A 121896-nucleotide genomic window follows, 5' to 3' on the forward strand; every position below is an offset into this window, starting at 1 on the left:
CTGCCCGAGGTGTACCTGAACAGTCTGTGTGCCGAAGGTCTTAATATCAGTGTTGTTTGCTGCCCACAGAGTCAGGTCTCAGGTTCTCATGCGGGTCTCAATGGCGGTTGGGGGCAGCACATTCAACTCTGCTCTAGTGTCCACCAGGAAACGTCGACCATTGGTTTTGTCCACCACGTGGAGGAGGCTGTTTGTGTAGCCAGCTGTCCCTGGTACAAGCAGGGTTGGCAGCATTTTCAGGTTTATTCACCGCAGCGCCTGTAATAGAAACATCAGGTTGTCTGGTGCTCCTCAATCTTATATCTGGAGGCAGGTTGCGGTCAGCTGGGTGCAGGGTGGGAGAACTGGTTCATAGTGGCCTTGATCTCTCTCTTTGTTCGCCACAGCACATCGGAGGGGGGTGAGGCATTCCTGGGGTCTGAGAAATCCTCGTCCACTAGCAGGAGCTGGATGTCCTCCGGCAGTTGTTCGAGGAAGGCTTGCTCAAACATCAGGCAGGCCTTGTGACCTGCTGCCAGTGTGAGCATCTCATCCATCAATGCGGACGGGGATCTGTCCCCCAGGCCATCGAGGTGTATCAGCCTGGCCTCGCGTTGCCAACTGGAGAGTCCAAAGATGCTGAGAAGGAGGGTTTTGAGGGTGATGTACTTGCCCTACTCGGGATGATTGTGGATAAGGTCATCTACTCTGGCTGCCGTTTCTTCATCGAGGACACTCACCACGTGGTAGAACGTGGTATGTTCGAGGTGATCTGCTAAAGTCGAAACTGAGCCTCTGCCTGCCCGAATCACATGCAGGGCCAGTGGGTCCAGAAGGGAGGGAGCTTAACTGAGATGGTGCTGATTACTGAAGAGTCCATGTTGGGAGACCAGATATCGTCTGGGCTCATCGGGGTTACCAATGAAGCAGCTGCTACATAAAGGAACACCACTAGACTTGGTGGGGTTTCCTATAGAATTGTTTATTTGAATTTTGCGGATGCCTCTTTAAGGCCAACGGAAGTTCCGTCCTGCACAACGGTGACATCACCATGTGGCCTGAGGAGGGAGCAGTGGCCTAAGCCACAAGTCAGTAAGTAACCCCTGACGGCGCCATCTTCTGCAGCTGCCCCGCCAGTGCAGCAGTACAAATGAGACCGGTTCACTTACAGAGATGTGCACCGCTACAGTTCCTTCAAAATCAGAGGAGTGGAATCCCTGAGGGTTGTCTCTGTTTTTCAGTCATGTAACTCCCAGTGTCCAGGAATTGTAGCCACAACCATTGAGGCAAATTTATCCTTAGGCTGCCCCAGAAATTGCAATCAGAGGCCAGGTTGCCCTGTTAGCTTCATAATATTTATGCTGTCAGAAAGCCTTTTCTACTGTTTTAAATGTTTCCGGTGATCTGAGAAATTATAGTAGAAATCAGAAACAAGGCTCTTCCACTCAATGAATCTGCAACAACCATCAACCATCCATTCAAATTTATCCTTCAATAATCCTTTTTAATTCCTCCCATATTCTCATCAATTCTCCCCAGATTATACCACTCAGCAAAGTATGAGGGACAATTTTCACGGGTTTATTAACCAACCATCACATCTTTAGGATGTGGGAGGGAAGTAGGAGTACCCTAGGAAACGTGCAGTCAATTGGAGAACATGTAATATCCACAGACACACCTGAGGTCAGAATTTATCCAAGGGCTCAGGCACTGTGAGGCACAACATTTTTAACCACACCATTGTGGAGCACGTAGAATTGATGACTCAGAGTGCCAGTATGATAAAAATATATTCAACATACAAATACTTCAGCTTGGCTTGGGTTTGGACGGGCTCTGGTTAGGTTGAGTTTTCATTGAATGAAATTAAAACTCAACTTGGCCAAGGCTTTTACATCAGGATGTTACAATGCTGTAACACTGCTGAATTCAACTCTTGATTTAGATAAATGGAACAGAAATTAGCTCCCTGGATTTTATTCTTACAAACATGCCAAAATCAGACTCACCGGTAATTTTTCGCTCCAACACAATTGTTCAGCCATTTGCAATGGTGATCGAAGTCTCCCACACATTTGTTGCACCTTCTGCAGTGCTTAGACTTCAATCCCCTGTGAATCAGATAATAATAATGAATGTATCATCATTATGATCCAAAATTATATATATATATATAAAAATAAGTTCATCTGTACTTTTCCAAAAGAGAAATATTTGCCAATGTATACATCTCATTTTGTGAAATTGCAAACAAACAAATTGCACCTGTCAATGAAAGCATCTTGTAACAAAATGTAGAACATATTCAAACCAAACAACACAGGAGAGAAGAACAAATGAAGAGAAATAGCCAATGTTTTAAGAGATCCTTTAAAAGACTATATTTAAAGTTATTTATGTTGAAATAAACAAACAGAAGAAAAGGCAATGGAGTAATAATAAATCATCTGCACCTTCTTCCCTGTTTCCTTCCAGCCCCCTATTTGTTTCATCCACATAGGTGCGAGCGCCAGCGCACAAACAAATACACACACCGACACAAATGGGGAACACAATCTTCAATACTAATTATGTCATGAATTATAAATAACGGCAACTTATAAGAGCAAGAGGATGGAAAAGGACAAACGAAGTCAAAGAATGAATAACTACAACCAGGCAGTCAGAGATCTTCAGCAAATATCCCCAATATGTGATTTGAAAAGTTATAAGATATATTAATACTAATATATTTGAGTTAATTTAACCCTTTGCATCCTTAAATGGCTCAACTAAAAAAGACACCCCCCTCAACAACAAAAGCCATAAGAACCAAAGTCATAGGACTGTGAGCAGCCCATAAAGTCCCACAATCCTGGTCCAACTTTTGTATTCAGCCTGCAATATTCTACCTAACAGATGTGTTGAAACAAAAAAAAAATCTATTCTGGAAAATGAATCATACCTAGACGAATGAAAAGAAAAGTCTTTCTCTGTAGGGTTTACTCTCCTCCAAACATCAGCCAAATTCAAATCTTTCATCAAAGCTCCTATTTGGGTTACCACCTTTGATTTCCTTATACCTTTTGGAGATCCAATAAAGGATCCAAAACACAATTAAAATCTCCCCCAACCAAAATATTATTATTGGCCTGATTTAACAACAGAAAAGCCTCTGATATAAACTGTTAGGTGTATAAATATTTAACAAAGTCCATGATTCAGCAAAAATTTTACAATTAACCATCAAAACCCTGCCAGCATTTCCTTCAAACGATTCCAATTCAAACGGTAATTTCTTATGAATTAAAATTGATATTCCCTCGCCTTAGAGTTAAAAGAAGAAAACACATGACCAACCCACTCTCTCTTCAATTTCAAAATTCTTTTTCAGTCAAGTTTGTTTCTTGGAAAATAGCAACATTAACTTTCATACAAGCCAAAACTCGTTTACGCTTAATTGGGTTATTCAAACCCTGGACATTAAAAGTTGCAAAATTCAAATTAGACATTTCTTAATCTAATAATATCTTCTCTTTCTCTTTGGCTTGGTTTTGCGGACGAAGATTTATGGAGGGGTAATGTCCATGTCAGCTGCAGGCTCGTTTGTGGCTGACAAGTCCAATGCGGGACAGGCAGACACGGTTGCAGCGGTTGCAAGGGAAAATTGGTTGGTTGGGGTTGGGTGTTGGGTTTTTCCTCCTTTGTCTTTTGACAGTGAGGTGGGCTCTGCGGTCTTCTTCAAAGGAAGTTGCTGCCCGCCGAACTGTGAGGAGCCAAGATGCACGTTTTGAGGCGATATCAGCCCACTGGCGGTGGTCAATGTAGCAGGCACCAAGAGCTTTCTTTAGGCAGTCCTTGTACCTCTTCTTTGGTGCACCTCTGTCTCAGTGGCCAGTGGAGAGCTCGCCATATAACACGACCTTGGGAAGGCGATGGTCCTCCATTCTGGAGACATGACCTACCCAGCACAGTTTGATCTTCAGCAGCGTGGATTCGATGCTGTTGGCCTCTGCATCTCGAGTACTTTGATGTTGGAGATGAAGTCGCTCCAATGAATGTTGAGGATGGAGCGGAGACAACGCTGGAGGAAGCGTTCGAATAATATATTCCACTACTATAAGATAATGCTCCCCTTCTAAGTCCCTTAATATTCTAATCCCTCCCTATATACAAATTCCAAAACAAAACAATCCCTAATCAAACTACTAAAAGGTAGTAGCCCCTTAAAAATCTGGGTTTGGTAAAACCCACTAGTGGCAGGTGACTAAAGGTCTCAGTGCCATCCACCATCCCCCCCCCCCAGTCAGACTTTCTCAAAGTACTTAAACAAAGACAATCAACCCAACGATTCCAGTCCCAATGGTTGTTCCGAATCCTCAATATCGAGAAGAATTTGCGCCAATTCAACTTTTTTCTCATTCTTTCCGCATTTTCCATTCTTCTTATTTCCATTACCATTTACCCTCCTCTTAGGTGACAATGGTGATGATCATCCATTTCCACGTAAATCTGGCAATGAAATTAGCAAAGATTAATGCATCATGATCATTTTCAAAGAATTTAGATTGAAAGTTCTCATTAAAAACTTTCAATACTGCTGGGTAACGAAAGGCAAATTTATATCCCTTTCGCCACAATACTTCTTTAGCTGAATTAAATTCTTGGCACCTTCTAATAATTTCTTGACTCAAATCTGCATAAAAAACCACCCAATTACTCTGAACCATCATTGGAGCCTGATTTTGCCGTGCCTTCTGCACCGCCATTCACAATATCATTTCTCTATCCTGATATTTCAAACAGCGAATCAAAACTGCTCATGGTGGTTGGCCTGGAAATGGTTTCTTCCTTAATGTTCTGTGTGCCCGATCAAGCTCCAGACTATCCGGAAAGAATTCCTTGCCCAACACCTCTGGGATCCATTTCTTAAAAACTTTACTGGATCCAAACCTTCATATCTTCCAGAATACCTACTATTTTTACATTATTTCTTTGACTTTGATTTTCTAATGAATCAATCTTCTTCAATAATTCCTTCTTCTGAATCCCCCAATCAACAAAAGAATCCTCCACTTTTTCCATTTTTTCTCTATTATGTTCCACTTGATTCTTACATTCAAAAAAAGCTTCTTCAATCTTTTTAAAATGATCTTCTACAGTGTCCACTGATCTTATCACTTTTAACTACAGTAATATCTTGCTTCATAAAAGTTATTTCTTCACTCATTGTGTTCATTTTGGTTCTCATTTCCATAAATCCTTGGTTTATCTGAGTAGACATCTTCATTGACATATTCTCCATTTGCTGAGCAATCCCTTCCAAGATTTTAAACACAGAATCCGGTCCAGGTTCCATCACCACCCTTTGAGGCCTACCTTCTTTAGTCTTAGTCCCCATTTCTTCCTGTGTAAATTCCAATAAGGTTGAGTTCTCTTCCTTCTCAAAAGCAATAGGTCCTCTTCCGGTGCAACTGCTGGTCTGGACATCCGACAACAGTATGCCGACCTCATCAATCCACCATCGCTTGGGCTCCCCCACAGCCCACACCTTGTCCAGTAATTCACGGACCTGCGATGCACCACGCATACCCGCAAGGTCACCGACTGCGCAGGTGTGTCATTCGACGCTACACTGCGCATCCCTGGACCACCAGGCAATGTTGCAGGCTCGCAGGTCTGTCCTCGCTCGGCCGATATCCCCTCATGCTCAGATGCACAGCTCTGAGGCTTGGGGGCTCCAGTTGATGACTCCGTGGCTTCAACTTGGTAGATAGGCCTCAATTCCAATACTTTTGTAAGGTAATTTCTTTTGCAACTGAACTTTTGATTTTTTTCACATTTGCAGCCATTTCAATCCTCCGCTATTCCAAAATATGTAAATATTATTTTTAACCACTTTTACAAATTTTAAAATCAGGTATTTATAAGTCTAACTGGGGGAAGATGGAACCACACATCTTCCCTCTACGCCATCTTGCCACACTGGGTTATATCGGATCACTCTATGTTATTTTTCTCTTGTGTAAGTTTAGAGGTCAGCCTGAAGAAAACTGAGGTCCTCCATCAGCCAGCTCCCCACCATGACTACCAGCCCCCCCACATCTCCATCGGGCACACAAAACTCAAAACGGTCAACCAGTTTACCTATCTCGGCTGCACCATTTCATCAGATGCAAGGATCGACAATGAGATAGACAACAGACTCGACAAGGCAAATAGCGCCTTTGGAAGACTACACAAAAGAGTCTGGAAAAACAACCAACTGAAAAACCTCACAAAGATAAGCGTATACAGAGCCGTTGTCATACCCACACTCCTGTTCGGCTCCGAATCATGGGTCCTCTACCGGCACAACGCTTCCACCAGTGTTGTCTCTGCTCCATCCTCAACATCCATTGGAGCGCTTTCATCCCTAACGTCGAAGTACTCGAGATGGCAGAGGTCGACAGCATCGAGTCCACGCTGCTGAAGATCCAGCTGCGCTGGATGGGTCACGTCTCCAGAATGGAGGACCATCGCCTTCCCAAGATCGTGTTATATGGCGAGCTCTCCACTGGCCACCGTGACAGAGGTGCACCAAAGAAAAGGTACAAGGACTGCCTAAAGAAATCTCTTGGTGCCTGCCACATTGACCACCGCCAGTGGGCTGATATCGCCTCAAACCGTGCATCTTGGCGCCTCACAGTTTGGCGAGCAGCAACCTCCTTTGAAGAAGACCGCAGAGCCCACCTCACTGACAAAAGGCAAAGGAGGAAAAACCCAACACCCAACCCCAACCAACCAATTTTCCCCTGCAACCGCTGCAACCGTGTCTGCCTGTCCCGCATCGGACTTGTCAGCCACAAACGAGCCTGCAGCTGACGTGGACTTTTTTACCCCCTCCATAAATCTTCGTCCGCGAAGCCAAGCCAAAGAAGAAGTTTAGAGGTAGTACATCGTCTTATAGATGAAGGTTTAATACAATGCTATTGAAGAAACCAGAGTTTATTACTTTTGTTAAGGAGGAGATTGGTTTGTCTCTGGCTGAGAATGTTAATTCAGTGTGTAGTAATTTTGTACTGTGGGATGATGCTTTGAAAGCATATTTACGAGAGCAAATTATTAGTTATACCACGAAAGTTAAAAAGCAATATGTGGCGGAAAGTTTAACATTAGAGAAACAAATTGTTGAGTTGGAAAAGGAATTTCAGAAAGATGTTACAGAAGATAAAAAAGCTGCTTTAATGAAGTTGAAATTACATTATAATACTTTACAAACTTATCAGTATGAGCGTTTACTTTATCGATCTAAGCAACATTATGAATTAGGAGAGAGAGCTCATAAGGTCCTAGCATGGCAATTAAAAACAGAACTGACTTCACAAACTATTAATGCTGTGAAAAAGAATTCAACAGTTACCTGTAAACCTCAGGAAATTAATGACCAGTTTTATTCATTTTACCAAAAATTATATACTTCTGCGGGAAAGCAGGACGCTGGTTCTATTGAATCTTACTTATCTAAATTAAATTTACCCGTTTTAGGGAAGGAAGAGGTTAAAGAATTGGAAGTTCCATTCATGGATTTTGAGATTAAAGAGGCTATAATGGAGATGCCAAATGGAAAGTCGCCAGGAGATGATGGTCCTTCAGTTGAATTTTATGAAGATTTATCCTCTGTATTTGGAGAAGTATTGCAGCAAGTAACTGAGGAGCAGTTGTTACCAGAATCTTGCTTGAGTGCTATAATTACTGTGATTCCCAAGAAAGATAGGGATCCATTGAAAGTATCTTCAAAGGCCTATTTATTTATTAAATGTCGATTATAAAATTATACCGAAAGTGTTAGCGAATAGACTTGCCAAATATTTACCTCAGTTGAATATAAATCAAGCAGGTTTTATTAAAAATAGAAATGTGTCTGACAATATTCTTAGATTGATAATCTTAGTCAATGCATTTAGACAGCAAACCGACCACCATGCTGGTTGCACTGGATGCGGAAGAAGCCTTTGATAGGGTTGTGTCCAATTTTCTATTTAAGGTGTTAGAGGTTTAATTTCTGACCTTATTTTATTGGCTGGGTTAAGGGTCTATATACAAATCCAATTGCTATGGTGGTGACAAATGGCCAAATTTCTTTACCATTTAAATTAATCTGATCGACTTGACAAGGTTGTCCATTGTCACCAGCCTTATTTGTATTGGCTATCAAACCTTAGTTCAGACAATATGACAGAATGATGAGATTAAAGGAATGAAAATTGCGGAGGATGAATATGATTAATCTATTTGCAGACGATGTGTTGGTATATTTGACAGAACTGGAACAGTCTTTGAAATATTTACAAGACTGTTTGTTAAAGTTTGGGGAGTTGTCTGGATATAAAGTAAACTGGGATAAGAGTGAAATATTGCCAGTTGGGGATGGAGATTATTCAGAATATAAAAGCATTATATAAGTAAAGTGGTCAGATAGAATTAAATATTTAGGAGTGGTAGTAAGTGCAGATTGTCAGTCTTTTTTTATATTTTTTTATTTTTCACACTGTGAACCATATCAACCAAAATATATATACAAACGTTTCTCATTAAATATACACAGTGGCATTTTCTCCCTTCCCTCCGAAACCAATTAATAATCAACATATACAATACAATAAAGCCATTAAACAATGTCATCACACAATGAAAAATAAATAAGAAAAATGTGTCATCTACTTTTACACACTGGATCAAGTCATTTTGTCTTCTTATCATTTTAGGGGGTGGAGGTCCGAGGCAAGCCCTCTCTGTTATGTTCCATGTATGGTTCCTAAATTTGTTCAAATAATGTGACTTTATTTTTTAAATTATGTTATTTTTTCCAATGGAATACATTTATTCATTTCCATGTACCATTGCTGTATTCTCAGACTCTCTTCCATTTTCCAAGTTGATATTATATATATTTTTTACTACTGCTAAGGCTATCATAAGAAATCTTTTTTGCACTTTATCCAATTTGAGGCCTAATTCCTTACTTCTTATATTACTTAGAAGAAAGATCTCTGGATTTTTTGTGATGTTATTTAATATCTGATTTAGATCTTCCCAAAACATTTTCACTTTCTCACATGCCCAAATTGCATGTACTGTTGTTCCCATTTCCTTCTTACAGCAAAAACATCTTTACCATTTCTTTACCATTTAAATTAATCTGGATCCCATTTTTTTTTTTTTTTTTTTTAAAAACTTTTCGGGCATGGAGTATAGCCTGTGTAACCAATTATATTGTATCATGTGTAACCTTGTGTTTATATTCTTCATAGTTCCAGAACATAACTTTTCCCATGTTTCATTTTTTAATCTTTGTTTAAATCCTTTTCCCACTTTTGTTTGGGTTTATAGCTTATTTCATCATTTTCCTTACCTTGCAGCTTAATGTACATGTTTGTTATAAATCTTTTCATTACCATTGTGTCTTTAATCACATATTCAAAGCTGCTTCCTTCTGGTAATCTCAGTCTGTCTCCCAATTTATCTGTTTAATAAGCTTTCAATTGATGATATGCAAACATTGCAGCATGAGTTATTCCATATTTGTACTTCAATTGTTCAAATGTTAATAAATTATTTTCCAAAAAAAAATTTTCTATTATTTTGATTCTTTCTCTTTCCCATTCTCTAAAGGAAACGTCATCTATTGTAAAAGGGATTAGCGGATTTTGCATCAATAGCAATTTTGGTATTTGGTAATTCATTTTTTTTCCTTTCTAAGTGGATCTTCTTCCATATTGAGTAAATGATGCAGTACTGGTGAGCTTTTATATTGTACCAGCTAATCCCATTTATAAAGTATATGTTCTGGTACCTTCTCCCCTATTTTATCTAGTTCTATCTTAGTTCAGTCTGGTTTTCCCCTTGTCTGGTAAAAACCTGATAAATACCTTACTTGTGCTGCTCTATGATAATTTTTAAAGTTTGGTAACTGCAAACCACCTTGGTTGTACCTCTCTGTTAATTTATCTAATGCCATCCTCGGTTTCCTCCCTTTCAACAAGAATTTCCTTCATTAAAGAATTTCTCTGTTAAGGGAATTGGTAACGATTGAAATAAGTATTGTATCCTTGGGAAAACATTCATTTTAATGCAATTTACCCTCCCTATCAATGTTAGCAGTAATTCTTTCCAATGTTCTAAGTCTTCCTGCAATTTCTTTATTAGTGGCTGATAATTTAATTTGTACAGGTGGCTTAAGCTATTATCTAACCTAATACCTAGGTATTGGATTGCTTGTGTTTGACATTTAAATGGTGATTCTTTTTTAAATTCTGTATAATCCGCATTACTCATTGGGATCACCACTTATTTGAATTGATCTTGTACCCCGATATTTCTCCATACTCATTCAATTTCTTATGTTGTTGATATTTCTGGTTCTGTTAAGTATACTATGATGTCATCTGCAAATAAACTGATTTTATACTCATTCTCCTTTATTTTTAATCCCTTTCATTTTATTTTCTGTCTTTATCAGTTCTGCCAATGATTCTATTGCTAAAGCGAACAGTGAGGGGAATAATGGGCATCCCTGTCCAGTTGACCTACTTAATTTAAATCGATTCAATACAATTTTGCCAATGGTTCATTATATAATGCTTTAATCCAATTAATATATTTTTCTAGTAAATGGATCCTCTGTAATACTTTGAATAAATAATTCCATTCTACTCTGTCAAAGGCTTTTTCTGCATCTAAAACAACAGCCACTGTTGGCTTCTGGTTTCCTTGAACTGTATGAATTAAATTAATAAGTTTACAGACATTATCCGGCTGTTTGTCTTTTCTTAATAAATCCAGTTTGATCTTGCTTTACTATTTTTGGTACACAATCAGCCAATCTGTTTGCTTATAATTTTGCTTTTATCTTATAATCTGAATTAAGTAGAGATATTGGTCTATATGATGCTGGTGTTAGTGGATCCTTCCCCATCTTTGGTATTACTGTAATTATTGCTGTCTTACATGAATCTGGCAATTTTTGTGTTTCTTCTATCAAGTTCATTACTTCCAGGAGAGGAGGAATTAATGACTCTTTAAATGTTTTACAGAATTCTATAGGGAATCCATCCTCTCCAGGTGTTTTATTGTTTGGCAGCTGTACTTCATTTTCAAATGGTTTTATCAGTTTGTTTTGTTCCTCTTCTTGCAATTTCAGCAAAAAAACTCTTCTACTTTATCATCTTTCCCCTCGTTCTCAGTTCAGTATAATTGTTCATAAAATTCCTTAAAGTTCTCATTAATCTCCATTGGATTATATGTAATTTGTTTGTCCTTTTTCCTTGATGCCCATACAGTTCTTTTAGCTTGTTCTGTTTTAAGTTGACAGGCTAATATTTTATGTGTTTTTTCTCCTTGTTCGTAATACATTTGCTTTATTTTCATTAAAAACATATTTTGAAATATATGCGGAATCAGTAAACGACAAATTTATATTATGGGACGCAATGAAAGCCTTCATTAAAGGACAGATAATAAGTTATGTAACTAAGATGAAAAAAGGTCTACAATTAGGAAATAGAACAGTTGGAAAGGATGATAATAAGTACAGAAAAGGAACTAGTAAAAAGGGATGATATAATGAAAGGGAGAGAATTGGCAGAGGAAAAAAAAACAAAACATTACAAATGTATAAAGTGGAGAAGATTTGTTGTCGGCCCATATTCAGGGGAGAATTAGGAAAACTGAATATAAAGCTCGATTACTATCTGATCATTCACCCCTGTTATTAGCAATACAACTGGAGGACATCCCACCAAGAACATATAGATGGAGGTTAAACTCCATGCTACTTAAAAGGCAGGAATTTAGAGTTTATTGAACACCAAATTAAATGGGATCTATCCCTATGACCACAGGAGATGCATCACTTGTGCCCACACCTCCTCCCTCACCACTATTTGGGGCCAAGTGAAGCAACAATCCTCTTGAGAATCTTTGGGGTCAGTTACTGCATATGGTGCTCCTGCTGTGGTCTCCTCGACATTGGAGAGACTGGACACAGACTGGGAGATATCTCTGTTGAGCACCTAGGCTCTGTCTGCTGCTATAGTGTTGATCTCTCACTGACAACCCATTCCCCCCCCGTTCGCGCGCCCCCCCCCTCCCGGTCGCACGCTTATCTGCACGAAGGAACAGAGAGCCATAGTGGCAAAGAGTGTCCGATCTCTGAGGTTGGTGCTGGTCCACGAAGTTGCGACCCCCCCCTGACCGATGGACTGCAAAAAAATGGCTCTCTGAACCAAACAAAAGTACACGATTAAAGGTAAAAGAAATCACCGACGGGAGGGGGGGCTTAGCCAAGGAGTGGGCGGGGATGATTGGTGGGGAGGAAGGAGTGGATGAATCACAGAGAGAGCAGTCCCTGTGGAAGGCAGAAAGGGGAGGAGAAGGGAATATGTGTTGTGGTGGGATCACATAGTAGGAAGCAGAAATGGCAGAGAAGGATGTGTTGGACATGGTAGTAGGTGAGGATGAGGAATCCTGTCCTTCTTGTATGTGGTGATGGAGGGGGCCAGGGCAGATGTGCAGGTATTGGAGGATATGCGGGCTGAGTTAATGGTGGCAGCGGGACAGAATATTGATATGTTTTTGGGAGATAAATTGGGGCAGGTTTTTTAGTGAGGTCACATACAAACACTTTAAAACAGATCTTATTTAAAATACTGGAACTCTACTCATGCTAGATATGTCAGAGCCAGACTGGAAGAGGACAAGCTGGCAAGTTTAAGGAAAACCCCATTTGGAAGACAGGTTGTGAGTGCTTAGTTCAGCCTGGTCAAAACCCTTGTGGTTCATGCAAGAGGAGAGGACTGGCTGTCTAATGTTTCACTTGGAATAAGAGAAACAAAAAGACACTCTGTGGTGACCTGAAAGAAAGAGGTTATCATCTGGAGAACCCTGAGGGGGCAAGTTTCATCAGCAAGAAACTGAAGTGGCTGATTAAAAAGTAATCAGTTGTGGGTGTCCTGGAACAACATGCAAACTGACAAGAAACTTCCTGAGTGGTAACCATTTACCTTTCAAGCACCAAAGCCTGGCGAACTTTATAAATGTTAAATTCTGTGCACAGTATAAGAATTGCCTGCAACCAGTGAACTTGGAGGAATGAGAAGTGAGATTGGACAGTGAACAAAAGAACTTTTCTGAACTTACACACACGTGTGCTTAGAATTAGAAGGGGGTTAAGTAAGTTAATAGATAAGTTAAAGTTTGTTTCTATTTTCATGTTTAAAGATAATTAAAAACAACTTTTGTTTAAGTAACCATTTGTCTTGGTGAATATCTATTGCTGCTGGGTTTTGGAGTCCTTTGGGCTCATAACAAAAGCAAAATATTTGAGGACTTTGGAAGTGTAAATGACAATCTGCATCCATTCCTCGGTAACTTCTTCGGAGTGGGCTCAGCATGCTCGAACTAAATTGCGTTTTTGTTGCAAAATGTTGCTTGTTAAAGGCAGGACTGAAATCAAAATTGAAAATAGCTTTATATCGTCTCTTTTGGAAAACTAGACAGACAGAAAATTTTTACTATTTATAACACAAGTCTTGAAATGAGGTTCTTAATTTTCACTCTCTTATACAAATGCAGTCACTGTTAAACAAGGGGGGAATTTTAACTCTAGGAAATTTTATTTTGCCTTTTTATTTTAAACAGGGGTGCTCCAGTGAGCACCAGCAGTGCTGCACCGACACACCATTTGACACCACACAGCCATACTTGATTGAGAAAGACAGCAGTTCATCAAATTAGCATTGAATCTCTGGCACTGTACTTAATGTGCAAGCAATTGGTTTCAGACTCTCAGACGTGAAACATTCGCTGCCATCTGCATTGCTGAATTCCCTGAGAATTTTGCCTGTGGTAAGTCAACACCAAGCCTTGGGTAGTTTACCTTTGATGTATCACCAACTAAAAGTGGGGCAAATTTTTTTTTGGTGGATTGATGGACCTCCAACTTCAAGGACAGTTTCTGTCTTGCTGCATTCAGACTATTGGATGGGTATCCACTTTGTAGAAAATTGTGCCCTTGGACTGTTTTAACTGTTGCTGTCCCAGTAAAAATAAACACTGCACGGTATGATCATTTGTCACATTGTATACCCAGTTCTTTCTATTGCAATACTTACTTGTGCATAACCTTGCTTGGACATCATGAAAATAAAAATGTTCAGTGCATCTTCGTGGCGTGACGAGAGCAACTGCAATTTCATTTATTTCAACCTCATTCGTTTCAAATCAGTCGACATAAATTCTAGGGAGCCTGCTTGTATGTTGGAGTCAACAAGGGAAAGGAGTACATGGGCCGGGGAGTAGGGGGCAAGGAAACATCCTCATGAGGATGGGCACTAAATCGCTGGGATACACAAGGTAATGATAGACCTTGTACTATTCCACAACCACAGAAGGGAGCGTGGTTTTTAACCAAACCTTTGACCATTTCTAAACCACGAGGAACCAGTGGTACTTGGAGTAGCCTGAGAACTGGGCATTGAAACTGATGGAAATCAAGCACCAGAACTCCACAAGAAAGTTGGTAAAAGACGAAAGGTGAAGAGCGGAAATCATACTATAAGGGATACTGGATAAGGGATACTGGAATGTGAGGAGTCAAGCAAGTGCTAATTAAGGATGAAGTATTATGGGTTAAATCACGGTGAAGGGATACTGGAATGTGAGGAGTCAAGCAAGTGCTCATTAGAAATGAAGTATTATGGTTAAATCAGGGTGAAAGGATGCTGGAATGGGAGGAAGGGTTATAAAAGTATAATAAGGATCTTCAAAACAGGATAGCAAGTAAATAGCTTTAGCAAGTCTTGGGGATTGATTAATGAGTAAAGTACAAAGACATGATAGTTCCTGGCTAACAAGTTTGCAGGAAGGCACATAAACTGATAAGAAGTTAGAATCCACATGGGTGGAATTACCTAATGCTAAACCAATCCAGGAGGCAGAAGAATGTTAGGGGGAAGGTATCTCTGTACTAAAATGAAATGTGTAAAAGTTGGGTCTGCCTCAGTATCTGAGTGTATTCCCAGGGTAACTTTGCATTGTTGTAATAGTATAAAGTTCTTTGTTCTCAATTTTTGTCTCGAGCAAATTCTGTGAAGATACTTCTGCTTCTCACAAATGTAGGCTCGTCCGGGATCGCACTCCCTCCACTGACAGAGCACCTGGCTACGGGGGTAGGTGCACTCCGGCTGATTCAGCTGGACTCCCGGAAGACGGGTAGCTGGTCAGTGGACGAAGCGAGTGATATCCGAGAAGAAGCATTGAAAACAAACGATGGGAGGACATTGAGGAAGCGCGCTGGGAATAGCTACTGGACTCTGGTAAGAGGAATTTTATTTTCCTGCCAATATGGGAGGAGGAAGTAGCAAGGGAAAAAGTCCTGAAGTAAGAAAGGGGGATAAGATACCGAAACATAGTCCGTTAGGATTAATGTTGTCCAATTGGGGTGCGGGGAAAACCCGTGAGAAGGATAAGCAGACCATGGTCAGGTATTGCTCTCAGGAATGGGTTAAGAATCCGATAAAGGGGAGTTCGGTATATTGGCCAAAGTTTGGATCCGACGAGGACTGGATGTGTCAGGCATTGAACATCTGGCTCTACCAAAATCAAGGGGATAATACCGAGAGTAGAGAATATGCCGCCTGTTGGCTTAGTGAATCGTCTGATCAGATGATTTTGAAAGAGAAGGAATTTAAAAATAAGAAGGATGAGGAGCCTTCTGCTCCCGAAATAAAAGGATGGGATGTGTTACATTCCCTTCCTCCACCTAATGTTTCCCCTGTGCCGGCTCCCATTCCTTCCCCATCCCCTACACTTTACCCTTCTTTACCTTCACCTTCTCCTCCCCAGTTAAAGAAAGAAGGAGAAAGCAGGAGTGGTATGATGACTCGCTCACAGAGTGCAAGATTACCGCCTCAACTGACACGAGAGGGAGGAGACTTTGATTGTGAGGGTCATTCAGAAGAACAGTGTGAGGCCCTTCGGGAGGAAGGGACAGGATTCTTTGATTTGTCTCCCAGAGAGCAGGAACTTAAACATCAGAGGAGATAAGACAGAAACTAATTGGATGAGACCCCCCTCAAGAGGTTCCCTTGGGAGAGGATGCAGGGGGTCTAGGATTTGTGAATGTGCCTTTGACTAATACTGAGGTGCGCAATTTTAAGAAGGAAATGATCTCTCTGTTAGAAGATCCTCAGGGATGTGCAGAACAATTAGATCAATTTCTGGGGCCTAATATATATACCTGGGATGAATTAATGTCGATCTTTAAGACCCTATTTACTTTGGATGAGCGTGGAATGATCCGCCGGGCAGGGATCAAAGTCTGGGATAGGGAACACCAAGGGGGGCCAGGGGCGATACCTGGAGAAACTAAATTTCCCCTAGTAAACCCAAATTGGGATAAAACTACTAATGATGGTCACACGCGAATGGATGAGTTCAGGGTTAATCTAATAAGAGGAATAAAGGAGTCTGTTCCAAAAGGGCAGAACTTTAAGAAGGCATTTGAGGTTCCCCAAGGTCCCGAGGAGACCCCCCACCCCCCTCCCTCGGCATTTCTGACTAGATTATGTGCGGCCATAGAGAAATATGCGGGGCTGGATATAGAATCCCCAGCAGGTGAATAGTTGGTATTGACAGGTTTTATTACCAATTCAGCCCCAGATATCAGGAAGAAATTACAAAAGATAGAGGATTGGCATGAACAGGGAATATCACAGCTTTTGCAAATTGCAAAAAAGGCATACGTCCAGAGGTCTGAGGAAAAGCAGAACGGAAAGGCTAAGATTTTGATGTAGGCAGTAAAGGAAGTTGTGGATGGAAAGCAAGGAAATGTTAGGAGCCGTGTGTCAGCTCCTGGATGTTGGGAGGAGTGACGGGAGTGGGGAAGTAGAGACCAGGGCAGAGGTAGAGGAGAATTCCAGGGATGGCGACCGTTCCCGGGAGCCCATGGACACCCTGGCAGGAATTGGGAGACAGGAGCATTAGTTTGCTACTATTGTAAAAAGGAGGGACACTTTAAGAGGGAATGCCCGATGCAGGCTAGGGAAACGCGATCTTATGTATTGATGGAGGCAGATCATGAATATGGAGGTCACGGTTCTCAGTCAATACACACTGTGGGGCTGCACGTAGAACCATTGGTAAATTTAAGCGTAGGACGCCACGGTGACAATATGACTTTCCTAGTAGACACCAGGGCAGCCCGGTCTAGCATTGTATGATGGCCAGAGGGTGTTACTACAGAAGGGATGGTGATGATTTCAGGGGTGGGGGGTGGTGAGATTTTGCAGTCCCTAAATTAAAAAATGTAAAGATACAAATGGGAGGAAAAATTGTAACCGAGGATATTTTATTAATTCCCCAAGATGGGGTTTGCTTGATGGGACGGGATTTACAGGACCAATTGGCTATCGGTACCAGACCACAGGGATCAGGTATCGGGGTTCAATTTTATGTGCTGACAGAGGAGGATCGGAAAATAATAAATCCTAGAGTATGGGCGAAAAAAGGAAATAGAAGAGGGTTAGATGTTCCTCCCCTGCAAGTTACTCTAAAGGACCCTGACCAGGTAGTTCGACAAAAACAGTATCCAATTCCAATGGCTGGCTGAAAGGGGCTGTAGCCAGTAATTGACCAACTAGTGAAAGAAGGTATACTCGAACCCTGTATGTCACCTTTTAATACTCCAATTTTGCCTGTCCAAAAACCAGACGGCACATACCGATTAGTACAAGATTTGAGAGAGTTAAACAAAATTATTCTTACCCGTTACCCGGTTGTACCTAACCCTTATACGTTGATGGGCAAGATTGATCCCCATAGTAAGTGGTTCAGTGTAATTGATCTCAAAGATGCCTTCTGGACCTGCCCTTTGGCAATTGACAGTAGGGACATGTTTGCATTTGAGTGGGAAAATCCTTTTACAGGACGAAAAAAATCAATACCGGTGGACGGTTCTTCCCCAGGGTTTTACTGAATCACCAAATTTGTTTGGCCAAGTTTTGGAACAAGTATTAGATGAGGCCCCTCTGAGAGAAGGTTGTCAATTACTACAATATGTTGATGATTTATTAATCATGGGGGAAATGTATGATTCAGTTAAACAATACACGGTTGATTTGTTGAATTTTCTAGGGAAGAAAGGTCTTAGAGTGAGTGAATCGAAGTTGCAATTTGTTCAATCTGAGGTTAAATATTTAGGTCATTTGGTTAGTCAAGGAATTAGGAAGATAAGTCCAGAGAGAATACGTGGTATTTTGCAGGTCCCGCTTCCAAAGAATGCCCAAGAACTTAGGAAATTCCTTGGTCTAGTGGGATACTGCAGAATTTGGATTGAGAAATATTCTAGCCTAGTAAAATTTCTTTATGATAAACTTGCGACTCTAGGGGGCGAAGCTGTTGTCTGGACAGAGGAGGAGATTAAAGATTTTACCTTAGTGAAACAGCACCTTGTTAGTGCCCCGGTTTTGGCCTTACCTGACTTACCATTTGACCTATATACCAATGTGAAAGACGGTGTGGCCATGGGAGTATTAACACAAGAGCGGGCAGGCTTTAGACAACCAGTTGCCTTTCTATCAAAGGTTTTAGATCCTGTTTGTCGTGGTTGGCCAGAATGCGTGCAAGCAATTGCAGCCACTGCTATTCTAGTAGAGGAAGGATGAAAAATTACGATTGGGGCCCCGATGGTAGTTCACACCACTCACACAGTCCGCACCATTCTCTTACAACGTGCCAGAAGGTGGCTTACTGATTCCAGGATTTTGAAGTATGAAGCAATCCTAATGGATAGGGATGATTTGACATTGGTTACAAATAAGGATCAGAATCCAGCCGCCTTCTTGGTTTCTCCAGATTCTGATACTGTCCCTGATGATTTAGAGCATGTATGTTTAGAAGTGATAGATTTACAGACTAAAACTAGAGACGATTTAAGTGATGAACCTTTACAAGATGGTTTATTAATGGATCTTCCCACTGCCTTGACGGCATTAGTTATAGTGGGTATAGTATAGTGGACGGGAATGAAGGAGTTGTGATTGAGGCCGGTCGTCTTCCCGGTACTTGGTCAGCCCAATCCTGTGAATTGTATGCTCTCTGTAGAGCTCTTCAGGGTCTAGAGGGAAAGGTGGGCACAATCTATACTGACTCCAAGTATGCTTTTGGTGTAGTACACACCTTCGGAAAGATTTGGAAAGAGCGGGGAATGATAACTGGGAAAGGACAAAAATTGAACCATGAGAACTTAATTGTTCAATCCTTAGATGCTCTTATGTTACCTGAGGAGATAGCTGTAGTTCATGTATGGGGCCATCAAATTATTGACAGTCCTGAAGCACAGGGGAACAGATGGGCAGATGAAGTTGCTAAACAGGCTACACTCGCAGAAATAATAAACATGAACTGTTACTCCCTACCCCACATGAGATTCAAAAGACTCTCATCTTTTCACAGGAGGTTTATATGAAAGAACAGGGAATGCATCCAACTGCAGATGGGTTATGGTGGACGGCAGAGGGACGCCAAGTCCTGAATAAGGCCTTGGCTTGTCAAATTATTGATCAGCTCCACCAGCAGACACACTGGGGAACGCAGGCACTGGTTGATGCCTTTGTACGGTCCTTTAATTGTTCTGGGATATACACCATAGCCAAACAAAGTACTCGGGGATGTCCAATTTGTCAGCGAGTAAATAAGAAAGTAATGCGCCAGGCAATGCCTGGGGATCGCGATATAGCCGTACGCCCATTTCAACGAATACAGATAGACTTCACGGAATTACCTAAGATAGGGGTTTATAAATATCTCCTGGTGATGGTGGATCATTTTACTCGATGGGTTGAGGCTTTCCCGACCCCTAATGATCGTGCTAGCACTGTTATTCGGATATTACTAGAGGTTATTATTCCACGTTACGGCATTGTTCAAACCATTGACTCAGATCGAGGTACACATTTTACCTCTCAGGTACTCCAGGGGGTGTGTAAAATCTTGGGAATTGATTGGCAGTTACAGACCCCATGGCACCCCCAGAGTTCAGGCCGTGTCGAGCGAATGAATCAGACTCTGAAAAACCAACTCACTCGACTTTATGAGGAAACTGGCCTCTCCTGGATTAAATGCTTACCTTTAGCTTTAATCAGGATTCGCACAGCTCCTCGTAAGGACCTTGCTGTCTCACCAGATGAGATGATGTTCGGTCTTCCCTACATGGGCTTCCACACCGATTCCCCTACCCCTGAGGCTAACGACCAATATATATCTAAATATTTACAGGGGCTTTCCACTTCTTTGAATGACTTAAAACAGAAGGGATTATTAGCTCAAACCCCACCCTTGGACTATCCCATTCATTCCATTAAAGCTGGTGATAGGGTATATGTACAAGCGTGGCAAGACCATAAACTGGAACCTATATGGAACGGCCCTTATTGTGTACTTTTGATCACAGACACTGCAGTACGAACAAAAGAAAAGGGATGGACTCACGTGCAACGTGTTAAGCGTGCTAATCCACAGATTAACAATATCCCCTCTACCTGGCATGCAGTCTCGCATCCTTCTGGTCTGAAAGTCACACTCCGCCGAAAAAAATTGTTATAATGTTATTTTTACTATTTGCGGAATTGTTTTCCTGCTGGTCCCCAATTTTTGGGAAACTACGTAACTGTACACTATGTATTAAGCCCTCCTGGAATAGGGGCAGCAGAGGCGATAGTTACTTTGAAGAATGGACAAGTTTACCTTTAGAATACAGACAGGGCATAGGTAGGAAGTGCATTCACAGTGGGGTACCTTATTTAGTATGGTTTAATCTAGGATCCCAACATGGACCAGGGAAGCAAAACTGTCCTAGGGGAGTGGCTTGGGTCTGTATCCCGGCCTCTACAGGTATTAGAAAGACAAGTGCTAAAAATATGGTACAGAGAAGATGGTGGGAGAATTACAAGCAAGACATTAGTCAGGGCTATAAATGGAGTAGGAATAAAGGGGATATATATGCTAATGCTCGCAGACAGGCTGCTACTTACCGGTTAGGTGACAATAAGTGGGTAGATTTGAGTCAACAAACTGACTTGCTGGAGTTGAAGAATTGTTGGATTTGTGGAGGCCCAACTAGAGATGGTACCTGGCCCTGGCAAGGTGAGCCTTTGGATATATGGCAACTTCTATGCTTTAATGGTACAACAAATAAAATTGAACGCCCCTCCCAAGCTTGGCATCTTGCAAATCACCCATTGGGTGACAAATGTATCCGGAAGGATGAAGGCCGTCACTATAAGGGGGATTCAAGTTGTAAACGACTTAAGCTGCTCAAGAATACTACAGCTGTTTGGCATCCCGCAACCCCTACCTGGTATTTCTCTATGAAAAGAGATTCGAATTGTGTGCTTTGAGAGTATTAATGACAAAGTTCCTCAACATGATTATCCAACTGCACGAAAACCAACAAGGTCGGGTCAGATACAGCAATGAGCTCTCTGAACCCTTCTCCATTAACAATGGCGTGAAGCAAGGCTGTGTTCTCGCACCAACCCTCTTTTCAATCTTCTTCAGCATGATGCTGAACCAAGCCATGAAAGACCCCAACAATGAAGACGCTGTTTACATCCGGTACCGCACGGATGGCAGTCTCTTCAATCTGAGGCGCCTGCAAGCTCACACCAAGACACAAGAGAAACTTGTCCGTGAACTACTCTTTGCAGATGATGCCGCTTTAGTTGCCCATTCAGAGCCAGCTCTTCAGCGCTTGACGTCCTGCTTTGCGGAAACTGCCAAAATGTTTGGCCTGGAAGTCAGCCTGAAGAAAACTGAGGTCCTCCATCAGCCAGCTCCCCACCATGACTACCAGCCCCCCCACATCTCCATCGGGCACACAAAACTCAAAACGGTCAACCAGTTTACCTATCTCAGCTGCACCATTTCATCAGATGCAAGGATCGACAATGAGATAGACAACAGACTCGCCAAGGCAAATAGCGCCTTTGGAAGACTACACAAAAGAGTCTGGAAAAACAACCAACTGAAAAACCTCACAAAGATAAGCGTATACAGAGCCGTTGTCATACCCACACTCCTGTTCGGCTCCGAATCATGGGTCCTCTACCGGCACCACCTACGGCTCCTAGAACGCTTCCACCAGCGTTGTCTCCGCTCCATCCTCAACATCCATTGGAGCGCTCACACCCCTAACGTCGAGGTACTCGAGATGGCAGAGGTCGACAGCATCGAGTCCACGCTGCTGAAGATCCAGCTGCGCTGGATGGGTCACGTCTCCAGAATGGAGGACCATCGCCTTCCCAAGATCGTATTATATGGCGAGCTCTCCACTGGCCACCGTGACAGAGGTGCACCAAAGAAAAGGTACAAGGACTGCCTAAAGAAATCTCTTGGTGCCTGCCACATTGACCACCGCCAGTGGGCTGATAACGCCTCAAACCGTGCATCTTGGCGCCTCACAGTTTGGCGGGCAGCAGCCTCCTTTGAAGAAGACCGCAGAGCCCACCTCACTGACAAAAGGCAAAGGATGAAAAACCCAACACCCAACCCCAACCAACCAATTTTCCCTTGCAACCGCTGCAATCGTGTCTGCCTGTCCCGCATCGGACTGGTCAGCCACAAACGAGCCTGCAGCTGACGTGGACTTTTTACCCCCTCCATAAATCTTCGTCCGCGAAGCCAAGCCAAAGAATGACACCACTGACATATGGAACTGTTCAGGTAACAATCCTTGCCGGGGCATACCCTCACTTCGGCAGATTTGGAACCAGACTATCGCACATGGATATGCACCAGAGGGTTTATATTGGATTTGTGGGAATATGGCTTATATACTTTTTTTAAGAACCTGATTGGAGCGGCACTTGTGGTATTGGAATCATTCAACCTCAATTTGTCTTTCTGCCTTTGCAGGCTGACCATCACCTTTCCACCAAAGTATACATGCGCCTGATTCCACAATCTCCTCAGGATACTCGCACAAGGAGAGAGCTCAAAATTGGAGATTGGGGTGATGATTGGCCCCCTGAATGTATTATTTCATATTATGGCCCTGCTACTTGGGCTCAGGATGGATCATGGGGATATCGAACCCCCATTTATATGTTAAATCGTTTGATCAGACTCCAGGCAGTTTTGGAGATTATTACTAATCAGACAGCGACAGCCTTAGATTTATTGGCTGATGAGCAGCTACAGTTTATCAAAATCAACTGACCCTCGATTATTTGTTGGCTGCTGAAGGCGGTGTCTGTGGAAAATTGAACCTTACCAATTGTTGTTTGAAAATTGATGACAATGGCCAGGCAGTAAAAAATATTTCGACAGGAATTCGAAAACTTTCCCATGTTCCGGTCCAGACTTGGCATCCTTGGTCTGGTATGTGGTGGACTAAACTTTTTACTGGCGACTGGAGTTGGATACACACAGCCCTTATAGCAGCTGGGTTTTTTTGTTTTAGCCCTCATAATAATTCCCTGCCTAATGCCTTGTGTGCAGTGTTTAATTCAACGGGCCCTTGGGCAGGTCACTGCAACTCAAATGATGTATACTTCCCAAACTCCGTCTGATGATGCTTAGGCTGCAGTTTGTTTACTCACTCGCTGGGAAAAGGATCTCTTTGGCTTGGCTTCGCGGACGAAGATTTATGGAGGGGGTAAAAAGTCCACGTCAGCTGCAGGCTCGTTTGTGGCTGACCAGTCCGATGCGGGACAGGCAGACACGATTGCAGCGGTTGCAAGGGAAAATTGGTTGGTTGGGGTTGGGTGTTGGGTTTTTCCTCCTTTGCCTTTTGTCAGTGAGGTGGGCTCTGCGGTCTTCTTCAAAGGAGGCTGCTGCCCGCCAAACTGTGAGGCGCCAAGATGCACGGTTTGAGGCGTTATCAGCCCACTGGCGGTGGTCAATGTGGCAGGCACCAAGAGATTTCTTTAGGCAGTCCTTGTACCTTTTCTTTGGTGCACCTCTGTCACGGTGGCCAGTGGAGAGCTCGCCATATAATACGATCTTGGGAAGGCGATGGTCCTCCATTCTGGAGACGTGACCCATCCAGCGCAGCTGGATCTTCAGCAGCGTGGACTCGATGCTGTCGACCTCTGCCATCTCGAGTACCTCGACGTTAGGGGTGTGAGCGCTCCAATGGATGTTGAGGATGGAGCGGAGACAACGCTGGTGGAAGCGTTCTAGGAGCCGTAGGTGGTGCCGGTAGAGGACCCATGATTCGGAGCCGAACAGGAGTGTGGGTATGACAACGGCTCTGTATACGCTTATCTTTGTGAGGTTTTTCAGTTGGTTGTTTTTCCAGACTCTTTTGTGTAGTCTTCCAAAGGCGCTATTTGCCTTGGCGAGTCTGTTGTCTATCTCATTGTCGATCCTTGCATCTGATGAAATGGTGCAGCCGAGATAGGTAAACTGGTTGACCGTTTTGAGTTTTGTGTGCCCGATGGAGATGTGGGGGGGCTGGTAGTCATGGTGGGGAGCTGGCTGATGGAGGACCTCAGTTTTCTTCAGGCTGACTTCCAGGCCAAACATTTTGGCAGTTTCCGCAAAGCAGGACGTCAAGCGCTGAAGAGCTGGCTCTGAATGGGCAACTAAAGCGGCATCATCTGCAAAGAGTAGTTCACAGACAAGTTTCTCTTGTGTCTTGGTGTGAGCTTGCAGGCGCAGAACACTACCGAATGGGGATTTACTAAGCGTAGCTAAAGAAAAAGGGTGGATTGTAAGGGATACTGGATAAGGGATACTGGAATGTGAGGAGTCAAGCAAGTGCTAATTAAGGATGAAGTATTATGGGTTAACTTAAGGTGAAGGGATACTGGAATGTGAGGAGTCAAGCAAGTGCTCATTAGAAATGAAGTATTATGGGTTAAATCAAGGTGAAGGGATGCTGGAATGGGAGGAAGGGTTATAAAAGTATAATAAGGATCTTCAAAACAGGATAGCAAGTAAATAGCTTTATCAAGTCTTGGGGATTGATTAATGAGTAAAGAACAAAGACATGAAATTTCCTGGCTAACAAGTTTGCAGGAAGGCACATAAACTGATAAGAAGTTAGAATCCACGTGGGTGGAATTACCCAATGCTAAACCAATCCAGGAGGCAGAAGAATGTTAGGGGGAAGGTATCTCTGTACTGAAATGTATAAAAGTTGGGTCAGCCTCAGTATCTGTGTGTATTCCCCCTACGGGAAGCACCCAACTTTGCATTGTTGTAATAGTATAATAAAGTTCTTTGTTCAATTTTTGTCTCGAGCAAATTCTGTGAAGATACTTCTGCATCTCACAATACGAAGGAATATGAATGGAAGGGCAAGCCGACACAGCTAGTTTGCAGAAGCAGGTGGAAGTTGTTGGCAATTGAACCCATGAGTTCTGTAATCTTCAACTATATGGCCGTAATCCCATTGCAGGCACAACAGATGGAGGACGATACCTCATGTATTTCAGCCCGTGGCACAATGAAGAGACATTTTCCTGCCGAAGAACTCCCATTTCCCATGTAATCTCCCAATATACTGAAGGACCCACCCCACCCCAGTCCCGAACCATGCGCCATTATTTTTCTCCCAGCAGGGCTTCTGCACGCTTTTCTCCATCCTTCCACTGGACAGAATATCCAACTGTGACCCCATTCCGCGCTTGCTACGCCCTTACCCTGCGACGTTGTCCGGATTTTGAAGCCTTACGACTTGCTTCACGACTCGCGTTGCACGAGGTTATAATTAACCATAAACTTGAGCAAGATCTAAAACTATACCGAGGGTCTTTTATTGAAAATTCGAATAATCGCTGCGATTGGATATTTGATCGCGCTTACAATTTCACCTCTGAATTTTGCCTGGGTCACGCCATAAATAAACGTGTTCGTACACAAACTGAGATTTTGTAGCATGTATCCAACATGTCCCAAGACAAACTCAGCTTCGTTATAATCACCGGGATTTGTTCCTGCAAAGTTATAATACAAGTAATCGACGACAGAGGTCAGCCACAGGAGGGTGAAGCTGCCGGATATGGCGAAGAGCAGAATCACAGATTTTCTTCTGCTCTCCATCTCCGCGTCTCTCTGGTTTCCTCCCTTTCTCGGATTCCGCAGCGCCTTCCGCACACGGCTGACTCGTAAAATGTGCCTGACCGTCAAAATGTTGAACAACAGGATTAAGGCGAATGGAAGCAGCGGGGTAATAACTTTATCCATCATCCTGAAGCCCACCCACCATGGATCCGTGTAATAGGACGATTTTCGAGAACAAAACCACGCTACATTGTTAATGATCACCCCAGGTTTACAACTAAAATAGAAAGGAACATTTTTTAAACACACCAGCAGCCCAGTCGTTGCCAAAACGGCGTCCGCATTTTTCCCGGTCCAATATTTTGTTTTCAGCTTCTGGAAACAGATGGCAACAAAGCGATCAAAGGTGAAGGCCACCGTGAACCAGACGGAGCAGTCTCTCGACGCGCACATGGCGGTGAAGATGACCCGCGAGAACTCGAAGAGATCCAGAAAAGTTCCTGAGAAGTAAAAGCTGATCCGCCTCAGTATCACCGCGGTGACAACAGCCAGCAGATCCGCCGCCGCCATTACTATGAGGTAGCGAGTGGTGCATTTGGAGAGGCCGCAGGTTCCGCGGGAAAATATAACAATCGATACAAAGTTCACTGTCGAGGTAGCAGGTGGGAAGTAAATTCATTATTTCCGCTTGAATAAATAAAGACAATTGTCAGCTCCAAAAGCTGGCGAGGAACCTGTGCGCCTTCCAAGCTATGAAAAATACACGAGAGCTGGGGTTGTTCCAAATCCGTTTCAATGCATGTTGGAGAAGCGCCGGTTTTCAAATTGATATTTTAGAACCTGCTCGAGGACAAACCTTCTGTGAAGGAAAATCGCAACCAACACCAGATTGGGGTCAGAAAGGAGACGGGCGTCGGAAGCGCACGTTCGATGATCAACGAAAGTTGCCTGGACTGTGGGATGCGGGGGAAATAATTGGGGCGCTCGGTCAGGAGTCCCTGAACAGAGGCGCGAACCCGTCGGATTATTCTTCAGGTCAATCTACCGGCGAACGTTGCAAACTCAGAAAGAGCGTTAATGATCAGGAATGCGGATGATATTTGGACTGGTTTTCTCAATCCATGCACATGCTAAGGCACAAATAGACCACATGATAATAAAATCGCGAGGAGTGTACTCATAATTTTAACAGGCTGAATTGACCTTACCAGGAACACCAATAAAGGCGATGATTATGTACCATATCCTCTCGAACCTGTCGAATCTTTCTAACATTCTTACGCGCTTTATTGTCGCTCGACGCGCTGAAAAGCTAAATTCAGTAGCGTCGGAGGATCCGAACATCGTTCCATGCTACCTGGACCATTTAATAGATGAGCGCAGGTGACGTCTCAGTCCCCGTGACGCTCTCACATCATTGTTTTGAAATGTTAATTGGACGAGATCATTTCTTCCCCTCCTGCAGTTGAATTAGCACTTGGCTCCAGAGACCACTCGCAACCGGACAAAAAGTCTTTTCAGCTGTTCCTTGTTAGGAAAATTTTTCGAAAAATAAAAGAAAACATTTGTTTAGATCAGTGGTTCTCAACCTTTTTCTACCTACTCACATACCACTTTAAGTAATCCCTATGCCCGAGGTGCTTTGTGATTAGTAAGGGATTGCTTAAAGTGGGATGGGGAAACCGTTTGAAATCCAGTCTTAATCGTACCTCATTGACTCGTTATGTGCACGGTTTCATAAATGGACCAATGACAGTTTTTCTCAACCAAAATATTTCAGTAACAATTGGGTCAAGAGCGGTGATTCTTAACCTTCCTACTCACAGGCAGGTGTAATTCTATTGGGGATATTGATTGCAAATTTATCAGATGGTTAAGAAGGCACATGGCACATTGGTCTTCGTTCGTCGCGGGATTGGGATCAAGAGGCCTTGGTAATGTTGCAGTTCTGTAAAAGTCTGGTTTGACTACACTTGCAGTATTGTTCATTCCACCTCATGACAGGAAGAATATCAATGCTTTCGAGGGAGCACAGCAGGGATTTACCAGGATGTTTCTGTATTGGAAAAGTTGGAAAAGGAGCAAGGTTGACAGAATTATGATATTCCCTTTGGGGCATGAATGATGGGATCTGATTCGATGAGCTAAAAAGATGATGGGACACATGGATGGGGGGAAGGGACCACCAGTGGCCTTTCCCCGAGGAGGAAGAGCAAATACCAGGGCACATCTGCTCGAGATTAATGGAAAAATATTTCAGGGAGATGCCAGCAGATAGTGGCGTGCACATAGTATGCATTGTCATGAACTGTAGAGGAGGCCGGTGAGATGGTGACATTTGAAGGAATCTCAGATAGTCACATATCTGTAAGACAAATAGAAGGGATTGAGTGTGAAGTAACAATTGATTATTTTGTTGTGGAATAGATTTACATCGGTCGACGCAATATCGTAGACTGCAGGACTTGTGCTGTGTTGTTATGTGTTCTATGTCCACGAATGTATACTTAAGGTGACAAAGAAGAAACTGAAACTCTTATCTCAAGTAATAGTGATGTAAATTACTATTAATGGGAAGGTGATTGGAATATGTAGGTTAAGCCTGGAACAGTCACTGGAGAAAAGAAAGCTTTTGTATTGAAAGCTTTGGTCTCCTTAGAATGGAGATCGATGACAGGGTAGCTGATGAGATAAATAGTCAATACCATTGATTGGTTCAATTATGAAAAATGATTGCATCTCGCAGATATAACCAAAAGGCATGGTTTTAAGATAAGGTGTTCGTGATTTTGTAAGGGTGAGGAAAGTTGTAATTGGAGACAAACTATTTTGAAATATTTACATGGAATATAAATGGATATTTGAAATTCAAACATACGAAAGTCGGAAGAAGGGTTGTTAGATTTACTGTCACAAGCTCCAATGTATATGTTTAGTGCAATCCAACAATGCAACAATAAAATACAGAGTAGTGGGGGTGTCGAATGAGCTGGCAGCTGAAGTGGTGAATGCGGGCTCAGTTTTAACATTTAAGAAGAATTTGGACAGGTCCGTGGATGGGAGAGATATGGAAAGCTATGGATTGGGTGCAGGATAGTGGGACTAGGCAGAAAAAATGGTTCAGCACAGACTAGAAGGGCTGAAGGGGCCTTCTATGGTTCTATGTTCCTTTAAATAGTGGGAATAGACATTCAGTCAGGAGTATGATAATAGTGGAACATGTCCATGAATCTCTTGCTCGTTAATGTTTTTTTTACCATGGGAGAAGGGTGAAATGAGTGTCCAATGAGCATTTTAATAGGTTGACCACTTTTCAGAGAGAACAGGAAACGTAAGGGTGGTTGATGGAAGGAACGTATGTGATGGTCATGGCTGCATTCACAGCTCTCGGCACGTGGTCTTGGACAGAGAAGTTCCACTTTCCACACACTGATATTTCCTGACAGATGTAGTCTCTGACAACTGACATGGACTTGAGTGGCTGAGCGGCCTGTTTCTACACTGAACCAGTGACTCTAAAAGTGTCAGCGATTAATTTTGTCAATGGGTTCATTCTTCCTTCAGAGAGGACATTGGTTGAAGCAGATGGTCCTGCACCCAATAGCGCAGATAGTGCTGATCAGCAGGGCCATGGGCACCAGGCCATCCATTCTGCCATCATGTCTATCCTGTAATGTCCCTGCTACCCAGCTCCCCATTTTCCACGACTTGTACCCCCCCTCCACCCTCCCCACCCAATGTGGTGACATGAGCCTGCTGCCTGGCATGTTATGTGCTCTTGTGAATGAACGGGTGCATATAAATGAAACTTGTGTGCTTGTCAAAAATTAATAAAATTTTATAAAAGATGTTCTTTGAGAAATCACAAAGCTTCATAAATATCTGAGATAGATATTGCAACGTTAACATTTCACATCATTCTTAAACTTGAAGGAAACCATGGAATGGACAAATAACAATGCAAATCCACTCCACACTTGAACACAGCAGTACAAACACTAAAACAGTAAACACAACCACCCCGCACCATAGCATCTCACTGTTGAATGTTTCCATCCTTAAAGTGTCGCACATAACATTGCACTTATGAGGGGCTTCATGAACAACGAAAGTGAACAGTGAGTTAACAGCATTAAGGATGAATATTCCAACACAACCCTCATTCCAGCAATGAGAAGAATGTGTTGGGGGGAAGGGGGGGGAAATGAGGATCCGGTACTGGACCCCAGCATCTCAGTCATGCCAATAAATGAAGCAGTCGTGCTCATTGTCCCCACACTGTGATGCACTGGTGTGGAATGAAGTGGCATACTGGATGGAGGGGCCAGGTACATGGGATGAGGCTGACCATATGACTGTGGGACTGGGGATGGGGAGGCCTCCAATCGCGTGACCAATCTGTTGAAGATGACTGACTGCCTGTCCATTGTGGCACTCAGTCTTCGCAGGGAAGCCGCAAACTCAGACATCGACTGGGCAAGCTTCTCCACTTCGGAGTGGCACATTGCTTCCTCGTCCTCCCTCTGGTTGGCAAGCATGACTCTTTCGTGATCTAGTGCCTCCTCTAGATCTGCCAGCAGTCTCTCTCACTATCCTCCCTGTCAAGTGCCAACATCATCGCCTGCAGCTCCTTCGCGAGAAGCTGCCCCTTCGTCAGTTACTACCCCTTTGTCAGTTACTGGCGCTTGCGTCTGGGACCAGAGGATGTGGGGAGAGACAGGAAAAGTGCATCAGCATTGGACTTCGGTGCTTCTCTATAAACACAACCTCAATGCTACTGTACCTGTGTTCTCTGTTGAGAGTGCTGCCTCGCCACTTCCAGGGACAGTGACCTCTGCGCTTCCTCTCTTGGAGGCATCCAAATCCATGGCTACTGGGTCCTTGGCAGTCCTCGGCGGTGGCCTTCTCCTCCTGGACTGGCATGCCTCCTCCATTTCCGCTGTGTGAACTCTGAGATCCCTCAGGGATGAGCTTTGAGGATTCAGGGGTCTTGAGAGCACTGACTACATTCAAGGGAGTAGCTGAGCAGCCAGCCCCCCAGAGAGTGTGGCACTGGTTGAAGTACTGCCACTCCTTGCGCCCATTGCCACTCCTCCTGTTGTGGTCCAGGACTGCGTGGAATTTCTTCCTCCTGTTGTGGTCCAGGACTGCGTGGAATTTCTTCCTCATGCTCTTCAGCTCGTGACCACCTGGTTTTTACTGCGCTGGTGCCCTTATGCTGCGAGCGCTCCAGACAGCCGCTCAAAAGTGGGACCATCCCTAAATGTCCCAGTAAGCTCCTTTTTCTGGGATTCCCAAGTCAGATGGTTGAGAAGCAGTCTTACCTCTTCTTCAAACCAGGCCTTTCTTGGAGCCATTGTTCAAATGCACTGTTTTCCTTCACTGCTAAACAAAATGACAGAATCTGCACTTGCCTGCCTGCACAACGTGCTTCAAGATTCGCGCCAGGCGTCTCAGGCTGACGACGTCACTGCCACGTCAGCAGCCTGACCCTTTACCATGCGCTTTCAGCCAGCTGCATTCAGGTGGCTGCAGGAGCCACTGAGCTGAGCTGATTATCCCTCTCAGAGGAGGGTTACATACCTCACCTCGAGTGCCTCCTGCACATTCAGGTGGCCTCTAAACAGTCGCATATTGCCTAAACATGCGGCTTTATATGCAGGGAAATTGGCCACCTGAAAGTGCCTTATATTTCTTCCATGGCGAAGAATCCACAAATCTCACTCAGTTTCAATTACTGAGTGATACAATGTTTCAACAATTTTAAAATGCTACTTTGTTCTGGAGACGTGATGCACTGCGACGATCTCAAAGTGCGACCGTTATGACAATTGAACTAACTCCCTGCGTTTTTGTCATTGCAACGGGATTTGAATGCAGTTAGAGCAGTCCCGCTCATTGCTCCCGCACTGCCATATTACACACATCACAAGATCACAAGGAACAGAAGCAGGCCACTTGGCCCATTGAGTTTGTTCCATGACTCTATAGTCAGCTGAAATACACTCTTATCAATCTCTTGTTTAAATTCTCCCAATGATCTGGCCTCCACAGCAGTGTGGTAGAGAGTTCCACTGATTCACGACCCCCTGACTAAAGAAGTTCTTCATCGTCTCTGTTTTAAATGGATAACTTCTAATTTTAAGACTCTAACCCCTTTGCCCTTGATTCACCCACCAAGGGAAACATCTTATCTGCATCCACTCTGATAAAACCTTTCAAAATTCAAGATCACAAGGAAAAGAAGCAGGGCATTTGGCCCATCGAGTCTGCTCCGTGAAACCTCACTGAGCTAAACTGTTCCAAGTTCTAGCCTTGTCCTCATATCCCATTATACCCTGACTAATTAGATACTTTGCTTTAAATTCCCCCAATGACCCTGCTTCCACAGCTGCATGAATTCCACAAATCCACTACTCTCTGGCTTAAGAAATTTCTCCTTATTTCTGTTGTAAATTGGTACTTTTTAATTCTTCTCCTGGAATCACCCAGGAGGGGGAAACATCTTATTGACCATCTATTCTATCCAATCAATTCATTATTTGAAATGTTTCTATGAGATCTCTTCTCATTCTTCTATATTCTAAGGAATAGAGTCCAAGACCTGCTAAGTGTTCATATGACAAATTAATCTCCATCTTTGGAACATAGAAGGAAACCCGAGCAGCCGTGGGAAACCACATGGTCACGGTGATAACCTACCAGCTCCTTGCTGGGTTTGGACCATGGTAACTGTGTCTGAAACAGTGTTGGGAAAACCACTGTATTAGCATGTCGCACATCCCTGTGGAATAAAGGTATCATATTTTGATGTTGATTTATTTGCTGTTTTCTGAATCTTTGAGTGAATGTGTAGCCATTATTGTAAATTTCAGTAATAATGGCTGGTTCTCATTGTGAAACACTGACCATCCCTTTGGCCCCACAGATGCTGGGTGCCAAGCTGGAATCTTCAATCATTTTATCCTTGCTCCAGATTCCTTCACACTCCATTTCTTCAATCTCCATAATGCAGTAAATTTCCCAAATTACATCGATGACAGCTGTCAAAGATGCTTTCTTGTCATGTGGCAGTTGGTTAATGGAGATAACAGTGGAATTTTCATCTGTGGATTTTGTGGCCTTTGGAGAGATTGAAAAAGGAAATGATTTCCAATCTCCTGCTCTCTCACCAGTTCTTCATTTATTGGATCACAGTTCCCCATTATTGATCCTTAAGTTCCCCCTTTTCTCAAGTCCAGTTTCCCTCAGTCTAACAGTTACTGATTCACCAGTTCCCTATTTATTAATTCTGCTTTTCCCCATTTACTGATGTTGCTTTTCTCCTCTCAACTTCAATGAGACATTATGTATTAATCTAACAATTCCCTCCATTGATACAGTTACCAACATAAACAGCAACCATGCAAGACCTACAAAATTGGGTATCAGTTCACACATGCATCAAGGTTTCTCCAACTTTCTCCAAAACAATTAAAGAACAGAAAAGGTAATATCTGGAAATAGCAGTCTACGCTGGCCAGGTTTCTTCTGATCTTGCTTAATTCTCCACGTTTCCAGTGAGGGATAAATCACTTCCATGATGGTTGGTTTCACGTTTTTCACTCCTCTTTCCCCAAAATTCTCCCTTCCTGCACTACACCTTTTCTGTTCGATTGTTGAGATTTGATTTCTTTGGCCGAGGTACACCCAGCAATAACAGTCTCACATTTCGTTAGCTCTAGTCTAAGGCTCAATCACTTTGTTGCATTGTCGCCCTGGTCATAGCCTAAGCACATTCCTTGCTGGCTCTGAGCCTGACCATTTCAAACACTGGTTGCAAGTTACTCCAGGAAAAAAAAATGCTGGCTGTTAAAGAGTCTCAAGAAATCTCTTCCTTTAATCCTTCAAGCACATAGCAGCAAAAAATATATTTCATTTTGCAACTTCAACTTTACTTAGATCATTTCAGGTCACTGTTTTCAATTCCTTTCTGGCCAACACAGTCATTTGGCCCTGTTATACATCAGTGGTGCCAGGAATTAGGCTACCACTACCCTTCTCCCATGAGCATTCTCTTTCAACAGTGTCAGCCATGTTACACATGTTAGGGAAGGATTATCTAGCATGGACCTCCACCCTATTGATTCCACAGCTGTCCTTTCTGGCAGTCACCCTCCATCCCCCTTACAGGAGGTCTCAACACACTTTGTTTCTTTCTTGACAACAGACCCGACCAGTCCCCCTCCACCACCACCCTCCTCACCTGTCAGCACTTGTTCTCACTCTTAATAACTTCTCCTTTCTCTGCCATGAGTATCTACATGGGTCCCTGCTGCGTCTGCTGGTTTGTGGGTTTTGTGAAACAATCCATGCTGCAAGCCTGTACAGGAAAGGTCCCTCAACTCTTCCTCCATTATATCGACAGCTACATCGGGGCTGGCTCATGCACTTTGCTGCCAACTCCCACCCCAATCTCAAACTCACCTGGACCATCTCTGTCAACCATCACTCCTTTCTTGATCTCTCTGTCTCCATCTCAGGAGACAAGCTTTCCAGCGATATATCTTACAAACCCATCAACTCCCACAACTACCTCAACTACACTTCCTCACAGCCTGTCTCTAATCAATTCCTCCATCTCCAATATATCTGTTCCCAGATCATCCAAGATGTCCTTCTCCTTCCCAAAACACCATCATCAACTCAGCCAGCCCCTACTTGCAACTCTTCCATTTCCTGCTCATTAAACCTGCCTCCCCCCACCCACAGAGAATAGCAAAAACAGGATTCCCTTTGTCCTTACCTACCACCCCACCATCTCCGCATATTATCCTCTGGAATTTCCATCACCTACGTCATGATCCCAAGACCAGACACATCTTCACCTCCTTCCCTCTCCACCTTCCTTAGGGATCACTCCCCCTGTGACTCCCCTCATCCACTCATCACTTCCCACCAATTGCCCCCTTGACACATACCCCTATTCTGCCCACACCTCCTCCCTCACCACCATTTGGGGCCTCAAACAGTGTTGTTCCCAGAGAACCAACACTTCATATGAATCTGCTGGACATAACTGTATCCAGGGCACCTGTTGTGGCTTTCTCTACATTGGAGAGAGTGGATGCAAACTGGGAAATCACTTCGCTGAGCACCTTCTCTCTGTCCACATCAGTGACGGGGATCTCCCAGTGGCCAACTATTTAAATTCTACACCTCACTCTCATGCTGGGAACTTTGCTTTTATAAACTCCCTCATAACTCTCCAACCGGATGATATTAACATCAACTTCTCCGATTTCTGCTAACTTACTCTCCATTCTCCCTCCCTTCTCTTTCTCCATGTCTTCTTTCCCTTGGCTCTCCACCCCTTCCCTCTCTATTCACCAAGCCATCCTCCCTCCCCCACTTGCTGATGTGCCCTCCCTCCCTTAGTGTTCAATTACCTCCTGCCTTGGGAACTATCTTCCTCCTATACCCCTCCCCCTACCATTTTATTCAGATGCCTGCCAACATTTTTCCATTCCCCAAGCCCGAAAAATAGGTTATGTATTTTTATCTTTGCAATATAAAGAACACTGTTTGACCTGCTGACTTTCCCCAGCATTATGTTCTTACCTCAGATACTCACCAGCTATGACAGGGATTGCAGGCCATTACATTCTACAAAGCGAGGCTGAGCACCATAATTGGCTGTGATGCTTCTCTAGCCGATGAGCTGAACACATTTTATAGTTGCTTTGTGTAAGTGAACTCAATGATAACTGAGAATCCCTGCAGAAGCTGACGGCCCTGGGATATCTTTCTCCGAGGCCAACATCAGAACAATCTTCAAGAGAGTACTGAAAATCTGTGCCAACCAACTGGACATTTTCAGACTCTCATTGTTGCAGTAACCTGCTTCAAAAGGGCATCAATCACCCTGGTTCCCAGGAAGAATAGTGTGAGCTGTCTTAATGAATACAGCCCAGTAGCACTCACATCTACTGTGATAAAATGCTTTGCGAGGTTGGTCACGGCCAGAATGAACTCGTACCCAACTAAAGATCTGGACCCACTGCAATTCACCTGCCATCACAATTGCTCCAAAGCAGATGCAAGATTACTGGCTCTCCACTCAGCTCTGGAGAGGAGAATACAGCAATATGACAGACCACTGTTCAGCTTTAAACACCATTATACCCTCAGTGCTGGTGAACAAGCTTCAAAACCTGTGGTTCTGCCAATGAAATTGAGGCTTCAGGCTCTTGTCTTGCAGTTAGAGGTATGGAGCCCTATCAATAGATTTAGTACATTCATTCTACACATTCAGCAGTGAAGGTCCGTGAGTTTAAAGATCACCCACCTCTGGAGAATAAAGATACCTCTGGGGATTCCCATAAGTTTAATCATTCATTTCTCTGGTGCATTTTCCTCCGGAGTGAAATTAATGCCTCAGCACAATTTTTCTGTATTGCCGCTGTTATTTAATTCATGATAACTTTCCCACCATTCATCAGGTTTATATTTAAATCCGGTAGTACGGAAGTTACATTGTAAATAATCACGGAGGTAAACCCTGCGCGACTGGATTCAGCTTAAAGGAGAAATAAACCTGCGAACTGGTCTATGGTGGTGTGTGAGTACTGCAATAGGTGAAATATGATTTAAATTGGTGGCATCGTTCAGAACAATTGGGTGCATAGGAATAATAATATCATTAATTACTCACAGATCTTGTACCAGATGCTATTCACTACGTCTCGGCTTCAGGACTGGGAAATTGGCATGGTACAGAGAAATTGGCATGGCACCAATATTTCTTTTTTTTTAAATTTTTTATTTTTCACACCATAAATCACATTAGCCATGATGTACACTTTTTCTTTTTCACACATATACAGTGACTTTTTCTCCCCCCCCTCCCTCCTCCCAAGCCACCCCCCCACCCCCCCTCTCATCCATTTTAGGTATACAATCTAGGTTGCATTAAACCCATCAGACAATGTTGTCATTCAACAAAAATACACCAGAAATTCTACTGAGTCCATTCTTTTCTTTCCTTCTCCTTCCATCAACTTAGGTAATGTTTGTCCCCGGTAGGTTTTCGCTATTGTATTTAATGTAAGGCTCCCATACTTGTTCGAATATTTCAATATTATTTCTTAAACTATATGTTATTTTTTCTAATGGAATACATTTATTCATTTCTATATACCATTGTTGTATTTTCAAATTATCTTCCAATTTCCAGGTTGACATAATACTTTTTTTTGCTATGGCTAGGGCTATCTTAACAAATCTTTTTTGTGCATCCTCCAAATCAATTCCAAATTCTTTGTTTTTTATGTTACTTAGGAGAAAGATCTCTGGATTCTTTGGTATATTGTTTTCTGTTATTTTATTTAATATCTGATTGAGATCATCCCAAAATTTTTCTACTCTCTCACATGTCCAGATTGCATGAATTGTTGTTTCCATTTCTTTTTTACATCGAAAACATCTATCAGATACTGTTGGGTCCCATTTATTTAACTTTTGCGGTGTAATGTATAATCTGTGTAACCAATTATATTGTATCATACGTAGCCTCGTATTTATTGTATTTCTCATTGTTCCAGAACATAATTTCTCCCATGTTTCCTTTTTTATCTTTATATTTAAATCTTGTTCCCATTTTTGTTTAGTTTTACCATTTGTTTCCTCATTCTCCTTTTCTTGCAGTTTAATATACATATTTGTTATAAATCTTTTGATTAACATTGTATCTGTAATCACATATTCAAGGTTACTTCCCTCTGGTAAACTCAAATTGCTTCCTAATTTATCTTTCAAGTAGGATCTCAGTTGGTAATATGACAGCGCTGTATCTCCAGTTATATTGTACTTATCTCTCATTTGTTCAAAGGATAAGAATCTATTTCCTGAAAAACAATTTTCTATTCTATTAATCCCTTTTTTTCCCATTCTCTAAAGGAAAGGTTATCTATTGTAAAAGGGAGTAGCTTATTTTGCATCAATATTAGTTTTGGTAATTGATAATTTGTTTTATTTCTTTCTACATGAATCTTCTTCCAAATATTGAGGAGATGATGTAATACTGGAGAAGTTCTATGTTGTACCAATTTTTCGTCCCATTTATATAATATGTGTTCAGGTATCTTTTCCCCTATTTTATCTAATTCTAATCTCGTCCAGTCTGGTTTTTCCCTTGTTTGATAAAAATCTGATAGGTATCTTAATTGTGCAGCTCTATAATAATTTTTGAAGTTTGGCAATTGTAAGCCTCCTTGTTTATACCATTCTGTTAATTTATCTAGTGCTATCCTCGGTTTCCCCCCTCTCCATAAAAATTTCCTTATTATTTTCTTTAACTCTTTGAAGAATTTTTCTGTCAGTTGTATTGGCAATGCCTGAAATAAGTATAATATCCTTGGAAAAATGTTCATTTTAATACAGTTTATCCTTCCTATCAGTGTTAGTGGTAGATCTTTCCAATGCTCTAAATCGTCCTGTAATTTTTTCATTAGTGGATTGTAATTGAGTTTATATAATTGGCCTAGATTTTTGTTTATTTGTACACCTAGGTATCTTATTGCCTGCATTTGCCATCTGAATGGAGATTCCTTCTTAAATTTTGAGAAATCTGCATTATTCATAGGCATTGCTTCACTTTTATTTACGTTTATCTTGTAACCCGACACTTCTCCATATTCCTTCAATTTCTTATATAATTCTTTTATTGATAGTTCTGGTTCTGTTAAGTACACTATAACATCATCCGCAAATAAACTGATTTTATATTCCCTGTCTTTTATTTTTATTCATTTTATATTATTATCTATTCTTATCAATTCTGCTAGTGGTTCTATAGGTAGCGCAAACAATAAAGGTGATATTGGGCATCCCTGCCACGTTGACCTGCTTAAGTTAAATTGCTTTGATATATGTCCATTTACTGTCACTTTCGCCAATGGCCCCTTATATAATGCTTTAATCCAATTAATATACTTCTCCGGTAAACTGAATTTTTGCAATACTTTGAACAAATAATTCCATTCTACTCTGTCGAAGGCCTTCTCTGCGTCTAAAGCAACTGCTACTGTAGGTGCTTTATTTCCTTCTACTGCATGAATTAAGTTAATAAATTTACAAATATTGTCTGTTGTGCGTCTTTTTTTGATAAATCCAGTTTGGTCTAAATTTACCATTTTCGGTACCTGTTCTGCTAATCTGTTTGCTAATAGTTTAGCTATTATCTTATAATCTGTGTTTAGCAAAGATATTGGTCTATATGACGCTGGTGAGAGTGGATCTTTCCCTTGTTTTAGTATTACTGTAATTATTGCTGTTTTACATGAATCTGGTAAGTTTTGTGTCTCATCAATCTGGTTGATTACATCCAGGAGGGGCGGTATTAATAAGTCTTTAAATGTTTTGTAGAATTCTATTGGAAATCCATCCTCTCCTGGTGTCTTATTATTTGGTAATTTTTTTATTATCTCTTGTATTTCTACTGTTCCAAATGGTTCTGTTAATTTATTTTGTTCCTCTATTTGTAGTTTTGGTAGTTCAATTTTAGTCAAAAATTCATCTATTTTCCCTTCTTTCCCTTCGTTTTCAGTTCGGTATAATTGTTCATAGAATTCTCTAAAGTTTTCCTTAATTTCTTTTGGATTATATGTAATTTGTTTGTCTTTTTTCCTTGATGCCAATACCATTTTCTTAGCTTGCTCTGTCTTAAGCTGCCATGCTAGGATTTTGTGCGTTTTTTCACCTAGTTCATAATATTTCTGTTTTGTCTTCATTATATTCTTCTCTACCTTATATGTTTGTAATGTTTCATGTTTTATTTTTTTATCCACCAATTCTCTTCTTTTAGTTGTATCTTCCTTCATTGCTAATTTTTTTTCTATGTTTACTATTTCCCTTTCCAACTGATCTGCTTCCTGATTATAGTCCTTCTTCATCTTGGTTACATAACTTATTATTTGCCCTCTAATGAATGCTTTCATTGCGTCCCATAGTATAAACTTATCTTCCACTGATTCCGTATTTACTTCAAAATACATTTTTAATTGTTTTTCAATAAATTCTCTAAAATCCTGTCTTTTAAGTAGCATGGGGTTTAATCAGCCTGCAGCTGACGTGGACTTTTTACCCCCTCCATAAATCTTCATCCGCGAAGCCAAGCCAAAGAGAAAGAATACATTCTTGGAGGGATGTCCTCTAGCTTTACTGTCAGTATTAAGGGTGAATGGTCTGATAGCATTCTCGCTTTATATTCTGTTTTTCTTACTCTATCCTGCATACTAGCTGATAACAAAAATAGGTCTATTCTTGAGTATGTTTTATGTCTAGCCGAGTAGTACGAGTATTCCTTTTCTTTTGGGTTTTGTTTCCTCCATATATCCAAACGTTTCATTTCTTGCATTGATTTAATTATAAATTTGGTTACTTTGTTCTTCCTGTTAATTTTTTTCCCCGTTTTATCCATATTTGGATCCAAATTCAGGTTGAAATCCCCTCCTATTAGTATGTTCCCTTGCGTATTAGCTACCTTCAAAAAGATATCTTGCATAAACTTTTGATCTTCTTCGTTAGGTGAATATGCATTAAGTAGATTCCAAAACTCCGAATATATCTGACATTTTATCATAACATATCTCCCTGCTGGATCTATTATTTCCTCTTCTATTTTAAATGGCACATTTTTACTAATTAATATAGCCACTCCTCTTGCTTTTGAATTATACGATGCTGCTGTTACATGTCCTACCCAATCTCTCTTTAATTTCTTGTGCTCCAATTCAGTTAAGTGTGTTTCTTGGACAAATGCTATATCAATTTTTTCCTTTTTCAGTAAATTTAGTAGTTTCTTCCTTTTAATTTGGTTATGTATTCCATTAATATTTAAAGTCATATAGTTCAGCGTAGCCATTTTATATTTTGTTTATCTTCTCTTTCCGTTTTTCCATCATTACCTTTCCTCCTTTTCCATTTCTGTTTTCTTATTTTCAACTCTTTATAAGACAACATTCCTACAACATCCAACATTTTCCTTATTCTCCTATTTATATCTTCTTTATCCCCAATCTCCCCTTCCCCTCCTGAGTTGTCCTTTATCCCTTGTCGGACAACCACATCTCCCCTCTCCATTTGGGTTTGCGAATCCACTCGCAAGCGTCAACTGATTTTGCAGTGACCGCTATTTCCCCCCACCCAGCCCCCCCCAGAAAAGATTTCACTTTTCATATGTCACAAAGGTCACTCTTTTAATTCCCTCCTTATTCTCTCTATTCCATTACCTTCCCTTATTAATTCTTGTCTATACTATCTATATTTTCCTCTAAGTACAGATACATTCACGTATGCACATTGTCTCTATTCACTCTTATACCTCTTTACCCGCATACATATCAATCGTGATCATTTTTACTCTCATTACCCGTCTTCATCCCTCAGTCTATTTTTGTCTTTACCCACATACATATCAATCGTGATCATTTTTACTCTCATTAACCGTCTTCATCCCTCAGTCTATTTTTGTAATTGTTCTGCAAATTTTCGTGCTTCTTCTGGATACGAGAATAGTCTGTTTTGTTGTCCTGGAATAAATATTTTCAATACCGCTGGATGCTTTCGTATAAATTTATACCCTTTCTTCCATAAAATCGCCTTTGCTGTATTGAACTCTTTTCTCTTCTTTCGGAGTTCAAAACTTATATCTGGATAAATGAAGATTTTTTGCCCTTTATACTCCAGTGGTTTGTTGCCCACTCTTACTTTTTCCATTGTCTTCTCCAGTACCTTTTCTCTTGTAGTATATCTTAGGAATTTTTTACTAAAATAGATCTTGGTTTTTGTTGTGGTTGTGGTTTAGAGGCCAATGCTCTATGTGCCCTTTCTATTTCCATTTCTTGCTGTAGTTCTGGACATCCTAGGGTCTTAGGGATCCAATCTTTTATAAATTCCCTCATATTCTTGCCTTCTTCATCTTCCTTAAGGCCCACTATCTTTATGTTATTTCTTCTGTTATGGTTTTCCATTGTATCTATTTTTTGAGCTAGTAGTTCTTGTGTCTCTTTAGTTTTTTTATTAGATTCCTCCAATTTCTTTTTTAAGTCTTCTACCTCCATTTCTGCTGCTACTGCCCACTCTTCCATCTTGTCCATTTTCTTTCCCATTTCTGTTAAGGTCATATCTATTTTATTCACTTTCTCTTCTGTGTTGTTTATTCTTCTTCTTAAATCATTAAATTCCTGTGTTTGCCATTCTTTAAATGACTCCATGTATCCTCTAACAAGAGAAAGTATATTCTTTACCTTGCCTTTCCCTTCTTCTATTTCACTGTACTCTTCCTCTTCTTCTTCCTCTGGGTTGGCCATCTGTTGTTTCTTTGTTGCCCTTTTCTTCTCTTCTTTCTTGTTTCCATTGTCTTCTATGTTCTCTTCTTGCTGCAGGTGTTCTGCAGCTGTCGTTGCCGGCTGTGGAGATCGACTCCCCAGCTGGTCCCCCCTCCCGTCGGTGTGTTTTTTTTCATGCGCATCCTCGCGCATGCGCGGTTGCGCACTTTTACTCGGCTCTGCGAGCCATTTTTGTAGTCCTATTTCTACCGACCTGAGGAAGCGGGCTTCTCTCTCCACAGCGGGCCTCTTCGGACAGGTAAGGCCTTCTCCTTCTTCCTCCGTTGTCTTCTCTTCCTCTCTTTTACCGTTGATTTTGATTTTTCTTTTTTTGTCGCCATCTTCTTTCCACCTTTATACTCACTTTTCTTTAACTTTTATTTCTGTGCCTTTGTATTTTCTCTTGTTTTTCCCGACTTTTCTGGAGAGGGCTGGAGTTCACCATCCGGCCACTACTCCATCATGTGACTCCTCCCGGCACCAATATTTCTTGATTCACTAATGACTCCACAAGTTCCAGGATTCATGCAGCAGAACTTTAAGTGCAATATTATAGAAACTAGCCTGTACTTAAATGATTGTGTGTGCACTCTTCATAAAAACATCTTTTAAATTTTTTTGGTGCCGGTTTTACAGACTGTTTTAAATAAGGCCAGCTCTTGTGATCTGTGGCACAAGGCATTTAATTTTAAAATTACAATAGCGATGTTAAATAATCGTCAAATTCGTTGCCGTCGGCAGTGACAAAGACATGTTTTATTCCCACTCGGCTATTTTAAAATAAATTCATTTAGAATACAGTTAATATCACTCGCCAAATCATTATGGCTAATGGTGTACTTAAGGCAGAACTAAAGGTTGAATATGTTTCAAGTTCTCTTGCAGGGGCTCTTGTGCTGCAATGTCTGTTATGTACTCACTCTAACAAATTGGAGGGTTGTTGCCCCATACAGACAAATAGGTCCAACTGCATTTTAATAAGGTCTAATATATTCAAAACCCATGGAAATATGGTTTGTGTTTCATTTTACAATTTTTACATTAACACAAAGAAAAGTCAGATTGTTATTCATTTTATTAAATCTAGTGATTGGTTATATGTAAAAGCATGCCAACATCACCAACTGAAACCCACCTGGGATGGTCCCTACTGTGTACTTTTAATTACAGACACCGCCGTACGAATAAGAGAAATAGGTTGGACCCACATTCAAAGAATCAAACCAGCTTCCGAACCACAACATCACGACACACAGATTCAACCCTCAACCTGGCATGCAGTTCCTCATCCTTCAGACCTGAAACTTACACTGCGCCGCGACAAAGTGCCGTAATGTTACATTTATTGTTGTATTGTTTTTTTAACTGTTTATGTCACTTCATTACTCGCTATGTTTTAAGTCCTCCTGGAATAGGGGCAGCAGAGGTGACAATTATTTTCCTTTAGAATGTAGACAGGGCATAGATTTAATGTATAGTCATAGTGGGATATGGGTTAACAAGGGATTCCAATACGGACCAGGGGAACTGAACAGCTTTAGTGGAGTACATCTAATTTGTATCTTAGCCTACACAGGAATTAAAGACAGGAGTTTTAAAGCGATAGCACAAAGGACATGGTGGGACAAAGACAGACAGAATGGTAGTCAGGATTGTACATGTCGCACAGAGAGAGAGTTAATACATATGCTAATGTACACAGACAGGCTTGCACTCACAAGTTCAATAATACTCATGCTAAAGTTAGCAGACAAGCTGCAACACACAGGTTAAATCACAAGAAACAATCCCCCCCAGCTTGGTCTCTTCTCATCACAAACACCACCCCGTGAAGGGGAGCACCAGTTACAAACAACGTGAGCTGCTACAGTACTCTAAAGCTGCTTGGCATTTCAATATCAGACTCCAGACAGCCTTCGGAGATCGGTAGCCCTAGGGTTCGGAGCTGGAGGAACGACAGATACGAGCCACAATTCAATGGAACCGCCTGACTCTCGACTATTCGTTCGGTGCTGAAGGCAGCGTTTCTCAGAGACTTCTTCAGGACTCATTCGCTGCTGAAGGCAGCGTTTCTCACAGACTTCTACAGGACAATGCTTACAACAGTCGGGTGGTTAAAGACACTGCTTCAGGACTTCAACGAGAATCTGCCCATGCCCATGTTCAGACTTGGCAACCTTGGACTGATGTGGGATGGACTAGATTCTTTACTGAGAACTGGAGCCTGATACTCACAACCCTAATAGCAGCTGGACTCGCTACTGTGACCTTTATGGTGCTCCCCTACCTAAAGACTTTAAATTCATTGAACCCTTCATCAGAACACTACACCCCAAAGCCTTAACTCTCCAACGACACAGAGACTGCAATTTGGTTATTGACCAGCTGGGAAAAACAACACTTTACACTTTACAGCATCAGTAATACTGATCTAAGAGAAAAGTGAGGATGGGGGGGGGGGGGGGGGGGATCAGTACCACTGAGACCAGTAACCTAAGATCAGTAACACTGATCATGGTGAAAGATCAGTCTTACTGATCTAAAAGAAAAGTGAGGATTGTGAGAGATGCGAAAACTGATCTAAAATTATGAACATGAAGGAAACTAAAATTCATACATCAGTTAAAGGCTGTAACCAGTACAAACAGGATGAGCTTGGGAATTAGGATGCAGGAAAGCAGAGTCAGCACGATTAACATAAGAATCTTCTAGTCTTTGTGACAAGATCAATGAGCCACCATAAGAATAAGATAAGGAGCGGTAAGGAATAATAGAATGTAGGAAGTTGAGGTAGTCTGGATAGACAGAAGTGCCAAGTTCTACATATCTAATTAGTTAACCTTACACAGATTTACAAAGTTATACATATTAAATTAGTCAACCCTAGACAGGATGAGCCAACTCTACATACCAAGAGACTGTAGCTCTGAGAATCAGGAAGGTGTGAATAAGGACAATAACATGAAGGGACACCGACAGGATACCCCCTGGTCCTCCAAGTTCACAGAAACAGCACGTAGGCAGGAAGGATTGCCTCTGCCAAACCCATCCAGGGTGCAGAAGAATGTAAGGGGGAGGGTATTCTGATACTGAAATTTACTGTATAAAAGTTGGGTGAGCCCCAGTGTATGTGTGTATTTCCAGGGTAAGGGGAAGCACCCAACTTTGCATTGTTGTATAATAAATGTTCTTTGTTCTCAATTTTTGTCTCGGGCAATTTCTTTAAAGGTAATTCTGTTTCTAACAAGAGAAAGGCTACGGGTTTAGTGTGGCAGCTGGAGCACAATTAGAGGCGTCAGATTCAACTTGGAAAGGCAAATCCTCATCAATAGCAGACATTGAAGCTTTGGCAATGTCTAACTTGATGCACTAAAAAGCCTAGTGGGCTTCCTCTGACAAAGGAAAAACAATAGTTTTAAAACGTGGTCATGCCTTGTCTGCATAGTTAAGCACCCACTGTGCATAATAAGAGAAGAATCCTGGTCGGTGTCTGTGTGGGGTTGGGGGAGAATGAGAGGTCTCATTCTTTCAGGGTCTGGGCTGATTTCACCCCTTTTGACAACATAGCCCAGTCTAGCCAGTTCACCTACTTGTCTTTGTTAAAGGTTAAGTTAGATCTTTGGCCATTTGAAAGAATTTATTCAAGTTACAATTGTGATCATCCAGGGTTTTGCCACATATGGTGACATTGTCTAAATTGGGAAAGGTGGCCTGAAAGTCGTGGGCATCCACCAACCTATCCATTTCTTTCTGGAAAACAGATACTCCATTATTAACACCGAACAGAACTCTTCTAAACTGATACAGCCTGCCATCTGGTTCAAACGCTGTGTCCTTTTTGAGTGTAGGTACTTGGTGGTAGGCTGACTTTAAATCTGTTGTGGAGTATATTTCGTATTGGGCAATCTGATTCACCATGTCAGAGATGCGAGGTAGGGCATATGCATCTAACTGAGTAAATCTGTTCTAAGTCTGGCCATAGTCCACAACCATCTGGTGTTTTTCCCCTTTTTTGAGCATGCCAAGGGCTTGAGCTTAGTTCAATTATCTTTTCTTTTAGCAGTCAATTGATTTCATTCTTAAATTCTCTGTTCCCTTTACTATAGCATCTACTTTTCATGGTTATAGGTTTATAGTCTGGGGTTAAATTGGCAAAAAGGCATGGTGGTTCAATTTTAAGAGTCAATAGCCCATAGATTGTCTCCTGGGGTACAGTGGTTGAAGGTAGTGGCCCGTTAAATGCCAGTACTATTCATTTGGCACTGGAAATCTAACCCCAATAACATTTGAGTGTATAAATCAGGTAGTACGTGCAATTTAAAATCTGCACATTTAATGTTACTCTACAGCAGTTTGCAATTTCTTTCTTGTCCATAACACGCCACAGAAAATCTGCACCCTAAAGGGTACAGTTTAAGCATCAAAAAGTTCACTGTGGCAGGGTGGATTTAGCTGTCAGTACCCTTAATATAAAATAAACAGTCACCAGGTTTCCCATTTACCTTCACCTTCATCATGGAATGTTTCAACCCGTGAGGTTTGTCTTGATTGCAGGTGATAGATGCTAGGACAGGACCACGTGCCCTGCAGGAACTTGCCTCATCACTGGTAGTTCCGCTTGTTGTCTCCAAGGAAGAAGAAGTGTCAAAGAAGTCATCGATTCTCCAGGTAGTCATCACTGCTCTTGCCACAGCTTCTCATCTTGTACTTGGTGCCTGTCTTTTCGGCACAGGCTGGGCAATAACTTCAGAGCTCGGCAGGCTCTCGCAAAATGCCCCCTTTTTTATATCTATCACAGTCAGCTCATCGGGCAGGGCACAGTGTGTGCGAATGCAGCGTCTGCCCACAAAAGTAGGATATCCTGAAGCAATTCCTTCGTGGCTGCTCGGTTACACTCAGCAGTGGGTCATTGCGGGAAGCAGACTTTCAGGGAGTAGCTTCAGCCCTTCAACCCACCTCATCCCCTAGGGCTTTAGCATTCCACAGCCCCGCCCTGAGATTCTTTGTCTGCAGTAGGGCAGCATTAAAAGTCAGGTCAGGGGTCTCCAGTAGGCGTTATCTAATGTACCTCGAGTCCAGTACACTTATGAAGGCATCCAACATTTAAAAAAAATTTTTTTAAAATTTTTCACACCATAAACCACATTGACCAAGATACATACATTTTCCTTTTCAAATATATACAGTGTCGTTTTCACCCCCCCTCCCTCCTCCCATCCCACCCTCCCTACCTCCCCTCCCATTCATTTCAAGTACAGAATCTAAGATACATTAAACCAGTCAAACAATGTTGTCATTCAATAAAAATAAACAAGAAATTCCACTGAGTCAATTCTTTTCATTTCCTTCTCCTTTCGTTATTTTAGGTGGTAGATGTCCCCGGTAGATTTTCTCTATTGTGTTTCATGTATGGCTCCAATATTTGTTCGAATATTTCAATATTATTTCTTAAATTATATGTTATTTTATCTAATGGAATACATTAATTCATTTCTATATACCATTGTTGTATTGTCAAGTTATCTTCTAATTTCCAGGTTGACATAATACATTTTTTGGCTACGGCTAGAGCTATCATAACAAATCTTTTTTGTGCACCATCCAAATCAAGTCCAAATTCTTTGTTTTTTATGTTACTTAGGAGAAAGATCTCTGGGTTTTTTGGTATATTGTTTTCTGTAATTTTATTTAATACCTGGTTTAGATCTTCCCAAAATTTTTCCACTTTCTCACATGTCCAGATTGCATGAATTGTTGTTCCCATTTCTTTTTTTACAACAAAAACATCTGTCAGATACTTTTGGGTCCCATTTATTTAACTTTTGAGGTGTAATGTATAACCTGTGTATCCAGTTATATTGTATCATGAGTAACCTCTTGTTTATTGTATTTCTCATAGTTCCAGAGCATAACTTCTCCCATGTTTCCTTCTTTATGTTTAAATCTTGTTCCCATTTTTGTTTAGTTTTACCATTTGTTTCCTCATTCTCCTTTTCTTGCAGTTTAATATACATATTTGTTATAAATTTTTTGATTATCATTTTATCTGTAATCACATATTCAAAATTACTTCCCTCTGGTAACCTCAGACTGGTTCCCAATTTGTCCTTCAAGTAGGATTTCAGTTGGTAGTATGCCAATACTGTATCTTGAGTTATATTATATTTATCCTTCATTTGTTCAAAGGATACTAATTTATTTCCTGAAAAACAATTTTCTATTCTTTTGATCCCTTTTTTCTCCCATTCTCTAAAGGAAAGATTATCTATTGTAAAAGGGATTAACTGATTTTGCATCAGTATTAGTTTTGGTAATTGGTAATTTGTTTTATTCCTTTCTACATGAATCTTCTTCCAAATATTGAGCAGATGATGTAATACTGGAGAACTTCTACGTTGTACCAATTTTTCATCCCATTTATATAATATATGTTCAGGTATCTTCTCCCCTATTTTATCTAGTTCTAATCTAGTCCAATCTGGCTTTTCCCTTGTTTGATAAAAATCTGATAGGTATCTTAATTGTGCCACTCTATAATAATTTTTAAAGTTTGGCAGTTGTAAGCCTCCTTGTTTATACCATTCTGTTAATTTATCTAGTGCTATCCTTGGTTTCCCCCCTTTCCATAAAAATTTCCTTATTATTTTCTTTAACTCCTTGAAGAATTTTTCTGTCAAGTGTATTGGCAATGCCTGAAATAGGTATTGTATCCTTGGGAAAATGTTCATTTTAATACAGTTTATCCTTCTTATTAGTGTTAGTGGTAAATCTTTCCAATGCTCTAAATCGTCCTGTAATTTTTTCATTAGAGGATAATAATTGAGTTTATATAGATGGCCGAGGTTTTTATTTATTTGTATACCTAGGTATCTTATTGCTTCCATTTGCCATCTCAATGGTGATTCCTTCTTAGATTTTGAGAAATCCGCATTATTCATTGGCATTGCTTCACTTTTATTTGTGTTAATCTTGTAACCCGACACTTCTCCATATTCCTTGAATTTCTTATGTAATTCTTTTATTGATAATTCTGGTTCTGTTAAGCATACTATAACATCATTTGCAAATAAACTGATTTTATATTCCTTGTCTTTTATTTTTATCCCTTTTATTTTATTTTCTGTTCTTATCAATTCTGCTAGTGGTTCTATAGCTAACACGAACAATAAGGGTGATAGTGGGCATCTTTGCCTTGTTGATCTGCTTAAATTAAATTGCTTTGATATATATCCATCTACTGTCACTTTCGCCAATGGCCCCTTATATAATGCTTTAATTCAATTAATATACTTCTCTGGTAAACTGAATTTTTGCAATACTTTGAATAAATAATTCCATTCTACTCTGTCAAAGGCCTTCTCTGCGTCTAAAGCAACTGCTACTGTTGGCTCACAAAGATAAGCGTATACAGAGCCGTTGTCATACCCACACTCCTGTTCGGCTCCGAATCATGGGTCCTCTACCGGCACCACCTACGGCTCCTAGAACGCTTCCACCAGCGTTGTCTCCGCTCCATCCTCAACATCCATTGGAGCGCTCACACCCCTAACGTCGAGGTACTCGAGATGGCAGAGGTCGACAGCATCGAGTCCACGCTGCTGAAGATCCAGCTGCGCTGGATGGGTCACGTCTCCAGAATGGAGGACCATCGCCTTCCCAAGATCGTATTATATGGCGAGCTCTCCACTGGCCACCGTGACAGAGGTGCACCAAAGAAAAGGTACAAGGACTGCCTAAAGAAATCTCTTGGTGCCTGCCACATTGACCACCGCCAGTGGGCTGATAACGCCTCAAACCGTGCATCTTGGCGCCTCACAGTTTGGCGGGCAGCAGCCTCCTTTGAAGAAGACCGCAGAGCCCACCTCACTGACAAAAGGCAAAGGAGGAAAAACCCAACACCCAACCCCAACCAACCAATTTTCCCTTGCAACCGCTGCAATCGTGTCTGCCTGTCCCGCATCGGACTGGTCAGCCACAAACGAGCCTGCAGCTGACGTGGACTTTTTACCCCCTCCATAAATCTTCGTCCGCGAAGCCAAGCCAAAGAAGGAGAAGAGACTCCCTTCTACTGCATGAATTAAGTTAAAAAATTTACAAATATTGTCTGTTGTTCGTCTTTTTTTAATAAATCCAGTTTGGTCTAGATTTACCATTTTAGGTACATAATCGGCTAATCTGTTTGCTAATAGTTTAGCTATTATCTTATAATCTGTGTTAAGTAATGATATTGGTCTATATGACGCTGGTACAAGTGGATCTTTCCCTGTCTTTGGTATTACTGTAATTATTGCTGTTTTGCATGAATCTGGTAAGCTTTGTGTTTTGTCAATCTGGTTGATTACTTCCAGGAGGGGAGGAATTAATAAATCTTTAAATAATTTATAGAAATCTATTGGGAATCCATCCTCTCCTGGTGTTTTATTATTTGGTAGTTTTTTTATTATCTCTTGTATGTCTACTATTTCAAATGGTTCTGTTAATTTATTTTGTTCCTCTATTTGTAATTTTGGTAGTTCAATTTTAGTTAAAAATTCATCTATTTTTTCTTCTTTCCCTTCGTTTTCAGTTTGGTATAATTGTTCATAGAATTCTCTGAAGTTTTCATTAATCTCTGTTGGATTATATGTGATTTGTTTGTCTTTTTTCCTTGATGCCAATACCATTTTCTTAGCTTGTTCTGTCTTAAGCTGCCATGCTAGAATTTTGTGCGTTTTTCCCCTAGTTCATAATATTTCTGTTTTGTCTTCATTATGTTCTTCTCCACCTTATGTTTGTAGTGTTTCATATTTTATTTTTTTATCTGCCAATTCTCTTCTTTTAGTTGTGTCTTCCTTCATTGCTAATTCTTTTTCTATATTTACTATTTCCCTTTCCAACTGCTCTGTTTCCTGGTTGTAGTCCTTCTTCATCTTGGTTACATAACTTATTATTTGCCCTCTGATGAACACTTTCATTGCGTCCCATAGTATAAACATCTTTCACTGATTCCGTATTTATTTCAAAGTACATTTTAATTTGTCTTTCAATGAATTCTCTAAAATCCTGCCTTTTAAGTAGCATGGAGTTTAATCTCCATCTATACATTTTTGGAGGGATGTCCTCTAACTCTATTGTCAATATCAAGGGTGAATGGTCTGATAATATTCTAGCTTTATATTCTGTTTTTCTTACTCTGTCTTGCATACGAGCTGATAACAGGAATAGGTCTAATCTTGAGTATGTTTTATGTCTACCTGAATAATATGAATATTCCTTTTCCTTTGGGTGTTGTTTCCTCCATATATCCAAAAGTTGCATTTCTTGCATCAATTTAATTATAAATTTGGTTACTTTGTTCTTTCTGTTAATTTTTTTCCCAGTTTTATCCATATTTGAATCCAAATTAAGGTTGAAATTCCCTCCTATTAATATGTTCCCTTGCGTCTCTGCTATCTTCAAAAAAATATCTCGCATAAATTTTTGATCTTCTTCGTTAGGTGAATATACATTGAGTAAATTCCAAAACTCCGAATATATCTGACATTTTATCATTACATATCTCCCTGCTGGATCTATTATTTCCTCTTCTATTTTAATTGGTACATTTTTACTGATTAATATAGCTACTCCTCTAGCTTTTGAATTATATGACGCTGCTGTTACATGTCCTACCCAATCTCTCTTTAATTTCTTATGCTCCATTTCAGTTAAATGTGTTTCTTGCACAAATGCTATATCAATTTTTTCTTTTTTCAGTAAATTTAGCAGTTTCTTCCATTTGATTTGGTTATGTATTCCGTTAATATTTAAAGTCATATAATTCAACGTAGCCATTTCATACTTTGTTTATCTTCCCTTTCCGTTTCCTCATCATCATCTTTCCTTCTTATCCATTTCTGCTTTCTTGTTTTGAACACTTTATAAGACAACATTTCTAAAACATCAAACATTTCCCTTATTCTCCTATCTAAAATTTCTTTAACCCCATTCTCCCCTCCCCCTCCTGAGTTGCCCTTTATCCCTTGTCGGGCAACCACATCTCCCCTCTCCATTTGGATTTGCGAATTCAATCGCAAGCGTCAACTGATTTTGTAGTGACCATAACTCCTCCCCACCCATCCCCCCCCAGAAAAGATTTCAATTTTCATATGTAACAAAGGTCACTCTTTTAATTCCCTCCTTATTCCCTCTATTCCCTTTCCCTCCCTTATTAATTCTTGTCTATACTCTATATATTTTCCTCTAAATACGGATACATTCATGTATACACACTATATATATACACACATATACCCCTTTACACACATACATATAGTTCGTGGTCATTTTTACTCTCATTACATGTCTTCATCTCTCTGCTTGTTTTGTAGTTGTTCTGCAAATTTTCGTGCTTCCTCCGGATCCGAGAATAGTCTGTTTTGTTGCCCTGGAATAACTATTTTAAGTACTGCTGGGTACTTTAACATAAATTTATATCCTTTTTTCCATAGGATCGTTTTTGCTGTATTGAACTCCTTCCTCTTCTTCAGGAGTTCAAAACTTATGTCTGGATAGAAAAAAAAAATTTGACCTTTGTATTCCAGTGGCTTTTTGTCTTCTCTTATTTTCTTCATTGCTTTCTCCAATATATTTTCTCTTGTTGTATATCTTAAGAATTTTACTAAAATGGATCTTGGTTTTTGCTGCGGCTGTGGTTTCGGGGCTAGTGTTCTATGTGCCCTCTCTATTTCCATTTCTTCCTGTAATTCTGGTCTTCCTATGACCCTGGGGATCCAATCTTTTATAAATTCTCTCATATTCTTGCCTTCTTCATCTTCCTTAAGGACCACTATCTTTATATTATTTCTTCTATTATAGTTTTCCATTATATCTATCTTCTGAGCTAACAGCTCTTGTGCCTCTTTAACTTTTTTATTAGATTCTTCTAATTTCTCTTTTAAGTCCTCTACTTCCATTTCTACGATTATTTCTCATTCTTCCACATTGTCCACTCTTTTTCCTATCTCTAATATGACCATCTCTATTTTATTCATTTTTTCTTCTGAACTCTTAATTCTTCTTTTTATTTCATTAAATTCTTGTAATTGCCATTCTTTTACTGATTCCATATATTCTTTAAAAAAAATATCCATTGTCCTGCCTTTCCCTTCTTCTTCCATTTCTCTATGTTCTTCTTCTTCTTCTTCCTCTGGGTTGGCCATCTGTTGTTTCCTTGTTTTCTTTTTGCTCTCTTCTTTCTTGTTTTCATTGTTTTCTGTGTTCTCTTCCTGTTGCTGTTTTGCAGCTGTCACTCTCAGCTGTGGAGATCGACTCCTCAGCTGTTCCCCCCTCCTGTCGGTTTTTTTTCATGCGCATCGCGCATGCGCGACTCCTCGTGCATGCACGATTGCGCACTTTTACTTGGCTCCGCGAGCCATTTTTGTAGTCCTGAGCTCGGGACTTCCACCGACCTTAGGGAGCGGGCTTCTCTCTCTGCGGTGGGCCTCCTCGGACAGGTAAGGCCTTCACCTTCTTCTTCCGAAGTTCTTTCTTCTTCTCTTCTTCCCGTTGCTTTCGACTTTTATCTCTTCGCTGCCATTTTCTTCTCACCTTTACTTTTACTTTGATTTAATTATTATTCTTGTACCTTTGTGTTTTGTGTGTTTTTTTTTCAACTTTTCCAGAGAGGGCTGGAGTTCCCTGACCGGCCACTACTCCATCACGTGACTCCTAAGGCATCTAACATTAAAGCATCTCAATGAGCTTCATCTGTAACAGCGGCGATGTTACAGGCTCTTGACAGCCCCTTTAACGTGAGAGCAAAAGCTTTGTCACTTTCATTGGGACGTGACGTTGTTTTCAGGTGTGAATTTGATGCCTTGCAAACAATGTGTTCTGTGGCATAGCATAGGAGATTCTGAGCAGATTTCCCTGATCATTAAGTAGGGAACCTCTCCTAGGAGAGCCACCAGATGATCCATCTTCACAGGGTCTTGAACCACATGATTTGCTTGCATCTGCTCGAAGCCCTGGATCCAATTATGAAATATTTCACCGGCTCTCAGAGCATCTTGATCTATCTCCAGACTTCCAGGTTTCAAGGAAGTATCCATTGTTGAGTCTGTTAATAAATTAATATGACATCAATAAGAGTTCAGACAAGTGAATGGAATAATACTTGGCTTTTATTAACAGACTCAATGCTACCTTAGTCTGGCCAGTGGGACACTGAGCACTATCTGTTATATCAGGTTGGCAGACACTCCTTCTGCAGTAGCCAATACACAAGTACATCTATATGAATTACAGTCAGTAATAGTACATTCACCCCCCCACCCCCTCCCCAGAATTTAGCTGAATTCAAAAATACTGAATGGAACATAAAATGGCTGCAAAACTGCGTTTAAACTTTAGAAACATGCATTGACAGTCGTTAATAGAATATTGACAAACTCCTGCAGGCCTTTGACCATGTTAGGCTTGGTGTGTCGGCTAGTAGTGGTGTTACGCCATCTTTGATGATCCTGTGGTCCAGGAAATTGATTGAGTCCAGCCCGAACTGGCACTTGGCCAGGTTGATGGTGAGGCCAAAGTCGTGCAGGTGGGGATAGAATGCTTGGAGGTGGGTCAGGTACTCCTGATGACTGCTGCTGGTGATCAGAATGTCATCTAAGTAGATGAAAGCAAAGTCCAGGTCGTGCCCCATCGCATCTACCAGCCGCGGGAAGGTCTGTGTGGCATTCTTCACTCTGAACGGCACGCGGAGGAACTCAAACAAGCCAAATGTGGTAATGATGACGGTCTTGGGAATGTCTTCCTGGTGCATGGGGATCTGGCAGTATCCCCAGACGAGATCCACCTTGGAGAAAATCTTTTCCCCGTGCAGGTTTGCCACAAAGTCCTGAATGTGTGGCACAGGGTCTCATTCAGCCAGAAAGAGTCACCACAGGGTCTCCATCCCCCTGCTGCCTTGGGCACCATGTGAAAGGGGAGGCCCATGGGCTGGCAGATCGCCAGATGAACCCCAATTCCTCCATTCTTTTGAACTCTTCCTTTGCTAGGCAGAGATTGTCTGTGGGGGGAGTCTGCGGGCTCTAATGTGGAGTAGTGGTCCTTGGGTTGGTATATGATGCTGCATATGTTTGGTCATAGTTCCCATGAACTGTGGGGCTAGTACCAATGGTAGTCTGCCAGAAATTTGGAGAACCCATCCCCCATGAGTGTGACAGAGTCCAAGTGTGGGCTTGGAGCTTGACTTCACCTAAAGAGAACATCTGGAATGTTTTGATGTGAACCAGTCATTTCCCCTGGAGGGAAGTGGCGTTCGGACTGTCTGTCCAAAACATTCAGGAGGCTGTCTTGGTGGCCAGTCACTGTAGCTATTAGTGAAGGCTGGTCCTGGCTTTTCCTGGAAATGTGCAGGGTGGGCGACAGTGGCAGGCTTCTGTGCCTCGTCTCTGGTGGTAGAAACACCACTGGAGGTGGACAGTAAAACCATAATGCTGGTGAAACTCAGCAGGTCAAGCAGTGTACTTCATATAGCAAAGATAAAGCTACATAAACATTTCAGGCTTGAGCTCTCCATTAGGGTATGAGCAAAATGTAGGCAGGCACCCAAACAAAGTGGAAGGGAAGGGGCAGGGGAGGAGCACAGGCTCACAAGCTGGATAGAGGGATGGCCTTGTGAATGGAGAGGGAAGGGAGTGAAGAGCTGAAGGAAAAAAGACAGAAGGAATGAAAAGGGAGGGAGAATGGACAATAGGTTAGCAGAATCCAGAAAAGTTAATGTTACTACCATGTGGTTGGAGAATGCCCTGATGGAATATTAGGTATTGCTACTCGAATTTATGGGTGGTCTTGGTTTGGCAGTCATGTCAGTGTGGGAGTGCAATGCAAAATTTAAATAGTTGGCCACGGGGAGATCCCTGTCACTGATGTGGATAGAGCAAAAGTGCTCAGTAAAGTGATCACTCAGACTGTGTCCAGTCTCTCTGTCATAGACAAAACCACAATGGGAGCACCAGGATGCAGTAGTTGTCTCCTGCAGATTCATGGGAAGTGTTTGGAGCCCCTGAGGAGTGGGCAGAGTAGGGGAAGGTGCCGAGGTTGCAATTGGCTGGAAGGGATGTGTGGATGAGGTGGGGGGTGGGGGTCACAGGGGGAGCAGCCTCCAAGGAATGTGGAGAGGGGAGGAGGTGAAGATGTGTTTGGTGGTGGGATCACGTTGTAGGTGATGGAAATTCCAGAGGATAATATGTTGGATGCTGGTGGGGTGGTAGGTGAGGAGAAGGAAAATCCTGTTTTTGTTGCCTCTCAAGGTGGGGGGGGGCAGGGCAGATGTGTGGGAAATAGAGGAGATGCAAGTAAGGGTGATGGTGGATGGGAAATCATGTTTTTGGAAGAAGGACATCTCACTTGATCTGGTCCAGAAGACCTCATCTTGGGAGTAGATATGTCAGAGATGGAGGAATTAGGAGAAAGGGATAGAATCCTTTCAGGGGACTGGGTGTGAAGAAAGAAGTGTTTTGGGAGTTGGTAGATTTTTTTGAGATGGAGACAGCAAGATCAAGAAAAGGGAGAGTGTTGTTGGAGATGGTCCAGGTGAATTTGAGGTCAGGGTGAAAGATGGCAGCAAAATGAATAAAGTGACAAGCTCATCTCAGGTGTATGAGGCAGCCCCGATGTTGTCATCATTGTAACAGAGGAAGAGTTGTGTCTTGTCTGTGTAGGCTTGCAGCAAAGATTGCTCCACAAAACTCACAAACAGGCAGGCATAGCTGCGACCCCATGAGGGTCCCCTTTGATTTGATTGGAAGTGAGTTGAGTTAAAGGAGAAGTTATTAAGAGTGAGAACAAGTTCTACTGGGTAAAGGAGGGTGGTGGTGGAGGGGAACTGGTTGGGTCTCTTGTCAATAAATAAATGAAGTGCTTTGAGACTTTCTATATGGGGGATGGAGGTGTAAAAGGATTGGACATCCATTGTAAAAATGAGGCAGAACAGTTCAGGGAAATGGAATTTGAAGTCATTGAAGAGATGGAGGACATGTGAGGTATCATAGATGTAGGTGGGGATGGATTGGACCAGGTGAGAAAAGATAAAACTAGTCTGGTGAGCCAAGAGCAAGCGTAAACAATGGTTTTTCCCTGATGAATGGATTTATGTATCTTGGGTAATAAGATTGGAGGCTGTGGAAGGGAAGTCACCAGAGGTGATGGTGTTGGAGAAGGTGGCTTGATGTGCTATGGTGGGGTCCTGTGGAATGGGTGTGTCTGAGGGCTGTCGTCTGGCCTCGGCAATATAGAAGTCAGTCCGCCAGACCACAACAGCACCAACCTTGTCTGTGGATTTGATGATGAGGTTGGGATTGTTGAGGAGAGAGTGGAGGGCAGAGCATTCAGAGGAGGTGAAATGAGAATAAGAGGGGAGTGAAGTTGATTCAGTTGAATGCTTGGTGGCAGTTAGAAATAAAATGGTCCAGAGCAGACAGCTGAGAGGAGGAAGAAGGCTTATAGTGGGAGAAGGGGACTTGGGTAGGGTGGGGGGTGGGGGAAGGGTCACAGTCGTGGAGAAAGCCTGGAGACGGAGGCGACTGAAGAAGAGTTTGGCATGGTGGCATGCGCAGAACTCAATGAGGTGTGAGCAGATGGGGATGAAGGTTAAGGCCTCTGCTGCGGACAGAGTGCTCTGTCTCAGAGAGGGGATGGTCAGAGAGGATGATGAAAATCAAGCAGGGATCAGAGTGGGAGTCGGTGTGGTGGAGGGTGTTGGGGGAGGTGGGATTAGGAGGTCAGAGAGTGGAGTATGGAAAGTCAGAAGGGGTGAGGTGGAAGGTTAGGGAGGTCAAGATTGAACCCAGATTTCTGGACATTGAGGCAGAAGCTCCACCCACTTTGTTACTGTGTCTCTCTTCCTCACTTGTACAACCCAGCAATAAAGAAATGTACTAAGTAACCTTTTGGCCAGACTCAGCCATGCCTGCTTTCTTTTTGCTTTTGTCAGCTCGTTTCAGTTAATTATACACCCAAAATAAAGTATATCAGGTGTAATATTTAATTCCAAATAAAAATAATTAAAAGTTCCTCTAATCATTCCTTGCAACTGTTTTTAGCAGATCAAGAAGGCTTGATGATTAACCATGAATATTTGCAACAAACACTGTTAATTTTTAATGGACAATGACTATAAATGTATAATGGAACTTATGTATTTTATTTCCAGGAAGAGTGTGTTTGGAGATACTTTCTTGTTGGTTCTGACTAACAAATGATGCTTTGCATCAATGTGTGCGTGAAGGATGAATGGCTGACAGTTCTCTGTGAAGATTCTTCTTATACCATCCAGTGGTTGGGTCAAGAAGCTCTCAGTCGCTACACAAAGGGCAAGGTGGATGGTGGTGACCTGGGATGTGGAGAAGAAGTTAAGTTCCTGGTGAAACATTGTCAAGGACAGAGTCTGCTGGATCCTAATAATGCCATCGGGGATGTCTTGCAAGATCAGGATTTCATTCAGATCGGTAGGTCAATGCAAAAATTCTATTGATCAACTGATTTGGAATAATGATTAGTTTTGATATTTAGTTCCTTTCTCAGGGAAATTTAGCATGATCAGCTCTCAAATATTTATCCTGAACTTATCAAGCCTTTTGGTTTCTCCATTCCAGTTATCCAAGACCAAGGAACGCAACTCAATTCATTGAATACCAACTTTTCCTCTGTGTATCCTTTTTTTGAGTTTATTCAAATGGTTGACAATTATATTCATGCTGCTCTCATTATCACACATTTCTCAAGAGTCACCTTTCAGCTTGATGCTGACAAAATTCTGTCTTGGTAAATCAGATCACTTTAAGGAGATTATCATTTGCAACATGCAGCCAATATGCAAGTCACAACTTATAGGAAGAAACCTATTGAACCCATCCAAGTTTTCTATGCAGAAAGCCTACCCTATTCTCCCATTTAACTTCTTCATTGTTTCTTAAAATAACCTATAATATGATCTCTACCTGGTTCAAGGCATTGATCCAGTGTTAGGTAATGTATGGAATTCTAGAATTTAGACCCTTCGAGTAAAATACATTTCCAAATAAAGGTAAATGGAATCAATATGGGGTTCCATTAATTTTTAATTTTTATGGTAACAGGTCATTTTGGCCCTTTGAATCCAATTTACACCTCATTAGTCTACACCCCCCGGAACGTTTTGAATGGTGGGAAAAAAAACTGGAGCCTCCAGAGAAAACCCATGCAGACATGGGAAGAACACCAATTACTTACAGACAGCGCGAGATTTGAACTCAGTTCCAGTCCTGATCGCTGGCACCGTAGAGGCATTGTGCTAATCACCACACCAACTGTCCGCCCAATTCTTCTTACAGTTTGACAATTCCTCATGTGGAGTGGATGTACCGTCCATCAACATGGGGGTAGTAAAGGGGTTGAGAGAATGGCCTGAAGCAGTTGCACAGTGGAAGCTGGAAGGGAATGCTGTAGTGGAGCAACTGGAAGAAGGAAATAGTGAGGAGCAAGGGTGTGGGAGGATAAACCTTGGCTCAAGATGCTTGGCTAAGAATAGATAGGCTTGAGTGACCAAGCCCAGGACACTTCCACCAGAAGGTAACAGAGGAGAGGAGGGTAGAAGGAACAGAACTAACAAACAAGGCCAAGAAAGATGGGAAAAGTGAAGGTCAATTATAACCTTGGTAAGAATCGGAAACACAATTGAAAAGTGCCATCATATTGAACAGATTTGGGTGAAGACAAAGATTGTGGTTGGAAGGTACTACAGTCAAGGGTGGATTTTTGAACAAAGAGCAATGTCTGCAGGTTTGAAAGGATCCAAGAATCAGTTTCGTTTCTCTCACCTTGGATCTAGTTATTCAAGCAATTAGGCTTTTGTTACGAGCCCAGAGGACCCCAAAACCCAGCAGCAATAGATATTCACCAAGATAAATGGTTACTTAAACAAAAGTTGCTTTTAATTATCTTTAAACATGAAAATAGAATCGAACTTTAACTTATTTCTATTGACTTACTTAATCTAACTTAACCCTCTTCTAGTTCTAATCTAATGTGTGTGTAAGTTCGGAAAAGTTCTCTGGTTCACAGTCCAATCTCACATCTCATTCCTCCAAGTTCACTGGTTGCAGGTAATTCTTATACAGTGCACAGAATTTAACATTTATAAAGTTCGCCAGGTTTTGGTGCTTGAAAGGGAAATGGTTACCACTCAGGAAGTTTCTTGTCAGTTTTCATGTTGTTCCAGGACACCCACAACTGATTTCTTTTTAATCAGCCACTTCAGTGTCTTGCTGATGAAACTTGCCCCCTCAGGGTTCTCCAGATGATAACCTCTTTCTTTCAGGACACCACAGAGTGTCTTTTTGTTTCTCTTATTCCAAGTGAAACATTAGACAGCCAGTCCTCTCCTCTTGCATGAACCACAAGGGTTTTGACCAGGCTGAACTAAGCACTCACAACCTGTCTTCCAAATGGGGTTTTCCTTAAACTTGCCAGCTTGTCCTGTTCCAGTCTGGCTCTGAAATGTCTAGCATGAGTAGAGCTCCAGTATTTTGAATATGTGACCTCACTAAAAAACTGCCCCAATTTATCTCCCAAAAATATATCAATATTCTGTCCCGCTGCCACCATTAACTCAGCCCGCATATCCTCCAATACCTGCACATCTGCCCTGGCCCCCTCCATCACCACATACAAGAAGGACAGGATTCCTCGTCCTCACCTACTACCATGTCCAACACATCCTTCTCCGCCATTTCTGCTTCCTACTATGTGATCCCACCACAACACATATTCCCTTCTCCTCCCCTTTCTGCCTTCCACAGGGACTGCTCTCTCTGTGATTCATCCACTCCTCCCTCCCCACCAATCATCCCCTTGGGATCTATCCCTATGACCACAAGAGATGCATCACTTGTGTCCCCACCTCCTCCCTCACCACTATTTGGGGCCAAGTGAAGCAACAATCCTCTTGTGAATCTTTGGGGTCATTTACTGCATATGGTGCTCCTGCTGTGGTCTCCTCGACATTGGAGAGACTGGACACAGACTGGGAGATATCTTTGTTGAGCACCTAGGCTCTGTCCGCTGCTACAGCTTTGATCTCTCAGTGACAACCCACTTCAATTCTCCATCCCATTCCCTTGCTGACATTTCTGTCCATTATCTCGTGTACTGCCAGACTGAGACCACCTGGAATTGGAGGAATCACACCTCATCTCTGACTGGGTATCCTCCAACTAGATGGCCATTAATGTTGCATTCATTAACCTCCCCCCCCCACCATCACTTATTCCCCATCACCTTCCCACAGCTCTGGCTCCCTTCCTTTTCCCAGTCTCCTTTCGCACAGAAATGATAAATTCTTACCTTGTCCCTGATCATATCCTATTAACACCTTTTGTTGGTCTGGATTCCTCCCCCTGCAAGTGTTGTCTGGATTCTGAGATTTCCTGCTTCTGGCTCATTCTGCTTATTCCTTGAAGAAGGGCTCAGGCCCAAAACATCGGTAATGTATCTTTGCTTTTTATGGACGCTGTGAGACTGGCTGAGTTCCTCCAGCATTTCTGAGTTTTTACTACAATCACAGCATCTGCAGACTTTCTTGTTTCATTTAGATTATAACCTTCCCCATATCTCCACCTTCCCCTTTATGGAGTGTAAATGATTTGTGATTGATCTTGCATATTTTGTTTGAGGTAAAGCCCTTCCTTATATCCCAAGCCTTTTAATTCAGAAAGTATTCTCACTGACTTGCTTTCTGCCTTGTCATTCACTATTTACTTGAAGTTCTGTTGGGGACAGCCCAGTCTGTTAAAACAGAGAGCAACACTTCCCCATCCCTTAACTTTGGGTCTGGTTTCATGGAATTCTACAGCTTGAAAACAGGCCATTCAGCCCAACTCATCCATTCAGACCAAGGTATCTATCGAAGATTGTTCTATTTTCCTGCATTTTCTCCTCAATCCCTCTAAAGCAGGGGTGTCAAACTCAAATTTACGGAGGGCCAAAATTAAAAACTTGGACTAAGTCGAGGGCCGAACTAAATATTTATTGAAAATTTTCAACAACATCTGCATGTTTTCTCTTCTTTCATCATATCTAATGTTAAACTTTAGGATATAACTTTAGGAGGATAATGTTACAGGTCAGGAGTAGGTAGCTCAAGTTCACCCTTTGCTTGACCTGAGGGAAACATATTTGGTCCCTGTGGAGATGTAGTCAGCATTCACAGGCTGTGTCCATTTTGGCCTGCATCAGGACTCAGCATTTCCTGCTCACTCCTCAGGCTCTAGGCCTCTATTCACCCTCGACCCACCATCCCTCTACCTGACCAGTCCTTTACCCAACCTCTACTCACCCCTCACTCCACTTGCTCTGCCCCTACCCACCCCATCCTATACACGCCCCTCTACTGCCTCTCCCCTCAACCTGTTCCTCCCTCTACCTGTCTCTCACCCTCTAATCACTCCTCCCCTACTCGCCCTGCCCTTCCCCTTTTACCTCTTCCCTATCCACCCCTCCTTCTACTCATCCCTCCCTCTAACTGCCCCTCGCACCACCATAACTTCCCCTGCCCATTACTCCTCACCTACACCCTCTACCCACCCCTGCTTACCCACCCACTCAGGCCCAGCGCGCTGCCGATCAGCCTTTGCGGACAGCCACCATCTCTCTCTTCACGTGCAGGGCCGAACCAGCCATCCCTGGGGTCCGCGCGGGTGCAAGCGCTGAAGGCCGTGGCAACCGGGAGAAGTGTGCTCGCGCTGTGGAAGGGCCGTCCGGTGCCAGTCGCGCGGGGCTCATGCTGCCCGGGGGCCGTGTGCAGCCTGCCATGCCCGTCGCGCCGACAGGAAATCACAGGTGCTCGCCAATCCGCCGCACCGCTTGACAGGTGGGAGAAGTGACTGGTTGTGCGGGGAGTCTTCCAACCGGCTTGCTGGCTGATGACATTGACAGACTTCTCGTGTTACAATTTCTCGTGTTACAATGGGGAAGGATGTGCAATGAAGGGGGAGGATGGTGGGGACGACATTACCAAAAAACAGCATCGGCTCTCGCTGCAGGGTGGGCCACCTCTATTACATTTTTGAAATGATCTTGCGGGCCAAATATAATTATATCACGGGCCAAATTTGGTCCGCAGGCCAGAGTTTGACATGTGTGCTCTAAAGCTTTCATCTTTCTAAATGTCTTTTAAACATTATATTTCCTCTCACTCCTATCACTTCCTCTGGCAGATAGTTTCAGTTATCCACCATTTTTAGTCTGGAGTAAGTTGTCCACCACATGTTGGTAGCTCTTCTTCTTTTGATCTTTGGTCCCAAGATTAACCCTGCTCCACTCCAGGTCGAGAACTTTGGACAATGCTGGAGGAGTTGTTGGTAAGGTGTTCACTACACAGGGCTGTTAGCATTGGAGCTGTACCCATGCTAATCAAGTAACAGCAGGTTGCATATTGTAATCCTTGGTTGTTATAAGTCTGTACACAGTTGCTAGTATCGGTAATGTAAAGTTCAACGTGACTGGGTTGAACTTTGTAAGTCTGTACACAGTTGCTTGCATTATTAGTATTAAATCTGATGTGACTGTATGAGTGTAAGCAGTTGCCACTATCGGTCGTGTTAAGTCTGATGTGACTGTATGAGTGTAAGCAGTTGCCACTATTGGTCGTGTTAAGTTTGATGTGACTGTGTTTTGTGATTGAGAGTAACAATGATCCCTGTTGTGATCCCCTTACATGTGTTTTAATAAAGATCCTTCCTGTGTTCAGTCTATGTCCAGACTTGTTGCTCTTTGAACCCAATGAACTTTTCCCTTCCCACACAACATATTGCAATCCAAAACTTCCCACATCATTCCAGATGTAGTGTTACCAATGTCAGGTACATCTAGAACATGAGTTACAAACTCTTGTGCTCAATGTCCCATCCAATGAAATCAAGTGTGCCAAACACCTTCTTTGCCTTCCTGTCTAATTCTATAATTCTCTCAGTGCTTCCTAAGCCTCTGGGGGGGTATAAAAACAATTGTATTTAATTAATTTATTTTAATTTTAATTTAGGACACAACACAGTAAGAGGCTCTTCTGGCCCAGGTGCCCATGCAGCCCAAATACACCCATGTGACCCATTAATCTACAAACCCTGGAATATCTTTGGAATGTGGGGAGAAACCAGAGTACCTGAAGGAAACCCCTGCAGACATCTGACCATGAGATATAGAAGCAGAAGTAGGCCATTCAGCCCATCAAGTTTCTCTGCCATTCCACCATTCTTCCACTGAGCCCCACTCCCCTAGCTTCTCCTCATAACCTTTGATAACCAGCCAGTCCAACAGGATCCATAGGAGGTAAAGAAATGTTACGATACTAAGGCTGTGGGTGGTTGGCTTGCGAGAACCAAGTATCGGATCCTGGATTAGAGAGGGTGCTCTGGGCAAGAAGGCTCCTGGAAGGTCCTGGGCATCGATGGTCTCCTCATCATGTCAGAGGTTTGGATATTGGCTCAAGCAACCTATGAATTGAACTGAACTACAGTCTTGTGCAGAGGGTGGGGGAATGATGGAGGCGAATCGACAGACACCCAGTGATTCTGAGAGGAACCTCTTTTGCTTCTTTTTCTCTGACTGTAAGGGAAATGTTAATGATGAATCTTTGTCTGTCTTATGGCAGACTGAAGGTAATTTTGTGTAATATTTTATCTCTATTTTATTCATGACAATAGAATAATAATTTCTGATCCACTGTCCCCTCTCTGCAATGATTTAATTCCATTTATAACCAGCAGAAACATCTCATCACCGCCCACTCCCACTTCTGATATCCATGGATATTTAGTTCCCAGCTCAGTGATGTCCACAATGTCATACCTGCCAATTTCAAGCTGTGCTACTAGACCATCCATCTCATTTTTCTTCTGCTGGCATTTCAATACTAGTGCTGCATTCATCAACCTTTTCCGTTTTGTTTCCAAAGTTCCTCAAGTTAAATTCTTAATCTTACGCTTGCAATTTTGCCCTATTGATCTCCTGCCAAGTACCTATTTGTGAAACTTCTGCCTTGTTCACTGCCCTCTCATTCTGATTCCCATCCTGTGATGCGATCAGTGACTACTCACAGACACAAAGCAGGCAGTCAAAGGCTTTATTGATCAGATACTGCTGGCTCATGTCCAAGGGAGGGGACTAGGGCTCTTGGCCTTTATTAGGTGTGCTTATGGGGGAGGGGGTTACAGGTACAGAAGGCAGGCCACCCTGCCAAGTCCAGTAAGGACATGCCTGCAGTGCCATGTGTCCCCTGAAAAACTACCTTAAACTCTCCCCAACAGCTCTACCAAATCTGCCCGCCAGGATATTGGTCCCCCTCTATTTCAGATGCAACCCGTCCTTTTTGTACAGGTCAGACCTTCCCTAGAAGAGATCCCAATGATCCACAAATCTGCGGCACCAACTCTTCAGCCATGCATTCATCTGCCGTAACTCCCTATTTCTGCCCTCACAGAAATCCAGAGATGACCATCCTTGAGGTCCTACTTTACAGCATCTTTCTCAACTCCCCATATTGTTCTTTTCCTATGTATGCCTAGGTTCGGCGCCAGAACAAATGTTAGAGGACGGCATTAGCATATTAGAGGGGCTCATAAACTTGTTCAGTGGGGGGGAAGAGGGGTCACCTGCTGATGAAAATTAACACCATCCACCTCCCCCCCTCCCCCCCGACATAAGAGATGAGGGCACTGCTTTTATTGCATCAAACATCACAAGACGCTACTAATGCTTGATGCACGCTAGTGACGCGGTCGGGGTTGGGTGGAGAGTCACGAGCGTGTGTCAACCTTGATGCTAGCGGCGCTTGATGTGCACTAGTGATGCGGGAGATGACGTCTGATGGCTAGCAATGGCTGAGACTCTATCAGGGGCACAGCAACTCACTTGGAGGGGGAAAAGCCCGTGGAGGCCGCCCTCCTTGGCACCAACCCTGTGTATGCCATGGTGAACCACAATGTGGGGAGAACGTACAAACTCCTTACAGACAACACTAGATTTGTAACCAGGTTGCTGGCACTGTTATAGTATTGTGGTAATCACTATACTAACCATGGTTCTTCCATAGCTTCTTGTTACTGAGTGAATTGGGGACACAGAACAGGGTTATAATGGAATCCTAGATGAGGCAAGTGAAATACTCTTGTCCACTCATTAAACTCTGTTCTTGTCACTCCTTGCTCAGAAATGCTTGACCATTCTGTTCATATGAAATGCTACCTGTGGAGACAAATTTTACTTGTTTGTTTGTGACTCTTTAAAAATTTTGAACTTTGTAATACATAACCATAACCTTCTCTGCTCTAAGATTAGTGCTAACTACTCCAAACTCACTATGCATCAGTGCTTGGCCCACTTTGACCATGCTGGTAATTCCCTTGCACTCTTTCCAAAGTTCTAACTACTTTCAAGATTATAGCATTCTTTTCATTCCCTTCCAGGACTGCGAGAGTATTCAAAAGGTAGCAGGAAAGGTAGTTACTCATTTACATCTCTCCATTGACCAATTAGCTGTAGCAGATAAAAAGGGAAATGCAAGAGGAGCGGCCAGTATAGAGCGGCCTAGTGTAGGAGTGGGGCTTTGAAGTTTGGTTCGAGTGGATTTGGAGAGCAGGGGCTGAGGAGAAAGTACAGGAATTGAGGTAAAGTCAGGACAGGTTTTTCTAACGCCTTGATCAGTGGGAATGACAGGCAGGGCAGGGACATGCTCCTCTAACAGAATGTGGATAGTCAGGGAAGACAACACTATCCCTGATATCTTTATCTGTGAAAAGTGCATCCAACTGCAGTTCCTTACAAACTGAGTTAGGGAATTGGAGCTGGATGAACTCTGAATCATTTGGGAGGCTGTGGGGATGATAGACAGGAGTTACAGGGATCCATCACACACAGGAGGCAGGTAGCTGGATAACAGTCAAGCAATGCAGGGTACCCCTATGGCCATTCCCCTCAGCAACAAGGATATGCATTTAGATACTGCTGACGGGGATGAGCAGTATTGGGCTAGGCAGTAGCAGCCAGGCCAACAGTGCTGTGGTCAGCTCCGAGCCTCAGAAACGAAGGCTGGAATCAGGTAGACTGATTGTATAGGGGACTTAATAGTTAGGGGAACAGAAAGGAGATTCTGTAACTGCAAAAAAAACCTCCAGGATAGTATGTTGCTTCGTGTTTGCTTGGGTCCAGGGTGTTTCTGAATGGGTGCAGAATATTCTTAAGGGGGAAGCCTGAGGTCATGGTATATATTGGTACCAATGACATAGGTAGGAGTCGGGTATGGGATCTGGAAGGTAGGTTTATGGAAGTAGGTCAGAGGCTGAAGAGCAAGATCTCCAAGACGGTAAACTCAGAATTACTCCCAGTGTCACGAGCTAAGGAAGGTCAGGACAGGAAGACAGTGCAGGTCAATGTGTGGCTGGTGCAGGGGGCAAGGGTTCAAGTTCTTGGAATCATTGGAGCCTGTTCTGGGGATGGGTTGCACTTGAATTTGAGGGGAACCAATATCCTGGTAGGGAGGTTTTAGCGAATGCTGTTGGGAGGTGGGGTTTAAATTAGCTTCGCAGGGGGATGGGAACCAAAGTGAAGAGGCACTTCACTTGGAGCACAAGTAGGGATGGCTGGTGGGGAGTTTATGAAGAAAGACAGGCAGAGAGGGGGAAATTGCAGCCAATGGGATGATTGGCAATGCAACTGGGACAGAGTCAAAGACCTGAATGTTTTGTATTTAAATTCATGCCATACAATAAATTGTTAATAACCTTGTGCAATAGCTACAGATTGGCATGCATAATAACACTGTGGCCATCAAGGAGTCGTGGCTTAAGGATGGGAGCTGAATGTTGAAGGATTCACAGTCTATCGAAAGGATAGGCATGTGAGCAGATGGGGTGATGTGGCATTCCAAAGAGGTGATAAAGGATCAGAATATAAAGAATTTTAAAATGGCAAGCGTGTATAAATGCTGTTGGCTGTTATATGCAGACCACTAAACAGTAGCCAGGATGTGGACAACCTCTTGCAAGAGCAGCTAGAAAAGACACGTCAGAAGGCAATGTTATGGTGATCATGGGAACATGCACGTAGATTGGGAAAACTAGGTCGGGACTGGATCTCAAGAGAGATTTTGTAGAAAGCGTACAAGATGGGTTTTTTTTTAGAGCAGCTTGCTGATGAGCCCACTAGGAGATTAGCTGTACTGGATTGGCTGTTGTGTCATACATGAGGTGTTTAGAGAGCTTAGGGTAAAGGAACCATGAGGGGGCAGTGAGATATCAACATGATTGAGCAATTGGAGCCATAACAAGGCTATAACAAGGCTAAAAACAGTGAAGTAAAGGGATTTACTCAAAGGCATGAAAGGGGAACAGACCACAGTAGATTTGAAGGGGGCACTAGTAGGAAGACGGCATGGCAGCAATGGATGGAGTTTCTGCAAGAAATGGGGAAGGTGCAGGAAAAATACCAAAAAAAGTAAATATTGAAATAGAAAAATGTTAGAACTGTAGCTTACAGGGGAAGTCGAAGACAATGCAAAAAACAAGGAGAGCATACAAGGAAGCAAAAACTAGTGGGAAGATAGAGGACTGGGATTTTTAAAAACTGGTAAAAGGTAACAAAAAAACATGAAAGAATGCTAGCAAACAATATCAAAGAGAATACAAAAAGCTTCATCAAGGAGAAAAAGAGTAGAAGAGAGGTGAGTTTAGATATAGGGCCACTAGAAAGTGACACTAGATAAATAATAATGATTGGTATCAGGGAAGGGAAGGGAGTGCAGTTACTATTTCAATGGAGAAAGTGCTCAGAGAGCTGCATAGTCTAAGGGTGGATAGATCTCCTGGACTAGGTGGATCACACCTTGGGTACTGAAATAAATAGTGGTAGAGATTGTAGAGGCCTTGGTCATGATATTTCAGAGATCAATAAATTCTGGCAGTTCTGGAGGACTGAATAATCACAAATATTCAAGAAAGGAGGGAGGCAGCAGAAAAGAGATAATAGGCCAGTTAGCCTGACATCAGTAGTTGGGAAAATATTGGAGTCGATTGTCAAGGATGGAATTATGGAGTATCTGGAAGCATATGACAGGATAGACCAAAGCAACCATGGCTTCCTTAAGGGAAGCTATTGGAATCTTTGAGGAAGTGACAAACAGGCTGGATAAGGGAGATACGGTGGATGCTGTGTATTTGGATTTTCAGAAGGCCTTTGTCAAGGTGCCACACAGAAGGCTATTTAACAAGATAAAAGCCCATGGTACAACAGGAAACATACGAGTATGGGGATAGCATTGGCTGATTGGTAGGAAGCAGAGAGTTGGGATACAGGGATCATATTCTGATTGGCTGCTAGTTGCTGGCGGGGTTCCACAGGGGTCGGGGTTTAGGGCCACTTCATTTTATGTTGTGTATTAATGATTTAAATTATGGAATTAATGACTTTGTGGCCAAGTTTGCAGATGAAATGAAGATAGGTGGAGGAGCAGGTAGTGTTGAGGAAACACAGAAGCTACTGAAGGACTTGGACAGATTAGGACAATGGGCAGAGAGGTGGAAAATGAAATAATGTCAGAAAGTGTACAGCCATGCACTTTCATAGAAAAAAATAAATGGACAGACTTATTTTTTTAAATGGGGAGAAAACTGAAAATACCCAGATGCAAGGATAACCTGAAGGTAAACTTGCAGTGGTGAAGAAGACAAATTATAGTGTTCATTTCAAGAGGAATAAAATACAAGAGCAGGGATGTGATGTTGAGGCTTTATAGCACACATGTCAAACTCTGGCCTGTGGGCCAAATTTGGCCCACGATATAATTATATTTGGCCCGCAAGATGATTTCAAAAATGTATTAGAGGTGGCCCGCTGGCCGCCGCGCCAGTATAGCACATGCACAGCTAATACTATAAATCCCAGAATGCATTGGCGTCAGCCCGCTAATCGCCCCCACCTCCTCTGTTTACGTTGCAGGGTCTCACCGTGGATTCTGATTTTGGGGCCTGGCCGGTGTCAGGGGAAGCCAAGGCCGCTTCCCAGCGCCCGGAACCAGAGGCCTCGGGCCTGACCTCGCCAGGACCGTTGCCCACTCCCCCTCCCTGCTGCAGGCCGACCCGCGACTCACGGTGACGGGGCCGCTGATCCGCCGAGATGCTGCCCTGCAGCGAGAGCTGATGCCCCTCCACTGTCGTTGTCCAACCCGATCGTCCGCAAACCCCGCCCTCCCGCACACAGGCCTGAGTAAGGATTATGAACTTTAATCTCAGGATAAAACGATCTTCCAATAGTTTCATGTCACAGTGATAAATATATTCCTGGTTAAAAATGGTCCTGCACCTGGATACAAGCTCATTAGGCATAAAACTTGAAAAGTGTGTCAATCAAAGGATATCTGTACCAATGGAAAAAGGGCATGGCAAATAACCCTGCTAGAGTTCATGCCCACAATCAGTCACCCATTTGATTGTTTCAGGAATCATGTTATTCTCCCACATTCTCAATAGCCCTCAGATTTTACTATTCAACAGCACACTAGCAACATTTGACAAATCCTCTATAGAGAAATATATATTGAATATTTTATTTCTCATTTGTTAATGCTTCTGGAAAGAGTTTATCCAAAACTATTATTAAACATTTATTTTAATAAGAAAAAGTTTAACATTACATATGTTGAAAGAAGAGAAAACATGCAGATGTTGTTGAAAATTTTCAATAAATATTTAGTTCGGCCTTCGACTTAGTCCAAGTTTTTAATTTTGGCCCTCCGTGAATTTGAGTTTGACACCCCTGCTTTATAGAATGCTGGTGAGACCTCCCTTGAAGTATTGTGAGCAGTTTTGAGCTCCTCATTTAGGAAAGGATTTGCTGACATTAGAGAGGGTTCAGAGGAGGTTTACAAACATGATTCTGGGAATGAAAGGGTTATCATGTAAGGAGCATTTAACAGCTCTTGGTCTGTATTCATTGGAATTTAGGAGAATGAGGGGGGAATCTCATTGAAAGACATGTACAGAATAGATGTAGAAAGTTTGTTGCCCATGGTGGGAGAGGACACAACTTCAGGATTGGAGGGCATCCATATGGAACAGGAATTTCTTTGGTGAGAGGGTGGTAAATCTATGGAATTTGTTGCCACAGGTGGCCGTGGAGGCCAAGTCATAAGGTTTATTTAAGGCAGAAATTGTGCATCAAAAGTAATGGGGAAAAGGCCAAGCAGTGGGGCTGAGTAGGGAAATGGATGAGCTCACGATTAATTGGCGAGACAATCTCGATGGGCTGAAAAGCCTAATTCTGCTCATATATCTTCTGATATTTTGCTGAACTTAACAGTATCCCAATTCAGGCATTAGTAGTAGTTTATTTCTGTCACACATTTAACACAACACATGTTGATCCAAAGCGCTGAACATATAATTAGGAATAAATTAGATACTATCTAAATGACAACAGGCAGCAAAATATACTGGTGTAGCTATCTTTTTACATAGACTATTCTACTTAGAATTAAACACTAACCCGTTCCTCCTGATCACTTATAAAGTTCCTTGTTTTTATTCTCTTTCTTCATTTGCAAGGAGCTGCAGGAAGTGGTGAAAGCAGCTCAAAACATCAAGCAAACTTGCCTTCCCTCCATGGATTCCATCTATATTTCCCGCTGTCTAACAAAAGCAGCCAACATAGTGAAGGGTCCATCACACCGCGGACACACTCTCCTCTCCCTCCTCCCATTGGGGAGAAGGCTCAAAAGTATGAAATTGCACACCCACATGTTTAAAGACCGGCATGAACCCCACATGATCTCATACTGTTATTTTAATTCAAGATTCGTAGTAAAGCAAATGCTCCGATGTCTCATGGTTTTATATAATATAATACAAATTTGCATTTAGTCTGCCACAAGGCAGACAAAGATTCGCCATCAGGATCTGGACCAGCTGGAAAAAAGGGGCTGAAAAATGGCAGATGGAATTTAATGCAGACAAGTGTTAGGTGTTGCATTTTGGAAGGACCAACCCAAGAAAGGAGGTACATGGTAAATGGTAGGGCACTGAGGAGTGGGGTAGAACAGAGGGATCTGGGAATAGAGATACATAATTCCCTAAAAGTGGAGTTACAGGTAGACAGGATTTTTGGCTTTCATAAATCAAAAATATTGAGTATAGGAGTTGGGATGTTGTGGTAAAATTGTATAAGACATGGATGAGGGAAAATTTGAAGTATTGAGTGCAGGTTTGGTCACCTAACTACAGGAAAGATATCAATAAGGTAAAAAGAGTGCAGAGAAGATTTACTAGGATGTTGTCCAAATGTCAGGAATTGAGTTACAGGGAAAGGTTAATCATGTTAGGACTTTATTTCCTGGAGCGTAGATGAATGAGGGGAGATTTGATAGAGGTACAGCATTTAAAATTATGAGGGGGGTAGACAGAGTAAATGTAGGGAGGCTTTTAACACTGAGGGTAGGTGAGATACAAACCAGAGGACATGGGTTAAGGGTGAAAGGGGAAAAGTTTAGGGGAACATGATGGGGAAACGCCTTCACACAGAGAGTAGTGGGAGTATGGAATGATCTGCCAACTGAAGTAGGATCGGCATCATGGGGAGGAGAGGGGCATTCCCAGGTCATGCCCCTAAGTGAGTTATTGTGTTCTTCCCCCCCCCCCCCACTGCCCCACTGAGGGCTATTCCGGACATACAAGGAACACATACCCGTTTCTTCCACAACCTGTAAACCCTCCTCCTTCATCATCCTACCATTCACTTTCAACTATACAATGGCAAAAACAACATGACGGCCATCAAGGCCAGGTCCTGTCTCTGTTTATTTTGATACATTGGCCACCTCTGCCATAGGTGCTATTCTGTGTAAATATGCTGCTGCCACCTGTATCCCCTCCCCCTAATGCCCATCTATTAGATTTGTTCTGTCACAGACTCTGAAATGAGGTAAATTTTAACATAAGAAATTCAACAGAAACATGGTTGGGAGAGGTATGGAGGGCTATGGGCGAGGAGCAGGTCAGTGAGGCTAGGGAAAAAAATGGTTTGGCACAGACTAGAAGGGCTGAAGGGACCTGTTTCTGTGCTGTAGTGTTCTATGGTTCTATCAGCAGAAATTGCCTAGTGCCCCTTACAGTCAGAGTAAGAGAAGCAAAAGATAGTCCACTAAGTAACTAAGTGTCCGTGGATTCACCTCAAGTGCTCTTGTCGCCTCTGCAGCCACACAGACTCGTCAATACCAACCTGAGCTCCAGATCCAAACCTCCAACATGCTCTGGTTGCCTTCAGCCCCGAGGCTCCTTGGGAGCCCCTTCTGTTCCCCCGGCACCCTCTCACATCCTTGTTCTGATATTTGTACACTTTCAGCGAGTCTTGACCGCAAGTCACCATCAGCCCACATGGGTACCTCATCTTGTTCAGTGAAACCCTTTACTTTGTAAACTGTGCTTTTGTTTTAATTTATACAGCAGTCTAAAAGTGGGAAAAACCCTTCCCACTGTACCAACTATAAGATAACATGCTCGGCTATTTTAATAGCCTTCTCAGCTTCACTGTCATCCTCGAGTCAAATGTGTAATACACATTCATACTCTTCGCTATATCTTTTTAAGGTTGGGTCTTCACTGCATCAACATGCCTTTGGGTCTCTTCACTCATCTCCATGGCAACTGTTTGGTTAATTTGTTGATTTCTCTCTCATTTCAAAAATCTGATCTGCTTTTTTCAACTTCACAACAAATGAACTACTGTTTCGGGCAGCACGTTTGGTGTAGTGGTTAGCACTGTGTGTAAAGAGTTTGTATGTTCTCCCCATGTCTACGTGAGTTTTCCTTGGGGCTCCGGTTTCCTTCCATCGTTTGAAACATAGCATTAATTGGGTGTAAATTGGGTAGCATAGACTCGTGGGCCGAAATGTCTAAATTTAAATTTAAACTTTTCCTTTGATTTTACAAGTTCTTAATAAGTAAACGCAGCATGCATCAAGATTCTCAACCGGTGAGTATGACCATGCATTGAATTGTTAATGCAGTTCTAACCTTGTGTGGACTACGGTTCACTTTTTTAGAGTGATGTTTTTCTCTCTGTCCAGTACATTTACTTGGATGGAAATAGCTTAACAACCCAACTCCTGGTCCAGCTTGGCAAGGGGATGTACAAAATCAAGGTGAGATGTTGGCTGTCACTTTGAGTGATGTTTCAATGTTTCAATCCAGTCATACTGCTGTTATTACACAAGTGGCTTGGCTTTTTTTTTTAGCTTACCCCTGATGTTGAAAGAAAGGTTAACGAATCAAGGGAGCTGGTGGAAAAAATCATCAGTGAAAACCAAGGTCACATATCAAAATCTGTTTGAATTTAATTTAAATTAATATTTAACAATTTATCTTTTTGAACTGGGCTTAACATGAATGTATCAGTCTTACAGATAACACCCTGAGCCCCACCGACCTACTCCTCACCTATATCACTCTAAACCCATCCTTATCCATGTATCTGCCAGTTTTTTCTCAAACATTGCCCTCAGCCACCACCCTCTAAATAAAAAAAGTTACTCCTCAGGTTTTTGTTAAAAACTTTTCCCCCCCAAACTAAGTCTGCTGGTCACTGGCTTTCCCTGCTCTCTGCATCCATTTGATTTATTCCTTTCATAATTTTGTCCACCTCTATGGGATCGCCCTTTATTGTCCTGTGCTCCAAGGAACAAAGCCCTATCCTTCTCACCTTTTCCCTATAGTTCAGGCATAAATTTAGACATGCAGCATGGTAACAGGCCCTTCCAGTCCAGAAGCCCATGCTGCCCAATTACACCCAATTGACCTGCACTCCAGGTACATTTTGAATAGTGGGAGGGAACTGGAGACCCTGGGGAAAACCCACACAGACACGGGGAGAATGTACAAACTCCTTACAGACAGCACAGGATTCGAACCCAGGTCCTGATCACTGGTGCTGTCACAGCATTGCACCAACCAATATGCTAAACGTGCTGCCCTCTGCCTTAAATACACCCGATGATTTGGTCTTAACAACTAACAGGGGGATTAAATTCCACAGATTTACCTCTTGCTCAAGAAATTCCTCTGCATCTCCATTCAAAGCAGACAACTTTCAGTCCTGAAGTTGTGCCCTCTGGTCCAAGGTGCTCCCACCACAGGAAACAATCTTCCTACATCAACTCACTCCACACTTTTCACCATTTAAAATGTTTCAATGAGATCACCCCGTTATATTCTTCTCATTTCCAACAAGTTCAACCCAAGAACTGTCAAACGCACTTATTGATAATCCTTACATTCCCAGAATCATCCTTGTGAATCTTTTCTGAATCCTCTCCAATGTCAGAACACCTTTTCTTAAATGAGGAACCCAAAACTGCTCATAATACTCCATGAGGCTCCACCAATGCCTTAGAAAGCCTCAACATCAGAACCCTGCTCTTATATTCTATACCTCTTGAAATGAATGCCAGTGTAGCATTTGCCTTGTTTACCACTGACTCAGCATATACCTTAAGGCTATTCTACACACGGTCTCACGGGCCCCTTTGTAACTGGGTATTTTCAATTTTCTCACCAATTAGAAAATAGTCTGCCCATTTATTTTTTTCTACCCAAGTGCATGACTGTACACTCTCCAACATTGTATTTCATTTGTCACTTCTTTACTCATTCTCCTCATCTATTGAAGTCCTTCTGCAGCCTCCCTGTTTCCTCAACACCTCCCCCCCACTCTTCCACCAATCATTTCATCAGCAAATGTGGCCATAAAGTCATTAATTCCATAATCCAAATCATTAATATACAACATAAAAGGAAGTGGCCCCAAACCCCGACCCCTGTGGAACCCCGCCAGCAACTGGCAGCCAATCAGAATGTGATCCCTGTATCCCAACTCTCTGCTTCCTATCAATCAGCCAATGCTCTCCCCACACTAGTATGTTTCCTGTTGTACCACGGGCTCTTATCTTGTTAAGTAGCTTCCTGTGCGGCACCTTGTCAAAGGCCTTCTGAAAATCCAAATACACAACATATTCTTTATCTAGCCTGCTCATAAAATTCTTCAAAGAATTCCAATAGTTTGTCAGGCAAGATTTTCCCTTAGGGAAACCATGCTGCCTTTGGGCTATCTTATCATGTGCCTCCAAGTAATCTGTAACCTCATCCTTGACAATTGACTTCAACATCTTCCCAATCATTGACCCTCAGGCTAACCAGACTATCATTTCCTTTCTGATGCCTCCCTCCCTTCTTGAATAGTGGGGAGACATTTGTGCTTTTTCAGTCCTCTGTGACCATGCCAGAACCTCATGATTCCTGAAAGATCTTCACTAATGCCTCCATAATCTCTACCATTACACAAAGTATGATGTTTCTTTAATTTGTAATAACACACACAGACAAGACCTCAAGATGCAACAGCTCATCTCCTGACTCCTCTAGTGGTCAGGATTAGCACTAGCACTCTATCACTACATCCCCTTTCCTTGAGATGTTTATCTAACAGCATGACCCACTATACAGTATTCATTTCGATTCAAAGTTCAACAGAAACGTAAACACAACATCGGCAGCACAAACTGTTTAAGTGTGATGTTCTTTCTCTTTTAGAGATTCAGCCTGTCAAATGCATGGATAACACATGTGGATCTTCTTAACACTGTTGGTTGTGTTGGCTCCACCGGTCTGTAACTGTTCAGCACTGGTGGTGTTTCCTCTGTTGTGTTCAGGACGGATCTTCTACATTTGTCTGTTCCTGCAATGTCTTTTGCATTTTCAGCAAGCTCTTTCAATTTCTTCTCAGTATTTGACCCTCCTCTGTTCTGACAATGTAGGGTCTTGAATTTACTTCTTCCAGAACAGTGGCCTTTTGGTCCCAGGTGTTGCAATCTTTGAGACTCACTGTGTCATGTTGTGCCAGTGGTCAAAAGCTTCTCGGTGAATTGTTATAGTTTGTTTTTAATCTCCGTTGGAGACACTATTATTTCTGTTTAACATCTCATATCTTGTTTGGGCCTTCAGAGTAGGGAAGCGTGGTGCATAGTCAATGTCCCATCAAAAACTCAGCATGTTCAAGTGGTGAAACTCTGTAACTCAGTAGAGCTAGATACGGATCTGAGCCACTGTCTAGTGCTTTCTTGAGCAACTGTTGAACTATCTGAACTCTTTCTCTGCTTTGCTGTTTGACTGTGGATGCAGAGGACATAAGGTCACATGTTGGAAATCATGCTCTTCTGCAAATTTCTGAAATTCTCTACAACTATAGCATGGTCCATTGTTAATGAAGACAATTTGAGGAATTCCATGTCTTGCAAAGATTGATTTCATATATTTGATCACACAAGCAGCAGACATGCTAGGAACCAGCAAGTAATTCTTTCCATCCATGTGGAACAGATCAGTCCCAACTTTCTGCCATGAATCTGCTGGTATGTCAGTTATTATCATGGGTTCCTTTGTCTGCTTTGTGTGATGTTTCAAACAGGTCTCACAGCTGGAAACCATCTTGCCAATGTCAGCATTTATCCCTGGCCAATAAATAGCAGTTCTCACCCTTCTCTTGCTATGATTGAGGAATGACAATTTGCTGTGTCTGAGTAGAAGCCCATTAACAATGTTCATCTCTGATGTTGTAGTGTGGCTGACATTCACCTCTAGGCCATCCTTCATTCAGATTCTTGATGACCTTCTGTAGAAATGTGTCCTTTTCTGTTTCAGCTGCAATCTGCTTGGATTAATGTCAGATATGAAAAATGATTCAGTGATCACATTCATGTAGAGATTCACATCTGTTTCTGTAGAACTCTCATTGTGTGCTTCACTCTGCATCATTGCTCTGGATAATGCATCAGCAAACACAATAGGTTTCCTTGGTGCGTACACCCTTTTGACCAGGTTTAGGTTTTCACATCCTTTATCACCAACCAGTGATTCATGTCCATCTTGGACTATTGCAAACCTGAGGTTGTGTTCTTTATCTTTAACTTTCAGAGTTTACATACATCCTTCATGTTGATGCTCTGTCCATTGTAGGCTTTGAGCTGTACAGTATTTGCATGGATGTATGGCTTTATCTTTATTGTCCTGATGTTGCGCTCCCAGATCAAATTGGCTTTTTCCCGTGTCCAGCGTGATAGAAATATTTGTTTCATTTTTATGCAATAAGTTCTGCTCGACTCTGTTCATGTTTGGCTGTTCAGTGTCTGTAGGATTAGAATTTTTCTGCACAACCATAGCCCCTTTTACATTTGCAAGGGATCCCAGGCCTTTAAAGCAAAATCAGCCCAATGCCAACGTCAGATGATGTAATCACGGTGGAGATTGACAGCTTTGACCCCTAGTACAATCCCCAGTGTCTGCAGGCACCAGCGTTGCAATCAGGCAAATGTGAAATGGGTAATTGCATCATGGGTTTGAAATGACCCAAGTTTTTCCGTATGCAGGAACATGAAGGAAGAAAAGATTAAAATGAAGGTATAAACTTTGCTATGGGAAAGTCAGAGCAGGAGCAAGAGAGAGAAGAAATAAATAGCAATGGTAGACAATTTTTAATCAGCGTGGGAAAGTTGGTAGCGCTATAGTGCACAATTTATATAGGCCATGGGGAAAAAGCAATGGCAGACCTCACTTCCCAGAATGCTGTGTGGCAGAAAAACCTCTCTACGACTGCTCCATGCATGCAGCCGGACCTACAGCCCTTTCTCTCCTGCATGGAATTTTGGGAGGGCAGGTCTGCCATCGCTTTTTCCCCCACGTTATTTATAAATTGTACACGATAGTATTACCAACTTTCCCATGCTATATAAATTGAGTGATAACTTTCCCTCACTGCTTAAGAATTGTCCGCTATTGCTATTTATTGCTCGTACTTTCCCATAGCCCCTTATAAAGATTTATATAGGTCAGCACAACAACAACAGGAGGTGAAGGGCTCATACTATGCTGTACATAAAGCTTAATTATGTTATAATTATGCATGATTAATTTTGTTCAAATATAAGATCATAATACATTGATCAGGATTTAGGCCAGGTCCACCATCACTCAATGAGTCATGATGTCAGCAGTAAAAGGTAGAACAGTCCTAACCCTGTTAGGACTTGCAAGGATGGCTCCTTGCAAGTGTGAAAGCATTCAGTGTCCCAGTTAGGAGTGGTCAAATGTGAAAAGCCAAACCCCTATTCCTATCCCAGGACACTGAATCAATTTAGTGGGATGCAAGTGTGAAAGGGGCTCATGTCCTTGAAATATGTGTCATTGAGAACAGTTTCTTCTATAATGTGTATAGTGTCTTCTATAGAATACATACTTTTAATTCTATTTTATTTCCTCTGGAAAAAACATTGATTTGCATAATTATTCTGCCCTTTACACTTGTTACAAACTTTTCCATAGGCAGAGCATTGTTTTGGTGTATGTTGAGTTCCACATCATTTACATTTGAATGTCACTCCATCCTTTTGTTTCCTATGTCTTGTTCTCTGTTTATGTGTGTCTCCCAACACTGTGGCTATGACTTTGCCTTAATTTTCACTGGCTTTTGCACTCTCACCGAACTTTTTCACATGCTGCAGAGCTAATTCACTGGCAAGGCACATCTTCACAGCCCCAGCTAAGGTAAGCTCTGTCCCTTGGAGCAACCTCTCTTACACTTTCTTATCAATAACCCCAAACACAATTTGATCACGGATCATTGAATCTTGCAGCGATCCAACATTGCATGTTCTTACTTTTAATTTCAAGTTTATTAAAAAAAAAGTATCAAAGCTCTCTCCCTGCATCTGCATGCACAAACAAAACATGTACCTCCAAATGTTTCAATTTCCTTTGGTGAACTGTGTTCATCAAACATTTTGATAACCTTGCCCTAGTCTTCTGCTTCGGTAAAAGCAAATATTGAAAACCTCTAGAGCTTGAGGTCCAGCAGTACAATCTTCCATGCCTCAGGTTTGCTATCAACTCCAGTGGCTTGCAAGTACTGAATGAATCTTTGCTTGAACAGACTCGATTCATGGTCGACATTTCCAGTTCAATTTACAGCATCAGGTGTCTTCACACTTTCCATTTCTTTGCTGCTATATTGACTGATTTTCACACCTGGTACCATGTGATGTTTTATTGTAATAAAGAAACTTGGGTTCATTTAAAACCACTATATTTATTAGCTAGAACATAGACAAGACCTCATGGAGGCATCCATTTTGAATCTTCCCATGATGAAAATGCTTGTCTCCTGCTTCACCCTAGTGGTCAGGATTAGCACTAGCACTTTGTCTGATCCAGGAGACATCTACCATTAGACCATGCAGCTTTCTGAGCACGTTCTCCCTTGAAGTAGTAACTGCACTTACTTCCCTTCCCTGATACCCTTCGATATCTGGCTCACTGATAATGTCTTCCACAGTAAAGACTGATGCTAAATACTCATTTAGTTCCTCTCCTTGATTCCCATTGTTATTTCTCCAGCATCATTTTCTAGCGGCCCTAAATCTACTCTCACCTCTCTTTGACTCTTGATATACTTGAAGAAGCATTTGATGTTATCTTCTAGCCTTCTTTCATACTTAATTGTTTCACTCCTTATTAATCTTTTTCATTACCTGCTGCAAGTTTTTAAGTCCTTGATCTTCCCACTAGTTTTTGTTTCCTTGTATGCCCTCTCTTTTGATTTTACAGTGACTTTGACTTCCCTTGTCAGCCCCAGTTGTGACATTTTTCCATTCGAATAAGTAAAAAAAAAACCCTGGTATCCTGCACCTACTGGGATTGGTAGATACCGAATATGCAAATTTTCCGGTTGCTTGAGACTCATTCTTAGAAGGCCTAGCTAATAAGCCTGCATTAAGAATAAACAGTTTAAAATACAAAATACAATGCTGTACTTCCACTAAACAAACTTCACTGGCATGAATATATAAACCTTAAAGAATTTTTCTTTATTTTCAGTCACATTCTTTGAAAACATTTAACCATCGCTGCATCTTCACAGAGCTGCCAGAAAGACAAACAACATTTTAGATAATTAACCCACTCCCCCCCCACACCCAACCAAGTTTACAGATAAAGCCTTAATAATTTACTAATAAAGATAAAAACCCCTTCCTAAGAAGGGAGTGAGCCTCTTTCTAAAGCCCCTTTCACACTTGCACCCCAGTAAATCGACCATTCAGTGTCCTGGGATACGAATGGTGGGGGGGGGGGGTGGTTGGCCTTTCACACTAGACCACTCCTAACTGGTACACTGAACACTTTCACCCTTGCAAGGGTTTATTCCCGGCATTTGGTCTGTTCTACCTTTAATCGGAAGGGCCTGCAATGTAATTGCCCATTTCACACTTGCCTGATCTCAACGCCAGCATCTGCAGACACCGGAGATTGAATTAGGGGTCGAGGCCAGCAATCCCTGGTGTCAGATGACGTCATCTGATGCCGGTGTTGGGGAGATTTTCTTTCACACTTGCCACTTTAAAGACCAATTGGTATTCGATTCCTGGGATGACTGGCAAGTGTGAAAGGGGCTTAGGACTCTAAACAGGCAGCATCAGCTAGATCATGAGCGATGCCATTTTATTCAAACACAACTTTATTCAAACAGCTGCTCCAAGCAAAGCACAAACAAGAAACTCCACTGGCTCAATATTTGCTCCCATCTTTATCAAAGGTTTATGTGTTACTTCAGAGAACATTCATTTTTACAGTTTGATTTGATTTTTTAAATTTATTCTTATTTATTTTAACAAATTTATTTATTTCCTTGGTATTTTTGCCGGTTGCTTGAAGTTGCCGGTTGCTTTAATTCCTGCACCTTCCCCATTTCTTGCAGAAACTGTTCTACTGATATCCCTACTAGTGCCCCCTTCCAATCGACTCTGGCCAGTTCCTCTCTCATGCCCCTGTAAATCCCTTTACTCCACTGAAATCTCAACACATGTGACCTTTGTTTCTACTTGTTAAATATCAAATTGAACTTGATCATATTGTGATCAATGGTTCCTTTACTCTAAGCTCTCTAATCACCTCTGATACAATACATGATACCCAATCCAGTTCGTCCAATCCCCCAGCGGACTCTGTATCCTTGTTGAATTTCAACTCATCCCAATGGCTGCAAATTTGCCCTCTCTGTCCTTACACAAACTCCCAACCAGCTGTTCCCCCTGAAAATTGAGGTTAAACCCCACCTCCCATAAGCATTTGCAAAAACCTCTTTGTCACGATATTGGTTCCCCTCAAGTTCAGCTGCCCCACTTGTACAGATCATCCCTTCCTCAGAACAAGTTCTAATGATCGAAGAAATTGAAATCCTGGCCCTTGCACCATCTCTTCAAGCACATGTTTGTCTTCACTATCACTCCTGTTCTGACCTTCCCCAGTTCATGGTACTGGGATAATTTGGAGATGTCCACCTTGGAGGTCCTGCTCTTCAGCCTCTTTCCTAACTCCCGAACCTTACTTTGCAGGACCTCCACCCACTCCTGCCTATGTCATTGATACTAATATATACCATGACCTCTGGCTTCTCACACCCTCTTTTAAGAATATTCTGTACCTGCTCCAAGTATCCAGGAGGCAACATGTCCTGGAGTCTCCTTTGCTCTGCAGAATCTCTCGTCTGTTCCCCTGACTATGGAGCCCCCTGTGACTATCACTCAACCTGACTTCACCCTTCCCTTCTGAGGCTCAGAACCAACAGCGGTCCATTGGTCTGGCTGCTTCCTGGCCCAGATAGATCATTCCTCCCAGCAGACTTGTTGCTGAAGGGAATGGCCACAAGGGTACCCTGTGCATCCTGCCTGCCACTTTTCCCTCCTGACTGCTAACCAGTTACTTTCCTCCTGCTTCCTAGATGAAATTGCATCCTTGTAACTCCAGTCTATTCCCCACCCCCCCCCCCCCACCCCCCCACCCTGAATGATCTGGAGTTGATCCAGCTCCAATTCCCTAACTTGGTCTGTAAGGAGACCCAGCTGGATGCACTTCTCGCAGATAAAGATATCAGGGATACTGTTGGCTTCTTTGACAATCCAAATTCTGCAAGAGGAGCAGGCCCCTGCCCTGGCTGCTATTCTCACTGTCCATGAAAGAAGTATGAGTTAGAAAAACCTGTCCTTACCTTGCCTCTACTCCTGCACCTCCATCACAGCCTGTGCTTGCCAAATGCCTGAGTGAAAGCCTCAGATTCTCATCTACACTGGGCCACTACACAATGGCTGTTCCACTTGACCTTCCCTTCCTTTTATTGGCTATAGCTAATTGGCCAGTGGAGGGATTTAAACAAGCATCTACCTCTCCCACCTTGTACCTGTACTCACAGATTCCTCTGCTCCATTACACAGGATTGTTTTTTTTTTAGATACAACACAGTAACAGGCCCAGAAGACTATGCTACCCAAATACAATTGTGACCAATTAACCTTCTAAACCCATTTATATTTGGAATGTATATGGTAACTGGAGCACCTGGAGGAGATCGCGTAGACCAATGGTTCTCAATCTTTTTCTTTCCACTCACATCCCACTTTAAATAATCCCTCTGCCTTCGGTGCTCTGTGATTAATAAGGGATTGCATAAGGTAGGATGTGAGTGGGAAGGGAAGGTTGAGAACCACTGCTCTATTTTGCTTGAGAAAAAATGTCATTGGCCCATTTCCTTTGGAGGTTTGAAACCGTGCACTTAACGAGTCAATGAGATACGATTCTCAGAGCACCTATGGGACAGGGAATACTTAAAGTGGGATGTGAGTGGAAAGAAAAAGGTGGAGAACCACTGACATAGACCCTGGGAAACTCCTTGCAGACAACATCAGACTTGAACCTGAGTCACTGGCTCTGCCATAATGTTGCGCTAATTGCTATGCTAACCATACCTCCTGACATTAGTAGCTTGGAATGCTTAGAATTGCTGATGCAAATATTTTATTTTCTAGTTGTGTATGGAATAAACACAGGCTTTGGGAGGTTTGCCAAGACAGTCATTGCCCCAAGTAAACTTCTGTAAGTATATTCTAATGTGTTGTTGTCTGAGTAGCCCTTTGTCATACTCTTCCTCACTTGCTGGTTTGTTTTTACAGGGAACTGCAGGAGAACGTTGTTCGCTCCACTGCTGTCGGTATGTGAAAGAATCCCTTTTGTGGTTTTAATTATCAAGTTTGTTGGTAAGAGTGGATGCTTCAATGAGAACTATGTTTGCTCTCTCTTTATTGCCTGTACGAATGATCGAAGCGCATATATCAGAATTGGGATTTATGCTCATGAAATTCGGTGTTTTGTGGCAGCATCACAGTGCAAACATTCAGGTTATAACTGTCTTCCAACATCTAGTGCGTGTCGAAAGAACCAAAGACTTGTTGATCCAAACCAAGGCTTTTATTAACTAAAAGACTGGAGCATATCACAAGTAGGTTGACCAGTCCAGAATGACCTGGTCTGGCTAGGAGCAATCCTTTAAGACCTGCCAGTAGGTGTGGCTACACTCTCAGCCAATCACAGTCATCCTACACTACCATCTGTACTTATGTACATATACACATTGATGATAGAATCTGTACTGTCACACAACATCCCTATATAAAAATGTCATGCACAAAAATTAAGGCAAGTGTCTTTGGTTCATTGATTATATATGGAGTAGGACCAGGTTAATTGGCTCACACTCCCTATTTCCTGGCTGCTAGATGCAGTCCTGTGTTTTAAATAAAATTTAATTCAGACATACAGCATGGTTACAGGCCATTTCAGCCCATGAGCTGGCCAATTACACCCAAGCTTTGGTGTTTTTTTTGAATGGTGGGAGGAAACTAGAATCCCTGGGGAAAACGCACGCAGACACAAGGAGAGCGTACAAACTCCTTACAGACAGCATGGCATTTGAACGCTAGTCCCAGTCGCTGCCGCTGTAAAGGGGTTGCACTAAACATTACGCCAACCATTCTGCCTATTGCTTCTCAGTTTGATCTCCATAATAGCTTGGTTCTTCTAGTTTGGTGGTTTTCAAACTTTTTCTTTCGACTCACATTCCATAGATGCTCTGTAAGGTAAGGGATTGCTTAAGGTGGAATGTGGGTGGAAAGAAAAAGTTTGAAACCCCCTGTTTTAATCGTAACTCATGGACTCGTTATGTGCATGGTTTCATAACTCCAAAGGAAATGGGCCAATGACAATTTTACTCAAGCAAAATGTTTCAGTAACAATTGGGTCCAGAGCAGTGGTTCTCAACTGTCCCTTCCCACTAACACACCACCAAAAGCAATCCCTTGATAATCACAGAGCATCAATGGCATAGAGAATACTTAAAGTGGTCTTTGAGTGGAAAGAAAACCACTGTTCTCATCAATTCATCCAAACTTTGAACATACTTAACAATTGAAAATGCAGAGCCTTAGGAAGTCAAACATTTCCCAGATTTCCAATCCTACCTGTAGCCCCAGCAAGGAATTTCTCACCTTGGTCATGAATGGCAAACCTTTGTCCCAAAAACTGCCTTTTAGTGCTCTCACAGGAAACACCTTCTCACCCATGACCTTTTCAATCACACCCCTCCACTCCTCAGAACCTGGTAGGCCTCAGTATTATATTAAAACAAGGTGGGATGCTGGGGTTAGAGGGTCCTAGTACTGGATCCCTGTTTAACAGATATGATCATGGAGCTATTAATATTTACAGATTAATTAAATCCACAAATGTAGGGATACTTGAGGAAGGAAAGGTTCTTCAGGCCTGTTACTGAGAGGAAGGGGATTTCCCAATGACCGCACATTTCCCAGAGGGACCGCGGCCGGGAGGAAGTGGCATCCCTGGGACCCTTAGCCCATTGCCTCAGCGGGGACACCCCTTACTCACTGCCAGAACATGTCCTCTGTTGGCAGGGATTACTCCTTGAACTCAGTGTATGAGTTGGACCCACAGGCTATGCTGCTGCAGCTCCACCGACCCTTTGTTCTGCTCCCCACGGTGACCATTGTCCACTGCTGCAGTTGGCAGCTTTTCCTTCTCCGTTGCCACCTGTCTCAGCTGAGGCTCCACCTCTGCCTCTGCCAAACTGTCCTTGACATCCAGCTGCCATTGCAGTTTTGAAGCCAGTTCATGTATGGCCATTGTGGCGGTCATGCTCACACTGCCCGCCAGAGATGAACTGCCACTCCACCCCTCTTTCCCTCACCCACCAATCAGCTCCGCCCCTTTCCCTCAACTGCCAATCAGTTCTGCCCCTCTTTTTCTTGCCTGCCCTCCATAGCAACACCTCTTTCCTCAACCTTGCCAATGAGCTCCACCCACTGAGTGCAAGTCCTGCCCTGACCACTGGGCCTAGTTCTGGAGTGAGCACCATGCCCCACCCTCTTACACCTCACCTCCCCTTCCCTTCACATATTGGAAGCAACATGGGGCCCACCCAGCAGCCAGGCTCTGACCCTGGATGTTTGGCAGGTAAGTTCCCATAAGGAAATGAATGCCCACCAGCATATCACAGAAGACGAGTGAGCACACAGTTCAAAAAGGCATCACTTTTGTCAAATGTGCTCCTGGGGAGCAGCTGCTCCCTTGCACCCCCCTCATTATCCACTGCACTGAGACCTACAAGGTTCTGAGGGGTGGGAGTGGGATCAGCTCTCATTCAACCAACCTTCTTTAATGTCCCCAAATAAGACAGTGTCTTATCCCAGGAATCCCTACTGAGTGGCTCCATGGCAGGTGTCCCCATCTTCAATGACAGAGCAGCTCAGCCCACTCTGCTTCCAACATTGCTTTGTCATGACACTGCATAATCCCAGAAAGGCTTTCTCACTTCTGAACTCCAGCTCCTTTGAAACAAAGACCAGCCATCTGTGTGCTACATGAGGCAGATGTAACATCTTTATTTAATGCCTCATTGATTTCTTTATTCCCAATTAGAATTTCACCATGGAATTCACAATTATTTTTGAAAGGTGTCAGGTGATGTGATGAAGATTTGGTAAAAATAGTATTTTGAAAAGCAAAATCTGCCCATGTGGTTAAAACAATGGGTCAAAGCTAAAGAACAATTTCATAATTGGGAAACAAAGATATTTATGGATGGCAGAACGCCAGAATCCATCCAGGAATTGAGCATGACAATCAATCCCTGTTCCTTAATCTGCAACAGAGGCACCGACCTCCCATCCATTGAAAACCTTTGGGTGAGGTACTGGCTTCAAGAATGTTACCCATCACCCTGGCCCCAAACTCTTCTCCCTTTGGGCAGAAATCTAAAGTCCAACACCTCTAGGTTCTGACAGGCTCTATCAATAACCGCAAAGTCGAGAGCAGGGGAATGATAGGCCCTTTAAAAACACAAGACTTTGCCTGGCCCGGATACAGGTACAGGAATGCTAGAATGGAGGAGGGAGGTCGACCTTTATGACCAGGTTATGAGAGGAGACATCGGAGATGAGTCACTAGTGAGTCACAGCCTCATACATACAACAAACAGCACACAGGTAGGGAATAATGTACAAGGATAAAACATATCATTACAGGTTCAATAACCATTTTTATTCAACAGCTATCAGGCTTTTGAACATTCCTGTCCTACCCTGACCATAAACTGTGATCACCAAAAGATCTGTCTTGATGACGAAAACATGGCTTTATTTTGTATTTATTATCTTTTTTCTGTCATGATTGAAGATCATAAACCTTCTTAACTACCCTGGCAATCTTGCGAGAGCTATGGATTTGGATCCCCAAGGTCCTTCAATTTTTCCACACTGCTAAGAATCCTGTCATTAATTTTTAAGTTCAACCTTGCAAAAGACATCACTTCACACCTTTCCAGATTGAACTCCATCTGCTACTTCTCTGTTCAGCTCTGCATCCTACAACAACCTTTCACACTATTCACACCACCTTCCGACCTTCATGTCATCTGCAAACGTACTGACCCATCCATCCACTGCTTTGTCCAGGTCATTCATAAAAATCACAAAGAGCAGGGGGTTCCGGAACAGATCCCTGCAGAACGACACAGGTCACTAACCTCCACGCAAAATATGTTCCATCTCCTACTACCCTCTGCTTTCAACAGGCAAACCAATTCTGAATCCACTCAGCCAAGGTACCATGGATCCCAGGCCTCATGACTTTCTGAATGTCTACCATGGGGAACCTTATCAAATGCCCCTCTAAAGTCCATATCTATCACCCTACCTTCATCAATTCCTCAAAAAGCCCAATTAAGCTTGCAAGGAAGGTGAAATCTCCCATAACAACAACACTGCTATTTCTAAAACATTCCAAAATCTTCCTATTTGTCTGCTCTTCAGTATCTCGAGGGTATTTGGGGGCTAACAGACTACTTCTAAGAGAGTGATTGCTCCCTTCCTGTTTCTGACTTTCACCTCAGTTGACACTCCCTCCACTACACCTCCCTTTCTACAGCTGTGATACTATTCTGATTAGTAATGCTACCCTCTTCCCCTGCTGCCTTTTACCTCCCTTTCTATACCTTTTGAAACATCTAAACTCCAGTACCTGCATCAGCCAAATCTCTGTAATGGCCACAATTTACTGCTCTAAACCCAACACTAGCCCTGCCCCTCTAGACCCCTACCCATTGGCCCCTCCCCTCTGAACATCCCAGCCCCACCCCACCCCTACAGATCCTTTGGCCCTCAGTAGGTGTGGCTACATTCTCAGCCAATCACAGTCATCCTACACTATCATCTGTACATATGTACATATACACATTGGTGATAGAATCTGTACTATCACACAACATTACTATATAAAAAAAGGCATACCCAGTTCCTCCCTGCTGACCCTTCCCCCAAGCCCATCCCTCTCAACCCTCAGCTCTTTCCCTTCAAACCCAGCTTCTTTCCTCTGCACCCTGCTCTGGACCCTGTTCATGCTCGGGTTCTTAGTGTTGTTATTATTGTTCTGAGCAAGGTGTGACAGGTTGTTTCTGTCATTGTTATTCAGTCAGTATTAACTGCCTAATAACTGCCACAAAATCCTTTCCGGCCACCATCATCCAACATCTTAACAAGTATTCTCAGTGAAACCTTGTCTGTGATCTATTGCCTTTGTCTGTTGGCCTCGTGCCCTTTCATTTCTCCCCAGCCCTTTAATTCGGGTGCCTGCTGGCTTTTTCCTCACACCTTGAGTGGCAGGAAGACATCATTATATGAGCTCAGTACTGACTCTGAATGTGTCTAAACTATTGCTGAGCAGTGCGATGTTGGAACATAAAACATAGATGTCTACAGCACAGTACAGGCCCTTCAGCCCACAGTGCTGTGCGAACTCTAACATAACATAACATAACAATTACAGCACGGAAATAGGCCATTAGGCCCTTCTAGTCCGCACCGAACCAAACACCCCTTTCTAGTCCCACCTCCCTGCACAATGCCCATAACCCTCCATCTTCTTCTCATCCATATACCTGTCCAACCTTTTCTTAAATAATACAATTGACTCCGCCGCCACTATTTCTCCCGGAAGATCATTCCACACGGCTACCACTCTCTGAGTAAAGAAGTTCCCCCTCATGTTACCTCTAAACCTCTGCCCCTTAATTCTTAACTCATGTCCTCTTGTTTTAATCTTTCCTCCTCTTAACGGAAATAGTCTAACCACATCCACTCTGTCTATCCCTTTCATAATCTTAAATACTTCTATCAAATCCCCTCTCAACCTTCTACGCTCCAAAGAATAAAGACCTAATCTGTCCAATCTCTCCCTATACTCTAGATGCTTAAACCCAGGTAACATTCTGGTAAACCTTCTCTGCACTCTCTCCACTCTGTTTATATCCTTCCTATAATTAGGCGACCAGAACTAATACAATCTCAACATCACCTCCCAACTCCTATATTCCATGCAATGATTGATAAAGGCCAGCATACTAAAAACCTTCTTCACCACCCTATTCACGTGAGTTTCTACCTTCAGGGAACAATGTACCGTTACTCCTAAATCTTTCTGCTCTTCTGTATTCCTCAATGCTCTCCCATTTACCACGTATGTCCTATTCTGATTCTTCTTACCAAAAACCACCTCCAATTTCCCTACTTCATGAACCTCCATTTTTCTCAGTTCCATGGACCCATCTAATCGAATCATAAATGATCCTTTTTTTACCTCCCTCCACCGCTGATGCCGAGAACATCATTCTCTTGGGTTTCCACCCACCCCCACTCCCACTGTACTTACTCCCAAGCTCCTTAAAATTGTGTTTCAGCTCTGGGAAAAACTTTCTGGCAGTCAGAGGGTTTGGGGATTGGTTCTTTTGGGAATTGGTAGATGAATTGCCTGGTGTTTGTCCTTCAGGCGTTGGTGAACCCCTGAAACCAGAGAGGTGCCGGATGCTGCTCGCCCTCAGGATCAATGTTCTCGCTAAGGGTTACAGCGGAATCTCCTTGGAGACCCTCAGCCAGATGATCCAGGCCTTTAATGGTAGTGCCCCTTTCCTGTTTTCTATGTTTTGAAGGTCAGGTGAATTATATTTTGATGAGCCATTGCCTTTTTTTTCCGTCTGCAGTCTCCTGCCTCTCCTACGTCCCGGAGAAGGGAACAGTTGGGGCCAGCGGGGATCTCGCTCCCCTGGCTCATCTTGCCCTTGGATTGATGGGTGAAGGGAAAATGTGGTCACCAAAAAGCGGCTGGGCTGACGCTAAATATGTGAGTTCTGTGACACCTGGTCATTGTTCTGTGTGGCTGTACAACAGTCATGTTGTACGGTGTTGGGTTGCACCGTGTTTTGTTAACCCAGGATTTGTGCACTTGTTTGACTACATGTGTCTGGGACTCTACAGTTTGGTGATCAGACAATCCTCTGAGCTTTAGGGAGACCTTACTATTCAAGTTTGTTTATTATCATCTTGTACTGACAATAACCACAAAAGCAGTGCGAGTATAAGGCAGCTTTAATAAACTAATATGTACACTAAGAGTTCTTGTCTCTCTGCTAGACTGTAGCTCTGGACTGTTTTGTATACAAGGTCACTGGGATGACCCCTGTTGACCTAGTGTAATTACATATCACCACACATCTAATATACACATACCACCAGTTTGTTTATTATCATCTAATATACATATACCACCAGGCAAAACAGCACTTTTATGGATCTCAGTGTACACACACACACATCATGTAATAATCACATATATACATAAAATATCATATAACCATATAACAGTTTGTGGCAGTTTATGCCATCTGGGCCCTTCAAGTCCACGCCGGTTCACTCAAACCACTCCGCTAGATCCCTCCGCCTATTCTCTGTCCATAACCCTCCAACCCCCTCTTATCCATGTATATATCCATCCTCCTCTTAAATGAAAGAATTGACTCTGCCTCATCTATTTCCTCCGGAAGATTATTCAATTCAGCCACCACTCTCTGAGTGAAGAAGCATCCTCTAATGTTTCTTCTAACATCTTGCCCCCTTACCCTCAACTTGTGTCATCTTGTTTCAACCTCCCCTGCTCTCAGTGGGGAAGAGTCTACTTGCATCTCATCTATCTATTCCCTTCATAATTTTAAACACCTCTTTCAAATCCCCTCTCTACTGTCTACGTTCCAATGAATAAAGTCCTAACCTCGTCAATCTTTCTTTGTACTCTAGATATTTTAAGCCAGGCAACATCCTTGTAAATCTTCTCTGCACCCTCTCCACCGTATCTATATCCTTCCTATAATTTGGAGACCAGAACTGAGCACAATACTCCAAACCTGGCCTCACCAACACCTTAAACAGTTGCAGCATCACTTCCCAGCTCCTACACTCTATGCTATGATTTATAAAGGCTAACATACTAAATGCCTTCTTAACCACCCTGTCAACATGGGAATCCACCTTCAAGGAACACTGCACCATAACTCCAAGATCTCTTTGTTCTTGTGCATTCCCCAATGTCCTCCCCTTTACTACATTTGTCCTATTTTGGTTATTTTTACTAAAATGAAGCACCTCACACTTCTCTATATTAAATTCCATCTGCCATCTTTCAGTCCAACTCTCCAGACAAACCAAATCCCTCTGTAATCCCTGAAAACTTTACTCGCTATCGACCACTTCCCCTTTTTTCGTATTGTCTGTGTATTTATTTACCCAGTTAACCACCCAATCATCCAAATCATCAATATAAATTATGAACAACAGGGGACTTAGCACAGATCCTTGAGGCACACTGCTCATCAGAGGCTTCCTTCCTGACAGATAGTTGTCCAACATGACCCTCTTCTGTCTCTCCTCCAGCCACCTCTGAACCCATCTTACTATTTCTCTATTAATCCCTAGTGACTGAACCTTCCTAACCAACCTTACATGTGGAACATTATCAAAAGCTTTGCTAAAATCCAGATACATCAACTGCCCTATCTTCATTCACCTTTCTTATTGCTTATTTGAAAAACTCAACAAGGTTCGTCAAACATGATTTCCCCTTCACAAACCCATGCTGGTGCTCCTTATCAATCCTTGATATTTCTTAATAAATAAATATTAGTAAATTCCCCCCTCTTTTCCCGAACCAACTTCCTTATTTTTCCAGAAAACCACGGTTCCCTTAAGCTTTTGGCCTTGCCTTTCGATCTGACTGGCATGTAAAGATTCTATACTCTCAATATCTCTTCTTTAAATACCCTCCAAATCTCCTCTACATCCTTTCCAGAAAAAAGATCAGCCCACATAATTTTCTGCAAATCCCTTCTCATTTCTTCAAATCTAGCCTTCCCCCACTCAAAGACCTTCAACCTCGGACCTGACCTATCCATTTTCATATTTAAGTTGAAGCTAATGGACCCATGATCACCTGATCCAAAGTTCTCACCAACGCACACTTCTGTCACCTGCCCTATTCCATTCCCTACCAATAGATTTAACACTGTCTCCCCTCTAGTAGGAACCTCAACATACTGCTGTAAAAAGCAATCCTGAATACATTGTACAAAGTCTAAGCCATCCTGTCCTCTCACTGATTGTGTTTCCCTATCAATGTTAGGAAAATTGAAATCCCCAACTATCACAACCCTATTTCTACATATCTCAGCTACTTCCCTGCACATTTGCTCTTCGGGTTCCCTGTCCTCTTTTGGTGACCTATAATATACCCCTATATTTGTAGCCTCACCTTTCTTATTTTTTAGTTCAACTCACAGAGTTGATGAGTCCTCCAGTCGATCTTGCCTCAGCACTGCAATAATATCTTCCCTGACAAGCAACGCCACACCTCCCTCTATTACCCCACCAATTCTGTCACGTCTAAAGCAGTGAAATCCTGGAATATTTAGCTGCCAGTCACAACCTTCCTTCAACCATGTCTCACAAATTACTATCACATCATAGTGCTATGTGACAATCCACACCATTAGTTCATCAACCTTATTTACCACACTCCTTACATTGAAATAAATGCATCTCAGAGATCTTCCACATTTAACTTACTGACTCTCACCCTCTCTACAATTGTTACTATGGCCACTATTTATTACCTGCTGCTGTTTCACCTCCAGATTGTGTGAAAAAGCCTTTTTGCTTTGCCAAAGATTCTGGTCTTGTTATCCTTCCTGACATGAACCCTTGTCCCCAACCTTACTAGTTTAAAGCCCTAGCAAATGCCCCTGCCAGGAGACTGGTACCTCTGGGATTTAGATGTAACCCATCCTTACAGTATAGGTCCCATCTCCCCCAGAAACAATCCCAATGGTCCAAGAACTTAAAACCCTGTCTTTTACTCCACCCCTTCAGCCACACATTAAATCTCCACCTGACTCTATTTTTGCCCTCACTATTGCATGGCACAAGAAGTTATCTGGAGATTACACCCTTTGGACCTTCTTCTGAGCTCCCTTCCTAACTCCTTTTATGAATTTTGCAGGACCACTTCTTCTATCCTACTAATGTCATTGGCATCAAGGTGAACCACGACCTCAGGCTCTTTCCCTTCCCCCTTTAGGATGTTCTGGACTCATGTAGCCACATCCCGGATCCTGGGACCAGGGAGGCAAAGGTTTTCTTTATCTCATCCACAAAATCCTCTCTCCATCCACCTCACCATCGTGTCCCCTATAACAATCGCCCTATTTTTCCTATTCCTTTCTGGGCTACAGAGGCTGACCCTACACCTCTACCTACCTTAGCCTGACTATCCCCTTCCTCAGTACTCAAGGAGGAGTATTTTAGAATAATTTACCTGGTTACAGACTACAATTCATCAATCTCACAGCATGCAGGAAGAAGCTATTTCCCAACCTAACAGCCCTGAATTTGATGCTCCTGTACAACTTCATAATGGTAGTGGGCCAAAGATACAGGGTCTTCAATTATTCTTTGAGCCATATTTAAGCAATGCTACTTTTGTCAATAGAGGAAAGGGAGACCAGCGAATCTTTCAGTCACTCTGATGATCCTCTGTGTTGTCTAAAATGCTTTACAGTTACTGTACCACATCATGATGCAGTCAGACAGAACACTCTCCATTGTGGTCCTGTAGAATGTTGTCAAGATGGGGGATTGAAATTGTCCAAATATCAAATAGAATTTGTTAAAATTGCACTGGCAGTGGCCATAAAATGTATAGGCATGGAAGTCTGATTCACGTCTAGGTATGGCATGTTGGAACGCAGAGATATATAGCTGGTTCTCCTACAACTTAAGAAATAAATATGACATATTTTTACAAATTTGGCAACCATATTTCCAAAATTCAGGTGTAAATCTTTAGATGAATTCTTCCCAACCTACAAGACCAGTGTTGAATTTCTCCAGAGAAAATTAAACAATATGAATTTGAGATCTGTGGAGTCTGTCACTTTTCAGCAATCCAATCCATTTTCTCTTTTTTTCTCCTTCTTTGCTATCTTCTTATCTTTTTCTTACTTTTCTACACATTAATTCATTTTTTTTGTCTTTGGGGTCTTTTTGGGGGGGTGGGAGATGAAGTAAGTATTGGATATACATTTGTACTTGTATTTTTAACTAATTAACTCCATGTTTGGTAAAAATTTTTTAAAAATATTTTAAAAAGGTGAGGCCGATAGCAGCCTTGCCTTCCTCAACCTGCTGCACCTTCCTGACTAATGAGGAGGTGTTATAAGTCCAGGGTGGATCGACTATTATGTGCACACAACAGAGTCATTGCTGTGTTGATTTTCACCCTCCCGAAGTCCACATTCATTTCTTTTGTCTTGTCCCCGTTGAGATTCAGGTTGTTATTGCACCATTTTACAAGCCTCCCAAACTCCTGTCTGTAGGCCATCATTTTTGGTGATGATGCCAACCATTGCTGCATCATCTACAAATGATGTTAGGTGATACCATGAGATTTCTGAGATGCAGAATTGGTGAAACTGTGTGCCTATAAAGCTTGGTTGTCCCTTCAGACTGATTCAGTACATGTGGTTGATAAACTGGACAATTAACACAAGTCCATCTTGCACCATCAGGTTTTGCAAGCTCATGGGCTCCAACCGATTTCACTGAAGGCTAAAGAGGTAAGAGTGCAAGGTTTCATGAACAATTCGTGGGTCGAAGACTATGAACAATAGTCTCAGTATTATAGCCAATTATAATGTCTATAAATATTTGATATTTCCAGAGTAATTGTCAGGTTGAATTTGGCAACAGGGTCTTGAATGTCTGAATTAAAAATTAAAATTAAAAAAATTAAATCCTGATAATTCACTGATGTGATTGTCGGAGTTCACGTCCACATTATTTGCCAGACATTCGTAAAGTCATGGCCTTGTGCGCTGCCAAATTGAAGCCATTCACAAATTGCAGGAGCAACATCTTATAATCTCCAACCAGAAGACATTAGCATCAACTTCTCCAGCTTTCATTAACCCCTTCCCCATCCATCTCTTTTCCTACCCCTCTGTCTCCCTTTCTCCAGCTCCCCACCCCCTTCCCTTCCTTCTCCTGTCAGAGAGCCACCCTCCTTTTCCCTCTGCCCCCTCCCCATTATCACCTCAGCTTCCACCTTGCACTCTATGCTTCCACCTATATCCACCTCTCACCTGTTTGACTGTGATCCTCCCCCTTCCTCCCCCCACTTCTCTCCTCTCCCATCCCTTTACTCAGGTGTCTACCTGTTTTTCCATACTCTTGACGAAGGATTCAGGCCCAAAATGTTGGTTGCCTTTTACCTCCTGTGGAGGCTGTTCCCCAGCACAGTTGTGCATTGAATCTGTAAAGTTTTCTCTTAATTCTTAGACCTTGTTTGACAAACTGTTGGATGACTAATGCAAGTTGAAAGCACAAAGATTTTGATGTCAAACCCAGTTATCACACATTGGATGAATGAGGGAACACTTAGAAATATCTATTTATATTCTAAATTGAATGTGACTTGGTTGTTTGTTCAAATGTTGCATCAGATTTAATGCTTATTGATGTTTAGGGGTTGTCTATGATCAACGGAACACAGCTGATCACGTCCCTGGGTGCTGAGGCAGTGCAGAGAGCGATGGCAATTGCCCGACAGGCTGACATTGTAGCAGCCCTCACGTTGGAGGTTCTGAAGGGCACCACCAGAGCCTTCGACAGTGGTGAGTGAGCAGTATGTGGAGCTTATAATCCAACTGAAACCAGGACTCCTTCTTCCCCCGGCTTATGTACACTTTGACCTAAGTGGGAAGATTCAAACCACAATGAGGAGAGTTCAAGACTGTTGATGCTGAACGAGTTAAAATGTAAAACACTACTGAATGCATTGACGGGTACAGAAAAATCTCTGGTATCTGGCACATGCGGTGATCACGGATGCCGGGTACACAAATTTCCATTTGCCTCTAACTAATACACCTGCATTAAGAATAGCAGTTTAAAAGACAAAAGACAGTGCAAAAAGTAATTTGAAGAAAATCAGTATTGTAGTCCTTTAAAGTTCACTTTAATCAGGCAATTCCTGTAACTTACAAAATTTAAATTTAAATTGGAATCCCGGTCACTGTGCTGTAACAGTGTAGTGCACTAACCATCATAATTAACACCCCCACCCTGGCCCACAAGTTTACAGATAAAGCCTTACAAAAATACTTAAAGACTCTTACTAGGAAGGGATAGGGAGTCATTTTGGAAGAGTCAGCCCAGCGGTGTTGGCCGGGTCTTCATTCTGGGCACCAACATTTTCTTCAAACACAACTTTATTGACACTTTATTCAAACAGATGCTGCAGGCAGGGCATGACCAGGGAGCTGCACTGGCTGAATGTTTGCCCCCATCTTTACCACGGTGTTGTGTGTTTACTTTTACATCTTAAAACATTTATTTAAAATATTGTTTATTCTTATTTATCTTAATTTTAAAAAATTATTTATTTCCTCTTTTTTTGCCAGTTGGTTGGGTTGCCAGATGCCTGGATATCGGGGATTAAATCTGGTTTCATCAGATTATGAATGAAAGTTTTAAGTAAATTTATGAGTTGATCATTGATGCTTAGCCAACATTTTTTTTTAAACTCTCATCTTGATCAAGAGTCTCATTCCTATTCTACAGGATAAAACATAGGGACATATTAAGGACATTCTTGAGTAAAGTATTGATTGAAGAAGATTGCTTCTCTCTCCATGAATGCTGCCGAGTATTTCCCACAAACACATGCTGCCTAAATACATCCATGTCAGGTCTGTCTTCCAGCGGGAGATGGATCGCATGGTAGACCGGCAAAAGTTGAAGGTGATATTCCCATATCTGGATAATGTCACTATCTCCGGTCGTGACCTGGAAAAATTCCCCCAGACGGCCGCGGAGCTGAACCTCACTTACAACAAGGAGAAGTATGTGTTCAGCACCACCCGTCGCATCATCCTGGGGTACATCGTGGCCCATGGAATCATCAGCCCAGATCCAGAAAGGTTGCACCCATTAATGGAGTTACCCCTCCCCCCCAACACTAATGGCCCTCTGCAGCTGCCTGGGCCTGTTCTCTTATTACTCACAGTGGGTCCCTTGCTTCTCGGACAAGGTCCACCAACTGGCCCAAGCCACAACTTTTCCCCTTCTACCTGAGGCGCAGGGAGCCTTCACTCACACCAGGCAAAACATCACGGACGCCACGATGCAGGCTGTGGATGAGGACTCCCCCTTCCAGGTAGAGAGCGTTGCCTCTGAGGTGGCCCTTGCTGCTACTCTGCACCCCGTCATCTTCTTCTCCAGGACCCTCCATAGCTCTGAGCTAGGGCACTCCACCATTGAAAAGGAGCCCCAGGCAATTGTGGAAGCAGTCTGCCACTACCTGGCCAGCAGGAGATACACGTTTCTCACGGACCAGTGGGTCATGGCGTTCATGTTTAACACTACCCACAAGAGCAAGATCAAGAACGACAAGATCCTGCGCTGGAGAGTCGAGTTGGCAACCTACAGCTACAACATCCAGTACCATCCCGGGAAGTTAACGACTCCTCCGATGCCCTCTCTCGCACCTGCGCATCTATGCATGATGACAGGTTGCAGGCATTGCACGAGTCCCTCTGCCATCCGGGCGTCAACTGGTTGTACCAATTTTGTTAAGTCCTGAAATCTGTCGTACACCATCAGGGACGTCAGGGACATGACCGAGGCCTATCGGGTCTGTGCAGAGTGTAAACCCCGCTTCTTCCCCCCCACCCCAGGTCCACATTGTAAAGGCTACTCAACCTTTCGAGCATCTTGGCGTAGACTTCAAAGAGCTCCTGGCTTCCATGAACCGAAACATCTACTTCCTCATGATAGTGGACGAGTACTCACGCTTCCCTTTTGCCATCCATTTTCTGGACACCTTGGGGCAGATTTCACCATGTTTGGCTACCCCACCTTCACCTTCACCCGACCAGGGATCTCATTTCACGAGTGACGAGCTGCGCCAGTACCTGACAGCGAGGGGCATCGCGACGAGTCACACGACAAGCTATAACCTGAGAGCCAACGGGCAAGTGGAAGAGGAGAATGAGGTGGTCTGGAAGGCAGTCCTCTGGCTCTTAGGTCAAAATGTCATTGAGTACTGGCAGGATGCCCTGCCTGAGGCACTCCATGCCATTCGGTCACAGCTGCGCATGGCTACCAACGAGACCCCTCAAGAACATCTGTTCTCATTCCCCTGGAGGTCGGTGACTGAAATGTCATTTCCAGCATGGCTCACATCCTCGGGACCAGTGCTTCTGTGTAAGAATGTATGGACACACAAGGCCGAAGCCATGGTGGAGCAGGTTTTCCTCCTTCATGCAAACTATAACTACGCCTACGTTAGGTTTGGCAGTGGCAGGCCGCTTTTTACAATGTATATTGATGATTTAGATCAATTTAGATGGTTTTGTGGCCAAGTTTGCAGATGACATCAAGATAGGTGATGGAGTAGAAAGTGTTGAAGAAACTGAAGGGTTGCAGAGAGATTTGGACAGCTTAGGAGAGAGGGCAAAGAAATGGCAGATGAGATACAATGTTGAAAAATGTACAGTTGTACATTTTGGAACAGGAAATAAACAGGCAGTTTATTATTTGGATGGGGAGAAAATTCAAAATTTGGAAGTGCAAGGGAACTCGGCGGGAGGGGGAGTCCTAGTGTAGGATAACCAGGTTGGATCAGCAGTAAAGAAAATAATACTAGGTTGGCATTTGTTTCAAGAGGAATAGTCTGTCAGAGTAAAGAGGTGTTGATGAGACTCTAAGGAGCACTGGTGAGACCTCATTTGGAGAACTGTGTGCAGTTTTGAGCTCCTTATCTTAGAAGGGGTGTAATGATGTTGGAGAGAGTACAGAGAAGATTTACCAGGATGATTCCTGGAATGCAAGGGCTAACATATGAGGAACATTTAGCGGCTTTTGGAACGTATTCATTGGAGTATAGAAGAATGAGAGGGGATCTCATATAAACATTTTGAATGCTGAAGGGATTGGACAGAGTAGATGTGAATAAGATGTTTCCCTTGGTGGATGAATCCAGGACAAGAGGGCACAGTGTTAGAATGAGAGCCTACCCATTTAAAACAGAGATGAGGAGAAATTTCTTTAGCCAGAGGGTCATGGATTTGTGGAATTTCTTGCCACATTTAGCTGTGGAGGCCCGATCATTGGGGGAGTTTAAGGGGGAGATTGATAGGTATCTAATTAGTCAGGGTATCAAGGCATATGGAGAAAAGGCCAGAACTTGGAACTAGATGTGAGAACAATTTAGCTCAGGGTGGATTTGCAGAACAGACTCAATGGGCTGAATGGCCTACTTCTGTTCCTTTATCTTGTGAACTTGTGACATCTCTACACCTGTCCTTATTTCACAGACCAATGATGACCATCATGCCAAATGCCTTCTTCACAACCCTGTTGACTTGTGTCACCACTTTAATGGAACAATGTAAATCATCATCTCATCAGGCTTGTCGGAGAAAAAATACCTACCTAGCTGGATTAATAACTAACTGGTCTCAGTCCCCTAGTGCCCATTCACACTGGATCTACTCCAACCCTGCAGTTCCCACCAACTCTGGATCCAATCCCCCATTCCCCACACATCATGGTTCCTATCCCCCAGTGCTCACCCCTGCTGGACCCAAACCCAAACACCTATCCACACAGATCCCACACCCCAGTGCCCACCCACACTGAATCTAATACACTAATGCCCACCCTTCCTTGTTCTGAATCCGCAGTGCCCACCCAACCTGTACCTGTATCTCCCAGTCCCCACCCACCCTGGTCCTCAGTGCCTACCCACCCTGGCCCCCTATACCCCAGTGCCCACCCACCCTAGTAACCCAGTGCCCACATACCGTGGTCTCCATCCCCCAGTGCCCTCCCATCCCAGGTCCCCATACTCCAGTGCACACCCAACCTGGTACCCCATACCCCAGTGCCCACCCACCCTCATAGTGCCCACAAACCCTGGTCCCCATCCCCAATGCCCTCTCACTCTGGTAACTCAGTGCCCACATATCCTGGTCCTCCATTCCCTAGTGCCCAGCCACCCTGGTGCCCCAGTGCCCACCCATCCTAGAACCAAACCCCCAGTGCTCACCTCTTGTGAATCTCCCACCAGTGTCAACCAGTTTCAATCCCCCAATGCTCACATTATGAAGCTTCCTCCATTGCCACCTTCCCTTGTCCTGCATCCCCCAGCGCCCACCCTTCCTGGACCCATGCCCTATGGTGCCTGCCCAGGTCCTGGGTCCTGCAGCAGCCACCCATCCTGATGATGCATCCACAGCAACCACTCCTGCTGTATCTAACTCTTTCATGCCCATCCACCTTAAATCTTCCCCCAGTGCCCAGCCACCCTGGGGTCTTTTCCTGGATGTGCAGAGACAGGTGAACTGACCATATCCCTACTGACTACATAAGTTTTAAAATGTTGACTGGAGCATAGAAGTTAGCTGCATTCCTTCCTTTTTTGTTATAAGCCAGAGCTCCTTATTTGGCAAGATAGTCACAGACTATTAATCATTGGGTAATCCCAAGATAGTAATAGCCTATTCTTTGGCTTGGCTTCGCAGACGAAGATTTATGGAGGGGGGTAAATGTCCACGTCAGCTGCAGGCTCGTTTGTGGCTGACAAATCCGATGCAGGACAGGCAGACACGGTTGCAGCGATTGCAGGGGAAAATTTATTGGTTGGGGTTGGGTGTTGGGTTTTTCCTCCTTTGTCTTTTGTCAGTGAACTCACAGCCGAACTGTGAAGCGCAAAGATGCCCGGTTTGAGGCGATATCAGCCCACTGGCGGTGGTCAATGTGGCAGGCACCAAGAGATTTCTTTAGGCAGTCCTTGTACCTCTTCTTTGGAGCACCTCTGACACGATGGCCAGTGGAGAGCTCGCCATATAACATGATCTTGGGAAGGCGATGGTCCTCCATTCTGGAGACGTGACCTACCCAACGCAGTTGGATCTTCAACAGCATGGATTCGATGCTGTCGGCCTCTGCCATCTCGAGTACTTCGATGTTAGGGATGAAGCCGCTCCAATGAATGTTGAGGATGGAGTGGAGACAACGTTGGTGGAAACGTTCTAGGAGCCGTAGGTGATGCCGGTAGAGCACTCATGATTCGGAGCCGAACAGGGGCGTGGGTATGACAACGGCTCTGTATACGCTAATCTTTGTGAGGTTTTTCAGTTGGTTGTTTTTCCAGACTCTTTTGTGTAGTCTTCCAAAGGCGCTATTTGCCTTGGCGAGTCTGTTGTCTATCTCGTTGTCCATCCTTGCATCTGATGAAATGGTGCAGCCGAGATAGGTAAACTGGTTGACCTTTTTGAGTTTTGTGTGCCCGATGGAGATGTGGGGGGGCTGGTAGTCATGGTGGGGAGCTGGCTGATGGAGGAACTCAGTTTTCTTCAGGCTGACTTCCAGGCCAAACATTTTGGCAGTTTCCGCAAAACAGGACGTCAAGCACTGAAGAGCTGGCTCTGAATGGGCAACTAAAGCGGCATCGTCTGCAAAGAGTAGTTCACGGACAAGTTGCTCTTGTGTCTTGGTGTGAGCTTGCAGGCGCCTCAGATTGAAGAGACTGCCATCCGTGCAGTACCGGATGTAAACAGCGTCTTCATTGTTGAGGTCTTTCATGGCTTGGTTCAGCATCATGCTGAAGAAGATTGAAAAGAGGGTTGGTGCGAGAACGCAGCCTTGCTTCACGCCATTTTGAACAACTGAAAAGTGGCAAAGCAGCAGGTATGGATGGAATCCCCCGAGAGGTCTGGAAGGCTGGCGGCAAAACTCTGCATGCCAAAGTGCATGAGTTTTTCAAGCTTTGTTGGGACCAAGGAAAACTGCCTCAGGACCTTCATAATGCCATCATCATCACCCTGTACAAAAACAAAGGCGAGAAATCAGATTGCTCAAACTACAGGGGAATCACGCTGCTCTCCATTGCAGGCAAAATCTTCGCTAGGATTCTCCTAAATAGAATAATACCTAGTGTCACTGAGAATGTTCTCCCAGAATCACAGTGCGGCTTTCGCGCAAACAGAGGAACTACTGACATGGTCTTTGCCCTCAGACAGCTCCAAGAAAAGTGCAGAGAACAAAACAAAGGACTCTACATATCCTTTGTTGACCTCACCAAAGCCTTCGACACCGTGAGCAGAAAAGGGCTTTGGCAAATACTAGAGCACATCGGATGCACCCCAAAGTTCCTCAACGTGGTTAACAGCCTATTAATCATTGGGTAAACCCAAGAGAATTCTAAGAATTCTGTACTTTTATGGAGCAGTCAGTTTGAATGCTGTAGAAACCTAATGGTTCTGATGGTATAAATAAATGACTTGCAAGCCATGTGGAAGACTCGCTTAGGGTCCTGCTGTAATGGAGTTCTCATGCTTTGCAAAGTGGTTTAAATGTTTGTTTTTGTAGCTGGATTCGTGTTTTAAAGCAATTTTAGGCCCACTTTAACACCACTCCTTCCAAGAGGTTTGGACAGTGAGACTGGCTCTGAGTGGGGAGTAAATCTCAGGGACCAGACCTACCTCACAGCTTCAAAAGCTTTTAAACCAGCTTTAGATGACAGAGACCTGCAAACACTATTCAACTAAACTTGCAGAACAAATAGATTCCATACTGAATTGTTAAACATAATTAAAACCATGACCAAACAATTAAAAATCTTAAATTATATAGTCTCCAGCACTTGCCATTCTCCGCAGGGTTGGTGATGATGTCCCTGCTGTGCTCAGTTAGATGATGAGTGGCCATGTGGGAAGTGCACAAGTCTGTTTCCAGTACAGGGCTTAGAGCTGGGTCCAGCAGTTGGCCGGTGCAGTTGGTCCACTTGTGTCAGCATCCGGATCTGGTTCTCACGCTTCCGGATCTGAACTAGCCCTTGTGGAATTCCGATAAGAATTGATCTGGGTGCCTGACTGATCCTTACCTAGAAAACCACCAGTGCATCAGCTTGACTCAGTTTAGTTCATCAGGTGTTTGAGAAAGGTTGGTCTAGTTTCAAGACAATGCAATTTCCTTGTGTGTTAAACAGATATCCACAAGTTGCGCCCCCATCCGGGGCAGATGGAAGTGGCTGCTCGATTGCAGGCAGTTTTAGATTCCGATATCCATGCCTCTGAGATCACAGGTGAGCCACACACTCTGTGACAGCCATTCCTTTTGTTTTGGTATGAGTTTATTGTTATACACATTGTACATTGTAAATATGTGTCAAAATTCTTGCTTGCTATAGCTGAACAGGTATTTGTAAAGAAAAACTGTTACAGTAAATAATCAAATTAAATTAAAAGAGGCAAGAATTAAGATAGATAACAAATATTCATAGTAACTCCAATGTAAAACAAAGTAACTTACAATAGTGCAGACAGTCCTTTTGTGGTGTCGGAGCAGATTAGTGCAACAAGGGGTGGTTTACAAGCCTGATGGTTATTGGAAAGAAACTGTTCTTGAATCTGGTTTTCAGGCTTCTACCTAAAGGTAGCAGTGAGAAGAGGTTGTGACCGAGGTTATGGGGATCCTTTACGATCTTGGCTGCCTTCTTGATTTTTAAAAATTTAGATATACAGTACACTAACAGGCAGATTCGGCCCATGGGTCTGTGCCACACAATTTACACCCAATTGACCTACAACCTCAAGTACATTTTGAACGGTGGGAGAAAACCGGAGCCCCCGGGGAAAACTCATGCAGACACGGGGAGAACGTACAAACTCTTTACACAGTGCAGGATTTGAACCCTGGTCCCGATCGTCAGTACTGTAAAGACGTTACACTACGTTAACCGTGCTGTCCTCTAAGCCAACCACGCTGCCCTTTTCAAGTTATATGTCTGCAATGGATGGGAGATGGGAGTCTGTGATGAACCTCATTATAGTTGCTCCCTTTTGTAGCCTTCTGCTTCCCTGGACACTTGCATTGCCAAACCAGGATATTATGCAACCAGCCAAAATATGTTCCATAGTGCACTGTTTGAAAGGATTGTTCACCCATTAACAAGGAAAGTACAATATTGGAGATACAGACTGCAAGTTCCCTTTGTTTTGTATTGAATTTTGACAGGAAGCCACAGGTTCTGTGATCGTGTTCAAGATGCTTACACACTCCGATGCTGCCCACAGGTAAGTGTTGCCAAGTGCATGGAACATTGGGTTAAACAAGAGGAATGGCCCAGGCCTGAAATGTTGGTTACCCTTTACTTCCTATATGCTGCATTACATACTGCGATTCTCCAGTACGTTTGTGTATTGTGATACAACAGATTTTGGTTTGATTAAAAAGATCAAGCTGGAGAAAATCAGCAGGTCAAGCAGTGTCCTTTACAGGTTTTGGTTTGACAATGACCTGATCACTGTGACTGAGTGCTAGCTGGCTTGAACTATTTTACACTTCTCTCTTCCAGGTGCATGGACTGGTGAATGACACAATTACGTTTGTGAAGGATATTCTGGTCACAGAAATGAACAGTGTTACTGATAACCCTGTATCCTTAGTGGCCAGTCTTCTTCAGTACGGGCCTTCCAGCACATTTTCTGAAGCAAAGTAAAAGAATAGCAATGTGAAGGAAACAAGTGTACCATTTATTATTGGTCATAATGGTTGGTTTTGGGCCCATCATCACAGAGTTAGAGCTCATGGCTTGAGCACAGAGTTTAGACTGACCCTGTAGTGTGGTTGGATGGGAGATGTGGGGGTTATGCACAGCCTCGGTGCTGAATTTTGGATGTGGCATTTGCTGTAACTGAGGTCCTGTCCATCATCTCAAAGGAGACTGAGGAAGTTTGCCCTGGTGCTGACGTCCACAACAATAGGGCAGCATGGTTAGCGTAGAGAGCAGCACAGTTTGTGTCACTGCTACAGTGCCAGCGATTGGGATCGGAGTTTGAATCCCATGCTGTCTGCAAAGAGTTTGCACGTTCTCCCGCATGGGTTTTCCCCGGGGAGCTCCAGTTTCCTCCCACCCTCCGACACAGACCAGGTTTGTAGGTTAATTGGGTGTGATTGGGCTGCATGGACTCATGGGCCGAAATGGCCTATTACCATGCTGTATGTTTAAATTAAAAACTTTTAAAAATTTAAATTCTTCCTCAACTAAAAGTATAGGATATATTGTAACTACACATTGTAATAGAGATTAAAACCTTGGGAATATTTAATGGCATCTGTGAAGAGAGAAACAGAGTAAGTGTTTCATGCTGCATTAACAGACATCTAAAGATTGAGGAGAGGGGAATGGAGGGTGATGATCAGAAATCTTTGAATTCAGTGTTGAGAGTGGAATGTTATGGTGTATCAAACCATTGACCCGACAAGTCCCTCTTCACAGCTGCTGCCTAACCTGGCGAGCGTTTCTACAACTTTCTATTTTATTTCTGTTTTCTAGACTGCAGTATTTTACTTTGGGAAGATGTAAATTATGCTGAAGGAGCTTGATTCTTTGAACTTCAGTGGATCCAGGTTTTGGGAGCAGAGTTACGTGGCTGTGGGCTAATTTTTTTTGCAGATTTAGCACATCCAGCAGGGATAATTCTCCCAAACATCTGGTCATTGTTAATGGAATCTTCCATGTGTGTAGATTTGCTCTTACTTATCCCACATTTCAACAGTGAGTATTCTTCACAGATTGTAAAGCTCTTTGTAATGTCCTGACTTTTTGGAAGCCACACACACACACCCAATAGAATTTTGTGAATTTCTGATGAAGTATTTGGGGTTTCCTAAGATGATAGTTCTATGGAGATGAATCCTTGGTGACCAAATTCCAAAGGAGAAGGAAATTTTTTTTTAATTTTTTTTTTATTTTTCACACCATAAACCACATTGACCAAGATACATACATTTTCCTTTTCAAATATATATAGTGTCGTTTTCTTCCCCCCCCCTCTTCCCATCCCACCCTCCCTACCTCCCCTCCCATTCATTTAAAGTACAGAATCTAAGATACATTATATTCTGTCAAACAATGTTGTCACTCAATAAAAATAAACAAGAAATTCCACTGAGTCAATTATTTTCATTTCCTTCTCCTTCCATTATTTTAGGTGCTAGATGTCCCCGGTAGGTTTTCTCTATTGTGTTTCATGTATGGCTCCCATATTTGTTCAAATATTTCAATATTATTTCTTAAATTATATGTTATTTTTTTCTAATGGAATACATTTATTCATTTCTATATACCATTGTTGTATTCTCAAGTTATCTTCTAATTTCCAGGCTGACATAATACATTTTTTTGCTACGGCTAGAGCTATCATAACAAATGTTTTTTGTGCACCATCCAAATCAAGTCCAAATTCTTTGTTTTTTATGTTACTTAGGAGGAAGATCTCTGGGTTTTTTGGTATATTGCTTTCTGTAATTTTATTTAATATCTGGTTTAGATCTTCCCAAAATTTTTTCACTTTCTCACATGTCCAGATTGCATGAATTGTTGTTCCCATTTCTTTTTTACAACGAAAACATCTGTCAGATACTGTTGGGTCCCATTTATTTAACTTTTGAGGTGTAATGTATAGCCTGTGTATCCAGTTATATTGTATCATACGTAATCTCTGGTTTATTGTATTTCTCATAGTTCCAGAGCATAACTTCTCCCATGTTTCCTTCTTTATCTTTATGTTTAAATCTTGTTCCCATTTTTGTTTAGTTTTACCATTTGTTTCCTCATTCTCTTTTTCTTGCAGTTTAATATACATATTTGTTATAAATTTTTTGATTATCATTGTGTCTGTAATCACATATTCAAAATTACTTCCCTCTGGTAACCTCAGACTGCTTCCCAATTTGTCCTTCAAGTAGGATTTCAGTTGGTAGTATGCCAACACTGTATCATGAGTTATATTATATTTATCCTTCATTTGTTCAAAGGATAATAATTTATTTCCTGAAAAGCAATTTTCTATTCTTTTGATCCCTTTTTTCTCCCATTCTCTAAAGGAAAGGTTATCTATTGTAAAAGGGATTAGCTGATTTTGCGTCAGTATTAGTTTTGGTAGTTGGTAATTTGTTTTATTCCTTTCTACATGAATCTTCTTCCAAATATTGAGCAGATGATGTAATACTGGAGAACTCCTTCGTTGTACCAATTATTCATCCCATTTATATAATATATGTTCAGGTTTCTTCTCCCCTATTTTGTCTAGTTCTAATCTAGTCCAATCTGGCTTTTCCCTTGTTTGATAAAAATCTGATAGGTATCTTAATTGTGCCGCTCTATAATAATTTTTAAAGTTTGGCAGTTGTAAGCCTCCTTGTTTATACCATTCTGTTAATTTATCTAGTGTTATCCTCGGTTTCCCCCCTAAGGAGAAGGAAATTTGATGGAAAATTGAATTATCTCAATATGAGAATGAATATAAATGACTTTTGTTTACAATTCTCAATGTTACACAAAAACTGACTGTACTTGTTTCCTGAAGTTTCATTTTGCACGTTTACAAAAAAAAAGAGGCAAAAGTCATTTGTAACCTGCCGTGTTTGACTGAAAGTCAATGCGTCAGATGGAAAGAGATTTTTGAATATTGGAATGCTCTCAAGCTTTCGCTGAGATGAGAACCTGCAAGTATCCCCTAAAATATAAACATTATTGCTTCTTAATCAGTTTCCAGATTGTATTTGCAGAGAGAGGGGAGATTATTTCAGGTGGGAATTTCCATGGAGAATATCCTGCTAAAGTAAGTGTCCTGTCTCCTAATTATCTGCTTCATGATTTGTTTCAAAGTTTCCTGGTTGGAAGAAATTCTAAGTAAAAACACCATTAGGTCAATCCAATGACTAAAGATGTGAAGGTGAGACCTCGGCTGAAAAATCCTGTGTAATCTTAATGTGCGACACACTTGTGAAAGAGGAAGGATTGGACGGATCACTGGAGGTGTTTCATTCTCAGAAGGTTAAGCAGATTGGGTCTGTACTGTCCATGGTGCTGAAAAATGATGCTAATAATGTTTTATTGTCATGTACTGCACATTCCTCATTACAGCTAAACAGGTGCTTCATAAAAATGAACAGGAGTACACATTACATTTAATTTTAAAAAGAGAATAAATACAAAGGAACATTCACTGAATGTGCCATTGAAAGAGTGCAGTCTTTTTGTGATATCGGAGCAGGCCCTGATTAGAGGGACAAGGGGGTGTTCAAGATATTGATAGCTGCAAAAGAGAAGTGATTTCATTGAAACGTGCAAGTTTCTACATGGCTTGATAGGGTAGATGCATACTTAGAAACAGATGTTACAGCCTCAGAACAAGGGAGTCGCCACACTGGTCAGAAGTGAGGAAGAATTTCTTCACCTCGAGCACAGTGCATGCATGGAATTTATTACTTGTGAGATTTGATCATATTAAATGGCAGGGGGGAGGGAGGGTAAAATGGCTTACTCCTGTTTCTTATGATCGTAATATTGAACAGCACAAGTGACAAAGCTACTGACATCCAGCTAGGCAACCCAAATGGGTTTCTTTTCAACCTGTCCTTGACTGTAGTTCAAGTGGAACCATATGGCGCAGAGTCAGTGGGTTTGTCTTTGTTTTGTCTCTCTCCTCTACACTATAACACAGAAGGGTACCTGCAAGGTTTTCAGATTTTAGAAAGTGGACTACAGAAATGGCAGTGGTATTTGAAGGACATTGCCAGAACCAGAGGAGTCTGCATGGTGCAGGGAGCCCACCATTGGATAATAACCATTGCAAGTGTGGCAATAATCATTAATGTTCTCATGTGAGAGCCTTAGGCTCTTTCGCTGACCGGTGCCATTTGGAGCAACATCTGCTGGAGGGACTCAATATCTGCTTGAGCAGCATCAGTGGGAGGGGAAAGAAAGGTCGATGTTCCGGCTCAGAGCCCTCCATCCCCACCCAAAACATCAACCATTCTTTCACTCCCATAGATGCTGCTTAGCCCACTGAGTTTCTCCAGCAGGTTGGGCTTTAGTGCTCCAGATTCCAGCACCTGCTGCCTCCTGTTTGGAGGGTGCTCTTTGGGCAGGTTTTGTTTAAGGTTGGAGTGAAGCAAGCTGGTGTGGGCAGTTCTGGGCCTGTGGATTGTTCATCCTGTTGGCTGCCTGCACAGGAGCTAACATATTCAGCCCTAAATCCACTCAATGCTATTTCTCATCTCATCTCTTTTTTGGGCTGATTTAATTGACTGAAGAGGTAGCCTCTGACATTCTTGAAGCATTAATTGCTGTGAACACATCTTCAATGGACAGATTGACATCTCTGGCTTGTCTCCTTGATTTGTCTGCAGGCTCTAGACTATCTGGCAATTGGTGTTCATGAGCTAGCTTCCATTAGTGAGAGGAGGATCGAACGGCTGTGTAATCCATCCCTGAGTGAACTGCCTGCCTTCCTGGTTAAAGATGGTGGACTTAACTGTGGCTTTATGATGGCTCATTGTACAGCAGCTGCATTAGGTACACACTTTTAATGAGCATCAAAATCTTACCATGCTAATCTAAATACATCCATTCACTCCTTGCATAAGAAACCTGGATGTCACAAAATTAGACATTCAGCACAGTAACAGGCCCTTCCAACCCACAAGTCCATGTCGCCCAAATATACTGGTTAACCTACAAACTCCATACATTGTTTGGAGAGTGGGGGGAGACCAGAGCAACTGGAAAAAAAACCCATACAGATACCGGGAGAACATACAAACTCCTTACAGACAGCACCGGATTTGAACCTGGTTGCTGGTACTGTAATAACATTGTGCTAACTATGCCGGTAGGGAAGGGTTAGATTGTTGTGAAGTAGGTTTGTAGTTGCTGGCTGAACATTGTGGGCTGAGGGACCTGTCCTATGCTGTCATGTTTTATCTTCTATGTCTTAGAATACTCCGTCAAACCTCTGGTCACCTCATTACAGGAAGGAGGTAGAAGCTATGGAGAGAGTACAGAGGAGAATTACCAGGATGTTGCCTGGATTGGAAAAAAAGATTTTCTTTCTTTTTAAAATACTTTCATTGAGTTTAATATATAAACTTGCATACAAAATTCAATGAGATGTGTAACCAGTCATCTCATATACATGAGAAGAAAATCATAAAGAGTAGTATAGGAAAATAAGCCTTATGAGGCAAGGTTATCAGAGCTGGGACTATTCTCTTTGGAGTGTAGAAGGATGAGAGGAGACAATAGAGGACAACAAGCATCTAAGGGACCGAGTCAGGGAACTTGAGCTGCAGCTCGATGATCTCTCTCTGGTTAGGGAGAGTGAGGCCATCACAGACAAGGAGTGTGGCATGAAGGACCGGGTCAAGGACCTTGAGCTGCAGCTCGATGACCTCACTCTGGTTAGGGAGAATGAGGCTGTTGTAGACAAGAGCTACAGGCAGGTGATCAAACAGGGGCCACAGGAGGAGGGGCAGTGTGTTACGTTAGGAGGAAGAAAGGGAGGGGTCAGGTTCATGTGCAAGCACCCGAGTCTGTAATCTTCAGAAATTGGTACTCCACCTTGAGTACTGTGGAGGGGGATAGTCAGACTATGGTTGGCAGAGGTGTGGTGTCAACCTCTGTGACCCAGAAAGGTAGGAATAAAAGGAAAAGGGTGATAGTTAAAGGGGATTCAATGGTTAGGAGACAGACAGAGGTTTTTGTGGAAGCGATAAGGAAAACTGGATGGTGGTTTGCCTCCCTGGTTCCAAGGTCTGGGATGTGACTATGCCTGTTAAGAACATCCTAAAAGGGGAGGGTGAGGAGCCTGAGGTTGTGGTACATGTTGGTACCAATGATGTTGAAAGAAAGGAGAAAATGGTCATGCAGAATGAGTATAGGGAGTTGGGTAGGGAGCTTGAAAGTACCACTAAAGGGGTAATTTCTGGATTGCTTCCTGTGCTACGTGACAGTGAGGGCAGAAATAGGATTAGGTGGAGGTTAAACATGTGGCTAAAGGGGTGAAGTAAGAGACAGGGTTTCAAGTTCTTGGACCACTGAGACCTTTTTTGGGGAAGATGGGACCTATACCATAATGATGGGTTACATTTTAATCCCAGAGGGACCAATCTCCTGGTGGGGCATTTTCTAGGGCTGTCAGGGAGGGTTTAAACTAGTATGGTTGGGGACAGGGTTTCAAGTTAGACAGGACAGCAGGGTGAGAGTTTGTAGGCTAAGAAAAGAGACAAGTTTGAATAATTTGAGGGAGGAAAAGTAAGAAGTAGTAAAAAGATGTTGTAGTGAAAATTGTGAGAATGGAAGAGAGGAGGATATGCAGAAGGTAGGATGTAGGAGATCCCTGAGATGTATTTATTTTAATGCGAGGGGCATAGTAAGAAAGCTGGATGAGCTAAAGGTGTGGATTGACATGTGGCATTATGATGTTGTGGCCATTAGCAAGACGTGGTTGAAGGAAGGTTGTGATTGGCAGTTGAATGTTCCAGGATTTCGCTGCTTTAGATGTGACAGAGTTAGTGCATTAAGAGGGGGAGGTGTGGCATTAATTGTCTGGGAGGATATTACAGCAGTGCTGAGGCAAGGTAGACTGGAGGGCTCATCGAGGGAGGCAGTGTGGGTAGAGCTGAAAAATAAGAAAGGCGAGGTTACTATTATGGGGGTATACTATAGGCCAAATGGGGAAAGAGAACTAGAAGAGCAAGGAAATAGGTGAGATGTGCAGTAAAAGTAGGGTGGTGTTGGTTGGGGATTTCAATTTTCCAAACATTGATTGGGAAACGCAGTCAGTAAAAGGGCAGGATGGCTTAGTACTTATGCATTGTGTTCAGGATTGCTTTTTGCACAATATGTTGAGACACCAACTATAGGGGGAGCGGTGTTAGACCTGTTGTTTGGGAATGCAATGGGGCAGGTGATGGAGGTGAGTGTTGGAGAGAAGTGATCATGGGTCCATTAGCTTTAGCTTAATGATGGAAAGGGATAGGTTAGGTCTGAGGTAGAAGGTCTTTGAGTGGGGGAAGGCCAGATTTGGAGAAATGAGAAGGGATTTGCAGAGAGTTGTGTGGGTTGATCTTTTTGCCGGAAAGGAAATTTGGGGGGCATTTAGGGGTGAGATTTTGAGAGTACAGGATCATGGTATGTTCCAGTCAGGCTGAAGGGGAAGACTAAAGGTTCGAGGGAGCCATGGTTTTCTGGTTAAATTAAGAAGTTGGTTCGGGACAAAAGGGAGACCTATACCAAATATTAAAAAAAAACAAGGGATTGAGGAGATGTATGGTCATTACTTAGATTGCAGGAAGAACCTTAAGAGTGAAATTAGAAATGCAATAAGAAGGTATGAGGAGTCCATAGCTAATAAGGTGAATGTGAATCCTAAGGGCTTTTACAGATATGTGAACAGTAAAAGAAGGGTTAAGGATAGAATAGGTCCACTGGATGATGGGACCGGTGAACTATGTCAGGAACCGTATGAGATGGGAGGAATACTGAAATAGTAAATGGTTATATGGTTGTAAGATTATAGATTCGGTGGACGGGCAGCATCTGTTTCCCAGGGCAGGATCAGCAAACACCAGAGGGCATGTACAAAGGTAAGGGAGGGAAGTTTAGGGAAGACATCAGGGGCACATTTCTTTACACAGAGAGTTGTGGGTGCCTGGAATGCCTTGCCGGGGATGGGGGTGGAAACATTAGGGGCATTTAAGAGACTCAGACAGGCTCATAGATGAAAGAAAAATAGAGGGTTGTGGGGTAGGGAGGGTTTAGTACTTTTTTAAAGGAATATATGGGTCAGCAGAACATCTGCCGAAGGGCCTGTACTGTGGTGTAGTGTTCTATGTTCTCAGATGTACTGTGGAAAAGACAGTGACCAGATGCTGTGTAATGAGAAGCAGTGCTTTAGGGAAGAGTAATCAGAATGCAATGGGAACCTTGTTAAGATGCAAAGTAAAACAGTTCAATCGGAAGCTGGTGTTCTGAGTTGAAAAGTGAGCTGGTTATGATAGACTGGGGAGATCACAAGATCACAAGAAAAAGGAACAGAAATATGCCATTCACCCCATCGTGTCCTCTCCACAAATCTACCCTGAGCTAAACTGTTCTCACATCTAATTCCAATTTCTGGCCTTTTCCCCATATGCTTTAATACCCTGACTAATCAGTCTCCTCCTTAAACTCCCCAATGATCAGGCCTCCAGAGCTGTATATGGCAACAAATTCCACAAATCCACAACCCTCTGGCAAAATAAATTTCTCCTCATCTCTGTTTTTAATTCTAAGATTGTTTCCTCTTGTCCTGGATTCATCCACCAAGGGAAATATCTTATTCACATCTACTCTGTCCAGTCTTTTCATAATTCAAAATGTTTCTATGAGATCCCCTCTCATTCTTCTACACTCCAATGAATAGAGACCAAGAGCTGACAAAGTTTCCTCATATGTTAGCCCTTGGACTCCAGGAATCATTCTGGTAAATCTTCACTGTACTCTCTCCAACATCAATACATGCCTTCTAAGATAAGGGACCCAAAACTGCACGCAGTTCTACAAATGAGGTCTCACCAGTGCCCCTTAGAGCCTCATCAACACCTCTTGAAATGAATGCCAACATAGCATTCGCTTTCTTTACTGCTGATCCAACCTGGTGGTTAACCTTTAGATTATCCTGCACGAAGACCCCCTGAGTTCCCTTGCAGTTCCGAATTTTAAATTTTTTTCCCCATCCAAATAATAATCAGCCTGTTTATTTCCTGTTCCAAAATGTACAACCGTACAGTTTTCAACATTGTATCTCAACTGCCATTTCTTTGCCCACTCTCCTAAGCTGTCCAAATCTCTCTGCAACCCTTCAGTTTCTTCAACACTTTCTACTCTACCACCTATCTTGGTGTCATCTGCAAACTTGGCCACAAAACCATTCGATCCATGATCTAAATCATCAATATACATCGTAAAAAGATGCGGTCCCAACACTGACCTCCGTGGTACTGGCAATCAACCAGACCAGGATCCCTTTATTCCCACCCTTTGCTTCCTGCCTATCAGTCAATGCTCCACCCAGTCTAATATCTTTCCTGTAATTCCATGGGCTTATTAAGAAGCCTTTTATGTGGCACCTTAATTCAAATAAACAACTCTCCTTTGTCCATCCTACTTGAGATTATCTCAAAAGATTCCATTAAGTTGGTCAGGCAGGATTTTCCCTTCATGAAACCTATCACGTCATGCACCTCGAGGTATTTCATAATTTGGTCCTTGAGGATCAACTCCAATAACTTTCCAACTACTGATGTCAGACTAATAGGCCAGTAATTTCCTTTCTTTATCTCCCTCCTTTCTTAAACAGCAGAACTACATTTGTGATCTTCTAATCTTGTAACCATGCCAGATTCCAATGCCTCCACAATCTCCAAAGCCACCTTCTTCAGAACCTGTGGGTGCACCTCATCTGGTCCGGGAGACTTATCTACATTCAGTTCATTCAGCTTATTAAACACTATCTCTCGAGTAATCCTGACTATACTTAATTCTATTCCCTGAGACCTCTATCAGGTATATTGCTATTGTCTTCCTATACAGAAATAGAAAAGGTTGGTGAAGGGAAATTTGCTCTTAGAAATGGGGAAATGGGAAACTGGGGTGCAAATAGCTGGTAGAACAATGAATTGCTGCCTCCATTTTACTTGATGGCGGAGGACACAGACTGAGTCCAATGCAAGGCAGGGGTTAAATAAAATTGGTTTCAGGTTGAAAAAATTGTGCTGGAGAATTCACTTGGAAAGAAAACTGATATATCCTCAGGGTTCAATGATGAGCACTGTAGAATACTAAAAGTGGTGGCCAGGGAAAGGATAGATGCAATGGCTGCTATCATCTCTGTATTATGGAACCGTTCCTATAGATTGGAGGTGGTTAATGTAACCCAACTATCTTAAAAAGGAGCGGGGGGGAGAAAGCCAGCAACCACAGGCCAGTTGGCAAACATGGTTAGCACAATGCCCTTACAGTGCCAGTGACCTGGACTCTAATCTGCCACATTCTTCCCGCGTCCTCATGGGTCTCCTCAAGCTGCACCGGCTTCCTTCCATGTTCCAAAGACGTATGGGATTAGTAGGTTAATGGGTGACATGGATGTATTTAGGCAGCATGGGTTTGTGGGCTGAAGGGCCTGTTATTATGCTGCATATGTAAACTTGAATTAAAATGCCTATTGTAGAGGTGATTATTATAAAGAATATGACAATAGGACACTCAGAAAATACCAGTGAGATTTTTCAATATCCACATAGATTCATGGAAACAAAAGAATGTTTGGCAAAACTCTCAGAGTGCTTTGAGAATGTAACTGGTTGAATAATTAACTGAAAGTAATGTGTTTGAATTTTCAGAAGTTCTTTGATATATTTGCATATAGAACGATAGAACATTTCAGCACAGAAAGAGGCCCCTTTGGCCCTTCTAGTCTGTGCTGAAACAATTTTTTTTGGTTAGTCCCACTGACCTGCACCAAGTTCTCCACACCTCTCTCATTTGTACCTGTCCAAATTCTTCTTAAATGTTAAAATTTAACCTGCATTCATCACCTCAGCTGGCAGCTTGTTCTACACTCCCACCACTCTCTGAGTGAAGTTCCCCCAAATGTTCCTCCTAAACTTTTACCCTTTGACCTCTGGTTTGTATCTCACCTACCCTCAGTGGGAAAAAAAGCCAATCCCCCTCATAATTTTAAATAGCTCTATCAAATCTCCCCTCATTCTTCTAGGAAATAGGGAATAAAGTCCTAACCTGTTTAATCTTAATCTTTCCCTGTAACTCGGTTCCTGATGTCTGGGCAACATCCTAGTAAATCCTCTCTGCACTCTTTCAATCTTATTGATATCTTCCCTGTATTTAGGTGACCAAACCTGCATACAATACTGCAAATTTGGCTTCATGTCTTATCCAACTTTACCAAAACTTCCCAACTCCTATACTCAATACTTTTATTTGTGAAGCCCAACATGCTAAAAGCTCTCTTTCCAATGCTTTCATGCTATTTTCAGGGAATTATATATTTCCAGTTCCCTCTGTTCCTCCACACTCCTTAGTGCCCTTCCATTTACCATATATATTCTTTCTTGGTTGGTCCTTCCAAGATGCAACACCTTACACTCATCTGCATTACATTTCATCGGCCATTTTTCAGCCCATTTTTCCAGCTGATCCAGATCCCTCTGCAAGGTCTGAAAACCTTCTGCACAGCCCACAAAGGCTCCATTCTTAGTCTTAGTGCCATCAGGGATTAATCTAAAAAAAAAATTTGACTGTAATCAATATACAGTCATAAATTGAAAATTGATTGACACACAGAAAATGGTAAAAGTAAATGGGATTTTTATGGAGACAGGTAATGATCAGTGAGATGCTGCAGTTTGGCACTTGGTCCCCAACTATTTACAATAATTTGGACAAGGGAACTGGGTGCAATATTTCTAAATTTGCCATCAACATGAAACTGGATTGGGCTGTGAGGAGGATGTAAGGAGGCTTGAAGATAATGTAGACAGGTTGAATGAGTAGGCAATTACAAGCAGTTGAAAGTGAAGTCTGCTCTAGTGAGTCAAATAGTCTGCGCTGTGATAGGATGAGTAATGGTGATCGACAGGAGAGTCAGAGTGTTGTTAAATGGTAGCCAGAGAGGAAACATGCAGAGGCAGTAAACTGTTAAGGAAGCTCATATTATATTGGCCTTGGTTGTGAGAGAATTGAATATCGGAACAAGGACTCCTGGCAGCAATGACACTGGGCTCTCTTGACAACACACCTGGAGTATTGTATGCAGCTCTAGCCTCCTGACCTGAAAAAAGGGGTAGAACGAGTACAACAAAGGATTCAGATTCAGGGACTGTCACCCATGGAGAAGTTGGTCAGCTCATCCTTTATTCACTAGAGTTTTGAAGAATAGGAGATCTATATGAAGCCACCAATTCAATAGTTCGTGCGTGGTGAGGATGTCTCCCCTGACTGCTGAACCAAGGATTACAGAATTCAGGTGAGGACATCAAGGAGTGAGATGATGGTCACATAGACATGATGGGTCAAAGAGCCCGTTTCTGCACAGTCTGTGTGTTCCCATAGAGGAAAAATGTCTTGACCAGGGTGTGGTGAATCAATGAATCCCTCTGCTTCAGAATACTGTGGAAACAAGATTTCTGACTGTGTATAAGAGTGAGAGATTTCTAGACACCAAAGGTTTCCAGGAGTCTGGGGAGAGAATAAGAGTAGGGTATTGAGATAGGCTATCCGATCCTATTGATTGGCAGAATAAGCCTGACGAGCCAAATACCCTCCCTGGGTTTTTTTTTCTATATTTTGTAATAACAAGAGCACATGAAACAGTAAAATAAAACAATGAGAGTGAAAGCAACCCAGTGACACCCTAATATTCCCGCAGTCTCTGAGAACAAGGTCCTGTGCCACCCCTCATCCATCGACTCATTGTCTACCAGCGCTGCCACTGAGGACCACGTCTCCATGGGCGGATGGGCTGCCAGGAAAGCACTGAGGGTCATCGAACACGTCGAGCAAGGTATAGGGCAGGAACGGATCCTTGGATCTATCTGATAAACTGCTTCTTGTAACTTTAGACATCATTCTATCGTCTTTCTAATGGGATCCAAATTCTCAATTTAACTGTAACTGACTCTGAATGGCGGTAGACATATCTGATTCTTCTAGTATGTTAAATTTAAATCTATGCCTTCCAGTTATTTACATCATAGGAAACAGTTCTTTAGGAGTTATTCCTGCAAATGATCTGGTTATTTAGAATATCTACCATGGAGAACCACACCATCTTCACTGGTCTCTGAAGATAACTACATCTTGCTGGGCAAATAGTATAGTGTTTATGTTTTTTGGACTATTAATTCAGAGGATTGGGTTAATATTCCACAGATTTGTTTCCATAAACCTGGATTTAACCTTGAGAAAGGTCAGAGTAGGATTCAAAGCAAAAAGGTAACCCAGAAGCATTGGGATGGAATAAACAAACAAGCTCTGCAGTGTAATATTACTGGTGCATATGTGGCCACAGACCACAGCATCATGAAGGAAATATTGCAGCTCCTGACGTGGCCTGCAGTTTTGTCATCCTCTCTGGGAAACAATGATACAAGACACATCTTGGTCAGCAGCAGAACATCTGCTCCTTCAGATCTTTCTGAGATGCTGCCCATCATTACCTCATCAGTCATGCCCAACACTACAAATAAACACTACAAAGTCTGCAATCCTGTCCCTTAGACTGTCTGTATATATCTCTCTTCTCACCACACTCCTCCAATCCTATGTCTGAGCTGTTGGTCACTTCTTCCTTTGGATGACGTCAGAACATGTTTCCTCTTGGGTTGTTTTACCACCTTAATGTTGGAGTAAAATGACCGAAATAGAACCAGAAAATGGCAGGAAAAAAAATCACAAATCAGGCAGCACCAATGGAAAGAGAAATAGATTTGAAACATTAAATGCGGCCGGTTCTGTCCAATTATCCAGAAACTTGAGAAATAGATTTTAAACATTAACTGCAGCTGGTCCTGTCCAATTATCCAAAAGTTTCTGTTTCTATTTCACATTTCCAGCATCTGCATTTTTCTTATTTTTATTTACATAAATATTAGTTTAGCCACTTGGCCAGTTAGACCGATGTTTACTGAGTTAAACAGGAAACTGTACAGATGCAATACACAAATGTGTTGCAGTAACTCACCAGGTCACACAGAATAGAAAGTAGAGGGGGACCAATATATCAGGCCTGGGCCCTTTATCAAAGTCTGAGCAAGTACCTGCATAAAAAGGTGGGGGGAGGAGAGAAGGGAGGAAGGGGCAGAGGAGGAGGATAGGTCATAGATGGATATGAGTGGGAGGGTAGAAGAGGAAAAAGCCGATGTGATAAGGGAGAGGGTAACTCTGAATGGAAATGGAAGGGAAGGGATGGGAAGCTGGAGTAAGGATAAGGATAGGGAGATAGGGGAGGGGCCTACTGGAAATCAGAGAAGTCAATGTTAATGCCATCTGATTGGAAAGGAATACAAGGTGTTATTCCTCCAGTTTTGGGTTAGCCCATGTTTGACAGTGCATGAGGCCATGGATAGACATGCCAATGTGGGAATGGTGAGTGGAATTGAAATGATTGGCCTCTGAGAGGTTCTTGCTGTTGCAGTGGACAGAGCAAAGGTACTGAATGAAACTATCTCCTGGTTTGTGTCCAGATTACCCAAGGTAGACGCAGCCACATTGGGATCACTGGATGCAGTAGATGACCTCTGCAGATTCACAATTAAATGTGGCTTCACTTGGAAGATCTGTTCTGGGCCCCAAATGGTGGTGAGGAAGAAGGTGTGGGATGCACAGGAGGCAATTGGTGGGAAGGGATGAGTGGATGAGGAAGTCCTGGAGGGATAGGTCCCTTCGGAAAGCAGAGAGTGGAAGATGTATCTGGTGGTAGGATGTGGAGGACAGTGGAATGTAAGTAAGGACAAGGAGAATCTCAGGATGGTAAAGGCCAGGGCAGATATACGAGAAATAGAGAAAGGGCTGAGTTGATGGCAGTAGAAGGGAAGCCAATCATTTTGAGAAGGAGGACATCTAGGATGTTGTGAAATTGAAGATGACCCTGGGAACAGATGTGATGAAGAAATTGTGAGAAAAGTACAGCATCCTTACAGGGGACAGGATATGAAGAGGTGGTGTCGAGGTGACCATGGGAGCTGGTGGATTTGTAGAGAATGTCTGTCAAGAGTTTGTCTCCCAAGATGGAGAGAGAGAGAGAGAGAGAGAGAGAGAGAGCGAGAGAGAGCGAGAGAGAGCGAGAGAGAGCGAGAGAGAGTGAGAGAGAGAGAGTGTTGCTGGAGATGAACCAAATGAATTTGAGGTCAGGGTGGAAGTTGGCAGCAAAGAGAATAAAGTTGATGAGCTCCTCATGAATGCATGAGGCAAGCAGCAGCAATGTAGTCAATATAGTGGAGGAAGAGTTAACGAGCCTTACCTGTGTAGGCTTGTAACAGGGATTACTCCATATGGCCAGCAAAGAGGCAGGCATAGGTGTGGTCCATGGAGGTAGGGTGGCCATTCCAAAGGAGGACGTGGTCATAGTTGCATGTACATATATACAAAGGCTCAGGCCTTTGTCAAGGTATGTTAGTTACCCTTTACTTCCAATGGATGCTGCGTGACCTGCTGAGTTTCTCCAGCTTATTTGTTCATCAGACTGATGGTTACATTGTTCACTGCTGTGTTGGAATTTTTTTCTTTCAGTGCTTGCTATTGAACTTCTTGCTGCATGCCAGGGTCTAGAGTTTGTGCGCCCCTTACACACAACAGAACCTTTGGAAGGAGTCTACGAGCTTGTGCGCTCGGTGGTGAAGTAAGTTAAACATTGTGCTGACTTTGAAGTGCCTAAGGTAATAAGGACAGCAAATGTTGATGACACTCACAAAGAAACAGCTAACATTTCAGATGAATGATTTTGTATGCAGAACTTTTAACAGAAGCACCATTGGTCTGACATTTTAGCTTCTCTATCCACAGATGCTGCCTGACGACCCAAGTATTTCCACCATTTTCTGTTTTTATCTTAGAGTTCCTCCATCTGCAGTTAATGTTGACCTTCATATGTCAAATGTTATTGGCTGCCTTGTCACTAGCCTTTGGCTGTGGGCCGAGAGAATCCTCACGGATTTATTGCTGCTGTAATCACTCCACTGTTA

At 42.6% G+C, this 121896-nt stretch overlaps 2 protein-coding genes across 2 annotated transcripts; one reads left to right on the top strand and one right to left on the bottom strand.

Moving 5' to 3' along the window:
* Nucleotides 1-25746: 25746 nt before the first annotated feature.
* On the bottom strand, nucleotides 25747-27371 carry LOC138748020 (probable G-protein coupled receptor 139). The gene is made up of 2 exons (XM_069907720.1): nucleotides 27219-27371; nucleotides 25747-26657 (listed from the first exon to the last, which is right to left on the bottom strand). Exons 1-2 carry the CDS (start codon nucleotides 27352-27354, stop codon nucleotides 25747-25749), a joined length of 1047 nt encoding a protein of 348 aa, XP_069763821.1. The 5' UTR covers nucleotides 27355-27371.
* A 31231-nt stretch (nucleotides 27372-58602) lies between these two features.
* Nucleotides 58603-121557, top strand: LOC138748623 (histidine ammonia-lyase-like). The gene is given in 17 exon segments (XM_069909140.1): nucleotides 58603-58849; nucleotides 69945-69973; nucleotides 74428-74562; nucleotides 74656-74728; nucleotides 84322-84388; nucleotides 84466-84503; nucleotides 90686-90811; nucleotides 90897-91036; nucleotides 95808-95855; nucleotides 96764-96911; nucleotides 104294-104389; nucleotides 105322-105380; nucleotides 105662-105742; nucleotides 108867-108932; nucleotides 110506-110671; nucleotides 118584-118718; nucleotides 121445-121557. Coding segments are annotated over 17 exon segments (1767 nt in total).
* Nucleotides 121558-121896: the final 339 nt, after the last annotated feature.

This window comes from Narcine bancroftii, chromosome 13, assembly GCF_036971445.1.
Source record: "Narcine bancroftii isolate sNarBan1 chromosome 13, sNarBan1.hap1, whole genome shotgun sequence".
NCBI classification, from domain to species: domain Eukaryota; kingdom Metazoa; phylum Chordata; class Chondrichthyes; order Torpediniformes; family Narcinidae; genus Narcine; species Narcine bancroftii.

Excerpts from the sequence above, each read along its gene's own strand:
- LOC138748020 (XM_069907720.1), bottom strand. The coding sequence starts at position 27,354 with ATGTTCGGATCCTCCGACGCTACTGAATTTAGCTTTTCAGCGCGTCGA. Across the intron at positions 26,658-27,218 it reads CGCCTTTATTGGTGTTCCTG|TGAACTTTGTATCGATTGTT; the intron begins GTAAGGTCAATT and ends CTACCTCGACAG.